We start from the raw sequence: 144,179 nt of genomic DNA on the forward strand, positions 1-144,179 counted from the left end.
TTGCTCTTTTTTTTTTTTTTTTGGAACATCCTTTCACATTTCTCGATGCTGCTGCCATTTTAAGATAAAACAAAAATCCCTTGATTAGTCCCACGGTGGGGAGATTCTGTAAGCACACAATGCACACAGTGTGCACAATGCATAGCTCCTGCTTGACTGCATTTCCTAAAGCAAATGCGTGCAAGTCTGGGCGCTCATTGGCTCTGACATGTTAAAGCAGCCATGTTTCTGCTCCTGTTTTGCACATAAATAATGCAAACGCGCAGCACCAGCGTTTTCTCTCTGTTGTTCAGGGCTCCGAGTAACATGACAGGAAACATGAGAATCATCTGGTTATGGGGTTGATCTCCCATTTGCAATTTTAAGGTTGCTTTTTTTTTTATCCCCCTGCTGTTAGTTAAAGAAAGCGGCCTAATGACAGACAGAGCAGAGGGCTGTGTTCTTTCTGCATTAGCAGATACGTGGCCATTACAGCCATCCCGACACTTGGCAGCCTGACAGTTTAAATTGTGGAGAGAGAAACAGCAACTTCATTTAACGTTACTCAAGCCAGATTGCCCTGTGGTTGCCTCACACACTTTGTTTGCCACTTCCTTACAGGTTCCACTTCAAGCCCTCCAACCAGTAATTTCAGGAAGCAAGAAAACAAAAAAAAACAAAATCTTCATAAAGTCAGATCTAATGAGGAAACCATCACACGCACACTCACGCAACCACCAGAGGTTCAGGGCCAGTTTGTCCTGCTGTTGATGAGACTACATAGATAAAACCTCTATTCAATGCAACCACATCCCCGCAGTGCACAAAAATGTTATATATCAGAAAAATACGAGAGTGCGAATGCCAAGGACTTCTTTTGGCATCTCCGCAGCAGGACCGAGCGCAGCTTCCAGTGCCAGAGCCATCTCAGCATGTGTTGAACACAAGATTGATTGCATAATTTGCTGCATCTATTTGACGCTACAGACTTGCTGGCAAATCATCTGTTTTCCAGTAAAGTGCATAAGGACACACACAGGAAACAGGTCATTAGTTGAAAATTGCAGGCAAATATGAAATTTCTTTGTTATCTGGGCGCAGAGGCTGGATCACACACACACGGAACTATGAGAATGAAAAGTTGCAAAATTTGGAGCGAAGTCTGTAATCTTATATAGCGATAGACTCCTAAGTTTAAAAAGCCATGTTAATATCACGCACATGATGGGTCTGAATTACTGCAACAGCTATGGTGAGATATTTAAATGATCGTTGGTCCTTTCACAGAGGATATTTTGACATAATCAGAGGCTCTGTTCTAACTAACCCCAGTTTATAGTGATGCCAGTACACTTCACAAGAGCTTGAAGCTCAGCGTGCACGCTAAAATGAGCTAGTCCAAGTTAATTACCTAAGGGAAGCTATTCTTTTTCAATAGAAAATACAGCCTCCAACCACTACCGCTTCCCACTGGCGTTTTAGTGCGTTCATGCACAGCATTTCCTGACTATGGAGCACCTAGATGAGAGTCAGCTGTTATTAATTTTATCATTTAAACCTCTGCTTTTCCTTCCGTAGCTTTAAAAGGCAAGCTGTGATTTTCACTAAACGTGCCTGATACAAGCAAATATAATTTTTCCAATGAATTACAGTTTTAAGTAATCACACTAAGTGCAAGAATATGTTTATAAGGGGATTTAAGTTTGCATACTCAAGTGTCTCCCACATGAGACAGAATAAAATGTTCTCCAACCATTTAATCTCAGTGTATGCATGTGTTTGTGTGTGTTCGTGTATTTATGCACTATACTGGAGCAGCAGTCGTATCCAGCGCTGTGTAAGTATAGCACTGGTGAGCACTCATGATCAGCAGACAGAATAAAGGGGAATATTTAAAAGCAATCAAATCATGACAAGCTTTTGCTGCAAAACAAGCAGGAAGTTAATTTCCATGTTGATCTGTCTTCATCTAATTCTAAAGTGTTAATTTCCACAGCTAAACATAGCTGCTGAATCTTGTGCGGGTTTTCCTGTTTATGCACGTCCACGCGTGCATATATATACATATATATATACACACATTTGTGAATCTAAGTGTGCATATCTGCATGCACAGTGTTCTTGTGAGCATGGGCATTACGCAACGGAAGCAAGCATATGCATCTATGTGTCATGCGCTTGTTATGTTTGTGTGTTTAAGCCTCCATCTCTGTCATTACACCTTCAGTCACACCCGCTTAAAAAAAAAATAATAATAATAATAGGTCCAAATGATACCAGAGGTCACAGTAGGAGCACAAACACCTGCTAATTGGTGAGCGATGAAAGGCGACCTGGTTGATATGGCTAAAAATAATGATAAATACTGTAGTTTGGCATTGAGGTTTTGCAAGCATAGCTAAATTGCACCTCACCCTCCCAATGACCAAATATAACTACAGTGTCTTGGCTGATGCTTGTTGTGGTAGAGGATTCACACTCCAAGGGAAGTTAGCAGGAGGAGTAGGAGGAGATGTGTACATGTTGTGCAAAAGTCTGTTTAAATCTGGCTACAATTCTTCAAGTTGGACTCCAAAAATCTGGCCGATAATCTTTGCAGAATAAACTGAGATAAGTGAGTTGCCGGGGCTTTAGCATCTTTGTCAGGAATAGAGTAGATTAACTACAACCAGGGTGTGGGATTACCCCCACCCCCTCAGATTTTTAGCGCTGCATCTTGAAACATCTAGTCTACAGCACAAACAAAAATAAAATCAGAAACTGACTTTTGTTTCCAGCGCTCGCCATGCTCTGGACAGCAGAGATGGCACTGTGTCAGGTGGGGGATGTTCAAATTAGTTCCCTTCCGACTTTTTTTAAGCCACTGAGCACCACAGTTTCAGAGTGGAAACTACTGTTAACTAGATAAATGAGAAATTAAAGGGATTCAGAGCGTCAAGTTGTACAGGAGATTCACAAAAGTATCCTGAAAATATTTCTACTCAGTGTCAAACACAGACCTGATTGCTGACATCGGGATTCCCTTCCAAGGTGAGATCTGCAGCTTCTTATTTTAACTTGCTGAATTGCAGTTATGCACCATGGCTGCTGTATGTGAAATCCTGCAGTTGAATGACTTGCTATGAAGGGCTTCTTTGAAGAAATATTATGCACACAGTTTTGTGGCTTTGTAGCTGATGAGCCAATAAGAAGGAGCAGACTGATCTTTTCCACTCCTGAGTGAAAAGATTATTCCTAACATGACTGTCATTCACTGCATCATTCACAAGTTACAAACTGTGGTCCACGATGCTTTAAAACACATTACAGAGCTGGGTGCTCTTCACATATTTGTTGACATATTGTGTTATATATGTTACATTTTATACATTATATTTCCAAAAGTATTTGCTCATCTGCCTTTGCACACATATGAACTTGAGTGACATCCCATTCTTAATCCATAGGGTTTAATATGATGTTGGTCCATCCTTTGCAGCTACCGCAGCTTCAACTCTTCTGGAAAGGTTTTCCTCAAAGTTTAGGAGTGTTTATAGGAATTTTTAATCATTCTTCCAGAAGCACATTTGTGAGGTCAGACACTGATGTTGGAGGAGAAAGCCTGGCTCACAGTCTCAGCTCTAAGTCATCCCAAAGACGCTCTATTAGGTTGAGGTCAGGACTCTGTGCAGGCCAGTCAAGTTCACACCAAACCCGCTCATCCATGTCTTTATGGACCTGCTTTATGCACTGGTGTGCAGTCATGTTGGAACAGGAAGGAGCCATCCCCAAACTGTTCCCACAAAGTTGGGAGCATGAAATTGTCCAAAATGTCTTGGTATGCTGAAGCATTAAGAGTTCCTTTCACTGGAACTAAGAAGCTGAGCCCAACTCCTGAAAAACAGCCCCACACCAAATGAAGTTTGGAGGTGTGTAGTCACTGACTCTGGAGTAAGTTGGCGACCTCTGCGCACTATGCGTCTCAGCATCCGAATAACTGTCATTTTACAGGCCTACCACTTCGTGGCTGAGGTGCTGTCATTCCCAATCACTTCTATCGATCTTGAACTTAGTGCTAATTAGCAAGCGTTAGCATGCCAACAGGCTAAACTACTGATAAACATACTAAACATTATGTCTGCAAAATGTCTAAGCATTAGCTTATTATTAAATTAAATTGTGAGCTTGTGAGCACACTGGCAGGAAGGTCAAAGTACCCTGATGTCACATTTTTAAATCTGCTAGCTTTAAAGCATGTTCTGTATGCTTGATGCATGCAGAGTCTGTGTAGATACTTCAGATCAACAGAAGAAGCATTGCACTGTGTAAGTATGTTTTATATAGCCTAAAATATCTGCTCTTTTCAGTTTCTCCATTTGCATTGTTTTTCTGACACTTCCACAGAATAAAATACATGTAAGTTAATGCATCCATTAGCGATGCATTTGTCATTTAAGGTAACAAGCTTATAGTATGTACAATATGAAAAAAACAGCTTAAATGCTGTCCCCACAGTTAGCTAGTGCCAGAAAGGCTTTATGACAGAAAGCTTCCTCTCTTTACAAAAAATAAATAAATAAATAATTTCATATTATTCACAGTTTTCAGTAAGAATTTGCTTAAGTTTAGGATACATAACTATGTGGTTTGGCTTAAAATACATTCTTTGGGCAATGTTAGCTGCACCTAAGAAGGGCTATCTGGCAGAAAGTCCTGGAGATTTTGTACTATCTTTCTGTACTAATGCAGTTTATAAAAGATGCACGTCTTTTATGTGGTACCATGACAGATATTAGTGTTTTTCCTAGCATTTGAACTGGTTGTGATTGACTGAAGTGAACTTTTTTTTTTTTTAACTCAAGGTGTGTTGTCACTGATCCCATATGGGAGGGTGGGGTTGCCTGACACCCCAGTGTTTTTCAGGTTAAAGATTGAAACAGAGAGGGAAGCTGTTGTTGTCGAGCGCTGATTGGAATCCTGTCTTGGCTAAAAGCGGGATTATGTCTGAGTCTCTCTAAGCCGGCACTGCTGCATTTTTATTCAGTTACACCCTGCGAATCTCCCTGGTTTCATCATGAGAATATTGCATAACAAAACCATGTCTGAATGTAAACAGTGGTGGACAGAACCTCACATAATAAAATAATAATAATAATAATAATGATGAGAGGGGAGAGGCCAAATCATTTAATGCATCGCAGTCAAAGCAGGAATAGCAGCTCTTGTTTATCGATTGTGGAGATTTTTCACTCATGAATAAACCCAGTGATTTGGAAGGTGCCAAAGTTAATCTGCTTTGCATAAATAAATTGTTAAGCCGCATCTGTTCCTTCAACAAGCTTGAAATGGAAGTCAGGAAGTCAGAAAATTACCCCATTATTTACACACTGCTGAAACACCTGAACATGTAAATAAAATTACAGAAATGAGCTTTCTTTCTATGCAAATGCTGGAACGGGGTGGGTGTGAGGGCTTCATGAAAGCGCTAGTTTAAAGGGAAGTGTGATCGCACAGGCTATATCTCTGCTCATGCAAATTCATTCAACACTTTATGGAAATGAACACTAAGGAAAGAAATGAGGTGGGGTCACAGTGCATGGTAAGATGAGAATGCTTTCCCAGAATCAAGGACTTGCCAAGGGAAGATCACAGGAACAGTTTTCATGGCATTTCAAAGGATCTACAGACATCTCTTGATACTCCAGATTGAATTTAGTCTTCCTTTTTTTTTTTTTTTTGATTATGGAGTGGATTTTGTAGTTTCCTATAAAGGAATACAGTATATGACAATAGGCAGATTTGAAGAAATCTTATTTATTGGAGTGAAGTTCTCATGTTGGCTACGGTATATTCAGCTTATCTAAGGGCTTGAGCTAGCAGCACTGTTGGTGGATTGTTGGTTGGTATGCCACTTACTACACTGATATAATTCAGCAACTATTGATAAATTGCCAGTTGCCACATCCAGTACTTTAGTTGCTGAACAAGTGAAGGCACATGTTAATGGCATTCAACCTGGTTTGCTACAGTATCATCTCCAATATAAACACAAGCAAACCAGAATGCTAATGTCGACCTGTGTAGACAGAATGCCAGAAATTAGCTCAGCTGGTGGGTCGCATCAACTCCTTGCTTCCCCAAATCTCTGAAACAAGAAGCGGTAGCATGAATGAAGCATTTCAGCTACTCCCTTATTTCCCAAAGGGTCTCAACAGCAGATACATTTGCATTTTTGCTTTGGGACACATATTTATACCGGACGCTCGTCCTGACACAACCCTCCCATTGATCCAGTCTTGGGACCGGCACTAGTACGCTCCCTTGTGACCATTAGAGGCTGGGTTTGTATCTCCTTCTAGGTAGGGCAAATGTGTCTGTCACTACATTAATAAATATAATATTGCACCATTAAGACACAATGAGTCACAAAGCCACATTAACATGAAATATTCCAAGATGAAAAAAAACTTTAACTCTCCTGTAATTAGGAAAAATGTTAGCAGGGCCACCATGCTGAACATTATACCTGCTAAACATTAGCATGCCGATGTTAGCATTTAGCTGCTGTACCTGAGCATGGACTGAGCATGGAGGAGGGATGCTACTGTGGGTATAAACGCTTAAGCTGCATCCACAGCAGAAGCGACTGACTCGTCACTTGTGGACATTCCAGGCTGCAGTTGCCTTGGTAACCCTGCCAGGTCACATGTCAATCATAGGTGTCCTGTGCTGTCATTCATAGTCACTTCAATCACTCACCTGCAAGTTGTGAAAAGTTTTACTTTGGTCCCGCCCACGTCACGTGGCCATTTTTAAGCCACTTTATGTCGCCAAATGTCGTTCGCCTTCTGTGGTCACTCGCTGTGCATCGCTTCCAGTGTGGATACGGCTTAAGTTTTGCAGTGTATTGGAAGCCTGGTGTAGATTAAAGGTTTTTTTTTTTTTTTAAAAAAACAGCTGAATTGCTCATTTGTGCATTGAATCTATTTTAATTGCATAGTTTTCGGGGAGTATTGGATTTTGAGAGAAGAGGCAATTTGCAAGTTAATCTATATGAGTACATGAAGTTACAGTTTCCTATCATATACTTATACCCTTTATGTCTGATTCAGCTCACTAAAAAAAAAAAAAAAATCCAGAGTGAGGATTTCAATTAAGGAGTTAAAGCGGTGATGCCAGTGGGTATCCATACAGAAATAGACATTCCCGACTGTTTTCCTGACTCCCACTCCCCCTTGCTTCTTTCCAGCTGTTTTAAAGAAACAACCATCCATCACCAACCATTTGAGAAGCTGGTGTGTGTGTGTGTGTGCGTGTGTGTGTGTGTGTGTGTGTGTGTGTGTGTGTGTGTGTGTGTGTGGGGGGCCCTGTTCCAAGTGAACAGCTAGTGTCCGTCCTTTTTTATCTGCATGTCTCCCAGGTGACACATCACATCTCGTCACAACGGTGACTCACATTTGCCCAGAGTGGTCCAAGGTTTGAGGAGCGGGAACACGAGCATCTACGCACGCCTACAAACCCAGCAACTCGCAGTTACTGCATCTGTGCGTGAATGCACTAACATGCTCAACACACCCAAAAATGTTTGCTCACTCTCAGAGGCGCCTAACTTGGGAGCAATACTAAATGATTTAAGTAGGCAGAGCTGGACAGCGGCCCTGGAACATACCACACATTACACTGGTTTTTTTCTCACTCTTAGAGTGACTTTCAAATGGTGCTTAATTTTGTGCATGTGCAGAAACACTCTATTGGCCTGCCACATCACATTCGCCAACCAGCTGTGTAAAGTGCATCCTTTGGAAAGGCGGCAGTACATTAATCCAGTGCAGGTGCACTCATGATTAACTGACTGGGTATTGTAAGAGGAAGCGGAACAACTGAGTAAAGAAAGGTCATACCACCGTTGGGAACAAAGCTCCACTTGAGCTTTTCCGGAATCTCAGTTTTGCTCTGGTGTGAGCTGGTTGCCCTGCAGGCTGCTTTAAATGGGTCGACGTGAGCCTGCAGAGCTCGAATCATCCTCGAGACCTGGATCAGTAAGTAAGTCACAAAGAAGGATTGTTTTATTGTATGAGAATAATGTATTTAATCTGGTGTTTGCATTTAATTTGCTGTGTATGAGTGGTAGATGAGTGGTTTTTTTCAATCTCACTGTAAATGTGTCTCCATAACCGGTTGTTAAGTGGTTTGATCTTTCCTTTGTTTCTATTATTTATGTTATAGATCTGTAAGAAAGAACGAAAAAAAGGTACAGCTGTACAGTCAGTGTAAAGATCTTAAAGGTCAATAAAATGCCAAAAAAATAAAAAATCCTATATAAAATTTTCCTCAAGGATATGAGGCATCTGTAGGCCTATTTTTTCTTGTATAGGATCGTAATTCAAAAGCATTTGTGCAGCTTCAAGCAACAGACACACTCTTCATCATACAGGTTCAGAAAAATGCCTCGACACCAAGACTGAGAAAGGAGAGAAGAAAAATATATGGTTCAGCGCCCCCCCCAACACCCCTCACAAGAACAGCACAGTAATCAATTCCGTTTAGTACAAATCCAATGCACTTAAACTTCCAGCACGAATAACCAGAGGCTGCAGAGCAGAGGTACGTGTATCGATAAAGCTATTAATTCAAACCCCTCCTCTTCATCCTCCTCCCCCTTCTCTGGCTGCTGCCTCTCCCCATCCTTCGAAGAAAAAAAAAAAGGTCTTTCAGTTACCTGCTACTGAAAAAAAAGTAATGCAATACTTAATTAAAAGGTAAATCTGATACTTTGGAAGCAGCAAGGGTTTATTTTCTGCAGGGACAGAAATTTGAGCTCAGTTTTACTGTTAACTCTGAAAATGGCAAATCTGGATACTAACTATGGCGTTTTAATAGAATTAATTTGAATAGACAAACTTTACTCGACGTTTACTGGGTAAAAAAAAAAAATTAATTAATTAAATAAGCCTACCATTAAGGACGTCTATGTAACGATGACGCGGCTGCTCGTTACTTTATTTGCTTCGTGAGTGGTGCAAAGAGTTGTAACCTCATTTACGGCGGCACACTGCTGACTTCGCGGTCCACTGCAATTTTAATAAGGACTGGGCGAGCACCAGTCCGACCACTGGAGTGGAGGGAGACAGTAACAGAGAGCATCCAGACCTGCTCGCTCTGTCACCGCCGTCAAGGCAGACGTTGAAAGCTGGTGCACGACCGGAATTGAAATTCCCCCTTTCAACATAAAAGGAAAGCGGGCTAGGTGAGTACGGAGCTAAAGGCTGTGCATATTTGTTTGCTTAATGAGAGATAATTTAGAAAATAGATATAGTCATACTTTTAGCTTTTTGGTAGACTTCTTCTTACAGCTTTGACTCGTAGGTTGCTGTTTTATGTTGAAAATATCCACCGGTAGCCGCGCTCTTATTTTGTCGGGCTTCACGCTCCCTCTGCCTCTCAGAGCTCGGTCGGCTCGCAGAGACAGCAGGATGCCAAGGAGAGCACTCCGACACACGGCGTCCGTTTTGCCGTCTCCCGACGTCGTCTCTCAGTCACAGCAACTCTGATGGGCGTTTTTATCTTCCCTTTACCGCCCTCGACGCTTGGATATTTTCGGAAGCCACGAAATGAAGCGAATGAATGTGAGCAACAAGAAGTATCCTGTTGTTGTGCCTGTCTCCAGCATCACTAGTAGTCAACTACTCTCTGTGGATGCGGTGCCTATAAGTGATTTTAGTTGTCTGATTCTTAAGAGGATTTGATGTAGTGATCAGTAGTGGACTACCCAACTTTTCCCCCGCCTTTTTGTTGTCCTTTTTTTTTTTTGAGGTTTTCCGTCTTTGAAACAAAGATTTCAGGATAGACCAACTCCGGAAAACCAGCGACTTCACATCTGCTCCCGGCGGAATAACCATTCTTAGCGGTTATTCGCCTTTACAAGCATCTTCTCTGGGGTGGGAATACGACTGATGCTTGCCTTGTTCGTCCATACGAGTTTTGTATCGTCTCGTTCTTGTTTGTCTGTTTGTCCCACAGTGGCATGAAAATTCATGAATGCGTCCAAGGACATGTATACAAATTACGCATGCACCATGACGGTAGTAGGCTGTGCGTAATATCCTATTATTATACCCCTACCACATGAATGCAATAACAAACACATTCAGTCTCATTCCTGTGTTTGGAGGAGATTTGACAGATTCATCCTAACTTGATTTGTGTGCGTGCGTGCGTGTGTGTAGCATGGACGTTATTACTATGGCAAAGGTGGATTACTATTTCCTTTTTTGAATAGTATTTTAAGTGAGAAAAAAAAAACAATTTGAACCCCCTTAAGACTAATTATGGGCCATGTCGTGCCTGTAAATGTGGTCAAACTTAGCAGCAAATTTAAAAAGCTATTAGACGCAGTTCCATGCTTTTGCCATAATTGACGCTCAGTGTGTGTGTGTCGCTGTGTGTGCGTCTGTGTGTGTGGATGGATCAGGGGAATCTGCGCGCAAACATGCACGTCTTTCCATGTGCCTGCAAGTGCGTGCCTGGCCGCGCTAACAAACCCCTTCTGTGCGTGTATACAGCCACGCTGGAAGTCGCCTCCTATGTGGCCGTCGGGTGTGGGGAGCAGGCAGCCCTGCCCGCGGGAGTCGGCGCTGCGCAGGGCGGCCATCAGCGGCAACATCAACGCCCTGCCGCCGCACCACGTCCCCACCGGCCGCAGCGTCCGGGTCTTCATCTGTGCCAACCCCGACGGTAAGAGTGTCACCGCGACCCCCCCCCCCCCCCCTTCACACACACACACACACACAGACACACACTACTCCTCCTCTACATCTCCCCATTGTACACACTCTTTTGAAGCCTGTGCATCCTCGCAGTGACACAATACTCTCAAGTATTTCACCATATTCTACACATCTTGAGCTCTACCCTGGCTTTAAACATTTCTCTGGGTGAAATCAGCCACGCTAATTTCGTAACAGCACCTGAAAGTACAGCAAGAGGTTCGCTTTGACTCTTGTGATCCATTAGTGATTTAGGTTTCTTTTGAAAGATAACTCAGAGCTCTCAGCCTGAGCCACAATCTTAGGCATTTGCTTACTTTAGCAGTTGGGGATGTCTCAAATGAGGTGACATTAGGCCATGTGACAACTTGACTAAAACAAAATTGTGTATTCCACTGATGCAATGGAACAGCAGATTGCTTTCAATGCAGCTGAGTACGTGGTGTGAGCGGAGTGCAAGAGAGTCAGGTCGTGAGGGAGACACCCAGTTGCAGCTCTGTATTTGAATATGCCCTTTGGGTAAAGGGGTAAAAATAGGCTCAGTAAAACTGGAGTAAACAAGGCGAGGGAAGTAGAGTAGGCTACGAGAGAGAGAGAGAGAGAGAGAGGGAGAGAGAGAGGAGGGGAGAGAAACAGAGTATGCCAAGGATTAAAAAGAGAGTTTGCCTTTGTCCATACGTCACTGTCATTTGCCTTCCCTCACTGAGCAAATTGCTTTGGAGCCCCAAAAAACTGGAATGAATTGAGCCCAGATTATTGCACTGTAATGGCCTGCGGTAGTCGCTGAAACGTCTGGCATTGTTGAGCCACCTGTAGCTGAATCAGTGTCTCAGGCCATCCCGCCTCAGCACGAATTTAACGCTCCAATCTACACGTGGATGGAAAAACGATGAGGGGGCCGTTTCAAGTAGTTCTTTTCACACCATCGGCACAAATGGAAAGACACACATCTCAGCCTGAGGCACGAAGGCAGCTAATTATGAGCATTTTCAGGGAAGTGAGATGCTGGTATCCAGCGTCGTACACTAGTAATGAAGCCGTAGAAGTGCGCTCTGACTTACTTCTAACAGACAGCACAGCTGAGTCTCCCTCAGCTTCGCCTCGGTCAAATAACACATTTCTTTGTGTTTCTTTTGGTTTTGTTTGGGATATGAGAGCAGAGGTCAGTCAGTTAGCCACGTGATCAGTGGCATAATACACTGATGATTTCCGTACTTTCAGACTTTCTCGTTTACATCTGCAGGTGCTGCATGCAAGGAAAACATAACAAAGCCCAGTTATTTGTTAATGTGACCCAGGTCAGCCCACAGCCTGGCTGCAGAGCCTCTTTTCTGCATGTTCACTAGAGGGGGCTATCCATGCATTTATTTACTGCACTTCACATTACTGTACATGCAGACAGACAGTTGTTGTACATTATGATATATCAGCATCATCCTTTTATGTCATTTTTCCTGCAACTCTGCATGAAGTGGAAAAGCAGAGTTGGCCTTGTGGCTGAAAACTCAGGCAAAGGGCAGCTTTCCAGCCCTTTGCCTGAGCACTGTATTTAGAAATGGGAAGATCAGCTCTGCACCAACATGTAGGAGTTTCTGGAGGACAGGTGGACTCAGTCGTGCTTTCCCTTGGTAGCAGTTAACAAAATATATGTTGTGAATAACACAATAGATTTACTATTTGTAATGCCACACACTAGAAAGGGGAACAGCGCTGTTTGAGATGATCACCCCGCTGTCATAAAAGTGTAACTGCACCGTTTTATTGCACCTGGTGATGAGGGGAACTCTGCTTTAAATTACAGCGCTCATATTTTTTTTTTTTTTTTGCACTCGGCGTTAACAGTGTTGACTCTGCTGAATATACTGACCCTAATGCACCTTAATCAGAAGCCACGGACAACCGCAGAACACGGTCACCGCTGTAGTCGCCCTCACGGACCTCCGCTGTGTTTGTTTATGTCGTCTAAAAAGGGGCATGACACTCAATTTTAGCAGCAATTTAGAAAAAGGGCACAAGTGCACTGCAGAAAGTTCACTCACCAATGCGGTGCTGCGGCATCTATAGAGGAGTTTGCATCCCGGCCAAAATGTACAGCAAAGAAACCCCTCCTCCTGTGATGTTAATGAGTCTTGGCTCAGGTGGATCAGTGTGTGTGTGTGTGTGTGTGTGTGTGGGTGGGTGGGTGGGGGTGGGGAGCCGATCAATTAAAACCCCCACTATCTGTTCTTGCCAGTAGCCAGACAGCTGCAACAAACTAAAGAAAACCCTAATGTAATCCATTATGCAGCCCATCTTACTGGTCGATTTGTGTGTCTCCATTCATATAAGCATATCAAGACAACTTCATTACCTTGTTCTAGTCACCCCAGGGGCTCTGTTGTTGGGTATGTGCTATAGACAGGTATTTGCATGCAAGCTATCACTTCACCTAAGCTGTTTAGAGTTGATAAAAGCACAAGGCCTTTAGGGATATGATGCATGAAATCACCTAACTCTCCAACACACCACCATCAAGGCATGTCACCACAGAGACCACTAATTACATTACATTTCACCTTGCATTTATTCTCAGTGTTCCAGCTGGCTCTATTTAACTTTTTTTCAGCTTGTTCTGTGGCTTCTGAGCGCCGATTTCCTTTAAAAATCTCTCCCTAATTATCCACTTTCTGGAATTGAGTCTGGTGAAAGAGAACAAAGGAGAGAGTAGGAGGGATTGGCAGGCGGGACCTGCAAGAGAGATGGCAGGCGGAGAGGGTGGCTTTTGTTTAGTGAGCCGCTTCTCCCGGGCCAGGCGAGTACTGGAGTTTCGGGACGAGCCCGACCCCTTTCTGCGGCAAGTTTGAGACGGGTGCTGGTGAGCCGATTTTCCCCCTCTGTGTGCTGTTCTCCCGAGGGTGGAGAGGAAGCTCACACTGCCTAGTTTGGCAGCAGCTTTTAGTGACCTCTTCTCTGAGTTTTCCAGAGTGCTGTGGAGCAGTTCGGCTCCCTCCCTCTGGGGAATGTTGTTCTGACAAATTCTGCGGCTGCCCTGTCATTTTCATCTAACTCCCCGGGTGTTGGAGCCATTTCATGGAACACACCGTAAAATATTTTATCAGGATTGATGGTGATGAAAGGAAGCAACATGCTCCTAAAATTCCTGGAAAACAAGTGCGATTTGCAAATGGATTATATTAAATAAGAGAATTGTGTGTGTGTGTGTGTGTGTGCGCGCGCACGCACATCAGCTGCACTAGCAAGACAGAGACTGGGCATGAGATATTTCAAATTTGCTAATGGGATCTGAGTCAGATTTACTTCCAGTTATGCAAACTTACTGATGGACTTACTGAGAAGAGACAGGCGTATTTCCAGACTGATTACTTTCTTTTTTATTTACTGGAAAGTAAAAGAAAAAAGCAACAAAAAAAAGATATATTGATAAGTTGAGGTTGAGTCCACTCTGTTCTTTGTGAATACAGCTGAATACTGTAAAATGCTGATGCCTTGTTACAGTATTTAATCTTTTTCATTTAAGTCCAACTCGAGACTCACTGTGTTGCTTCAGCCTGCCTGAGCAAAACCCTGATGGATCATGTCCCACTACCTCATTAAGTGCACAGTCAACTTAATGAAATTAAAAAGTAGGCCTTGAATACTGCTGCAACCCAAATGAGGTGGCTGATCAGATTATGGGCATTTCCATTCTGGCGTGTGTAAAAGAGTCGTGAGAATGTAAATGTTCGAGTTTAAATAGTGTTGTAACGCTTTGGCTTCTGTCTCATTGCCACAGGTGTATAAAATCAAGCACCTAGCCATGAAAGAATGGGTCATTAAAAAGAACTCGTTGTGTTTTGTTCATTTCCTCATCTGGAAGAACGAATCATTTATACTTCTGCAACGTGCCTTTATTACTATTACCTCTAGGCAAGCAGATAAACACACAACACGTCTCTAGTTGTTCTCTTACATCCAGCTTAACCTTCTTCTTCTCTTTATCTCCACCTATCAACCTCAGTCTCTAGGAATAGATACTACCACCTTGTGGCACGATATGAAATTGCATCAGTTACAATAACATCTGATCATCACATCCTCCTTTCTTAATTTTTTTTTTTTTTTTAACTTCTATAACATTAAACATTTGTGCCTTAAACCATAACTACAAATACTAAACAATAACCTCAGCATTTTCTTTTTTTTTTTTTTTTTTTACAAATCCAGTCTTTGAGGTTTCTTGATCTCTCTTGCAGATCTTCTGAGTGCAGGCTCACTCTCAGTGTTCATTTTGATACAGTCTGTGTCATTTGGAGATATGGTTTCCCTGTCACTTTGAGTGTCAGTGACTTTTGGATCAGGCTCTGATGTTTTCAGAAGACTACGTCGATTCCGACGAACGCCTTGTCCGTTTTCAGTCATCACATTAAATGACTTTGGAGCCACTTCCTCCAGAACAATGGCTTTGGTTTTCCATCCATCATGATCCTCAATCCTGACTGTGTCATCAGTCACCAGAGGTGGAAGTTGCTTGGCTGTTCTGTCATAAAACAACTTTTGCTTTACCTTTTGTCGCTGCAGTTTCTGATGTATCTTTGGATACTTTTCAGGCTTGGTATAGCTTGGTAGTGTGGTACGCAGCTTTCTGTTCATCAGTAGCTCAGCAGGTGATAATCCACACTCAAGCGGTGATGTTCTGTAGCTGAGTAAGGCAAGGTATGGATCTGAGTCACTGTCTGCAGCTTTCTTCAGAAGCTGTTTGAGAATGTGGACACCTTTTTCTGCCTTACCGTTTGACTGTGGGTATAACGGGCTGGATGTCACATGCTTGAAGTCATACTGCTCTGCAAACTTCTGCCATTCTCTGCTACTGAAACATGGTCCATTATCACTCATCACCATGTATGGGATACCATGTCTGGCAAAGATGGATTTTACATGTGTTATGACACATGATGATGATAAGTTTGAGAGCAATGCCATTTCAGGGAAGTTTGAATAGTAGTCAATGACCACTAAGTAGTCTTTGCCTTTGGCATGAAATAGATCCATTCCTACTTTGTGCCATGGTGCTGTTGGTGTTTCTGCTATCACCATAGGCTCTTTGATCTGCCTGTTGCGATACTTTTGACATGTTACACATCTGCTTATCAGACTCTCAATGTCTCTGTTTATACCTGGCCAAAAGACTGTCTCTCTTGCCCTTCTTTTGCATTTTTCAATCCCGAGATGACCTTCATGTACTCTGGTAAGTATCTCTTGTCTCATCTTTTGCGGAATGACGATTTTGTCCTGTTTCAGCAGCAGCCCATTAACCACACTCAGTTCTCCTCTGATGTGGTAGAAGAGTGGACATGAACCAGCGGGCCAGCCATCTGACATGTTTCTGATGACATGTTGCAGTTCTGTGTCTTGTGCAGTCTCATCTACAATTTGCTTGGATTTCATGTCTGACACAGGAAGCAGAGCAGAGACCATGTTTATATGAGTTTGAATGTCGTCTTCTGTTGTACTCACATTTCTCCCTGTGGGTGCTCGTGAGAGTGCATCTGCAATTATCAGGTGTTTTCCTGGTGTATACACCAATTCAAAGTCATATCTCAGCATTCTCATCATTAGACGCTGAATTCTTGGTGACATTTCATTCAGATTCTTCTTGATGATAGAAACTAGTGGGCGATGATCTGTTTCTACAGTGAAGGATGGTAAGCCATATATGTAGCTGTGGAACCTCTCTAAGCCGAAAACTAATCCTAGGCATTCTTTTTCAATTTGAGCATAGCGACGCTCACTTTCTGTCATGGACCTGGATGCGTAGGCTATAGGTTTCCAATGCTCACCTTCAGCTTGCAGGAGTACCGCACCAATTCCATCTTTGGAGGCATCCGTTGACACTTTGATCCCCTTCGTTGAGTCATAAAATGCCAACACAGGTGCAGTTGTCAGCGTTCTTTTGAGATTTTCCCACTCCTCTTCATGCTGTGCTGTCCACTTGAACTTGTGCTCCTTATGCAGGAGCTCACGAATGCAGGATGTTTTTGCAGACAGATTGGGAATGAATTTACTGATTAAATTCACCATTCCCATTATGCGTAGCACTCCTGTCTTGTCTGTGGGCCTTGGCATGTCCTGTATTGCATTGATTTTTTCATGGTCAGGCTGAATACCTTGTGCAGAAAGCTTGTCTCCCAGAAAAACAATTTCTTGTACTCCAAACTGACATTTGCTCTTGTTGAGCTTGAGTCCATACTGTCGTACTCGCTCAAATACTCTTGTCAGTCTCTCCTTGTGTTCTTGCATTGTAGAGCTCCAGATGATTATGTCGTCCACATAAACTCGGACACCTTCCAGTCCTTCAATTATGTGCTCCATTGCTCTGTGAAATATCTCAGATGCTGAGATTATTCCAAAAGGCATTCTTAGGAAGCAGTACCTGCCAAATGGCGTATTGAAGGTGCAGTACTTGGTGCTGCTTTCATCTAGCTTTAACTGCCAAAAACCTTGTGAAGCATCAAGTTTTGTGAAATATCTGGCGCCTGTCATTTCACTGGTTATTTCTTCACGCTTAGGTATTTGGTAGTGTTCACGTTTGATGTTCTCGTTTAGATCTTTTGGGTCCATGCATATTCGCAGTTCACCATTCTTTTTCTTTGCACACACCATGGAGTTTACCCAGTCAGTAGGTTCTTCAACCTTTCTTATCACCCCCAGTGTGGTCATTTTGTCCAGTTCCTTCTTTAGCTTGTCTTTCAGAGGTACAGGTACTCTTCTAGCAGCATGCACTATTGGCTTAGCATTTTCTTTAAGCACAATTTTGCTTAAAGAAAAGGCAAGGTGCCAAGTCCTTTAAACACATCTGCAAAACTGTGAACTATGCTGTCAACAGAGTCATTTGGTGTATTCACTTCTTTGTTGATGAGATACACTCGTCTTACCAGTCCAAGATCTTCACAGGCTTTGTCACCAAGCAGGGATTCACACTCCTCAGCAACAACAGAAAAGAATAAGTGGTGCACTTTGTTTTTCACTCTCACTTTTAGTCTGCATGTGCCAAAACTTTCAATCCTTTGTCCATTGTAGTCTTTTAGAGCAGATTTTGTTCGCTGTATTCTGGGCTTTTCTCTCAGGCCTTTGATGTCAGATAAACTGATCAGATTTGCTTTGGCACCAGTGTCTAGCTTTAATGTGACAAGTGTCCCATTTACTATCAGTGGTACTGTCCATTTGTCTTCTATCATGGTATTTCTGTCTGTGTCTGGCTCATCTTCATGATTAACAAGACCAACAAAAAAAGTTTCACTGAGATCAGTGTCTTCAACTGTGTTTATTGATCGGCTTTTCTTTTCTTTCTCACTTTTTGAGAAGCACTGCCTGGTATAATGGTTCTTCCTCCTGCATAAAGAGCAGGTCTTACCATAAGCTGGACATTGTTTGGGCATGTGCTTCGAGCCACACCGTTTGCAGTCAAAGCTCCTGTTGTCGGACCGCGGCTGTGTGCGCCTCCCGCTCTGGCTGGAAACTGCTCCCACAGTAACGCTGTCACTGACTGCCGTCGCGCCCATCTCACTGAATGTCTTGACATGCTGTTGTGATAACTCACACGCTTGACAGATCCTTATGGCTCCTTCCAACGTCAGCTCAGTTTCCCTCAGAAGCCGTTCTCTGACTTTTTTGTCCACCACGCCAAACACGATCTGGTCACGGATCATGGAGTCACGTAATATAGCAAAGTTGCAAGTCTGTGCTTTGAGCTTCAGGTCTGTCAGAAAGCTGTCAAAAGACTCGCCTCGCTGCTGAATTCGCGAGCGAAAAATGTATCTCTCATACGTCTCATTCTTCTTAGGAGAACAATGGGCATCAAACTTTTCAATAACCGTGTTAAACTTGTCTTTATCACTGGGATCGTCATATACGAACGTGTTGTACACTTCAATAGCTTGAGGCCCTGCTATCGTAAGCAGTAACGCTACCTTTCTTGCATCTGGCTTGGTTTCAAATCCCAGGGCCGCGATATACAGCTGGAATCGTTGCTTGAAGGTACGCCAGTTGCTATCGACGTTTCCCGTTAGCTTCAAACTCTCTGGCGGTTTGATAGAATCCATATCGTTGTCCAGAATGCCCCTCAGGTTAGATTTTTTACTCCTGGTACCATGTTTTGTTCATTTCCTCATCTGGAAGAACGAATCATTTATACTTCTGCAACGTGCCTTTATTACTATTACCTCTAGGCAAGCAGATAAACACACAACACGTCTCTAGTTGTTCTCTTACATCCAGCTTAACCTTCTTCTTCTCTTTATCTCCACCTATCAACCTCAGTCTCTAGGAATAGATACTACCACCTTGTGGCACGATATGAAATTGCATCAGTTACAATAACATCTGATCATCACAGTTGAACTCAAGTGTGGTACTGTAACAGGAAGCCACCATTGCAACAAGTCAACTGGTGAAATTTCTTCCCTCCTAGATATTCCACTTTGCAATAATACCTTCCAAGTGCAAAGTGGAAGTGTTTAGGAACTGTGTGCCGGGAGCTGCATGGCATGGGTTTCCATGGCTGAGCACCTCCCTTAGATGTAATGTGTAGGTAGTACTTTTTGTCTATATAGTGTATATGGTTTCCAGGGTTTATGTGGCTGAGAACAATGTTAAGGTTTAGCTAGCAGCGTGACAGACAATCCTGAAATGATTAATCGCCTCCAGCCAGCGTTCATCCTCGGGATAGTTGTGAAAATATTGCAAACAGTAGCATCCATGCTTGCAAAGGTGCTGGAGAGTCACAGCATTAGCTGATATCTGAAATGGAAATCAGGTGTGTGGATGAAGACCTGCAGATCAAACACTGGCTTAGCATCGACGATATTTTTAGTCTATTTTACAGTAATAAATTGTTTATGGGTTTATCATTTATGGGTTCGGTTAATTGGTATTCTAAATTGACTGCAGGGATGAATGTGAGCGTGAATGCTTGTCTGTCTCTCTGTGTTAGCCGTATGACAGATTGGCAACCCGTGCAAGGTGAACCCCCGAACCACTAAACCAGCGCAACCCCAAATTGGATAAATGGAAGAAAATTAATGGATGGAAATTATTTTTGGAGATTAAAGTAGGAACATTAAAATAAAAAGATAATGACAGCCGAACAGGTGACAGTGTCATACTCTAAAGTGGGGTTGGGGGATCTTCTCTGTAGTTCCATTGTCCTGTTGTCATATTAGATTGCCAGTAACTGATACACTGGGTCAGGGGGAGAGTTATTGTGCACTTTTAAGGTTGCGCTGTCCACCTTCCATAATGCAGACTCTGTAGCCCAGACATAACAAACAGCAGGAACAGCAGCAGCAGATACTGTATACACCTAGGAGTTTATTTCCTGCATGACGAGCAAAAACATAGATTATATCAATAAGAGAGCCTCATTCACATACAAGGATGAACGATTTAGCCTGCCAAAATTAGTAATGATAAATGGAGGGATATCATTTGGACATAACATTTGCCTTTTTTGCTCTTTTATACTCTTTTTATTTTAGGTCTATAGTTCAGTCTGTTTTTATATGTGTATATGTGGAAAATCAGTCCACCAGGAGTTGAGCCTGCAGCTTAATTTGAATCAGCATAGTGAAACCTCACCCGACATGGAGAGGTTTGACCTGCCTCTCCTTCTCTCTTCACCGCGCCCTCTTGACACACAGCAAAGTCTTTCACCAAGAAATGCAAAGACCTGGTAGGAAAAACAAAAGTTGGGAAGCCGAGATATGCCAGCGTCTCTGCAAACACACAGTTACACTAAGTTCTAATTTAAAGTCAAACAAAGAGATGGAAACACCTTCCTTATGATTTCTCTGGTTTTATTTGGACTTATATGTGGAGATGCTGGCATGAAACTACAGCGAGGTAGATTACATTTAATATGACTCTTACAATAATCCTAATATAGCTTCAACGCATTAACAGCTTGATTGGGAAGCCACTGGCGATCTTTTGACCATGTTGAACCATGAGACCATTGTCCATGTGCACCTGCAAAGCTTAAATTCTGCACAAAACAGCAAACCTACGTAGCTGCCAGTGCTTTAGTGCAGTTTAACAGGGAAACCTGTTTTCCTCTGTAGTTACTTCATGCATTGAGTAAATATACTGCAGTTGCCAAATTAAGGATGCCTTCACAAATGTAATAGTGCATGCAAGTCACCTAAAACTGATGCTTCTACTTAGATCAAGTACTAAGATCAAAAAATATTGGTATAAAGTACATGTGGTAAACACTGTAAGTGAGGGCGTAAATGAGTCTGAATGAACAGTACTTTAAAATCAAAAGCAAATGAAAACGAGTGAACCCGACAGGCATCTGATTACACATTATATAAAAGGAGTGTCAACATCCACATCTGCTGTTGTTCCAAAATAAGCAGAAACATTCAGGAAGTTATTTCCCACATACTTTGCATGTAGCACGCCACAAAAACACCTTACCCTGTCCCGTCCCTGGGTAAGTATCTGTTGTAAAAATGTAACCTGGCTCTATTTTTAGAAGGTTATCAAGGGTTTCCATTTGATGCTACTATTAGATATTACATATTTGGAGCATTTGGTGGACTTCATTTCTGTGGTAGAAAATTTGGCACATTTTCATTTGAGAATTTCTCAAACGGGTTCAATAGTAACCAGAGACAGCTGAGTCATTGTTATAAGCATGTTATTCACTCTCTAATTCACAGCTTTTACTAGGCAAATCCAACTATGGGCTTGTTGAGCTGTCTCTTATAATAGAGCCCAATGTTGTTAATTTTTACAGCTTTTCCTTTCAGGCCTAGGGCTTACGGGGTTAACTAGAGAGCTGAGTGAGGCTCAGTGAGGAGGCAAGATATTAGTCTGAAAGTTCCACGAACTACAAGGTAACATGCCGTGTCCATGGTTACTGCTATCTTCTGCACAGAGGAGAGTCTCTGAGATGTTGAAATTCTCCGCTCATCATGTCTCACTGTAACATAGCTGTAAAATGTAATACATTTATGGCATGAATGTGAACATGTCAAACCCTAACTGCCCCACACAAGTGGCTTTTGAGGCAACAGCTGCAAGCACAGATGTTGCCAAATGAACATTTTCATGTTGGGTAGACTGGTTGCGCATGCAGCCGCTGCGGTGGATATTAAATCAAATGCAAATTAGTCCCCTTGTCACAGTTACATCCAGTACCAGTGTGCCATCCATCACTGTACATTGTTGGTTCCATCGATGTGGATCATCAAAGGGGGGGCTGCCGTAACCTCTGGTGGATTTCCTACATCCTGATTCAGTGGTATTCACATAACTTGTAGGGTCTCCTTGTGCTCAGGGAATGCAGGAACATCTGGCCTTTATGGATGGGCGATTTACACAGCCACAATTTGCCTTTAGCATCTTCCAGGTCACTCGGTATCGATTTGCTCACTGACTATGCGTTTACTTTGCCGCAGTTGAGGCACAGTAGAGAGCTTGTGTGATACAGTGAACAGCCTCAGAAAGAAATGCTTTCATTTTTAATTTTAAAACATCACCATCAAGTCCAGTCAAACCCTTAGTAAACCCTAAACTGCAGTTTGTTCTGTCTCTGACCTCCATGTTCAGTTCATTAGGTTCAAATAGAACAAACTCACAGTGTCATCCTAGAAAACTTCTGTATTTCAGTTTTTGCTTGTCTCCAACTTTTGGTCATTAGTCACAGCATGCAGTTGAAGTGATAACAAACTAAAAATGTGCATAATCATTTTGTCATGGGCTCTTGCTGTCAGCAGAGAACACAATTAGGAAGTATTAAAGAATATGATGACCAGCTGTCAGTCACCAAAACAGCCAAATCAGTGAGTTACCTTTAATAAGTCTGAATGATGTCACGTTACACAGACTTTGTTTGTTAAATGTCAGTGTGAATATGAGCCCAACTAGAACTAAACTGAGGAGATCCATGACTATGAGTCTGTACAACTTTATTTACCAGGAGTTTTTATCTTGTGATGAATCACTGTCTTAGTAATATATACATACATCTAAGAGAGCATTTCTGACTTGTTATATACAATCATGTGAAAATGAACACATTATTTCAATTCTAAGGTTTTACATATCAGGACATAATTAAAAAAAAATCACCTGGTCCTTATCCATCCATCCATCCATCCATCCATCCAATTCAGAGTCTCAGGGGGGCTGGAGCCTATTCCAGTTGTCAGAATCAGGGTACACCCCGGACAGGTTGCCAGTCTGCTGCAGGCTGTGTCATTATTTATTTATCAAAAACTAAGACAAAATGCAGAAGCAGTGTGTGAAAAACTAAGATTCAGTAGCTTGTAGAACCACACTTAGCAGCAATGAGTTGAAGTAGGCGTTTTCTGTGTGACTTTATCAGTCTCTCACATTGCTGTAGAGGAATTTTGGCCCACTCAACTATGTTGCCTCAGTTCATTGAGGTTTGTGGTTATTTGTTTATGAACAGCTCTCTTAAGATGCCACCGCAGCATTTCAGTCCTGTTGAGGTCTGGGTTTTGACTGAGCCCTCGCAACACTTAGATCCTGTTGTAGATTTTCCACTGTGCTTGAGACCATTGTCCTGTTGTATGACCCAATTTTGGCTGAGCTTTAGCTGTTGGGCTGATGGCCTCACTCTAGAACACTTTAGTATACAGAATGCAAGGCGCCTAGGTCCTGTGGCTACAAAACATGTCCAAATCATCGCCCCTCCACCACTGTGCTGTTGATATGAGGCTTTTGTGCAGATATACTGCAGATATATCTCCACTGTGGTCTCGTCTGTCCAAAGGACATTATTCCAGAAGTCTTGTGGTTTGTTCAGATGCAGCTTTGCAAACCTAAGCAATGCTGCCATGTTCTTTTTAGAGAGAAGAGGCTTACCTCTGGCAACCCTTCCAAAACAAGTCATACTTGTTCAGTCTTTTTCTAATTATACTCTCATGAACTTTAACATGTTCATTGAGGTCTGTATCAAACATTCTGTGTGTGAGAGGTTGCCAATAAGGAGAAAGTTGAAAGCTTTTAGTTAGGGATACCTTAAATTAAGAAGAACTAAAGCAGCATGTTTCAGGCAGGGGAACTGAGGGGCTGCACCAAGGCTCCATATAAGATATATTAGGAACTGTGTTGGAACTGTGTTTCATGCAAGCTATTCTAGTAGAGTTTAAAAATAAAATACAGAGCTGGAAATGAGCATAATGGATCACCTTTATGTAAAACCTGCAGAAGAAAAAAAAATGTACTGTAATTGTACTGTACTGTGTCTGTCAGACATTTCTCTGCTCCAATACAGTGGAGGTGAACGGAAGCACTGATGCATTGTAGATCCTCCAGAGTAACAGAGAGTCTGGAAAGAACACAGTTTTGCTGAATATTTTAAATTCTACTGACCTCTGTGGTATTTGGGTGGAGGCAGAAATCTGAGCGACAGATTAAACCTGGCCCTTAAACCCTTAAGGCACGCCAGAAACGCAGACACGCATACGCACTGTCACATCCACGTCAAAGAGAATGGCCGCTCTGTCCCGGCGCTCTTCTATTTGCCGAGACACTTGTCTTGTGGACTTCGCTCGCGCTCTCTCTCTTTTAATCAGAGATCCCAAAGCAGTTGTGTATACCGAGTGCCTCTGGAGTGAAGCTTGATGAGAGCAGAGTGATTGCTTTGTCAGAGCCTTGTTGATGAGACTCAGAGAGGGCAGCTGTGGAGTGACCGCTGTCTGGAGGAATGAATGACCAGGAGAAGCAATGTCAAGCGTAACTAACTGTAGTGGGAAACATGGATATTTTAATGTTGACTGGCACCACTGCACTCAAAAGGGTGGTTTTGCTTCTTTTATATCATTTTTGAATCTAGTAAATTGGGTTTTGGACAGTTGTTGGGGTAAAAAAAAGCAATTTGACATCATCTTGGACTTCTGGTGGATATTCTATTTCTATTCTATTCTCTGCTATTTTTGAATTTTTTAGGGTAAAACTAGTGAGGATGAAAGAAATGAGAAAGAGCAGAAAAAGCATCAGGGACATTTGGCTGCATTTCTCTGTTCAACTGACTGCCCATTCGTTACCCAAAAGGACAGGGGAGAGAGGGAGGAGGAGAGAAAAGAAAGGGAAGCTAGAAAGGAAAATAAAGCAAGTTGACAGGACATATGTGAAAGAAAAGATAGATTGGTCGGTACTATTGAAATGAGCAGATTGGAAAATTGTAGGGAGGGACACACACACACACACACACACACACACACACACACACACACACACACACACACACAGCAAGAAAGCAGGCGAATGAAGGCTCTAGTCTTTGTCCCTTTGCATGTGGGAGTGCAGACGCACACATACATCAGGCTGCCATAACTCATCATCATCCCACAAAAAAAGGAAAGAAAGAAGGAGAGGGAGAGGGAGGCATCTCGCTGTTATCAGCACAAAAACAAACAACAACACAGTTTAATCTGTCAGGTCACATCGAGACAGAGTCGAGCAAGATGCAGATTTGGATTGGACTTGTTTTCTGTGTTTTCCCGAGCACACAAACAGGCTGAAATCCACAAATTCAGCTGTTTTCGCTATGTTGTCCCCTGTGCCACTGTAAGCCATTATGCATTTATTGTACTGTAACGTATCACTGATGGAATGAGATGAGCGCTCCTCTGATGCAGCAACTGCCATTTATTTAATTTGCATACTATTACAGCCGTTCGGTTTTTGAGCTGACATTTTGCTCAGTTAGCTGTGGGCAGATACATGTACGGTCACGGCCCGAAGCCTTACTAAAGATAGATGAGAGATAGATACGTCAGACTAAATTTGTGGGCTCCTCTACTCATGCTGCATATGACACAGTTAGCAGCTGAAGGGCAGTTTATGCACTGTGTGTGTGTGTGTGTGTGTGCGCGCACGTGCATTCGTGTGCATGTGCGAGTCAGCTACTTGGTCACACAGGGCCTCTCTGTTGGGCATATTCTGTTTTTAACTATCCATCCACACCCTTCAGATAAAGAGAGGGAGAAAGAGGCCGGGCCTGTCCAAATAAATTACAGTAACCATTTGGTAGATAGTGAAAAAGAGGGGAGAGGAGGAAAGAAAGTGGGACACAAAAACAAGCCGTGGGCACTCGCTCTGTGACACTGACTGTCCAATATGATCACTGCCCGTGTAATTCTGGATAATCCCACATTCTTCAAGAGTGTGAAGAGTGCCGGCTCTTCTTGTTAATTATGTTTTTATAGGTGTAAAAAAGGGTGCATATTTGAAAATTATATAGACACTGACACACTAGCTGAATTAGATGAGCGATATTATAGGTGAAACTATCAGTTAACTGAACAAATAATCATCAGATATATGTATTTGTTAATCCAATTATTTTCACCTTAGTGCATAACAAATTTATTAGACCACCGCCTAATGTAAGGTTTATGCCACAGCCACTCTAAATTAGCAGTATTGGTAATTACAAAAACACAACAAAAATTCTGTTTCTGTAATAGTGAATCCACCAGTATTCAGAAGCTTTTTTAAAAAATGATGGTTTTAATGCTAAATCCTGGCAATCCTGGCTATCGGACGACTGCTTGCTAATAGCCGCACCCGCTTGCTAATTGTGGTAATAGCGAACGATTCCAATAGAGAACCAATGAAATTCTCAGCCTGGCGAAACAGTACCTCAGCCCAGCACAGCACCAGGCAGCTTACTGTTGGCTAGAACCCTGGAATGTAGTTTATTTCTCCTCTTATAAATAACTATAAATATTAGTTTGAAACAAGTTTTTGACAGATTTCTGTTTTCTTGTTTTGTGGTCTAATAGGACCTTACAATGGTTTAAACCTTATCAATGTTTAAACATTGTTTTGTTATTAATAACAAAAAAAAAAAATCATCCTTTCTAAACTCTTAAACAGGTGTTCCACAGGGGTCTGTTCTCAGCCCACGCCTTTTCAGTTTACATATAAATGATTTACCACAATGATGCTATGGAGAAATTTGCACTGATACTAAGCAGACATTAGAAATTATTAATGGTTAATTTTTAGGATGCATGCAAACAAGCGCTGGTATTCTGGAAAAAAGAAAATGGTTTAACTCAAACAAAACCTTAAGGCTATTTAAATGGGCTCCAACAATTAAATAAGGGAAACAGTATTTAGAGAATCATCATTTTACTCAATGATAAATATTTATTTGTATAATATAGCCAGTATTTGGGTAGATAATGGTTTTATTTAAGTATTATTTTCCTCTGTCTGTTTCCTGGAAGTTGTTTTTGTCACCTGTAATTATACAGTGAGGACATACATATCCCCACTTTCACTCTTCTTTCGCTTGAAGACTACTTAACATTTTCTCTATTTTTCATTTTTAGACACAGAGGCAGAGAGGAATGCACTGAAGGAGCACGTCTATCCCAAACTACGAGACTTCTGCAGGGAGAATTATGGAATTGAATTCCAGGTAAATACCTACTTTCTTTCTCTCTCTTTTTCCCTTAATTTATTATTTTTATGTTTTACTTTCTAACAGCTCCAGAGACTTGCAACTTCCAGAGCATTAGTTTGCCACTACCGACTGTTAAGTGCTTTCATATTTACATCATGGCTTACACAGCTTTATAGTGCCTGGAGGGAACCCCAGAGCTGTTAGCAGAGGCCCTCGTCCCTTTAAGCGGACAGAAGGCCAGCAGAGATAAGGCTTCCATCGGTGAAGGCTGGCACAAATCTAGCTATGGATAAGGCAGGATGATGCAAGGGCTTTCCCTTTGTTGTTGTCACAGAACTGCTGCATTCTCCCTGCGGTGTCCACTGATCAAGATCATTTGCATTGCAAATTAGCATCAGTGTTCACAGAAAGATCGCTATCAGAGGTTTGTTTGTTTAACAAATCCAGGTGAGCCCTCAAGTCAGAGGGAGATGGCTGCCACAGATTATTCCTGGATAGATTTGTGGAGATTTGTTTCTGATGAGGGGGCTTATGACCCGTGAATTGTTTTATAGAATGGTAATCAGCAGGGTTTCGGCAGTTAATTCTCATTTCACACCAGGAATGTTTGGTTCAAAACAGCTCCAAGCACATACCATCTAAAGGTCTCATAACAAAACTCAGTACAGGGGCGTTTGTCCAGACAGTTGGGTATTGTTTATATTTCATTGATTGTGCTACTGACAGATCCTTTTTAATGTTTTTATTTTCAGCAGGGTTATGGAGGCAAACTACCATAAAAACTACCATATGGTACAATAATAAATGATTATGCATTTTGCTTTTGTTTTTAATTTTATCATTTATACTTACAAAACTTGAAATGAACCCCCACCCCACCCTCCCCAGAGCAATGGAAATGACATGTGGCTTATGATTACAAACTCACAGTACATTAAGAATTCAGTGGCTCCATGGTGTAATGGTTAAAACATTTGCCTTGCAAGCGGAGAGGAGACACAATCCCAGCCTCAGGGGGTTGCAAGCTGGTGTACTCCTGGTGCTTGTCCCAAGCCCAGATAAATAGGAGGGATGCGTCATGGAGGGCATCTGGTGTAAGATCTGTGCCAAATCAAATATGTGGCTCCATCCACTGTGGCGAACCCTTGGGAAATAAGAGAGCAGCTGAAAGTACCACAGGGGGACACGAACAAGTTTGCACATAAATGAAAGAAGGAAAGAAATTAATTTACATTAGAAAGGAATCCATAGATGATTGAAACAGTTGAAATATTTATTATTGTTAGGTTAAAATAGCAAGCTAACAATTTTAAGTATTAATGCTGCTTTAGTAGCATTAATGTTTAACCCCTTAACTGGCAGCAAAAAAATCACCTGACAAAAACTACATAACACCCTCTGGTTATTATTGGCTCTGAACAACCCATTTCATAGCCTATTAACTGGCTGCGTCTGGTCCGCCGGCCGAATGAAGTGCATTTATATGGCAGGCTAGACCCGCCCATTTTGACTGACACCTCATTCGGCCAATCATGTTAAGAAATGGGTTTCCCAGAGCCAATAATACTCAGAGGGCGTCACGTAGCTTTGTCAGGTGATTTGGTGCAGCCAGTTACATGATTGGCCGAATGACGTGTCAATAAAAATGGGAGGGTCTAGCCTGCCATATAAAAGGGACTACAAACGGCCCGTCACCGGGCCCTTGCCAGTTAAGGGGCTACAATTGTTAGCTAAAAGCATGCAAACTGTTGATAAGGTTTGCTAAACGTATAGATAAGCAGAAATTTTTGCCTTACAGTATGAATAAAGTGAAAATGTTAGCTAAGCACAGTGGTAGGTGCAATAACTAGCTAAAAATATGTATTACAGAGTTAGAAATTATTAGTTAATATGGCCAGTAGTTAAAAGTGTTAGCTACAAGTAGCTAAACATGCTGGTTAAGCAGTTGAAGTAACTAGCTAAAATTATAAATAAGACAGCGTGAATAAAACAAAATTGTTAGCTAGCTATAAAAGGTAAACGGGATGATTGGTGTATGTTAAACCTGGTGTGTGTTAAACCTGATTCCTTTCTTCAAATTCCTTTCTTCAAATGCCTGTCACACCAGTCCGAGTCCGTTCTTGTAAAGGTTTTAAGAACACTGAGAAACTGATCATGACCATTAAAGAAAAGATAATCATCTTGTGATCTCGAGAAAACCATCAGAAAAAAGTTTACACATACCATGGCCGCTCTCGGCTTCCGTAGTAAACTGTTTTAAGAGGGAAAGGGTAGAATAATAAGATAATAGGTATGGATTAGTAGCTGACTGATAAATGGTGAGTTGAAAGTGATTTACTACGAATATCACGATACAAGAAATGTTGTAGTTGGTGTGTAAAGAAAGACAAGAACCCTTGTAGGTGTATCCTACCAGAAGAATTGCAGCCTACGTTGCCTACAGTACTAATAAAAACACAAGTACCATTGTGTTTTCTAAGTTCTGGTGTTGAGAGGTACAGGTAAGTACTGGTTCTGGCGACATTAATGTATACAGATTGGAACATTAGAGGTGGTGTTGATAAAGACACTCCTGAATGAATCTGGTGGTATCAGATGGAATGGGAGTCAGAATAATTGGCTTTTGCAAATCTTTATACTGTAATAATAGCTTGATTGAAGGATTTTTAAGTTATGGAGAGGGTTCAGTGTACTGCCGACTGTTTAAAATAAAAAGCAAAATATTCTGTAGTTTATCCACCATTTAAATCTTCTCTTGGTGGATAGCATTAGAGCCTCAAAAGCACAGCATTCTTATAACATGCAACAAAAAATATTTCTTTAAACCATTTATTTGCAAAAATATCATTTTACCATATCACAGTTTGGTATAAATCATATAGTACACTATGTGATAGGTTATTTAGAAGGAAGCTTCTTCCAAAAATTGAAAAGTTAACTCAAAAAGGAGGAAGACTCTGCATGTAAGAAGCTTGCATGTTTTAAATATCAGCTGTTATTTAACTCACACAGATTTTCTAGCTCGTCGGTTTGAAGTAGTTTTTAGTGAGTACCTCCAAAATCTTGCATCTTACATGCTCAACCAAAGACAAATTCATTACAATTTTGTGTAATGAACAGCACAGTATTGAAAAAAATCAGCCTTTAATATACAGTACACTTAGACCTACAGCAAGCTGAGCAACCTTACATGAATTACACAAGTTTCCAGTAGTACAAGCATTTCTGAGATGACTGTATGTGACGGAGAATTACGAGATAAAAGAATCAAAGTCTTGCAGAGACGTTTTGGCTCTGGTACCTGTGGCCACGTGTCTGTCTGGTGATTCAGCTCGCTGTGATGAAGCATGAGCTGAAATGATTAAGTAGAAGGCCTGGCAGTTAATACTATGACTCACTTACGGTGCCCATCCTCCTCCTCTTCGACCAAACCCCCCCACACACACCTAATCTTCACCCACACCACATGAGAATTGGTACCTTGGATAAAACTGGAGCTTAATAATGATTTGTACTAGTATATATAAAGTTGTGGTTAGGAAGTCTATCACCTGAGAAATCATATATGATTTTCACATACAGTACCTTGTAGAAGTACTTTTTTTGCTTTGATTTGTAATTTACGCACAATCCCACCTCCCCTTTCAAACACACTTTGTCTACTCACACACATCCACTGACACACATATGCCAAGTTGAAGGTGAAACCCAATTCTCTCCGGTCCCTCATCACTTGACTCAGTTTCCATCCAGAACGTTCCTTTAAGAGGATGGAGAAGGATTGCAGGCGATGCAGAGGGAGGAATAGGGCACGGAAATCCAGCCCAGGGGCCGAGGGCTGCATCCTCATTCAGTCAGTGCACAGCAGCAGCAGGGGGATGATCCCTTTTTTTTTTTTTTTTTATACCCTTTTTTATCCCCTGTGTTTCCTGCTCTCTCTCTCTCTCTTTCATGACTTGTGTGTGATCACTTTTTTAAAATAAATCGGGGGAAACTAAAACACATTAGAACAGCGTGGTAAAAGCAGAGAGGCGCCAGAGTTATGGCCCATTTAGGCTCACTGGACTGGTCGCTTTGCGCACTTGATGTGACATCATCACGCAGCCACATCCATTTATACTCACCGTTAAGGTGTTTATGTCCACTTCTCTGTACTGTTGCAGAAATCTCCCTCCATGAGTTCTGTGCCATCTGGGAACACCTATGCTCCCGCATATGTGTGCCATATACAGGTGGACTTACTCGCAGTCTTGCCTCATCCTTGTCCATTTTGAAACCAGCTGCAGAGGCAAACGCACGAGGTTACAAAAATTGAGAGGTGTGCGACTGGCCGAACAACACCAGAGTGTGGCTTGTGCTGGTGGATGTGATGTATTTTTTTTCGCACAGCATCATTCATGAGTGTGAGAACAGTGAGCATAAATGTTCCCTTAAGAAGAGGCTCCGGGGCAAGGTTTCAGCCTCAACTACAAAGTGCCAAAAACTGCAGTTCCTTAAATGGCCACTTGAGATGGCTATAAAAGAAAGTCATCCATAAAGACTCCCATGTTAAAATGCTCAAATTTATAGCAGAAATAGGTGACTTGGCCACTAGATATCTGCATGATTGAATGATATAGCTGAGGTGAACCCTAGCAGTTGTCTAATAAACTCATACTAAAATCTCATCCAAGTCTGCGCTTCAGGTCAGGTCAGTTTCTATGTTAATTACCACTAATTAGCAGGTATTTTTTTTGTGGTGCACCTGTAAAGTCCATGGATGCATTTTAGGGTGGCTTTGGCTCAGAAGGTCTAGTAGGTCTTCTGCTAACAGGGAGGTCAGTGGGTCCTGAAGTACCCTTGGACAAATATTGAACCTTAAGTTGCCCCAGTTCATTCATTGGCATGTGACCGTGTGTGTGAATGTTAGATAAAAGCACTTAGGCATGTAAAAAAGTGTTTGCGTGAATGGGTGAATGAGGTGTCTAGTAGAAAATACTTTGAGAGTTCAAATAGAATAGAAAAGTACTATATAAGTACCAGTCCATTTACTACTTTGCTAACCAAACAAGTTTTCCCAAAAGTCATCATTGTCAGGCGTTCTTTTTGGTCAGCAGTGGTTTTCTCCTTGTCCGGCCTCTTTGTTATTGTTGAATGATGAACTCTGACTTTAACTGAGGTGAGTGAGGCCTGCAGTTCTTTAGATGTTCTGGGTTCATTTGTGACCTCCTGGCTGAGTCGTCGATGAGCTCTTGGAGTAAATTTGGGAGTCCGGCCACTCCTGGGAAGGTTCACCACTGTTCCAAATTTTCTCCATTTGTGGATAATGGCTTTGTAACCCTTTCCCAGGGTTATAATAGTTTTGGATTTTACATTATTGTTTAGTTTTAGTTAGTTTTTACTTTTTTTTTCTTTAATTCAGTTAGTTTTAATTAGTTTTCAGAGTGGTTTTGCTCATTTTTATTAGTTTTTATTGCTTAGTTTTAGTTTAGTTTTGTTAGTTTCAGTATTACAGTTTTAGTTTTTCATACTTTGTCAGGTGCAAGATTCAAGGTACAAGAGTAACTTGTGTAATAAAAAGTCAACAAAAGATACCCTTTAAAGAAATATATTCAACAACCAACTGTTCACAGACAGCAGCACTACGTGCTAAATGTGTGTAATATTAAGGACACACATGAACATCAACAGGGAGAAACAAAGAAAAACACAAACTCACAAATTCAATAACTTCTACAATAAACTCCCAATAAAGTTCAGCGTCAGTGCAGCAGATTAACAACAGCTTGTGTTTTGGAGCTAGCTTGGTTAGATGCTCGATATGTGGCCGACCTCATGTCGCATCTGTGCTTGTGCTGCTGAATTGTGTGTTCATTACCTTACGGTTGTGTGCCGGCTGGGACTTTTTTTGGTCCTTTGTGCTGTTTTTTCACTTTCTTCATTCCCTCACATCCATCCCGACAGTTTCAGCAGCTCCCTCCAGGAATTTGCTGACATTTGTGAGTCCTTGTATTGATTGTTCCTGATTGTTATTCTCTCACTGATAAAGTGGCCGGAAACGCACAAGGACAGAACAGGTTCATCACAACGTTGCAGCTGCGTGGCAGCGAGGAGCAGTCACATTTCTCCGGAGCTGAACGCCGGATTACGTGGGTTCAGAGCGGTTTCAGTAGCTGCTTTGTGTGCGCTTCTCAGGTGGACTTTGACGTTGGTGTTTTTTTCCTCACTGAGACGTGTTCCGTACATTTTTCATCATTCACAACAAAACACGCTTCTATCTGTATTATCGGACTCAAAGAAACTCCATATGGGACTCTGCCGCTGTCTCGGCAGACCGGCTCGGTGAGCGCAGCATGCGCACAGCTGCCCGACGGCGCTCCGAGCTTAAAGAGCGGAAAATGATCAGTCCACAAGGCTTTTAAATAAAATGACAAACAAGAAAAGGAAGGTCATTTTATCTATAATTTTAGTTAGTTTTAAAAACTCACAATACAGTTTTAGTTAGTTATTGTTTTTTCTTTTTAATTTTAGTTTTTATTTATTTCAGTTAACGAAAACGTTTTTTCAATTTCAGTTTTCGTTATTTCGTTCGTTTTCGTTAACTATAATAACCCTGCCCTTTCCACACAGATGTCAATGACTTTGTTTCTCAGCTGTTTCTTTAGATTGTGGTGTGATGTGTTGCTTTTTGAGATCTTTTAGCCTGCTTCACTTTGTCAGACAGCTTCTATTTAAGTGATTTCTTGATTCAGCAGGTCTGACAGTCATCAGGCCCTGGTGTAGTTTGTGAAATTAAACTCAGCTTTCTAAAAAAAAAAATGTGTTTAATGACAGTCATCATTTAAAAACTGCATTTTGTATTTACTTGGGTTATCTTTGTCTAATATTAAAATTTGCTTGATGATCTGACCCACTTAAATGTCACAAATATGCAAATAAATAAGAACTCAGAAAGGGGGCAGATAATTTTTCACAGCAGTGTGTGTCAGATTTCTCCCACAGTCTGAAAACATGCATGTCAGTTTATTTGATTATTCTAAATTGACTGTGGGAGTGCGCATTATTGGTACCCTGTGATGGTCTCCTGTCCTAGGTGTACCCAGCTCACACCAACAGCAAATCCAAAGGGTAGCCTCTGGAGCTGAAAATTAAGCCAGCTGGAAGTGTCAGAAACTGCAGCTCCTCTCATGGCTAGTTGAGGCCAACTACAAAAGGGAGTGAATCCCCATAGACTCCCATGTTCAAATGTCCAACTGGGTGTGTATGTGTGTTGCATCCATAGGGTTTATTAATACAGTTTGCTACCAAGTGTTAGCTCATAAATTAGTGCTCCTTTCATCCTTATAAAGTAAGTTCTGTCTCCAGGAGGGGAGCGTGGCAGAGGCCCAAACACGATCACTGAAGCCTCAAAATGCAGAGTCCCAAACCAATGGGTGACATCACAGTGGCTACACCAGTCTTTTATACTGCCTGTGAGCAAAACAGATGGATTATAAATATATTCATCTCTGACTTCTTGCATCTTAATGCAATGCTTATGTCCCCTTGTGAAAAAAAAAACACAAAGAAAAAGAAGTCAAACTAATGCTCCTTTCTTCAATTTACTTAGTCCTATAAAATGTATCTACCAAGAGAGTTGGTTTTAAAAGTGTACTTTTCGTGAATAAACCTGCGCTGATGTCTAGATTGCCCAAACTTCCCAGCGTATTAGACACACTCATGTTAAACTAATGCTGTCCAATCCAGTAGCAGTACATTAAAGCCTGCCTTCATAAGGTCAGACTGTTTTTTTGTACATATTGGTTTAGAGAGGCACTGATGTTAGAAATGACAATTCTTGGTGCTGATGAATTGATTTACAAAAGCTGCACAAAAGCCATTTTTTAAAAAAAAAGGAAAACTCGTCACAGTGTTATTGCAGAGGGTCGTAAGCGAGAGTCCTCCTCGCTGTTATTGACTGGTTCCACCTATGACATTGATTAGTCTATAGATTTGCTCCTTAGTCCAGTTTTTATTGTCAGTTTCTCATCTAGTGCTGCTCTAAAATACCCAGCCCCCTTACTTCCAAACCATCTTGCATTTCTTAGACTCATAAATCATTTTACAATACAATCACTTCCTCCCACAGGCTGAAGTTAAACTGAATCTCGGGGCCAGTGGAAGCGGTTCTGTTAATAATGTGGTTGCCAAACTTACTGGCCGTCTCTCTCTCTCTTTCCCTCTCTCACACACACACACACACACACACACACACACACACACTCACTCAATGCAATTCCAATAAAAGTTTTCTGGCCACAGCTGCGCAAATCTGCTCAGCGGCTGTCACTCTGATGGTTTTTACATCTCACAACACAAGCGGCACGATGAGAGACGAGATGAGGGGTGAGACGGCATTTCACGATGATTAAAAAGCCTATTCATGCATTCTATTATGCTAAAAGGAGGGGGGGGGCTGTCAATTTGGCCTCGTCAGAAAAGATGCAGTGCTCTTAGAATATGTCACCCACTTAAAGGTTTAAAAGCCGATCATTGTATATTTTTTAATGGCTTATGTGAATGAATTTGTGGGAAAACGCAGGTAAAATTGGACAGAAATGGTTTTTTTCCCACTGACTGTGTATTTGAAAGTAACTTGTTACGACAAAGCAAATTAGCCAGGAGATATTTCTGCGCTTTCCTTCCGTGTCTTCCCACCGAAACTCCGGTAATAAAAAACACTTTGAAGCATGAGTTCTGGTTTATTTGTCGCTCTCCATCTGTTTACCTGGATGCCAGTATTTCCAATTTTGTGCCCCTCATTCTTCAGTCTGTTTCTTCACACGTTGGCAGCAGGCCACCATCATCATTGTCACGTCTGTTTTTAGTCTCTAGAGAAACATATCAACAACAATATACCAACAGCCTCCACAGGAATGATACTGACAACCAGCAAAGATAATCAGAGATCAAATATAAAATACAGTTCCATTTATATAAAGAACTATTCAGTCCTCATTACCTCCATCACAACAGTTGTATTCTCACTCTTGTCAGATGCTTCAGAGAAGCATATTTGTGTGAAATTTGATGGACAGAAAAATAAGTAAGGGTGGGCTGTAATCACAAAAGAACAGACCTTATTCTAATATTTGCATGATGATTAAGACATTTCATATTTATATGAATGACTAAATATAAGCTGCTCACATTTGCTTTCCAAATCCCGTCTACTAACACCTACGCTTAATCTCTTATGCTTTCTAGCTGTCGGGAGGGTTGGGCTCACCTCAGCCTTCTTACACCCAGTGGCCAGCCTGACTAAGAGACACCTTTATGTGCAGCAGAATGCACTTAACATACAGGCTAAAAACAAGAGCAATGTTACCCAGATGATGTACTTCAGGCAATGTTTCCCTGATTAGAGAAATGAATAGACTCAGAGCAAGTGGTTCCCACAAGCGCAAGCAGTGTGTTTACACCATTAGAGTTGACTTGCGGAGTGTGTGCTGTCAGGTTTATAAGTGGTTAAAATGCAAAACAGCTTGTATGCCCTGGGATATACAGTTTCTGAAAGGCTTTAATTCATCTCAAACTGCTTGTGTTTTGCATAACTGTTTTTGCTGTCTATAGAAATATCCACATTGATTGGGCCGTAGGGCGGCTAAAAAAAGTGAGAATATGCAGGAGAAGCATATTCTTTGTCATCACTCATAGTGTATGGGTTCCCAAACCAGGTATCCTGACTCCACAATCAAAATTATAAAAACTGAGCATCCCACAGGCAAGACTAGCTGCAGGAATAATTACTTTATGGTTCAAGTTTGAACCTCCGAGAAGAGGACTTTAGCAGCAATTGTACCCTTTTAGACAAGTTTTACAAACTGAGTTAGGTACTGTAAGGCAGCCAGAGTCCCAGCACATCAGCTATTCTCAGTGTCAGCTGATGCTTCAGATACCCTTCTGTGCATTCATTTGGCCCACAATTGCTGCGCATCTGCAAGCTGCTTTGCAACCCAGCTCCTCCTTTTCACGCTGTTTCTGACTTGAGGTCATATCGTTGGTGTTGCTGCTCTCCCAGAACAAAGAGTGCCAAAAATATAAATGACTTTTCATGATAGAAGACCTGATGGAAATGTATTTAGTTGACAATAAAAAAGAAGCAGACTTATTTTCATTCATAGCAGCGTGCACAGGCCGGCTGGCACAAATGGATCCTTTGTTTACGACTCCACAATACACCCACGCTGGTCAACAGGCTTTCTTTTGGGTTTTGCTTATTGGTTTGAGGAGCTTCCCAAGCTGCACCCGCTCTCATTTAGTTCTCAAGCACTTCCATCTGTTGCGGACACCATTAAGCAAACAAACCTCATCTCGCATTAGAAACGCTGGTCCCGATGCGGTGTTCCACGGCCTCTTAATGAGCAGAAATGTGATTTTGTTTGAGGGAACTGGCAACCTTAGAGTTACCGTGGAGAACCCTCTGCCATAAAATATATATCTTCCCTGGCAATTTTTACTAAAAGCCCACTCCCTCCTCTGCTGCTGATCTTATTACTTCATGTTTTTGACAGATCGCTGTGGCTGAGCTGCAACATCTTAAACACTGTGCCCAAATTACCACGGTGTGTCAGAGCTTGACAGGTTTTCCTCAAAGTCATCTTCTCTCTGCCTTCATTATTGACAGCTTAAGCTTCTAGATTCAAGAGCTCAACCTCTTAGTGTAGCAGGCATTATTGCTAAAATAAGAAAGTAAACGCACCATTAAGAGATCTAATATTAAAGTCAAAATCGCTCCCCTGTGCCCACTTTGTGTTCATATGACAACAAGAAATTTATATTTGCCTATATGCTTTGTGCTAAACCTGAGCTTTCCAAAGCAGGCCAGTATTCATCAAACATTCTTAGAGATTTACTACATGTTCTTAATAAAACTGCCTGCAGTCGAGAGCTTAACATACATTTATGTTAGCACTTTATCTATTTTTACTCTTGTTTTTTTGCCTGAGAGCACTTCTGTTGGTGGGGTTTTTCCGCTTTTTTCCCGCCTGATTTCACGCCCTTTTTTCCTGAGCATCTTGGGCATAATCCCAAAGTCTAATAGTCCAACATTCAATAAATTTGGAAAAAGAAAAAAAAAAGCCTTCTCTTGCTCTTGACCCGCCATGGGCAAACGCCTTCCAAGGGCATTAGAAAGCTGCTTAGCAGAAGCTGCTCCATCTCTTACATAAGCAACGGCACCCCCACTACTATAGTTTAGGGAAAGCGTGGGGAGAGGAAAAGCTATCAGAGAGAGGAACAGCAAAGACAAAGTTGGCATAAAAGAAAAACTGAGAGGGAAGGCAAAAGACGTAAGGAAACTGTGAAAACGTTCCAGCCAAATCCAGTCCCACAGGAGGCTTTCGTCATCTAACCAAGGCTCCTTTGTTAAAAGCCTTCTTAACTAACCCTTCCTTCCCCGGCCAACTACTTTCCCTCTTAACTTCATTTTATGTGCCCCTTCCTGTTTTGGATCAACTGTTTGTGTGTTTTCTCCCCCCTGTCTCCTTCATCCGTCTCCCTATTCCTCCATACTCCACTGAAGCGCAGCAGGTGACAGGGCAAATTTAATCAGTATCCTCCCCCACGCACATGAACACATATGACTAATGTCTTCATTTAGCTTTTAATTAGAGTGCATCCTCCCAATCACCTGCTGAAACCCAGTAGAAACCTATCGTAATCAGGGGCATCTCACTTCATTCCTCCTCCCTTCGGTCTTTGTCAACACACGGACGATTGCAGTCCCCCCCACACACATGGGCATGGGAAGTAGATTAGTGGCACTGATATGCAATGACTGATGTGCCAGGCAATGTTTTTTTTCACAACAGGCCAACATGACGGATGCTAATCATTTGTGCACACTAATGAGTGGGAGATGTTTTTTTTTCTTCCAAGTAATTGACTTCTGGTGATTGAGGATAAGGAAAAATGGCTTTATTTCATCTTCCTGGGTGTAATTTATTGATCTGAAGCCACAGTTATTTATGCTTCTGCTAGTGTTTCTAATATAATGCCAAATTAATTAGTCTTTGAGGCATAAACTGTATATAAAAGATGGACATAGCCACTGTGACATCATCTGTTTTTTTCTCCTTTGCCATCTTGGGTTCAAAAATTTTCTTGTGATGAGGAGGAGTGGATCTGACTGTGAAACTGCTTGTTCATTGTCAGTTACAAGTCGTTAGCCAATGAGCATAATAATAAAATCCTCTTATTTGAAAGGTAGTGTGACCAAGATTTACAAAACAAACTTAATTTTTATTCAGTATGACCCAAACTGAAAGACTGACCCCAAGATTCAACAGGAAAGTGTTTGCGGAGGTCAAAACCAAAAACTGTTTGTCCATAGACTTCTATAGGATCAGAAATCTTTTTGCAACCACAGCTATCGCCATCTGGTGGCCTTCTGATCGAATGCAGGTTAAAGATACTTCCACATTGGCCTAAACCAACCTAACCCTAACCCAGTTTTCAAACCTGGAAGCTACCTCTATGTTTTATGCCATCTATGGATGTCACTGATTGGTGGCATTGACTGTTTGAGCTTGACTGTCATCATCATGGCAGATCTGACTAACAAATCGAACAGACACTGCACAATCATATGGTGGCAACTTGCCAATCAGAAAAAGAACTATGGATTAAAACTGCTTTATTATCTCTATTATTTTGAATGAGACCATAATTTATAAAATCAAACATCATTTTATATTAAGTAGGAGTTTAAACTAGCAATTGAGACCATAAACCCATCCAGATAGTGTTTAGGTCATATCTAAGGAAGAAGGCAAGGTGATTTTTCATGGACTTCTATACAGAAGACTCGCCCTCTGCTGGCCATTAGAAAGAATACATGTTCAAGGCTACTAGCTCCTCTTTTTAGACTGGAAAGCTATTTACATCTGTCTATTTATTTACCACAATGTTAATCACAAACCATCTAGCTAAAAAAAAAAAAAAAAAGCTAAATATTCTTTGTTTTTAGCTTCCTAAACTTGGGAATTTGGAGCCACTGGCTTGTTTTCTAATGAAAATATTTACCTCCCTGAGGCTGTGGAAGAAATAAATATGCTGTTGACAGCTGTCCCCTTTCACAGTAATACAGCTGCTCACAGGTGCACAACAATCAAGCAGATGAGCTGAGGCGTACTTCCAGCCCTCCTGCTGCTCTTACCAATAATGGGAGAAGCGAATATCTCCCAGGCTGTCCCACACTCTCAATTTCAGTGCTGTCCAGTTATATAGGGCTGCCAGTCACTGCTGTTCTCTGCCAGACTGCGGATGTGTCAGTCATTGTGCCAGGCTAAACTCATTTGAACTAGCAAGTCTGGTGAGCAGCAGAGCATGAAGGAAGACAGCAGCGCTGCTGTATCACTTTGGCTTCATCTCAGCCCTCTGAAAAGCCTACTTTTTGCTCCTCAAGCTCAGCAAGCATTAAGTCAGTCTGGAAAAACAGCTAGTTATGAGAATCCAAAGAGAAACGAATCACGGGATGCCGCACATACAATTTGGCTTTTGAAAAATGAGCTCCAAGTAGTAAAGGACATCATGCATAGCCATCCATCTATTCATTATCTTTGAGCATTCCATGGCGATCAGGCACGAGTCAGGCCCAATCCAGCAGGCTAAAAACCAGCCTGAGATTCAGGAAAATGGTAATATGAGGGCTGAACAATGAGTCCTGAACCAGCAGCATCGTGGTGGAGCTACACACACATATTTTTGCAGGCATTTCCTCAGCCTTCCCCCATCTACTGAGAAATCCTCCCTGCGGCGTGTTGGATTTGTCTCAACTGCCAAAACTTGTGACAAATGTGTTGAGGGATGGATGAGTGTGTGTGTGTGTGTGTGTGTGTGTGTGTGTGTGTGTGTGTGTGTGTGTGTGTGTGTGTGTGTAGTTGGTTTTATTGATATCAACCAGGTGTGGTGTGTGTGTGTAAATCAGTGTTTAAAAAAAGTACTGGCTTTGCTTCAGCTGAGACAAAACTTGGCATCGGTTTTCCTTAAATTGCTGTGAATACATTACTACTTTAGTTAAATGATTTCCTCCATTTTATACAGCTAAGCTTATTATATTTCAGTGTGTCCACAGAAACTGGCCGCTCTGTATTTTGGCTGTATATATAGTATATTTGCAAGTTTTGATATTGCTGATAGAGTGTTCTAGGAACTGCAGATATTCTCCAGCTACAGCAGCTGATCCATAGTCTTATTTTTAAAAAGACAAAAATAATTTGCTTCTTTTACTCTAACTTGAGAAGCTTGATTGTGTTATTTATTCTGTTCTGTCATATAAATCAGCTATGAGGTGAGTTTAAGCAGGCTACAGCACATTAGCTGATGATGGCTGAACTTAATGCCAGCCCACATCAGTTGGTAGCTTAGATGATACACTTCTGTGCTTCCAATTTTGCAGCTCACATATAGGGTGTTCTATTTAAACTGCATTAGCCTGCCTATAGCTGCATTTGCCTCTGCACGCCGCTTTGCAACCCACTCTGTCTGACTTAGTATTGTCGTCTCTTCCTAATTAAAAGATTAAGTAGAAGCTAGGTGCTGCTAATCAGATGCAATTGATTAACTGATCATCAGCAGTTAAAAAAACAGACAGACAGCTTGGCAGTTTGCTGGTCTGTAGCATTCAGGTGTGTGTTAACACAATGACACAATCTTCCCAGGAGTGGATGTCCCAGTAAAATCACCCCAAGGAGGATATGCAATACTAAGAGAAAGCGCAAAAAAGAAAAAAACAAAAAACAAAACAAGAGGTAGATCTACAGGCCTCAGTTAGCATGATAAATATCAAAGTTCATGACCAATTAGAAAAAGACTGAACTTGTTTGGAAGCGTTGCCAGGAAAAAGCCTCCTCTAAGGACATTTTCACACCTTTAGTTCGTTGACTCCAAATCAGTTGATGAGTTTGTAAACTAGCTTTTTCCTGTGGTTTGGTTTCTTTTCCATCCATCCATCCATCCATCCATTCACTTCCGCTTATCCTGTTTAGGGTCGCAGGGGGGCTGGAGCCTATCCCAGCTGACATAGGGCGAGAGGCAGGGTACACCCTGAACAGGTCGCCAGCCTGTCGCAGGGCTGGTTTCTTTTCACACAGAAAAAACTAAAGTAAACAAAAGAGCTACAGTTACTAAAAACCACATGAGAACGTTTAGTCTGCTTATTGTTCAGATGTGTAAATACAGGAAGAAAGGTCTGTGTTCTGGCCTAGTGGATAACATGGAGAATTTTTAGTTGCTAGCCCGTACTGACTGTTTATAGACTTTGCGGGTCTGTGGTACCCTGCTGCATCCCAGAATGCAAAGCATACCTGGCTACAGGAAAGCGTTTAAAATGCCATAAACACACTTGCAACATACACCTGACAGTTAGGTTGGATCATGTTCACACCATAAACGAACCGCTCTGAAGTTTTTTTTGGAACCGGCTCAAGACCACCTTCTCTAAAGGGTCTCTGTGCAGTTGTTTTGGTTCACAGCTGAGTGCAGTTAGTGTGTTCACGCCTCCACAAGCGAATCACACCAAGGGGGGAAAATTAACCAGAGTTTGATTTTAGCGGACTAAACACCACAGGTGTGAAAACACCCTAAGAACAACATTTTAGGCCCCATTTACACGTTTCCAGTGGAAACGATGTGGTTTTGATGCATTTCGGCCTCCTGTTTACACGAGAACAGAGTGAAAACAATACTTTTTGGAAACGGCCTCCAGAGTGGAGCATTTCTGAAACGCTCTAGCCTCCGTCTCTGTGTAAATGAACAAAAACAATGCTTTTTGGAAATGGGGGCACTCGCACATGCGCACTATGGTTGCGACTGCCAGTTTTCCGCGCATGCACTAACAGATGAACAACAATCACAATGGCAGATTCACGAGTGCTTCTTGTGCTGCTCAGTCTTTTGAACGTAACTTAATCTTTAACATAAATATCTGCGTACTTCGAGTGGCACGATTCCCAGTCGATATTTTCTTGTGTTTTTGCAGTTTTATAATTTAGTGTTGTGTGCAGCAGCAATCCAACCTCGTCGTCAGTCCACACAAAGGTTCTCACAGTGACTCTTTTGTAAATAATGAACAGATCTTTGCCGCTCATCCCACTGAGTCCTTCCACACATGCATGTGTTGCGTAAACAAGCTTTGCAAAAAAATAAAATAAACAGCCAACTTGTGGCCTGGCAATGGGAACTACATCGTTTTCACCGTTTCTAGCGTCTCCATGTAAACGGAGATTGTTTCTGAAACGTCTCGGTTTAAACGGAAGGCCGAAACGCATCAAAACAACACAGTTTCCACTGGAAACGTTGCCGTGTAAATGGGGCTTTAGGTTTACAAACATGGATCTGAGCAAACCACAAGACTTCTGGAACAATGTCCATTGGACAGATGAGACCAAAGTGCAGATCTTTGGACATAATGTACAACATCACGTTGGGTGAAAACCAAACACAGCGCATCAGCACAAACACTTCATACCAACTGTCAAGCACGGTGGTGAAGACATGATGATTTGGGTTTGTTTTGCAGCCACAGGACCTGGGCATCTTGCAGACACTGAATCAACCAGAAACTCCTCTGTATACCAAAGTATTCTAGAGTCAGATATGAGGACATCTGTCTGACAGCTAAAGCTTGGTTGAGACGGGGTCATGCAACAGGACACAGCAGCAAATCTACAACAGAATGGCTGAAAAAGAAAAAGTCTCACAGTCTAGACCTCAACCTGATTGAAATGCCGTGGCGGGACCTTAAGCGAGCTGTGCATAAACAAATGCCCACAAACCTCAATGAAGTGAAGCAACGTTGCTCCACGACAATATGAGACAGACTGATACGGTCATACAGAAATCCATTACTTCAAGTTATTGCTGCTAAAGGTGATTCTATAAGCTAATGCATAATGGGGCGTACTAAGTTTCTTTTTCACGTGACTGTAGCTCTGAAAGTAGCACCAAATTTAAATTAGTGCAGGTGGGAATAAAAATATCTTCTGTTTAAACTGGTCATGAATAAAAAGTTCCCCCCCCAAAAAAGTATTTAGATGCTGCAAGGCACAAATTCCAGAGAAACATAATAATACTGCACGTCTATTTGTCTTTGCTCAGGTGGTGGACCTGTACTGGGGTGTCGATCCGGAGGAGTGGGACAGTCCAGAGCTGCAGCGACTCAGAATGAAACTCCTGGAGGAATGTCTCAAGACTTCGGCTGGGCCGTGCTTTGTTGTGAGTATTATGCACTACATAGGTTACAGTAAGTGTACTGGAATTTTTTAAATGGCCTGTTTGACTTTGTGTTTACACCATATGTGCAAACTCTGTTAAGAAAATGTTTCCTTCTACTACTATTACTCCATTTCATGACTCAGCTCTGATGTGACATTAAGAGTGGGCTGGTTTTTTTTGGATACGTGCCTTTTGAGTGAAATCACATTTTTCTTTCAGACCTGTCTTTTTATGACTTGCGCTGAAACAAAGACTTTGAAGAACCTTTGAAATCCTTTTGTTGCGGCTTTTGTATGCAGGATGTGTGCAAGTAATGTGTGTGTGTGTTTATTCTGTTTGACAGCGGACAAGAAGACAATGCACAGTCCTCCGTTTTTCTGTTATTCCAACATGTACAGTTGTTAAAGGGGCCATCCTTCTTTCAGAAAATAGCATTTGAACAGTAACAAAAATAAAACTACTCCACCGGAGTGACAGAATTGCTCTGTCACCTGTCAGCGTGAATGATAAGAAAGTGTCTTCCATAAATGCTCATTGTACAGTGCTGAAAGCTCAATGCAAATTTAAAGCTGCCCTTGTGTGAGCGCATAATGTGAAGACCTCTGGAAGGAGGGAGAATGGTGTGATACATCTTTACACTTGACAGTTCAGTGATCTTTTTTAGATAATTTTAGGTCACATAAAAAGGAAAAAAAAAAAATCCAGGCTCAAGGAGGAAAGGATGAAGACAGGAATGTAGGGAGGAGGACGACAGGAAGAGAAATTGAAGGTAAATTATTCAAATGGAACAGATCCATTTCTAGAGGTTGAAATTGAGGTGAGAGATCACAGGGAGACATAATGCATTATGGGTATAGCAGGAACACTGGTCTCTAGATAATAATAATCCCCATCCTCGGAATGACTTTTTGTATTTGCTTCTTCCTCCATCCTCCATGCACTGCTGCCTACTGCTGTTCTAATTCAGAAGTTGTTGCCATCACTGTCTGTCACAAACACACTTCACTACATCTCAGAGATTCATTGTAGCTCACATCAACTAGAGTGATGCTACTTATTTCAAGCACTTCTTCTAACTGATTAAAATAAGACACCTGATGCTGCATGGGCAAATTTCCTCCACTGGACAGATGTAATATATTTAAAAGTTCATAATATGGCATTAAGACTCCTAACTCATCACTTCTCTTGAGGATAAACCAACCTCAACTGGGGGTGGGGGTGGGGAGTGGAAGATGTAACTGAAGTGCAAACTTTGAGCTTTAATTCAAAGGGCTTAACCAAAGTTTTGCATTAACTGCAATTACACCCATTTTTATACATAGGTTGAAAACTCTTTGCAGTCAGTGACTGTCTGAAGTCTAGAACCCACAGACATCCCCAAATGCTGTTTCCTCTCTTGTGATGCGCTGGTAGGCCTTTACTGCAACCACCTTCAGTTGCTGCTTGTTTGTGGGTCTTTCTGTCTTCAGTTTTGTCTTCAGTAACTAAAAAGCTGCTCTCCTGGGTTGAGATCAGGTGACTGACTTGGCCATTGAAGAATATCACATTTCTTTGCCCTAAAAAAACTCAGTTTTGCAGCATTTGGCTGAATCTGAGCAGAGCAGTATGGCTGTGTACACTTCAGAATTCATCCTGCTACTTCTATCAGCACTCACATCATCAATGAACACTAGTGACCTAGTTCCACTGACACCCATAGATGCATGTGCCACAACATTTATTCCAACATTTTTTTACAAAAAAAAATGAGTTAAAGTTGAAAGTCTGTGCTTCAGTTGTTTGAGTTGAAGTCCACTATGATGGTGTTCAAAGACAAAACTACAAAAATTTGTCCAGCATATCACCTAACTGTAAATGTAGTTAAATTATAAATACTATGGCTTGGTGTTTTGTTAGTTGTACTAATACCAGTTTGCAGAGTATTTTGTTATTCTGATAGTCTGTTATTTATTTGTCTGTTACTTAGCACTACTAAACAGGTATCTGTGTCTTTGCATTGCATCTGCGTAGTCTACAAATACACCTTGCTAACCAAGCTTGCTAGCATTAGCTGATAACTTCGCCCTCCACTCTCTTATCTAAATATAGTCCTGAATTAAAGTTGTGGCTGCAAGGATGCAAGACGGAAATGACCCTAAAACTAACGTCAATGCTTCTGAATACGGTGTCCAGAAACTGAACGGGTGATGGCTATGTCCATCTTTTATATACAGTTTATGGTAACAATAAGCTTTCATATATATTTTCTAAATCATCAGCATTACACATAACAATCAGGAAATTAGCTTGGTCAGTTACAGTAAATAGAAATGGAAATTCTACCAATATAGAAAGCACATAGTAACTGTGTAGCAAAAATTTAGAGGTCATGACATGAATATGTGCAGAAAAGCCATGAAATAGCCAAAAGCTTCTGCTGACATCAACAAGCGTACAGTAACCAAATACAAACAAGACATGGCCAGCGTGGCTACACCATCTCATCAACAATTATGATGCAATAAGTCTTGAACGCTTGTCCATGCTTTAATTAAATTGGCTGTTGTGCTTGCAACCTCCCCCCCCGCACAGGTCTCCCTCACCATTTGTCATAATTTCTCCCCAGCTTGTGTTCCATCCTGGCAGCAGGAGAGGAGAGCACTCAGTCATACAAATCCAAATGCATCTCTTGCCAAAGAACAAGCAAGGAACACCAGCAGCAGTATGGGGAGCTTGACCCAAAACACAGAGATTTTCTTTAAAAGCAGCTTTGAAACCATGTCTAAATGTTAGGATAGGAGAGATAAGGTTCTGTATGACGTGATGTATTAGCAATGGTTGCAGAAGGCAGCACCTGGCAGCATGATTTAACGGGGATAGAAGCTGCTATAACTGCAGGATGTCTTGTGAATGGACATGCAACAGTTTGCAAGCTAGAAAGTTTCTATCCTAGTGTACTTCTTGCCTCGGCTTCCTCTAAACTCTCTTTCCCGGTGTCTCTTAATATTGCAGCGATGCCGTATAAGCGCAGTCAGGCTGAACTGGGCTAAAATGATCACACGTGAGTTAAAAGGAAGTGGCACAGCCTCCTCTTTTGTGCCGCTGCCTCTGTGTTGGTGGCTGTGTTGTACATTCCGGACTGATTTCATTCATTCCTGTCGGCCTCGCTGCCCTCTGTTCCTGCTGCAATTTCACCAATTTAACCCTGACTGACCTCCGAGCGACACCACGCTGCACGCTCAGGGAAAGTAGGCACACACAAACTTGGTTAAGCGCTCACATGCGCATCTCTTTGTTTTCCCTCCGATCCACCTTTCTTCCTCTATCCCATTTTCAAGTGTTAAAAACACCCCCCCCCCACAGGAACATGCAAGTAGAGCATATTGACCTGAGGGATATTCTTTCATAAGATTGGGTGTTTTCTAATTTTGGGTGATAGAATCTGTAGCACTATACACACACATACACAAGCATAAATCTATAGCTCACATTCTCCCCCATCTGGCTGCCTAAATCTTTAATAGAATATTCTAGTCCAGTCTCTCTGTGGTGAATGTATTTATGCTGAGAAGTCCACAGTACCTCCACAGAATTAAGTCCCATTCAGACTTGTCAAAGCCAGCTGCTGCGCTCCCTGCAGCGTGGCTCCCTGTCGTCACCACACAGGCAGATCGGGCGAGCAGGCTGGCGGCCCCGTTTCCAGGACTGGGGAGCTCAAAGTGTCGGTGGCGGGTCCTTTGATCAGGGACTTGGATCCTCATTTATGACAGTTCTGGGTTGTCTGAGCTGTCTCTGGAGTGCCGTTGTTTATTTTTACAGGGTGGTAGACCTAGATATATATGTGGGGATGGGGAGCATGTCAACAGAATTTAGGGTCTTGTTGTTTCAACAACACCGTAGGTAGCAGGCTTAACTCTGGGCATGTGAGGCTGTGTGTGGATTCTGTTTCCTCATTTCCTCATTTTGTATGCTTTATGTTTATTTATCTCATTTTATTTTGCGCTTTATATCTTTGCAAAGTCAGCTACAGTCTCTCATTGGTTTCCAGGCACAGTTATCTTCAGACCTTCTCAGGAGCTGTCCAAGTGTCACCCCAGCTAACGTACACAAACACAAACACATGGCAGTAAGAGGAGACTTCAAAGACAGGCAGGTCTGCAGGGTATGCAGCCCACAATAACTGTCACAGAGCCCAGTGCATCGATCAGAGAGGAGAGGAGGGATGGACAGAAGAAAGGAGGAATAAACTATGAAAGCCAGATTTCCTCACTACACTACAGAGGGAACAGAGGAATGGGACTGATATGTGTAGTGTAGGTGTGTTTTGTGCTGCTACAGTGTTCTCTACAAATGTTTCCATGCTGTGGTGTAATCCAGATTCAAACATCTAGCCTAACATATCACTGTTGTAATAACTAAAATAATACTGTAACTAAGCAATACTGTGGTACTGGGAAGCAAACTACCACATGTTCACATTACTTCTTTCATTTCTGTCCTCTCTTAAGTTACCTGCAAGCACAGGTGTGTTCAATAATCATACCACGCAGGACAGTGTCCAGTGCTGCCAGGAGAACCGTTAAGGAGCGTCCACACAGGAAGTGGCTAGCAGCGATGCAGTGAAGATAGTGTGATAGAGAGTCAGTTGCATTCAGCAACTTAAAGCCACGCTAAGTGGGCGGGTCCCAAGTTAAACGTTTCTTAACTTCTTGGTGAAGCTGAAGCGATTACCAATGAGACCACGGATTGAAGTATGACATTAGAGGCAACCAGAGGCTGGAATGTCCACTAGCAACCAGCCGTCAGCAACATTGTTTCCTGTACAGGTGCCCCGAGTCGTTCCTCTCTGACGCTACATAAGGTCAACACAATGATTTTCCTAGTGTGCAACAAGGACATGACAACCCAAGTTATAGCTCGGGGTTGGGCAATATGTTACATTTTCCAGCTGACCACCATTAGTCTAACAACCAGCAATGTGTGTGGTGTGTGCAGCGCAGTAACATAACACTTGCTCTCACAGAAGAACTAACAACGCAGACCCAGCTAACCGGGGATAACTTGTTAGCTTAGGAAGTTGTTTGACCTGTAATTGAGGCTTTCACACTGATGCTTTGTTCTACAGTCTGTAGACTGTCAAATGCCAGGTTTGCAGAGTATTACATGAGGAGAATCTCTGTATAAGCTCAACAGAACAGGGCACCACTGTTTGGAACCAGTTCTGCAGTTATGTTTGAATTCAATTCAGTTTGGTTCAGTCCATCAACCCCAACAATCAAACGACCCCCTATGAGCAAGCACTTGGCGACAGTGAGAAGGAAAAATTCCCTTTTAACAGGAAGAAACCTCCAGCAGAACCAGGCTCAGGGAGGGACAGTCATCTGCTGCGACTGGTTGGGGATTTACAGTTAATTATTAAGTTAATTATTAAGCGAGAAGAATTCTTAATGATACTAAATTAGAAATAAATAAATAAATTTGTTAATAAACATTCCTGTCTGACTATGGGCTGTTGTAGATTTTATTCCACATACTAAAGGAAAGGGACTGCGTTCTCTCTCTCTTTTTTAATGGCAGCTGCACAGAGTTGCTTTCTTAGGTAGTTAAAAAAAATGTAAAGGATAAAAAGGGCATATGGTCAACTTGTTTTTCACGCCTGGGAAGGTGAATTTAATGACCTTGGTGTAGAGGTGAAGCATGGGCAAAGAAAGAGCTCATTAAACTTTGGCCAGTCACTTTGTTTGGAGGATTCAACAGCATAAACAGAAATTTCCCTCTGGGATCAATAAAGTTTTCTGATTCTGATAACTAATAATAGCCTAACAGTTATTGCCTTCTATATAAAATAATTTGCAAAGCAAATAAGCAAACAAAAAAGAAGAGGTACGGAAATTCGAGCTGTCCTACAGGAATCCTCTGTCATAGCTTAATTTCCATATTTTCTGTTTTCTAGCCTCTTTATAAAGACTCTTCAGTTAAACCTTGTTAAGGGAACTTAATGTTTTAGATCCCCATCACCATTTCAGATTTAGAAAATATCACTTGGAAAACAGGGCTCTTGAGATAAATTGCTATTAAATAACACTTCATTTTATGTAGTCATCCTGTGTGCGTGTGTGTGTGTATGTGTGTGTGTGTGTGTGTTTCTCTTTTTCCATAATTGGACCCAAAAGCAGAACACTTTTAAGATATTTACTGTAAAAGAGTCTTGGAGATGTGGCTGGCGTGGAGAGACTGATGATGGCTGCAGACTGAAGCAGGTGGGTTAGAAGTGGGGAATGGTGCTGAAGCGTAAGCTGGCAGTTAGCTGGAGTAAGCTTAGCTGTTGCAAAGGAAACAGGCAAACCAGCCTGAGAGCTTTTGTCTGGCATCACAGGGTGGTTATACATAGATTCACTGATGAGATGATGAGGTGCAGGTGTGCCAGCTGCAGCACACACATACAGGCTGCTTTTCATTATGATAGCATACCTCCTCATTTCCTGCACCTCCTGGCATTGTAGCTCCTCCCACTATAAGCAATGTCAGCATAGGTGTGTCACCTGTCACACCAACTGAAACAAATGTCCACAGCTGAAAATTCATGATGGGGGGGGTACTTTTTCACACAGGGCCAGATACTGTAGGTTTGGATGGCTTGTTTCCCTTAATAAATTAAGTCATCATTTAAAAACTGCATTTTGTATTTATTCAGGTTATCTTTGTCCAATATTAGAATTTGTTTGATGATCAGAAACAATTAAGCATCATGGCACTGTACATGTTAGCGTAATGAAAGGCATCTACAGAAAGATAGAGGAGGAGGAGGGGGGAAAAAACCTGAAAGATGAGGAGGAGAAAAAACACCAGAGGCATGGCGAGGCGTAAGAAAGTGAGTCCGTCTCGCTTTAGAGTCGCCTCGTTTCATAAGACAGACTTAACAGTTTCATAACCAGCTTTGTTATTGGATGTGTCAGTCTTTCTTTATGAGTAACAGCCATTTGCAGTGAGTGTCATTCAAAAGGCATAGCTCAACACAAGGCAGGTGGCAGTGCAGGGCTGTGAACCACACACACACACACACACACACACACACCTGGCTAAGAGGGGCTTTTCTCTAACCTGTCGATGCAATAAAGCTGGTCTCCATGGCGATGGTAGGGGTTGGCATGGTGATGGTGTCATTGACCTGGAGATTAAGCATGACAATGAGCCATGACTTTTTTCCTCTCCTCTCCTCTCCTCTCCAATGGGCTCAAATTCCTTCCCGTTGGGAAAAAAAAAAAAAAAAAAAAAGACACCAAAACTTGATAAATGCCTCAAGGACGCATATCAGCAAACTGTGTGCGGCTGTTCCAGCTCTGCTGCCCCGCACAGCGGCTTTACTGGATATAAGAGGATAGTTGAGGATACTGTAGTTCTTATTTGTTTCCCACTGCTTCTCCTCCATTCAGTTAACATGATGTAACGGCTAATGTGAGAGCCCAGACCTCTCATCTTAAATGATATTGGAAATTGTGTCTTCATGCAAAGATTGCTCGGATTCAAGCGTTGCTTCATGGACAGTGTGAAGTATTTATGCAAATCCATTCGACATACTCATTCTGAACAAATTTTGGCAACAGAGTGTTCACACTGGGGGTCAGGATACATAGTAGTGCTCAATCTGCCTAACTCTTGACGGCACTGATAATGCTGCTGCTCACAGCTTCAAAACATAAAATGCTTTTCAAGTGGCAACCCCACCGCCACCAATTTTAAACCTTTTTTCCTTTATCTTTCAACAATAACTCATAATCCAAATCATCAAACATTATTTTAGTCCATTAGACTCTATTCTCTTACTCTCCAGAATGCGTCAAGCTGTAAATCATTAAAAACAGACCACAAATATGGAGTTTCATTTTTATAAAAGGTTCATAAATTTCAACTGGGTGCTGTCGTTTTTAGAAGTCATTACTCATGCAGGAGTAATTAGGAGTTATTTTAGGGAGTTCTTAAAGCAGTGGGTGAATACGCTGGTGGTGCATATTCACAGAAGCAGGACAACAAATGTGGGGCTGAAATATTGTTTCTGTGTTCATTTAAAGGAGACCTGTTATGTTTTCCTTAATTTTCTGTCACACATACTGTGCAGTGTTGGCTGATGAAGTCAGTGTATGTGCCAAAACTCAGCCTTCAGACTGCTTAAAATGCTGAGTGTGAGTTATCTAGTCTTGGCCCTGTTTGATGTCAAAGGGAGTGGATACCCTAAATCAGGGAGCCTCAAATCCAGGCCTCGAGGTCCGGTGTCCTGCAGGTTTTAGATGTGTCCCTGATCCAACACACCTGAGTGAAATATAGAAGTCATTAGCGGTGACTCTGGAGAACTTGACTGCATACTGAGGAGGTAATTGAGCCATTTGAATCAGGTGTGTTGGATCAGGGACACATCTAAAACCTGCAGGACACCGGACCTCGAGGCCTGGATTTGAGGATCCCTGCCCTAAATAAGCACAGCATTAAAAAAAAAAAATGGATGTTGCCATCGAGACCTCACTGGGGGGGTTAATGAAGTCACATTTTGAAGATGAGCATTTTCGCCACTGTCAATCTGGAAATGACGAGCGAGGGGGCGGATCTGACTGGGAAACCGCATGCTCATTGGCTTATCACTTATTGGCCTACTCATTAGCGAGTGAGCATATCCTGGATAATCCTTTCTGGCACTCCAAAATGTATGCAATGGACTCAATATTTTATTGAGTGTGTGAGTGACTGAGATCATAAACTCTGCAGAAAAGTGTTAACAGAGGTCCTGTCAGAGGGGTGATTTCCCCATCTGGTCCCAAAGGACTAGATGCAACCACAGCTATCGCCATCTGGTGGCCAGTAAAAAGAATCCAGGCCAGGAAGTTAGGTCCATCTTTCATACTATCCATGGGTATATCACACATGTATTTTGAATTCTGCATTTTGAAGCTTCAACTTTAACATTTGGCTGCCACAGTGTTGTTTTTTTGAAGCCAGGAGTTCTCATGCATGGATGAGAGGGTGGAGTGCTGACTTATCAGCTAATGCTGTTTAGCTTGGTTATCAAGCAGCATTCATAATTTGCACAGGGACACATATCAGCTTATTAGTGCTAAGTAACAGACTAATTAAATTACTAGAATTTCACTCAGCAGCAGTGAAGCACAAACATCTTGGATGGTCTGAGCCGCTCAGGAAGTCAAAATATTTGTTAGATAATCCGTTAGAGGTTCTCCAGAAATCACCAACAGCACATGCACAGTGAAGAGGACCAGTCTGAGGAGTAGTGGATGAGGCCTAGTTGCCTGTGTTGGGACATCTGTCAATCAAACCCCAATTCAGTTCTGCAAGTTATTAAAACCCCATTCAGAGTTGTTATGAGGATTTTGTACCAGGCTCTAATCATGCTTTTTCATGCTATAAAATTGGCCATTTTAACATGGAAGTCTGTGGGGAGTGTCTCTCTTTTGGAGCCAGTCTCAAGTGGAACCTACATATAGAGAAACTGCAGTTTTTGCACTTCTGAGGTGGCTTCATATTTCAGCTCTAGAGATCGCCTCTTTGGTTTGTACTGTTTACGAGGGGCAGTCAATCAGAAGAAAGTTGGGGTAAATGGAGGAGGAATGAAGCTAAAACAGCTTGTGCTGAACAGTAGATCATTTTGGGTGGGGTGGGGGCTGCACCAAGAACCAGTATAAGGAATATTCAGATCACCTGAGTTTTGAAAATTTTGAATTTTGACCTGTGTTACTCTAGTAAAGTCCAAAAATAAAAATATGCAGCAAGAAATGAGCTTAATTGGTGCCCTTTGATGAAATGATATGTAACTCACAGTTGTGTTATCGATGCATATAAAGATGTATACATACATGTGTGTTTTTGGCAGCACTGGTGCATGGTTACTGAGGAATATTCAAATTTAGCAACTTGGCAGCACATGTACGACAGCTCTCCATATTAGTGCAAAATTGATTTCTTGCAAAAATCCCATGCATGCTGCATGCTGATAGGATGCAGTTTGCACATAGTGAAATGTAACACAGGTCTCTGAGCATGTCAGGAAAAAAAAAAATGTTTTTTAGCACATCTTCTGCTTCTGTTTAGAGACATATTTCCCTCTGCTGTGCCAAAGCTTATGCAGCAAATACCAGAACAGTTGACGGTGTGTTTCATTGATTAATTGACCGTGTGAGTGATTGATTTGTTAATTCATACTGTAGCTGCGCACAATATCTTAGCTGCCTCTCCCAGCTGGCTCATCAGATAAAGTGCACTTAGCCAGAGTATATAACCCCCGCTTCCAAGGATGAAAAAAAAAACACACACACACACACACACGAGGGGAAGAGGGAGGGAGGCAGAAATGGCACTGCCATTTGGCCACTGTGTGCTTTGCTATTGCCGCTTTAGCCTCATGTGTTTCCTGCACCTGTGAGTCCTGAAGCGTAATAAGAACTAACCCCTCTCAAAGGGCTCACACATGGAGTGTCTCACACACACACACACACACACACACACACACACACACACGAGTGAAGTTGTCAGCTTCCGAGCAGTAATCCATTTAAGGTGGCCTCATTCCAGACCTGCTCTCTGGCTAAGACAGGAGTGTTAAAGCCACCCGGTGAATATTTGGATTTTTTTTTTTTAGTTTGCCTTCAGTAAGTCAAGTAAGTGACAGAACTGACAGTGGATTACGCAGCCGGGTGGATTGGTGTGAACACGCTCACGCTTGTGTCTGTGTAGGCATTTGAACACCTGATTTTGTAATTTTGATAGGAAACATCAGTTGGTTTTATCCTAATCTCCATCTGTCCACACACACACACACACACACACAGCCACTCCATTCATCCTACATCACCGCAAGGCAAGCTGACAGAGACTTTGTCAGCAACTTGGAGAGTGACTGTTCTCTCTGCCTCTCTCACACACACACTTTATGTCTCTCCTCTCTCTCTCTCTCTGTATTACTGTAGCTCAGCCCAGTGCCTCCATCCTCTACTGACACTTCACTGCAGCACCGTGAGTCATAGAGGGCCATCTAAGACAGGTAGACAAGGTGACCTGCAGGGCATTTCAGTGTTCGCAGGTTCCTGGAAGATCTAAGCTGCACCTTAAACAGTCGCTTCTTGGTAGGCTGTTTCAGCTGAAATATGTTGATATTACATAAAGTATAAAATGGCTGGATCAAAATGTTCACTGCCCACCTGAGCGTCCCTGCAGCGCTAAACTGCTGAACTCTGTGGCTTCCTCCATGTGCCTAAGCAGTGTGTATGGTGCTGTAGCAAGAGATAAATTCAGTATAGCGTTTGGAGGAGTGGAGCAACGTGTGTTTTTTTTGGCTCTGAAGTACGCCATTATCTGCCATTAACTACAGTGATAACTAATGAGCATTACCTTTAAAATCAATGGGAACGCTACAGATTACACATTAAAAGAAGCAACCCTTCAGAAAAGCACATCCACTATTTAGTAGGAGATATTCTTGCTGCTACAACAGAGCTAGGCTAGTTTAAACGTAATCTTTTTTTCTTTTTTTTTCATTTGAGGCACCTGATATGCGAGTGCTGTCCAAGCTAGCATTACTTTTAAAAATTTTAAATATTGTGTGAAAATACAAGCACTGAAATATCAATTCCATCTCCAGATTAGATTGTCCAGCTATTAAAGCCAAGCAGACCCACTGCATGAGAAAAAAATTTCTCACAAATTTTCCTTGTATTGTTAAACATAACAATGAGTTTTGTCTGTCAGATTTTTCTGCCAACTGTTAAATAGGTTAAACTGATCAAATCTGTAAGAGATCCCAACTAAATTACTTTAAAAAGGGAGGGGGGGGAAAAGCCTGTAAAACAGACATTTTGATGGCCATCAGTTGATAGTGTGCCTTTAACACTGTACAAGCCTATGTAACAGTTTCTTTTAAGAATAGGGCAAAACTTTAGGCTGTATTTAAAAGGTGGCCACACACTCACCAGAAACCTTTATTAGATAAACTCGTTCAACTACTCAATAACACAAATATCTAATCAGCCAATGACATGGCAGGAACTCAGTGCATTTAGACGCGTAGATATGGTCAACATGACCTGTTCAAACTGAGCATCAGAATAGGGAAGAAAGGTGATTTAAGTGACTTTGAATGTCGCATGATTGTTGGTGCAAGACAGGCTGGTCTGAGTAGCTCAGAATCTGCTGATCTACTTTTTTTTCCCCACACAACCATCTTGGGGTTTACAGAGGATGGTCCCAAAAAAAGAGAAACTATCCAGTCAGTTCTCTGGGCCAAAATGCCTTGTTGATGCCAGAGGTCAAAGGAGAATGGTCAGACTGCTTTGTGCTGATAGAAAAGCAACAGTAACTCAACCACTCGTTAAGGTATGCAGAAGAGCATCTCTGAACGCACAACCTGTCAGAATGACTGTGCAGGTTCTCATTCATCCAAGTTTGTGAATAAGTTTCACCGCTCATCCAAGAACTGAAGAAGCCTCAAAAACTTAAAGAAATTCAATTGCCTTTTTTTCAAGCTTTTGAGATAACATGTCAAACTCTGAAGAACATCGGCTACAGCAGCAGAAGACCACGCAGGTGTCACTCCTTTTAGCTAAGAACAGGAAACTGATGCTACAGTTAGCATGGGCTCACCAAAACTGGACAGTAGAAGATTGGAAATACATTGCCTGGTCTGATGAGTCTCCATTTCTACTGCGACATTCAGATGTTAGGGTCAGAATTTGAAAGCATGGCTCCATCCTGCCTTGTGTTCAGGTACAGTGTATCACAAAAGTGTCATTTTGTCAGTGTTGTCCCATGAAAAGATATACTTAAATATCTGCAGACATGTGAGGGGTGTACTCACTTTTGTGACACACTGTATAATGATGTGGGGGATATTTTAATGACACACGTTGGGCCCCTCACTACCAACTGAGCATTGTTTAAGCCCCACAGTCTACCTGTGTATTGTTGCTGATTTATGACCACAGGGAACTCATCTTCTGATGGCTGCTTCCAGCAGGATAGCACTCCATGTCACAAAGCTTAAATCATCTCAAACTGGTTTCTTGAACATGACAATGAGACAGTGAGTTAACTGTACACAATTGGCTATAAATTGTGGTCAAATCCAGTACCAGCAAGGTGTACCTAACAAAGTGGTTGGTGAGTGAATTTGCAGTGAAACTGTTCCAAAAAGCACCAGAAGCACTGTGACCAGGTCCAGTTCGGTGACTGAAATTTGACACATTTATTTCCTCGCATTTGTTTTTGTGCTCTCCTGTTTTTGTTGCCGCTTGGACAGAACATGAGAACACATTTATCTCAGCGAGGTCTCAGGTTGTTTGTTGCCTTGAGTGGCAAAAGGGAACATGAGCTCTTTTGGAGTGCAAAAGTAAAAAAAAAAAAAAAAAAAAAATTCATTATATCTTTTGGAGCATCCTGAGCCAAATAGTTCACCCGTTACTTGAAACATTTTGGGCTTGAATCCAGCTCATGACACAACTGAAAATAGTGAGTGGCCTGCCCTACTTTTCTATTAAACTCTTTATTTTGGCAGGAAGCGTCGCACACGGGGGAATCCCAACCTCCTCCTGCCATTTGTTACTGGTATTGTTTCTCTCTTTTACATGCACTTATTTTGCTCTTACATTGGCATTCTTGTCTTAATGGGCTTCTTGCTTTATTGGAAATACCTGAGTGTTCTAGTCACAGAAGAGTTCATGTCTTTGTTATTAAGCATCGTGTTATTTTTAACCCAGTTGTTTTATTACAAACACTGCAAAAGTTCAATATTTGCAATGTTTCTTTTTCACTGTGCACTCACGCAAACATCCAGTAAAGGTACACCTCCTCCTCCAAAACAATCCATATAACCATCTTGTAGATCCGAATGAACCCTCGCTACTAAATTTGTGCCACATGGACGCAAAACAGTTTGAATGTAAATGAATGTAACACAAGCGTTTGTGGGTTTTTAGAGTGGGCCGTCCTACAGACCGTGCCACATGCCATCATCTGATTGTGCTCGCTCTCTGCGTCTGTTCCCACTGCAGCTGCCAAGAGAATGAGGAGTCCAGCGTGGAATGGCTTTGAAGCGTCATTGCTGAGAGGCATGCCGTCGTTTTCCTGCTCATCTGAGCTCGCTGTCATTTATTTGGCTTGTCTCTCACACGCTCTGCGTCTTGGACTCGAGGCTTTAGGTGAATGTGAATTATGACACGTGGAGTAAAGATCAGCTGGTCGTACAATGAGGGCTTCTTTCTTTCTTTCTTCTTTTTTGCTCCCATTGTCCTCAGATGTGACTGATAGAGAGCACTAAGAATTGTGGCATAAAATGGCCCTGATGATTTCTAGTGGTATTGAACATGCTGCCACTCAAAAGCACGCTCGTGGATGCTGAGGGGAAGATCGACGACTCAGTGCAGATATGCCACGGGGAGTGGGAGATAATAGTGGCTTGAGGAGGCTCCGACTTGATTCGATGATGCCTAATTACACATCCACGCTGTGGAGTGTTCTTTCGTCTGAGTTATAAGATTATGGAGTGAGATTATGGGTTTGTTATGGGCAATGATGATGAAGGCAGTGATGGTGATGATAATAACCTTAATTTATAGCACACATGCATTCAGTTTCACAGTCCTCCTTCAAATCCACATACTTCCTTTTAATTAGTGCATTAATGTATTTTCTTTTAAAACAGTCCCATCTGTTCTGTATGAAAAGCAAATCTGCTTATTTTCCGTAATACCGCTTATTACTGAGAATTAGAAATTTTGGCCACATCCATGCATCTCTACTTAACAGTTTGTCATTTACATGTTTTGCTGTGCGGCAGCAGAACAAATCTGTTTTTTTCAGCAAAACAAAGAGCAGAGAGTACACAGCAATCTCTTATGTTTTTGGGTGCACTCGGTTTGATTTCTTCATTTGAATAAGGCCATTGACGTAGCAGTGCAGATGGCTCAGGCAGAAATTGCTGCATGGAAAAGGAGGAAGTTAAACCTGGACACGAGTCATTCTCATAAGCACAGAACACATTTCTTGTAGTTTATAGTGGAGTATTTGTAGTACCAGGAGTCACATTCACCGTCCACCTCACCAGCTGTGCACTTTACAGATAGTGTGGCACTGAGTTTCAGGCAACAAGGGTTGAGTTGCCAGCACCTTATTTGCATGAAGCTGAAGCCTAGGCTACTCTATGCAAATCAGAAGCCTCTGGAAACTCCTGAAAAATGGCCATTTTTAATTTAAAATGAAGTCAGATTTGGCAGCTTCATGCCTTATTTCCCTCCCCAGTTGACTTACACTTAAGTGAGCTTTTTCCATAATATATAAGAAAGTTTGTATGAGAGTCACCATCGGTTTCAGTTTGAAATTAAGGTGCAGACAGGTCAGTGTTTCTGTAGTCGTTGGAAGCTGTGGGAGAGTCAGAGCACATTTAAATCATTTATCACTTTCTAATGGAATCCAGTGCTCAGAAGCTGGGTGATCACTTGCTTGCAGAAACCTCCCCGTGGACATGTACAATAATGGTTAGAACACTTAATAGGCACCAAAAGAACTTTAAGTATATTTCTGTTATGTTATCATAGGTTTTTAAAACATTTAAAAAAACCACTTTGTTTATGTTGTACTACCCACCCACTATCACATCACCTATGAGCACCTGTGCACACAGGAAAAGAGAGGAGGGAGATGGAGAGGGACACTGGAGCGTTGCCTTTATTTCTGCACTCCAAGCATGAAGAGAAAGTAATGTATACCCTCCGGCCGTGTCATTAGTAACACTTTGCTAGTACTTGGTTGGAGTAACAACTTTTTGATCAAGCTGTCACCTCATGGTGTAATCATCACTCAGGGTTGGAGCCACTTCTGCCTTCAGACCTGCTTTACTTCTTTGTGGCACAGATGCATCGAGGTGCTGGAAACATTCCTGGGAATGTATCTTCTTAATTGACAATGTTAACTGTGCATGGCTTTATTTTTATGATAGTTTTAGGTATTTTATTGACAAGTATGCACCTTTTAAAGTGTTTAGGGTAAAAAGTCGAGTTAGTCCTTGGTTCACTCCTGAACTGAGGGACCAGCTTTGGGCAAAAGTAAAGAAGTCTAAGTTAGATGCTGACTTGCTTAATTTTTGTCAGTTACAAAATAAATGTACTGCACTGATTAAAAAGGCAAAGAGCTCCTATTATTTAACTAAAACCAAACAAAATTGAAATGGTCCACGCAAATTTTGGAAAATGATCAAATCTATTTCTGGTCATTCTGATTCAGATCTTCCCTCTCAGTTAATGGCTGACTCGGGCCCAGGGTTAGACAATGTGGAGATGTTAAACTGTTTTAATAGGCACTTTGTTGATTCAAACTCCTTGTTTAATGACACTTTTGAAACACCTGTGCATACTAGTCACACTTTCAGATATCTAACTTGTGGTCAGACTTTTGCTTTCTCTAAACTGTCTGTCAGTGAGGTTTGTAGGGAGATCAAACATCTAGATTTAAAAAATCAGCTGGCCCTGATAATCTCTCCCCCCCTACTTCCTACGATTAACTGCTGACATTATAGCTGAACCAGTGACACATATTTTTAATTTATCCATTCAACAAAACTGTATCCCTGCATATGGAAATCAGCCTTTGTTTTGCCTTTATAAAAGGTAGAGATCCAACCGTACTAAATAACTATAGACCCATTTCCAAAGTGTGTATTTTAGCAAAGATTCTTGAAAAGATTATCAATGAACAGATTAAGCATTATTTGTATTCAAAGAATATTTTATCACTGCATTAGTCGGATTTTAGAAAACAACATAGTACAGTTACTGCCTCCCTGAAGGTCCCAAATGATGTAATTGAAGCTCTTGATGACAAGGACTACTGTGCTGCCCTCTTTATAGATCTGTCCAAGGCCTTTGACTCAGTTGATCATGAGATTTTGTGTCAAAGGCTTTTGGACATAGGATTTACTGAACAGACTATGGGTTGGTTTCTAAATTATCTGACTGGCTGTAAACAGTGCGTACAATATGGTTTCAAACATCAAGTTATATGGACATTTCTAGGGGGGTTCCACAAGGGTCAGTTTTAGGACCTACACTTGTTTACCATTTATATTAACAATTTGGGCCATGGTCTTACAAGTGCAGCTGTGCATTTTTATGCCAACGATTCAGTAATTTATTGTCATGCCCTTGTTTTTGAGCACTTGCAGTCCTCTTTTGACAGCTTTCAGCCTCAACTATTGTAACTTAGATTGTTACCGCATATCTCCCTGCTATCACTATCACACAGGGTGTGCTAATTGATATTGTAACGTCTTATAAATGTCTTGGCATCACTATAGATGAAAGTTTAACTTTTAAGCCTCACATTGAAAATCTGCTTAAAAAACATAAATTAAAACTAGGCTTCTTTTTCCGAAACAAGATTTGTTTCTCAAAAAATGCCAGAAAATACTTGTTTCTGACACTTTTATGAGTATTCTAGACTATGGGGATATTGTGTATATGAAGGCCTCTGCCAGCTCTTTACATCTTTTGGACGCTGTCTATCATGAAGCGCTTAGATTTATCACAGGTAGCAAAGCCTTCACTCACCATTGCACCCTATATTCTTTAGTTAAATGGCCCTCTCTACAGACTCATAGACTGTTACACTGGTATACTTTCATTTACAAATCCATCCTCCATCTGGTTCCTTCATATTTGTCATGTTACATTTCACGTAAAAATCAATACCACAGTCTTCGCTCTCAGTTACATTCAGTGTTCTTTCAGTGTGTACTGAGCTTGGCAAAAAAAAGCATTCTCCTTCTCTGCCCCCTCCACCTGGAACATGTTTCAGCAGGACCTCCAAAGCTCTCCAATCTGGTTACACTTGGGGAGTTCAAAATTTTAATAAAGGGAAAATATGTCTGTAGGTACTTGTATTTGTTATCAGTAAAAACCCTTTTGTTGATAATGTATGGCATTGATTTTTAGAAGTGTTAAGTAGATTGTATTGTTATTTTTTTATGTAATTTTTGTTGTTGATGTATGTAACAGGTCTCTCTTGTAAATGAGACATTGAGTCTCAAGAGATTTTCCTGTATAAATAAAGGATTAATAAAGTAAAAATAATTCCTCACAGATTTTGGTCCGTGTTGGTATGACGGCATCAATCTGAACCTCAACAGGTCGTCTTGACCATGTCTACATTTCTAGATGCATTGAGATGCTGCCATGTGATTGGCTGATTAGATATGTGCATTAACAAGCACAAGAGAGCACCGAATCACATTTAAAGGGGTAGTGTTGTTCGCATACACTACTGAATGGCTTCGCCTGCAATAATTTGTTGACATAAGCCGAGCAGGTGAAACAGCATTAAAACAGAACATTTGCACGATTCTTTAATCCATTTCTTTATAGTTTTCAAGCTGTTTTTATACATGTATAAAGAGTTAAGCAAACAGTAAGCTAATAAAATACATTAGACAACTTAACTGCTGTAGCTTCTGTTGACAGAAAAAGGCTTTTAATACACTGGTGGAAACCTTGCATTTCTCCAAACTGTGTAATGAGGTGGTCCTTATTTTGTTCTTCCACAACCTAAAATTTTTTGTTCTTCACAGCCCGTTATGTTGTGATTTTTATGTGATAGTCAGTGACGTATAGTGATCAGGTGAACGGCATTATTTTAAACATTCAGCAAATAAATATTTGTATGAGGGGGGAAAGAGGTGCAGCCTTTTTTTTTTTTCTGTAACCATTGTGTAAAGCAATTTCCATCCTCAATAAATCTGTCAGCGCTCACCACGGTGCACAAAGAGCGCAGACTGTGGCGGCAGTTACATCCCTGCTGTCACAAACTGGCTGGTTGAAGTCCCAACTGCACCACATGTGCGCCTGTGGCTCTGAAATTGCCTTAAATAAGTCGCGCTGTGTGCATCATTGACTTCGCTATTCACCCTGCGCCACTGATCCAAAAAATAGAGCCCTGAAACAGTGGTGATGATACACATTTCCTGTCTCTCTTTCTCACCTTCCACGCCCTCTGCCTTTCTTCCCTTCCTTTCTTTCCATCCTCAGGGTCTGGTGGGAGAAAAATACGGCAGCATCCGAGTGCCAGGGGAAGTGGAATCAGCAGAGTTTGAGATGATCTTGGATGCAGCTGTGGAGGCGGGGCTGGACACACACATCCTGGAAGAATGGTACTGCAGGGATGAAAACTCTGTGCCACCCGCATACTACCTCAAACCCAAAGCCCAAATGCTCAAGAACTACCAGAACTCTGTAAGTCCAGCACTTTAATCACACTCAGTCATGTTACTTTACCAGTGGAGGCTGGATGCATTTGTGTCCTTGAGTTTGAATGAATTAAATTCAGCTTCATAAACATGTTTTATATGCACATAAGGAAAGAAGACCAACTCTGCATTTAGGTCAATGAGTGAAGTTTTTTTTGTCTCTGACAGCTTTTTTTTTTTTTCTTTTTAGCTCTGCGCTTTAATGTTTTTCCAAAGCTTTTTCATACTTGCAAATGACCCTAAAAGTCACTTAAAAAAATCTGTTAGCACAATTTATTTTAAATAAAACTTCCAAGGTCTGCATTTAACTTTATAGAGGTAATAAAGTATACAGCTGAGTTTTCTCAAATACACCTTGCTGATGTTGCCTTGAGTTTCCATTAAGTAAAAAAAAAAAAAGCGTTGCTGCCTGACATAGTCCTTTAGCACACTTTGAGATGATCAAAATAGCTACGTCTGCTTTGTACATCACACAAGAATCAATCGTGCACAGACAATTCTAGATTTAACCATTATTAACACAAATATCTATCAGGTCAAGAAGTTCAAATCGAGCATCAGAATGGGCAAGAAAGGTGATTTAAGTGACTTTAAACATGGCATGGTTGTTGGTGCTAGAAGGGCTGGTCGGAGTATTTCAAAAACTGCTGATCTGCTGGGATTTTCCCACACAACCATCTCTGGGGTTTACAGAGGATGGTCCGAAAAAGAGTAAATATCCAGGAAGCAGCAGTTCTCTGGGTGAAAATGCCTTATTGATGTCAGAGGTCAGAGGAGAATGGCCAGACTGCTTCAAGTTGACAGGGAGGCAGCAGTACCTCAAATAACCACTTGTTACAACCAAGGTGTGCAGAAGAGCATCTGTGAACACACAACACGCTGAAGCTTGAAGCAGATGGGCTACAGCAGCAGAAGACCACACCAGGTGTCACTCCTGTCAGCTAAGAACAGGAAACTGAGGCTACTGTTAACACAGGTTCACTAAAATTGGACAAATGGCAGGGTCAGAATTTTGAGAAAACAACATGAAAGCATGGAGCCATCCTGCCTTGTATCAGCAGTTCAGGCTACTGGTGGTGTAATGTGTGGGGCATATTTTCTTGGCACACTTTGGGCCCCTCATTACCAAGTGAGCATCATTTAAACCCCACAGCCTACCTGAGCATTGTTGCTGACCATGTCCATCCCTTTATGAGCACAGTGTACCCATCTTCTGGTGGCTGCTTCCAGCAGGATAACACGCCACAAAGCTCAGATCATCTCAAACTGGTTTCTTGAACAGTTTGAGATGAGTTCACTGCACTCAAATGGCCTCCACAGTCACCAGATCCCAATCCAGTAGAGCAGGTCCTACTCAGTATTAGTGAAGTGTACATAATAAAGTTTCCAGTGAGTGTGCTGTTAGAATGATCCATTTGCATTTAAACCTGCAGTTTCACATAATGAGATCAGTACATGTATAGTACAAGTAATCCCTTCAGACTGCTGGAACATTCAATTTCAGACAGTTTTTTTTTAAATACTTGGCTTTTTGTGTCTTGTGATGTCAATGAGAGGGATAGCTTTAACATGTCTAAAATGTGCATTTTTATGAGTAAAGACAGCCCACCAACCTATTGTTCAGACCTTCTGTTTTGCACAGGGCAACCAATCAGAAGAAAATTAACCTAAAGTGGGAGGAGCTAAAGCAGGTTGTTACAGACAGAAGATGAACTGAGGGAATCAGTACAAGATAAATAAGGATTATTTTATAGATGCTCTCATAAAGTCCAAGAATTTAAAACAAAATGAGTATAGGTCCACTTTAGGATGATCTTGTTTCATATGAAACATCTGAATATTCCCTGTGTTACTGTACATATTTGCACTCTTCTTGCGCAGAAGTGAATGGCAGCATTTGCTGTGTCCATGCTGTGAAGTCAGGCTGTCCTCTCTCTGCCCCCTCTTCTGCTTAGATGGAGTCAAGCAGCGCAGTCAAGACCAAGAATGACAAGGCCTGGAGGAACGTGTCAGAGGAGATCAAGAGGATCTTCAGGACGGCTGTGCTGCAGCTTCAGGAGAAAGGGACCATGAAGAGCGCTCAGGCCAAGAAATTCCTTTGCTCTGGTAAATTTCACATCTGCGTTATCTTTTCATGTCATACCTTTTGATACCTTCTTTTCAAATAGGATTGTGTCTCGCTGTCTGCTGGACCGCTGCTCATGTTTATCATCCTGGCATTTTATTTATTTATCTTTAATTATTGCAATTTTAGATTTAAAAAAAAAAAGTTTATTATATTATACTTCGCTAATTATATTTGGGTTTTATGCTGCTGGTAAGACAAAAAATCTATTTAACAATCTCAGCTTGGGATTGTCATGTATATGACATTTTAAAGGCCAACTGATTTCTGGTAATTATATATCAATAATCAAAACAGTTTGTTAGTTGCAGCCTTAGTTGCTACAGTAAACAAAATACACAGTGGGTTTATTCCAGATAAATAAATCGTGCATTTTGCCAGATAGTTCTAATATTGCATAACAGTAAATCCCCAATTAAAGAACATTTATATACCAAGGTTGCAACTGTGAGTTATCTAGCCTGAAATAAATACATTAACCTTTGTGGGAGGAAAAAAAAAATCACACAGCAAAGGCCATATATTTAATAAGTGAGGCTGTCACCTTGTGACTAAATTGATAACAAGAGATGAGATTCAATCAGCATCTATCAGAGTCACCTCAGCAGACGACAGTGATTGATCGATCACACAGTTGCTTCACTTTGAGTTATTAATCCAAGGAGCATGTTGCAGTGTCAGGAAACATTTTTTTTTTCTGAAAGAAGCTGATGGGTGACTTTCAAGACCTTTTTTTTTTGGCTTTTGTTTGCTTATTTTCTGAAGGTTTTCTGTAGTTTTACACTTATTTTGGGTCCATTCTCTATGTTGTGTGACGTGGATGTAGAGTACAATTCCTTCCTCCTTTTTTTTTTTATACACACTGATGCAGTGTGCTCCATACCAGCAAGGCTGTGGCAAAATTGACATGTATGAGGTGGCACTTCCCTTGGTGCCCCCGACACAAACATGTTGAATGTTCCAGATCCCCTTTTTCTGGGAATAGCCTCGTAGTCGTCCTTAATGGCTCAGTAACACTAGAATGTAGTAAAAGAATATATATAGGACTTCAGCCTCCTTGCGACTAAGAAATTTGCATTCAACAACCAATTGTAAGTACTTGCCACACCCAGGGGTTACCCAGAGGTTGAGTGTACAACATCCCCAACCTCCGGTCAACTGCTTTCAATTACAAGCCGATTGCACAGGTCATCTGGTGGGAGGTAACTTGCTTCCAAATGGAAATTGTGCAAATCGGACTGACTGCAATCACTCTTCGACAGACTGGTGAAGGTTTGCAAATAACTGCTGTTTAATTTATAGATTGTCAGCACGTTGCAATCAATCTGACTCAGTCTAAGCCAATGAATGCAAGGCATCTGTGACTTGTCTCATTGCAGCATGGGACTCAACTGGTCAGCTGGTTGCAGTAAAAGCAAGGCTGCTGAGCACCTACTGTATGTCATTCTGCAGTTAAATCACCATCCTGCAGCAACTACTTCACTATTTGTGGAAGAGTTTCTTTTTCTCTCAGTATTTTTTGGGGCTTTTTAGAGCTGGGAGAGAGAGCAGGGGGGGAGACATGTGGCACGTGGCCCAGGGTGGACTTGAAGCTGACCCACTGCAATAGATTTACAGCATATGGGTTGCCTGCTCAACCCCAGATTTTCAGAATTTCAGTTTCAAATCAGTGAGGTTCTGGCTGGCCTCTGAGTGTAAATGATTATGGGAATTTCTATGCATATAGAAGACAATAGATTTGCAGCAGATTAATCCCTATATTATCACAAACAGATTGCATGCACTTACCAGCTTGACCACATTCAACTGTAAATTGATTGCAGACTGACTTTTAATTGTTATTTTATCACTGTCACGAGGTGCCAAAGTTTCTTTGAAGACGGCAAAAGACTGCAAGCGGTTGCAGACCTGGTCCCATTTCACAGGATCGCAAGTTCATTGCACATGCAGTTCCTGCAGTAATTTTAGTCTCCAACTGCTGTTTTCCTTAGTGTCACTACAGAACGATGCATTAGTAGTGCATTGTAAATATAACTATATAATGTTAGTAATAATATGAAGAAAATAAGAACAACCCCAAGTTTCTTTTCAGCACTGTAGCCAGGCTGACAAAGATTCAGAGCTCTGTTGAGCTGAGTATTCCTTTAACCTTAACTAGTAATGACTTCATGAATTTCTTCACAAATAAAATTTTAACAATTAGAGATAAAATTATTCATATCCATCTCACAGGATTATATTTGCGTACAACTACTTTCAGTATTGCTGGTATTTGTTTAGACTCTTTCTCTCAATTGATCTTTCTGAGTTAACTTCAATAGTTACTGCCTCCAAACCATTAGACCCCATTCCTACATGCCTGCTCAAAGAAATCCTACCATTAATTATTGCTTTGATCTTAAGTATGATCAATATGTCTTTATTAATTGGCTATGTGCCACAGGCTTTTAAGGCGGGAGTAATTAAACCATTACTAAAAAGCAATCATTCGACGCAGCTGTCTTCGCTAATTATAGGCCAATCTCCAACCTTCCTTTTCTCTCAAAGATTCTTGAAAGAGTCGTTGTAAAACAGCTAATTGATCATCTGCAGGGGAACGGTTTATTTGAAGAGTTTCAGTCAGGTTTCAGAATTCATCACAGTACAGAAACAGCACTTTCTCATGGCCTCTGACAGTGGACTCATCACTGTGCTTGTCCTGTTAGCATGCCATACTGTAGGTATTAAAGGTACTGTGCTGCAGCAGTTTGAATCATATTTAACTAAAAGACTCCAATTAACTAAGGTTAATTATGGAGTTCCACAGGGTTCTGTGCTAGGACCAATTCTATTTACATTATACATGCTTCCCTTAGGCAGTATTATTAGAAAGCATTGCATACATTTTTATTGCATATGATACCGAGCTTTATCTATCCATGAAGCCAGATGACACACATCAATTAGTTAAACTGAAGGAACGACCCAGGACCGTGACAAGAATAAAACAGAATGCCCAGAAAGCTTGTGTGCTCATTACAGATGCAAAACAAATGGACTCTCCATCATATGCTTCATAGTAGTTTGGTCCACTGCTTTTATATGACATGTGTGACATTGTTCTTTACTTCTACCACTCCATACTTTGTGTTTAAGTGCAGCCATAATATTGTTACAGGGCAGCCACATTTCCTAATACACCCATTCATGATGAAGGGGGTCTGTCTACAGTTAAAATCTATACAAGTTGCTGAATTTTCAGATCATTTGGTATGTATTTCTTGCAGAAATTTTAGATTTAAAATGGGGCCCCTGTGACTGGTTCATAGACACACCATTTAAAAGATCCTGGGAATGTCCCTGCATTAAAACTCACTAAACTGCAGTCCACTGTTTGGACAGCACTGAATTAATCCCTCAAGACATCTGCTTTTCTTTTCTCAGGCTATCGCAATGCAAGCAGTACCCTACTAATGACATTTTAATGACAGTCTTATCAACCACAGTTTATAGCCTTTTAAATTGTGTAAATAGGGAATAATACAAGTTAATTAAGGATTGTCATTTAGAGTTTTATCATTTTAGATAATAAGGTAGAATCTCAGTTTTTGTCCACTTTTATTGAACACACTGGGCTTTAAACAGTCTGTGGAGGAAGTTGTGCCATCTCCCACAATTCCCAATATTCCTTTCCCTCTTCGTTTCTTCCCCACCATCATTAGCAGGATGCCCTGTGAGCTAAGCTATGCAGGAGAGGCTGGCAGAGCTCTAGTCAGCAGTCTCTTTGTGGGGGAGTCTGTGGTACAGTTCAGTAAAGCTGGCTTATATGATTTTTATCAACTTTGTTTCTTTTGAATAAGACTCGAGAGAAATAAAATTGGAAGGTAAAAGCTTCTTAAACCTGTTGAGCTTTGATCATGAAAGAAATCCACCATTTGTTAGACTTTTACCATTGCAGGTAGTTCGGTGTAATCTAACCGTGGGCTTTGTGAGAGATTTTATGAAAATTAATGCATTAAACTTTTCTTTTTTTCTGATTTCAGCCTTGGAGGATGAATTAGACTTTGCCCTTGGGAAACAAACGCCTGCCTTTCTCAGGAAATGCGTCTGCTACATTCGCAAGATCTCCAACTTTGACCGCTTCGCCAAACTCCCGGAGATGGCTCGCTACATGGACATTGTGGTCAGCAGCGATCGGGTCATGCGCAACCAGGAAGCCTACGAACGCCTCCTGAAGGTCCGGGATGAGTTCATCCCCACGGTCGTGGCTGCCTCCAACCTCCGGGTCTATTCCTCTGTCACCCACTGTGACATGAAGCTAGGCTACTCCCAAGAAGTGGAAAGTCATTATGTAGAAGGTCTGTGCAAGCAGTTCTACGAGGACATGGTGGACATCATCCAGGCCACAGTCCAGCAGAACTTTGACACAGAGACTGACCCACTGTACGACGAGATCCTGCAGCACCTGTCCCTCTGTAAGTCCTACGCAGCCCTCTACGAGTACAAAACTGAGGCACTGGATTACGTGCAGGAGTATCTGATGCCTTCTAAGGGGAGCAGGACGAGCCCTCTGGTGGTGTACGGAGGACCCTGCACTGGAAAGACACTGCTGCTGTCTGAGGTGGCAAAACAGGTGAGGCATGCAGGCGAGAATATTTACAAATGAGAGCGTTATCTTCCTCCCTTTGTGTCACCCATGTCCCACTTTCCCTCTCACTTTGGCTCTCGCTGCGTGTTCACGCTCGCGCTCGTCTGTCTGTCTGATCTAAGCATGTGTCCATCTTTGTACAACAGAGTATGAGGGGGCGTGCAACTGTTCATCTCCTCTCATCAAACGCTTGCTTGACCATCTGTGTGTCTGCCAAGAGGGGGTCCATCACCATGCACACGTCTCAAATTTCCTGTGAAGCCATGCAAGTGTATGTGTGTGCGCTTACACTTCTGTCCACATCTGCATAGAACTTCTGTAATTGTGCTTTGGTTTGCTTCTTAAAACATTTGGAGTGAGTACATTTATTTTTCAATGGAAGCCCGTGTGTGTGTGTGTGTGTGTGTGTGTGTGTGTCTGTAGACTTATTATTGCGCACATGCACCCTACTCTCTGTTCACTCTCCTGCTTCTTTCGTGTGCCATCTGGCTGCCCGGCTACATTAAGATCACACTGTAGCCAAGATCATACACCAGACACCCACATATCTACCCCTCCTGTCCAACCTTTGTAATAAATCTCACATTTATTTTAAGCACCATTCATAGGGTATTGCCCAAGCTGAGCTACAGCAGTTGTGTAAAATATTACAAGGTGCAACAAAATGATGATGAAAGCCTGAACGTCAGCGTTAAAGATTACCAGGAGGGGAAAGCAAAGTTTTTAAAATGAGGCTTAAAAGTAAAAAAAAGAAAGAAAGAAAGAAATTAAAGAAGCGCACACTCACATTGGCAGAGCTTTCCAAAAAAAAGGATTAGTCAGGATGAGTGGGAGGGTGAGATGTGTAAGAATGGTGAAGGTAAAAGAAAAGGCTACATTTTATACAGCAACAGTAATAAAATGTTCTAATTGTTCTAAATTAATTAACACTTTAATCACTATCAATTTTACCATTTACTGCTATGAATGAACTCTATTGCTTCAGTGCAACAGAACCACTAATCTATTTACTATCCGACCTGCTCTCATAGAGCTTGTCCTGATTTTTTGTGCCACAACTTTTTTCCATCATCTTCTTTCATATTTTCTATGGTTATTAAGACTGGTGCTCAGTTTGAGCTTCAGCAGGTCATCCTGACCGTGTCTGCATGCCTAAATGCATTGAGTTGCTCCAATGTGATTGGCTGATTAGAGATTTCCATAAAAAGGCAGTTGAGCAGGAGTATCTCATACAGGTACAAAATTCTGAAATCCAAAACTGCATTTCAGATGAATAAACTCCACCTTATCATTTAGTGAAAAGTGAGAGAGTAAGGTTTGATGAGCGTGCATTTATAGTGTTTTAAGGCAGAGGTTGAATACTAAGAACAGATGAGTAAAACAGTTTTTTGTGCTGCTGCCATCTGGAGTGTCTTGTAGCCACATTGTCCTGTGTATTTATTTCCAAATACTGTTTGAAGAAGAAAGAGATGCTGTTAGATTCGAGGGACTTAACGTGGTGTGGGGCAAAAAAAAGGCAGAATTGTTCTGGGGTGGCTGTGTCAAGTCCAGTGGGCGTGATTCACACCTGGCCTGTTGTGTTCATTTCATCTGTGCCTTCATTTTTCAGCTTAGGCAAAACGAGCTGCGGTTTGTTTGTTGAGAGAGAGAGACAAGCTTTTTTTATGATACGAAATTAGTGGAAATGTGAACACTAAAAATGATTCTTTAATAACAGCCAGCTATTTCCTCTGAAGAGCATTTATTACCCTACTTCTCCGTAAACTGACAGAGAATACGTGGACATTTCAAGGTCGTGGCAAAGCCGGCACACAATCCCGATTTTCATTTGTAGGCATACCGAATATGTGCTTAACTGTATGTTTGATTTATAATTTATTATTTAGCCAGTCCTCTGAGCAAAAAGGAATCCAAGTCAACATGTCCTACATTGGTGTCAGGGTTAGGACTGTCACTATAAGGTCTTACACCTTTCTTAACGAATTTCATTTCTAATAACACATATTCTTTGCAGGTGAGACTTGCACACCTTAATGACATAGCTGAAAATAATAAAATGGCAAAGACGGGACTTTTCATTTGGAGCTTAAACATCTCAGTTCTCGGAGTAGCTTTAGGCCTTGATGGTGTTTCGTGATGTTAACAGAAGTGTGAGGACATAAAACAGATTTTCATATCATCACCTGAATCATACACAACTGCAGAATAAGGATAAATATATCAGATGATTAATTAAACTAGTTGTTAAAGAGACTTTAATAGCATACTATACAGCAATAGTTAATGAGTTCCTAACAGTGGAATAGCTGCTTTGGCACAGTTAGAGATTGTTGGCTTTGCAGAAATGAGTCTTTAGAGACAGCTGAGTTTGGGGCACGTGATAAATGCTGGCATTTACTGTCCTTAAGAATCAGGTTAATTTAAGTTACATACATTTATAATCAGCTTTATAGTTCTATGATCTTTCTGCCTTGCAGTTATATTGTATTCAATTAATTTGAACAAGTTGTAGTTGGATTCTAGTTTAGTTTGCTATAATTAAGACTTATTGAATGTAACAATTTTTTACAATCAGGTAGAAAGACTAAAATATGAATGAATGAATGAATGAATACCTTTACCTTTATTAGTCCCACAATGGGGAAATTACAGTTAACAGAATGTGATATGATAGCTTATTCCCTCAGATAAAGTCAGATAATCTATTATAAGCTTGGTCTCTGACAGGAGCAATTACGTACAAGCCCTGAATTACTGTCAGGTTGTTGCACACACCTACAGCGCAAATGTTTCACATTAAAAACCTGCTTAAGAAATCGAGCATTTCTCTCCACTGAAATAATGAAGCTTTAAACTGAGCATGAGATGAACATTTTTGCCATCGTCGTCTTGGTATTTTGAAACCGGATGCAACAAGCGAGGGGTGGAGCTGACTGTGAAAGAGCATGCTCATTGGCTAATCACTCATCAATCAAGTTGTTAGCCAATGAGCATATCCTTTATAATCCTCCTGTTTTCTGCAGTAAGAGTGAATCAGCAGTAAAGCACTTACAGACATCCGGTCACAGCGGATACTATGATTGGTATTCTTTGTATTGCGGCAATGATTGTTATTGTCTGGTTGATAAATTCAAACTGCAGCAAAAAAGTTGCTAGAAATGTACAGGAGGAATTGACGGTACTGAACAGGCCAATCACAATAGTTTGCAGGCCACATCAATGCAACGTGCATTTCCAGGGAGGTACACGTCAGGTTATGGTGTACGTTACAGTGTAGATTACTACATGCTACTTTCTGTGGGCTGTTTTTAAATAACATCCACATCTGGCTCCTTAGTAGCCAAGTCATCACAGCAGAGCTGTGAAGTGCAACTTTGAAAGAATCTCCATTCCAAACTATGCAGCACACATTATTTTGTCATCAGGAAAAACGCCCGTTAGCCTTGAAAAACACATTGTCATTGCCTCACCTGGTGCCCAGGTGCTGTGTGTGTGTGTGTGTGTATGTGTGTGTGTGTGTGTGTGTTTGAGAGCCTGAGACCTGCCCCAGTCAAAGTCCAGCATGAACACTGAAAAACCTTTAAACATTGTTCCAAAGCGCTCCTCAGTTCATGCTCCACCTGTCTGATCGTAGCCCCTCCCAGCTGCTAAACACACTGTTATGCTGCCTGGCTCGCTAACATTACCTATCATGCAATTCAGTGGTGTAATTTTATAAATGTGCAGTTACTGGTGTTAGAAATCCTTTGTGTTGCGCGCCATGATGTTTGCTCTGCTGAACAATTGATATGTTATTGTTAATTGTTGTCTTACAGTAATGTAAGTTAATCATATGATCAGAACTGTGAGTGAGAAGAGTGCACAGTTAATACAGGACCCTGCTTCCTACACCCTTCAGCTCTACTAGTGACCTAAAATATAATATATTTAAATTGAGACTTTGTATTTGACCTTATTCTATTTGAACAGGTCTTAGAAACAGAAGCTATCCTCTGATGTAAACCTGTTCTCTTCTGCCTGATGAGTTAAATAAATGTGCCAGACACTATTTGAGGAAAAATGTTAAATGATTTTTCTACACATATGTTTGGTCTTTTATATTTACCGTTTTATAAATTCAGTGTCTGCTCACATTCCTTACCCACAGACTGAGCCATGCAGGCACAAACATATGTAAAACATAAATTTTTAAATTTGTAAAATAATTGCAATTCTGTGTGTCTCTCTTTTTCTCCCACCCTCTCTCAAACTCACTGAAAGTTAAATGCAGAGTATCTTCACTATTGCCCTAAATATGTCAGTTAACATTTCAATGTCAGACCAAATCTCAGCTGGGCCATTTAATGAATTCATGAATGAAATTATAACATCAATATAGCCTCAAAACTAGAGTAGTTCTCATTCACAGAATATTTTAACTGAGTTTTAGGCATTTTCTATGTCTGATAACTGGAAAATTATACTCACAGAACCAATGTCTAAAAATGGTTTCCATCTGGGGCTCCCGGATTGCAGTGCAGGTGGTGCAGGTTCGAGTCCCAGCCTGTCGCCAGTTTGCCCGCATGTCTTCCCCCGTGTCTTTCCCCATTTCCTGTCTCTGTACTGTGGATAAAAGCCACTGTGGCCAAAAAAAATGGTTTCCATCTTAATATTATCCAAAGTTTATCTCCCTATGTATGTGCTATTTATATATTGAATATTTAAACAAACTACATAAATAAATGCAGTGCTTTGTAACAGTAGTCTGTCAATGCTGTTTTTCAGGCCTACACATGGCTGCAGAAAGAGATGGGCCCTGAAACCGACCCAGTGATCATTGTCCGTTATATCGGCTCCAGCCAGCTTTCCACAGACCTACGAACCCTCCTCCAGAGCATCTGTGAACAGATTGCAATAAACTACCGCTGCCTGATTCACTTTTTGCCTAACAAGATTCAGGAGATGAAAGAACTCCTGACCAACCTCTTAGGGGAACCCTCATTCCACAGGCCCTTGGTCATTGTCCTAGATGCCCTAGAGCAGCTCTCTGATGCCGATGAAGCACGCAAGCTATGGTGGCTCCCCGTACACCTCCCTCGGACAGTCCGCATTGTGGTATCAACATTGCCCAATAAACATGGAATCCTGCAGAAGCTTCGCCACCTCGTCCATGATGAGGGGTATTATGTTGAATTAATCCAGAGAGACCGCAAAGTCTGTAGTCAGACATTAAAACAGCAGTTGCTGGGGGTGAAGAGAAAGGTCACCTCAGGCCAACAGATCTATGTCAATGAGGCACTTGCCAAGTGTACTTTGCCAATGTTTGTCAACCTCATCTACAGAGAAGTAGTTCACTGGAGGTCTCATAAAGATGTGGATGATAGGTCCCTCTGCTCAACAGTGCATGAAAGTATAGAGCAGTTATTCTACTCTGTGGAGAACAAGTTAGGCCAGCGATTTGTCTTCAGAGCATTAGGGTATATCACCATGGCCAAGGCTGGGCTAACGGAAGTTGAGCTGGAAGATATCCTGTCCCTGGATAACATAGTTCTTGGCGATGTCATTGTGGCAACTTACCTCAAAAACCCATTGAGAATCTCCTATGACTTGATTGCAAAACTCAGAGAGGAGTTGGAGGGCTATCTGGTGGAACGCCAGGTACGGAACGTCACTTTGATGGTCTGGGCCAACAGGCACCTGCATCTTATTGCTCAGAAGCTGTATCTTAGCAATGAGGAGGATGTACATCAGATGCACAGCCTCTTAGCTGAGTACTTCCTAGGGGCATGGTCAGGAGGTAGAAAGAAGATCTTTACTTACGATAACAACCATTTCACTTCCCTGAACATTTCTCATCACAAAAACCCTCACCATCAGCAGTCCCATGAAAAAACATCTTCTGATAAGTACTCCTATGACAGACAGACTCCTGAACAACCTTGGGTGTTCCAATGCAACCTTTTGGAGCCTGACATTTTCTTTGTCAATCACAGAAAGATGACAGAGTTGGTGTACCACCTTACCAGGAGTGGGCGGACAGATGACCTCATGTTTGGTGTCATAATGAACTTCAGCTGGCTCTACACAATGATCAAGATTGGCCAATTTGAAAAGGCTTTAACAGATATTGACCTAGCTTACAGTTACACCCAAGAGAAGGAGCTGAAGTTTCTGGCCACCACTCTCCGTAGCATCAAAGTAAAAGTGCTGAAGAATCCAGCATCACTGTCTGCAGAGCTGCAGCAAAGGCTTTTGCCTGTTGTCACCTCCCTGCCTAAGCTCAGACACCTCCTCCTGGAGTGTGACAAAGACGGCCCAAAGTACTGCTCTATTGTGCCTCTCCACTCCTCTATGGACGTTACCTACAGTCCAGAGAGGCTTCCTCTTTGCTCCAGCTACATGCAGATTGTGGAGATCTTGCCCACTCTAGCCCCAAACATAGTTCTTGTAGCCTTGGAAGATGGATCTGTCAGCACCTGGGATGTTGAGACCAGGCAACTTCTACGACAGATCGACACAGCCAGATCTGTTGTGCTGGGAATCAGGTTGACCTCTGATGAGAAGTATCTGGTTGTGGCCACAACTAAAAACACACTTCTAATCTACGATAATCATAAGTCCTGCCTTTTATCTGAGGTTGAAATCAAGGGCTCAAAGCATGCTGGCATCACTGGTGGGGTTGCCTTCATTAATGGTTTTACTTTGTCTACCCATCATGCTTTGGCATGGCTTGAGGCTAGTAAAGATGTGAACGTCATTGACCTCCTCTATGGCTGGCCTTTGTACCAATTCCATTGCTGGTACGAGGTGACTTGTGTCCAGTGCTCGCCAGATGGAATGTATGCTTTCTGTGGCCAGTACCTCAACACGGTGTCCGTTTTTCATCTTGGAAATGGTGACAAGTTGGCCACTGTGACATCTGAGTTTTCTGGAGGGTTCGTCAAGTCCATTCTTGTACTCGACACCCTTAACCAAATGGTGATGATTGACAATGAAGGCAGTTTGTCTGTGTGGAACACCAAAGAGATCACTAACCCAAAACTGATGGAGGATTATGATTGTAGAGGGGATGACAGCGAAGTAGTGGGCATTGAGCTATCTGAAGACCAGCGTTCCATTCTCATTTGCAAGGCCAGAAGTATAGAGGTTCTGGACACAAAAGTATGGAAAATGCTAGAAAAGTTCAAAGCCAAACGTAGTGAACGCTTTGTTGCTGCTGTACTCTCCAAGAATGGCCAAAGCATTGTGGCCTCCATGGAAAATACCTCCTCTATCTTTGTCTGGAGGAGAGACAGTGGACAATGCATGGCTAGCCTGATTGAGATCTCAGGGGCTATCGTGAAACTCATCAAATCAGTCCACCACAACTTGCTCCTTTCGGTTGCCAGCAGTGGAGTTCTGTCTGTTTGGGACATTGATATCATCACCGCCATGTCCAACATTGACAAAACTGGGAAGAAGATCCAGACCTTGCAGCTGTCTGGCAGAGAAGACTATGTGTTTACCATGGACGGCTCAGAAGCTGTCCACAAGTGGAACTTTAGCACTGGCTTCATTGAGACAGTCTTCAAGCACGAGGGCATAGTAGAGAACTGTGTCCTAACCTCCTCAGGGGATCTCATGGTGACTTCAGATGACAAATCCAGTCAGTATGTCTGGCAAACCAACACAGGAGAAAACATCTTTCGCATCAATGGACAGAGAATATCACAACTGCTAATCACGCACAACGACCAGTTTGTGGTGTCCCTGTGTGAGCAGAATGCCTCCAGAGTATGGAGGCTTGCTACTGGGCACAAAGTCTGCAACATCTTAGTTACTCTCCAGAACGCACTGATCACCACAGCAAACACTTTCCTAGTAGGAACGTCAAAAAACAAGCTTCTCGCTGTCAGCCTGTGGTCAGGCAGTGTATCAAAGAAGTTTGTCTGCGATGATGGCATTACCATTGTCAACTTTAAGCTCATTCCCGACTGCCCTGACTGTGCAGTCTTCATCACATCCACCGAGACAGTCTTCATCTGGAGCGTTGCAGATGAGTCTGTTTGCAGGAGAGTCCAGTTGCCAGCCAACTTCCTCAAAAATCTAGAGGACTTCCAGATCTCACCCAACGGGAAATTAGGAATTGTCTCCAAAGGTGATGAGAATATTAACGTCTTGGACCTTCACAGCGGGAAGCTCAGGCTTGTTCACGCTGCAGGTATAATTTGGCGTCAGAAATTATCAAGAGATGGACGTTACCTTGTGTACATATGTTTCCGGAACTGTGACGAAGATGACGATGCTGGTGTTGTGTCCAATCTGATTGTGATGCGCCTTGCCGATGGTAAAAGCATTGGCACATGCTCGCTTTACAAGACCCCCACCTTCCTGTCTCTCTCCCAGCGAGCACTAAACATCATAATTGGCTTTGAGGATGGCAGCATTGGCACGTACACAGTAGTGGATCGTGTGGATGCTGCCCTCAAGATAAAGATAGCCACCTCCAACAGCCGCCAGATTGTCAACAACGCCTCTCAGAAAGTTCGTCCCAAATGCGGCAATCATTCCTTTAAGACTGTTGCTGACTGCATTTGGCGAGAGTCGACAGAGGTCTTTTCCAGGGACAGTCCCATCAATGTGTCAGACTCTGGAGAAGGTGAGTCGACAACACCTACAAAAAAGACCGAACTGGTGCAGTGATAGGTGGAGAACAAAGGAGTGGGAGGAGCTAAGGCAAGAGGGTGGAGACAGGTGACAAAGCTTAGAATCTCTGGGGTCGCAGTTGATTCTTGTTTACAGCCACGTGATTCAGCTGCAGATGTCAGCCCTATGGGTAGTTAATGGGCCGACCATTTTTAAAGCTGCACTCGAGTTATGTATTAATTACTTCCAACTTAAGATACACTTTGTTTTACACATTAAGACTGTTAGAAAATACTGTTTTTGAAAAGAAGACAAATGTAAAACGCGTGAGGTATTAGTTTGCCATTATGTGTCCTTTTGCATTTGAAGAACAGAAAAGTTATATTTCAGATGTCTTGTTCAAACATTTACAAAGCCATTCCAGTGATCTTAGCCACTCTCATCCTACCATATCTTTATTTAAATTGTGCACATTAAGCCATAATGTTGTTCATAAATTAGTATATTCATGTTTGTATTAATATCAGGCTGTACTGTACAAAATGAAAGACCTATGAACATATGTACATATCTCTTTTTGGCTGCTGCAATTTGTCCTTAAAAAAAAACGTTATGTTGTGCTTAATGCAATCAAAGTGAGTGCCTGGAATTTAAAATGTTCTTTATGTGCAGATTACAAGATTTATGAAAATGCAGGGAATTTGTACACACAGTATACGCACCATTGCATAATACTTGCATTGACGCCAGACGTAAATGATCAGTGTACCAGTCAACAACACGGAGGATGGATGGCATTGCTCTCTGTAATGATAGTTGTAGAAATTTCATGGAACAGTTTACGTAAATTGGATGTGAATTTACCTGCAGTTCCATCAGTTTGTGTGCTGTTCGTTTTTAAGGGAAACACCACTATTGAGCATACAGTGTAGCATAGCACCATGCACATTCACGCCTTAACCAGTGTACTTGCTTTAGGTTTAGTGGAGTTTGTTCAAATGTTCCAGTATAAAAGAAAAGAGTGATTAGCCCAATGTTTCTCTGAAACAACTCGGCCATGTGAATATATTTAGAAGTATAGGCTGTAGGTGGAAGCACTTTATAAGTGGTTTATGATAATATAATAGATTTATTCATATGAGATGTTGTATAAATTGTTAAAAGTGATCTAGATTTGTTTTAAGATTTGTCTACAGAAAGACAGACTATTCAGACACTTGCAGGCTATAGGGAGCTCACTTGAAATGCTAGAATCTCTTCATATGTGCCTGGTATCCTTAAAAATGTAGATGCTGTCATCTTAGCAGCTGTCATCATAGTGGAGCAGTTTTGGTAGTCAGTGAAGTTAAATATGGGTCAGTAATAGTGATTGTTTATCACCCTTTGTGAAAACTGTGGACAAGATGCTGAAGATTGTGAATGTGTAGGGAAAAGGTATTTTGAGGGAAAAAAATCAATGGTTTTGTTGATATCTCAGCACAGATCCAAAGCAGAAGTTACAATTTAAAAGTACTTTTACATTAACTCGTACTTTCTGCTTTTATTTCAAATTGCATGCTACGCTGATATTTTGAAATCTTTTCTTACACATTCACCAACTTCACTTTTCATGCAGTTTTTACATAGCGTTACAGAAGGTGATTTCTAAATTCTTTCTGAAAACTATCAAAGTCCTTCTAGAAGAAAAAAAATCACCGCTCAGCAGCCAACTTGGCAGCACCTCCAGGCCCTTAAAACAAGTGCAAACAAGACCAACCCCCTATCTAAATCGGTGGGGAGAGACCTGTAACTTTAATCCTGTTGAAGCCACTTCAGTCAGATTTGGATCATTATTCTGTCTGTGGTAATTTTTATTACTTTACATACCCTCCCATATGTTGAAAGCCTTAAAGCACGGAGAGCAGCAGTAACACGCCCTAACAAAGTAGAGCAAGCTTTGGTGGCAGTGGACATGGCCTTGATCATGTCAAAAAATATTATAAATACTATGAAATGGAGGAGCCGGGGCAAAGGTGGGTTGCAAAGCAGCTTGTAGATGCAAGGCAGGCCAAAGCAGCTTAAATAGCACACCCTAACTGAAGGCTATTTTTAGCCGCTCTTTTATTCAGAGGGGGTCACCACAGCAGGTGGCTCCACATATTTGGTTTGGCAGATTTTTATGCCGGACCTTTCCTGACGCAACCCACAAGGGGTTTGTGTCTCCTCCCAGGATCAAACTGGAGATTCTTTGCTTGTGAGACAAATGTGTAAAGTACTACATTATGGAGCCACTAATCGAATTTTGCAAATAGGATGGACAGAAGAGAATCAGCTGAGCCATCAAATGATATAGGCTTGCACTGAAATGAGCTGATCTGCAGAGAGTGCTGGCTGAGCTTAATTCTGGCCTGCCACAAGTAACTTTAGGCCCAATTTCAGTGGTCATCTGTAACAACACTTGAAAAGTTTGGTGACTTTGCTTTACTAAGCTTGCACAACTTTATTTATGGCTCAGTCTTGATATGATCAGTGGCTCTGGATCATCCTAAAAGAGCACACACACACACAAATGCCATGCTAAATCATGTCATGAAAGTAAGCCCAGAAGAAAGTACTGATTGCAGGTGTGCCTGCAATCACACAATTGATACCTGTGGTCAGTTGATACCTGTGGTCTTGCATAAATACAACAACATGATTGGTCATACACTATAAGGACAAAGGTATTGGGCCACAGCTCTTAAGCTTTGAATTCAGGTGTTTTCAGTCTCATTGACACAGGCGTATAAAATCAAGCACCTAGCCATGCAGTCTGCCTTTACGAACATTTGTGAAAGAATGGGTCATTCTAAAGAGCTCACTGCATTTGAGCATGGTACTGTAACAAGATGTCACCATTTCACCAAGTCAGTTTGTGAAATTCCTAACTATTCCACGATCAAACGTAAGCAGGATTATTGCAAAGTAGAAGTGTTTAGGGTCGCTGACTGAGTTCCAAACCTCCTCTGGCATTAACATCAGCACTGAAACTGTGCACCGGGAGCTTCCATAGCCAAGCACCTCTTGTAGTTCTAATGTGTAGGTGGCCCAGTACTTTTGTTTACATAGTGTATTTCTAGCTCTTGCTGACATAGCATCTTTGCAGTGTCATTTCTGTTCTCATAAAGTCACTGACCCTTATTTGGTAAATCTGACCCTGGTAACATGTTAAAATTGTTACAATCAGCTGACAGTCTCGAGGAATATTGGGGAGTCTTTGAGCTTGTACCTTGCAGGTGCCATGGTAGCTTTTATTCAAAGCATGTCTGTAATAACCCAAAATTGAATTTGTCTCGAGCCGTTTTGAGCTGCGGTGAGTCGAATTTTTACCAAGGCATGACTGAAACAAGAAACACACACTTTCACTCTGACATATACTTTTTAAAGGGCTATTCCATCTTATTCTATGTTTACTAGTTTTGAACAGTTAAGATCAAGGCCCTTGGATAATTTCAAACTGGGTAGCAGCACCAAGCTTTAAAACACTTTATTTCCGTCCAACTAAAGAGTTTAAGAATTTAAAAAAGATATTCTTTTATGTAATTGCCAAAGTCCCGATTAAAAGTTTGTGATTTACTTTTGTCGACAGTTGTTTTTGAGGCTTGTACTGTAATTATATTGTTACCAAATTGTTTCAGTGTTCGACTGTGATTATGTTTATGATAAAGAAAAATGTGCTATCTTTGCTAAAAAGTTTAAAAAGAGTCCTCTTATAAAATATATCGGAATGCCAGTTTAAGAGTATATTTGAATGTGTCCATATGGAATCCAGTAAAATGGTATTATTGTATGTTAAGTAACTTGAATGACTTTTAATAACTTACATGTTTGCAACTCATAGTTGACATACTGGTAATGAATGTTTCTATGGTATTCTTTGTATTGTCAGGACTGACTTACCTGTTTAGAGATTTATATTTTCATAAATGTTGTACTTACATTTTGTTACAGAGTTGTTTAACTGGAATTCAAAGAGAAAAGAAACTTATGTCTAAAGCAATATGAAACTAGTGTGTATGCATTGTTTGTATGAAACATTTTAATGTAATAAAATGGTTCACTTTTTGCCTCCACGCCGCCGCCTCTGGCTTTTTCTTCTGTAATTAGAGGCTGCTGGATCGAGTGTCTTCTTTTAGAAATGAAAGTGTTTTGTTCGCTGAGGAGTCGGTGACTTGTGTTGATGAAGCTCTGGTGTAATTGGCTACAATCAGCTCATTCCTGCAGTACCGGTCGCTGTAAATTAAATTGCAGAGCATGCTGTGAAACAGGTAATTCATGAAGGTTTTTTTTGTCTTTTTCTTTTTTTGTTTTTTCCCTGAGGGACACACAAAACACACAAACACACAGGCACAAAGAACAGAGCTGTAAAATGAATTGATAGGCCAGTAATTGCTCTTCTGCGTGAGATGCCCAATGCCAGACAAGCGTGGTGAATATCTCTCCAACATCGGCTGGCGTTGTCATTGTAATTAGGCGATGCATGTGCAGTGCACCTGTACATTCACACTTGCTGAGACACACAAACTTGCACCGTAAACACATCCAGGATCAAGCCGTGATTGGCCAATGAAATCCTGTTGCTTTGGGCTACCATTTTAATTTCCCAGCGGTATAACTCTAAGCAGATCTCTGTGTGTATGCGTGTCTGTGTGTGTGTGTGTCCGTGTCCTGTCTCCACAGCAACATCAGGTCCACAGCAATCACGTGCTTCGCCACGCCTCCCATTGTAATGACGGTGAGCTCATGTCTGTTGGCTATTGGGGCTGCTTCCAGTCATTAGGACAACAAGGGCTTGACTATCGCTAGCACATTCCACCTGCAGCGCCACACAGGCCTATAATTACACCACTTTGTTCGTTCAATGGGAGGTCTCCACAGGTCACATGGGGCTCTCGTGTGTGTGTGTCCTACAGTAGGTACAGTATGACATTGCCTTTTATTTACCCAGCCCTAAAAATAGCCCCTTGACTGTCAGCAGCATTGACTCTGTAAGCTCCTTTTGTCATCCTTGTATTTTTTCAAGTGTGACCTGTATTTCCTGTGATGGGAAAGCCTATGACTCACCCATATCTCCCTCCCTCCCCCTCCGTATGGTACTCTGTGGCACACCAGATAAACCAGCCACAACTAAATACTTTAACCTTACTGGAATTTGAAATTTAAGCAAACCCTGCATAGTATAGGCTTTTAAAAGGAATTAAAAAAAAAACATGAATCCTCTGGTTGTACACTGTTTGAGTTGCCTGTGTTTGACTAACTAAAAGCTTCTCGCCAAATATGGAGTGTTTGCACGGGGAGAGCTCATCAATTTGATGCTGCTCGTGGTCAAACATTGCATCTGTGAGGGGAGTTACGACGAAGCCCGTCAATAAAGCACGACCACTTGTCTCATCTCTCATTATCTGGGATTCTTTCCTGTCATTACCCCGTTGCATCAACACCAAACCTCGGTTACAACTACCAGCAAGCCCTGACCTATTTTCTCTGAAGCATGCTGGGAGGAGAGACGTGTGAAGAAGGCGCTCCTCTCTGAGTCTGCGGCTCTGTTTTGATTTCAGGTAACCAGCAGGAAATGGGAGATGTTTGAAGAGCTGTTTGCTTGCGATAGGTTAAAGAAAAGAGTGTCCGTTTATGGGGTTTTAATCTGATTACAGAGGACGAAGTGAGACATTACATGTAATGGACAGCAAATGCTCCTGTTCAAAATCTTCATTTACTAATGATGCGCTTACTAATCATTTTTTATGTTTTCCTGTTTTATATTGACTGAATCAGTGACACTTTAAGAGGTAAATACTGGTCTAGGCGTGACTCAGTTCAAGCCAAAGTCCATGTACACTTCTACACACTGACACGTCACAGCTCAAGCACAACAATGTTGTTGTGTCAGCAGTGTTTGACGTGGGATCAAAACCTTCTAAAAGTGCAGAAGTGACTAAGCTTTAATAGGTGTTGTTTTGGCAGGAGGAAAGGTCGAGACCTCAAAGTAGGTGTTTCTGAACCATGAATATTGTTTTTAGAAAGCCTAAAGCTGAATCCTGACCTTGGACACAGCAGAGCAGAAAAAAAATCTAACCGCATTTAGTAGCTTCTCACATAGATACAAAATGTGGTGGAACAGTTTTAACAGTGTGGCGTGAGCTGTTTTTATCAGCCGTTACAGAGTTAAAACAAAACCTGTTGAAATGTAAGACTTTCTTTAGGTTAACCAAGACCATGCCATGAGAAGATAGGCATTTTAAATGTGGCCTAAAGAGCCTGCTTTAAATAGTTTGGAGTTTTAAGTTGATATGTGCACTCACTGGACACTTTATTAGGTACACCTTGTTGTGATGCACTTTTGCCTTTAGAGCTGCTTTAATTCTTCGTGGCACAGATTCAACAAGGTGCTGGAAACATTCCTCTGGGATTTTGGTCCATGTTGACAGCAACACACAGTTGCTGCAGATTTGTCAGCTGCACACCTGTAATGCCAGTCTTCCTTTTCTACCACAACAGAGCACAAAGGTGCTCTCAATTTGATTGAGATCTGGTGACTGTGGAGGCCATTTGATTACAGTGACCTCATTGTCATCTTCAAGAAACCGGTTTGTGTTTTGTGACATGGCGTACTATCCTGCTGCAAGCAGCCATGAGAAGATGGGTGCACCTTTACACCACCAAGCAACCTGAACTGCCCATACAAGGCAGGATGGAACCATACTGGCTCCAAATTGAAACTCTGCCATCTGAATGTCACAGCAGAAACTGAGGCCCATCAAACCAGGAAACCTTTTTCCACTCTTCTGTTGTCCAATTTTGATGAGCCTGTGTGAACTGTAGCCTCAGTTTCCTGTTCTTAGCTGACAGGAGTGACACCTGGTGTGGTCTTCTGCTGCTGTAGCCCATCTGCTTCAAGCTTCAGCATGCTGTGTGTTCAGTGTATGCTCTTCTGCATAACTTGGTTGTAACAAGTGGTTATTTGCGTTACTGTTGCCTTCCTGTCAGCTTGAAGCAGTCTGACATGAAGGCGTTTTCACCCATAGAGCTCCCGCTCACTGGATATTTTCTCTTTTTAGATGACCCTCTCTAAACCCTAGAGATGGGTTGTGTGGGAAAATCCCAGCAGGTTCTGAAAGACTAGCCCATTTGGCACCACCAATCATGCCGCATTCAAAGTCACATAAATCATCTTTCTTCCTCATTCTGATGCTCCGTTTGAACTTCAGCAGGTCATTTTGACCACGTCATATTCCTAAACACACTGGGTTGCTGCCATGTGATTGGCTGATTTTGTGTTAACGAGTACATCCAACCCAAAGAGAATCTCTGGAAATCCATTTTAAATTCAGGACATTATTTTTGTTTAAGCAACAAAAATGGTTTTACCCTTTTAAAATCTCATAAAACAAAGTAAATTTTCTGTGTCTGCTTCACTGAATCATGTGGGAAACTGACAAAATACTCAGGCTGAAACAGAGAAAGCAAAAAGCATTGAAAGAAGAAACATAGCAAAGATATGACTCAGACTAAAGAAGAAATAAAAAGTTTAAACATAACAACAAATTTTTTACACTGCAACTTCATATTTAATGGACACGCGTGATTCATGTAACAGTTTGAATGCACTCATTTCCCAAACTCTTTCAACTATCGACTTGTATTTTATTTCTTTCCGCAACTTTAGCAACTGTCCTTCTTCTGTGTAATGCTTTCATTCTGCTCAAGAATTTAATTAAAATAAAAAAGAAACAAGAAGGAAGCAGTGGAGTGGAAACAGATGGAAAGTATTTATGCAGAACCACAGGCTGTACCTTTGAAAATGTCTAGGAGGGCACTACTTTGCATCCACATTGTGTCACATTGTTGTCATGTTTTGCCTCTTAGATGCCATCCTGCCAAAAGCTGCCAGAGCGGGAAAAATGCCTCCAATGTGGTTTAAGTATTTCCTTCCCAAAAGCACATACATGCATAAAAACACACACACTGTGTGCGCTAGACAGCTGCCACTTAAGTCCTGTTGCACAGTCAAAGGAGAATGCTCTAAAGTCCTTTTCCTCCTGTAATGACATTGTTGTCCTTTGTGACACATCTTAAGTTTCAGATCAAGGACAGGATTTTTTTTTTTTTTTTGCTTTTACCTCTTCAAGGATGAACTTACCTTGTGCATCTGTAAACACTCAAACCGGTTTTTCAGTTGCGCGTCCTCTTCTGGGAAATAATTTGCCTGTTGTGTCACTTAAGAAAGTCCCCTGTCTACCCTGCAAATAAATGAAACGCATTAATCTCAAATCCTCCAAAGAGTGTGACTTAAGGTGTTTCTTTACAAGGCAAACCAACATATCAAATATGTTTTTATTGTTATTTTCCCGATATTTGATTAAAGCAATAAAAAAATAAATGATTTCATTCATTCATTTACACTATAATAAGTGGTGTTAATGTTAGTTTTAGCCAAACTCAGTATCCCTCTTCACTTTTCTGTGGAGTGGAGAGCAAATCTCAACTCTAATCACTTCTAAGTCAGGTGGAGTCTTGCCAAGCTAGACATGGGTTAGGGGGTCAAGACAGGAAGTCCCATTAAAGCATTAACTTTTTCTCACATGCATCTAAGTTTGATTTAAATGAAATAAAATTCAGCAAAAATGAAACGTCAATTATTTTCTGCACATAAATTATGTCCATTCAACTCAGTTTCACTCCACCCACAGGTGAGACCCTCTGCATTAAAGCTTCAAACCATAGTAAGCCATAGTGCTAAACATCAGTGTGTCTATTATGACCTCCACAGAGGGGATTTTTATTTGGCAACAATCTGAATTATAGTTACGCTGTGCTGCTTTTTAAGAAACCACAGGTGCATAATCTTTATCACTATAATACTGTCTTATGTTCATGATTGTGATCAACAATCATTCTGTTTTCTCAAGTTGTTGCATGAATCTTTATTTTATTAAAATTTTCATTTAATGTAAAATATGAAAAAGATGTTTTAACAGGTAAAAGCTAAACATGATCAAAACTAGAATTAGAAGAAGCAAAGTGAGAAGAAAAATAAAAATGATTTCCAATTCTAAAATATGTCAAATCTATTTTTTTTTTTTTAGCTTTAAATGAAGATTTATGGCACAATAACTGCAAAATTAACAGACTCACAGCTCACAACACACCATTTATGTATATAAGGATTAAAACATGATTAAATGTAACATTATTATTTATGCGTTTTGATTTGGAATCTTTGAGTTTTGCTCTTTGTACGTTGCTTTGTGAGGTCAAATATTGCCTATTTGGGCACTTTTAAAGACCGGGGTCACAATGTGTTTCACGCTATTAAAAAAAAAAAAAAAAAAAAAAAAGCAAGAAAAAAACGGAGTGCTTAAAAATTGAAGAAATCGCCATGGTATCTGGGAAATTATTTCACTTGTCACATTGGATTATTTTAAAATAAGATGACCTATGACAAGAGAGGTTTAATAAGGTATAAAACGCAATATTATTAGAAAAAAAATCGATCACTGAGGTAAAAACTGCAAGATGAAAATGATATTTAAAAATAAAGCCAGCAAAAAAAAAAAAAAAAAAAGAGGACACTATAAAAAGCTAAATATAAAACAATAAGTGGCTTTAGAAAGTAACTTACATCAGATTCATTCATTCAGTCGACATTATATATTTGGTTAGTTGCAGCTCTGTCTTATTATTACATCATCTAAATTAAATAAAATGAAAATCAATAATAAGGACCCTGAAAGTGACTTTACTTTGTGGCTTTTATTGTGAAGGGTGTAGCAGGAAGCAGCTCCGCTGCGGAGTGACTCCCTGTCAGCGCGCTGCTCCTCTCACCGGAGACATGGCAGTGAGGAGTCACCGAGGGGGTACCTCTCCAGCGACTCAGCACAACAAACCAAACTAAGGTCCGTCAACTCCAGCTCAACATGCTGTCCGGACTCTTCACTTTCTCACCCGCGTTTCTAACTTAAATTCAGTTTTAAAAAAAAATTTAAAAAAGGGACCGGAAGAGAACCAAAGTAAATGACATCCGTGCATTTTTGATTACCTGGGGCAAAGTGCCACACCTTCGCTCAGCACAACAGGTAGGTTAAAACAGTGTTTCTTTTATTGATAAACTTCGTGTGTTGCTCGCGGTGGAAGAAGCTGCCGTGAAAAGTGTTGCAAAACGTTATTAAAGTGTTGTTTGGCGGTTATTCACCGCAACAGGTGGGACCGGTGCTGTGATGTCAGCCTTATGGCAAAGGGTCCGCATCAGAAAGCAAAGAGAGCAATTAAACACAGGTACAGAGAACAATATAGGTGTGCTACGGTCGTGTTGTGCCGCAGTAAATAAAACTTTCAAATTAAAAAACAAAAAACAAAACATAGAGATTAAGAGAGTATTTTGAGCAGCACAGTCACAACTTAAGGCAGATTTTACTGTGACAGGGAAGGTGTGAGGACACCTGTTGTACACATGGCTGCTAAATCTACTGCACTAAAGCAAAAAAAAGTAAATATATGTATCCTGTAAGATTTTTTAGGTATATTTTTTCCAAGCATGTCTGAAATCCTGTTGTAAAAATGAATCATCATTATTATTATTATTAAATTTCTGTCTGTCTTTCTTTCCCTGGCACGCAAGTTCAATAAGGCTAAATGGTGTTTGTGATTCAAATTGAAACTATGTAATGCTTTGGTGGATGGGAGCCAAGCAAAGAATTTCCATAACACCCTGAGCCCTTTGATCATGTTCAGGTGAAGGGAATGAGAGTATGGAGAGCTGTTGTTATCGAGGAGGCTCGTTGAGTTGGAGTTGACAGGTAGAGGAGGAGGAGGAGGAGGTGCAGGAGGAGTGGTCTCAATTCAGTCAACCCGAACTCGTGTACACGGCCTTGGGTTGTGTTTGCACTAATAACATGCAGCCTCGCTGAACCCTGGGTCAGTTTAAAGGCAGTGCAGACTTTGTTTCTGGGCCCATGTCCTCATGTACAGCTGTTACAGGTCACTGATGGCATTTCGATTATAGACAGTGGATTTCTTTCTGTGGCATCGCCCATTGGTCAGTGAAGTCACCTTGGAAAGCCTCCAATCAAGCGTTTTCGCTGTCGCCATCTTGTAGGTGGTGGATCTGAATCTGCACGTTCATTAGCTAACATGTGACTGAAAAGTTGTTCTCTAGTGAAAGTACCATTTTCTGACTCTAAAAATGCCCATAAGTTACAAAAGGAACTTTCTGTTTTATTCAGTTTGACCTGAGCCTCACAGCTGAGCCCATAAAGTCATCATGAAAGTCACAGAGAAAGGAAACCGCTGCATGTTTAAGGCACTTTTAAGGTTCCCTCAGTTTGCGGTTGCTTCAAAATTATTCCATAGATGTATTGAAAAAGTAAACGAAGTCAAACGAACTGCTCCACTCCAGTAAAGCAGGCGGCTGGGACTTTTATTGTGGGGTAAAATTAGCGTGGAGCCTGGTGCAAACACACGGAGCTCCTCCAAAGCTTAAGGGAGGAGTGAGCCACCACACCTCGGCCGGTGATTTACACAAGATGCCAGGCTGTGGTTTGTATAAGGCCATTTGCTTGCCCTTAGTGGCAGACTCCACCCACTGTCAGCCGATTAGCCAAAACCAGACATTTAAAGTGTATGCAAATACCATTTGTCCCTGGTCTAGTTTGCTTTGTGCTGCAGACCCAGGAGAACCGCTCAGCGCTGCTGTTTACATTATGATGTAGAAAATAGCTGATACACATAGTGTCTCTCTTTTACTGGGACGTGTTGCTGTGTGATAGCAGAGAAAAAGGACAATAATTTTAACTGAACAATGAAGTGTAGTTCTGCAGTGGCAGTGGCGTCAGGGTCGCTGAGTCGTAGAGGACCTACAGCTACCAGCTGAGAAATAAATACACAAAAAACTTTGATTAGGTTTCTCAGAATGGTATTTTCATATTCTGTTTTATTTAAGCAAACTTGTAATCATGGAAATAGTGAATTTTAGGTTGGGTAGGTTTGGGGAAAAGGCACTTTTCAGGTTTCTTATGGTGTTTTCACACCTGTGGTGTTGGGTCCGTTTAAATCAAATTCCCCCCCTTGGTGTGCAGGTGTGAACACGATAAATGCACTGGGGTGTGGACCAAAACAACCGCATCGAGACCCTGGAGTCTCAGCGAACTCCAGAGTGGTTTGTTTATGGTGTGAACGTGATCCAACCCAACTATCAGGTGTACGCTGCAAGTTTGAGCTAAATGGCTTCACGTGACCAGGTGTGCCTCACGTTCTGGGATGCAGCTGGGTACCACAGATGTGCAGAGTGCATACATAAACGCTCAGTACGGGCTAGCAACTAACCGTAAAATTAATGTAAATTCTCCATGTTATCCACTAGGCCAAAGCACAGACCCTTCTTCCTGTATTTACTTTTGTTGCTCCAGCCCCGGATACATCTGCCCAGTAAGCGGACTAAATGTTCTGATGTGATTCCTGTTGATTCATTTTGTTTTACTTGGAGTTTTTTTTTTTTCTTTTCTGTGTGAAAATAAACCAAACCTCAGGAAAAAGCTACAAGTTTACAAACTCATATCCAACAAATCATCCGGATCAACAGCAGCACGATGCTAGGCTGCGTACCTCGGCTATTTGTTTGCCAGCAAGAGAGCAGGTAGCTAGTGTTTATTAATCTATAGAGTGATGAAAGGTTTTAAATTGAGTGATAGAACATTTTTGGAGTGTCAGCATTATGTAAGGCGAGTTTGTCATGCTGTGCCACCATACAGTCAGAATAAATGCTAGTTGATGATCCGATGCCCTTGCTGTTCCTGTGTACGTTAACGATGGCCACCCTCTGATCACCTGCATAAATCATTAATGTAAATCTGGCCTTGGTAAGATAAGATAGGACTTTATTATCATTGTAACAATACAGCAAATAGCAGCCAGTGCAGAGCTGCCATTGTACAGTGTTTGTGTACTTTGTGTTCTGTTTGTTTTTGCTTTATCATTTACATTTATTGTGTAAATCTGACTTTCCTTTCAGTGCCTAGGTGCTGGATGTGTATCTGGCCTTTATTTATTTATTTTTTATCATGATTTCGTAGACTAGTGTTATTTTTATCAAAGTATTTGACATGTTTGAGAGCCACAATCATCATTTTATATACAGCTCTTATTCCTGTGGGTGCTGAGAGTGCTACTTAACTCGTGATTTATGAAACATGTTCCCACAGCTGTAATACGGTACATACCGTAGCATCCTCCACATTTAGAACGCTGTTTTTGTTGTTGCCCCTGGCTCCAAACAGTCATATAATTTAGGTTTACTGTGTTACCTGGTGACTATTTGGCCAAGTAAAATAAGAAAAATCTGTAAAATTTAAAAGTCATAAAGTTGTGTGGTCATCTTCATTTGAAATGTTTAAAAAAATCTGCAGTTTTAGTTTGATTAATTTAATTTGAAGGCGATACTTTGGACTGCTGCAAAGACCCGTGCTTCATCATATTGAATAATTAATTAACAGTTTGGTCAGTTGAAAGACAAAGACCGACAATCAGTGGAAACATTTTATTTTCAGTGTTACTGATAAAAAGGTAAATTTAATTTTTCAATTAAAACGTCCAGCTGGGGTTTTTAAGCCTTTTCTATAAACGTTTGGGCAAACAAATCAATTTAAAGCAATTTAAAGTCTTTAAGAAACATAGTTATCAAGCAAAAGCCTCCCACATGTGCCAGGCTCAGCTTTTTAATGATTAACAGGTTTTGTTTGACCAACGGTGTGTCACCTTGAGCTCCAGGAAATTCTCACCTTTTCTACACAAAACAATTTAACAATGGGGGGGGGGGCTCCACTGAAACCTCAGGTGTTTTTGTTTTCCCCTTTAGTGCAGCTAGTTAATGCACAACAACTGCACCTCTTTGGAGGAGGTGGTCGCAGTCCAGGTTTTTTTATGGTGAGATCATGATTGAATCCAGCCACCAGGTGTACGCTACAGCACCGGTTTGAACCAAATGTCTTTCCATACCCAGGTATGCTTTGAATTTTGGGATGCAGCAGAGTACCCCAGACACACAGAGTATAGCTTTGCCTGAAATATCGCCCAGTTAAGTATACATGCTAGGAGTAAATTCTCCATGTTATCCGCTAGTCGAGAACACGGCACCTTCTTCCTGTATTTACTTTTGCTGCTCCCACCTCAGACACATCCGGCCAATAATTGGAGTGAATGGTCTCACGTGGTTTGTAGTGACGCATTTTGGTTCACTTGGACTTTTCTCTGTGTGGAAATGCTACAAGTTTACAAACTCAAACTGATTTTGACTCAAACGAATGACCTGTAAGTACAAAAGCCCCTTTACAGTAGAGAGGTTTGTCGACCTTTTGCTGTTGTAACTTCATGGAACCAGTTCAGGAGATGGCAAAACAGTTTATTATTTCAATACTCAGAACAGAACAAAAATAATCTGCAGCTGTTTTGACAGCAAATGGTTATTGTGGTTTATCAAGCAAATGGAATCTGTAACGTGTGGCATTGTGGTAAACTGAATCTCTTTGAGTTTTGTAGTGACTTTCAGATAAATGAATAACATCTGAAGACATCACCGTGGGGAAAATGAAAACACTTCAGCTTAGCTGCAACCCTCAGTCTACCTTTTATGAGCTGAACCTCTTCATATTCAGTTCTGCCTGGTTGGCTGTGCATCATTTAAAACTGCACTCTTCTCATGCTCTTCGTGGGCTTGTTTACTTGCTGAAGCACTGCGGAGGGCTCCTGGGTCAGGAGGATCCACGGGAGAAAAACAGCAGCAGGTCTGCGCGCAGTATGAGAGAGAGAGAGAGCGAGGCGAGGGGAGAGCTATTGATAAGTGTGGGCTGCTGGGTATTAGAGAGGAGACAGGGCTTGTTTTCATCAGACTGCCGCCCAAGGCCATCAGAAAAAGGATGTTTGTACACAGCACACCATATTACACACAAACACACACCCATACTCTCAGCTAAAATTAGAGGAGGTATTTTCATATTTTGCAATAACATTACTAACACATTATGTAATTGTACATCAACTTGTTTACACGGCAGGTCGTATCTGGGGCTTAAAGTCAAAAGAATGCCCAAGATTGTTCACTAACGAGGAGTGACTTCACATAAATTGGTTGCCCTGACAACTCGCCATGGATACACTCACCTAATCACACCTGGCTCATTCAAATCAGCCCCCTGAACATCAGCTAGTTGAGCACACTTGTCAGACACACAAAATCTAGAGTCTTACTTTGGAGGAGAGACTCTCTTTCTGTCGTGTGACACACATTTAACAGTTTCTCCGGTCTTTGTGCGAGCTGTAGTAGAAAATTCTCATGAAACACTCATAAAACAGGTTTTATGGGAAACATTATCAGGTGTGGAAGGTTATCTCATCTTCTGTATATGGCAAGTTATGAAAAGCAGAATAAAGCCGTGCGTCACTACACCGACTTTAAAATAGCTTATTGACATTTCAGCTTGATTTTAAAAGCCTCAGAGCTGATAAAAGGCCCAAATTGACCATCTTATCGAAGGCTGCAGCTCTCTTTCAGCGGGGGAAATGCAGAGGGTGACACCGGTCGCTAGTGATTACGAGGAAATCCACTCAATAATTGCTTTGTTTTCAGTATTGCTTTGGGAATATGTTTGTTTTAATGAGTGCAAGCAGATGTGTGTGATAAAAGCCAGTTGCAGCTCAATAAAATGGAACTGGTTGTTGATCCGGTCTAATTTAACACCCAGAGAGAAAGAAAAATCTTTATCAGTACATCTGACAGGATGGTTAAAAGTAAAGGTTCATGGGAAGTAATTACCTCCAAATCTAGAAGGAGGATTGGCCATTAAAATGCCATTAGGGCTGCAACTGTCGATTATTTTAGTAATCAAGTATTCTATCGATTATTCCATCAATTAATCGAGTAATCAGATAAGAAATACTTTTGTCTTATTAACAGTTCATGTGCATATTTAAACTTCCGTAGCTTCCGTAGCAGTTTTTCTCTGTGTGAAACAAACAGCGGTGGACGGAGCAGCTACAAACTTCTCTTTTCTTCACATTAACACTTGTTGATCAGGTGGTTGATGAAGGACCCATTGTTACCGACCGATCGCTAGTGGCAATAGCGGTGCCCGCTAGCAAATTGGTGATAGCGATCCCTTTCGGTGTATAACAGCTGAAATTCTTAGCCCAGCGAGCACAACAAACACACACGGTTGTGTAAAGAGCAGTGGAGGCGTGGAATGATGTGTCAGCAATGATCCACTCACTGTTAAAGGGTCATTTTCCCAAATGACGGAAAGAACTTTAATGCCGCTAATGTGTGTGAAACCCTCCGCTTACACTGTGACATCTGAGCGCTGCAGAGTTTAAACGAAGCTGCAGATTTGTCGGCTGCACGTCCATGATGGGAATTTAACATTTCCTCCACATTTCAAATGTGCGCCACTGGATAGAGATCTGGTGACTGTGGAGGCCATTTGAGTACAGGGAATTCATTGTCGTGTTCAAGAAACCAGTTTGCGATGATCTGAGTTTTGTGACATGGTGCGTTATCCTGCTAGAAGCAACCACCAGAAGATGGGTACACTGGTCATAAAAGCAACACTAGGCCACAGTAGGCTGTGGCATTTATGCTCAGTTGGTATTAAAGGGCCCAAAATGTACCAAGAAAATATCCCCCACACCATTACACCACCGGCACATCCTGAACTGTTAATAAAAGCAGGATCATGCTTTATGTTGTTTACACCACCATCTGAATGCTGCAGCAGAAATCAGAACAGGCAAAGTTTTTTCAATTAGTCTAAAGTGCTTGAGCAGTCAGTATGCCTAGAAAAGCACTATATAAGTACATTAGTATAATCCTGTTTTGGTGACCCCATGTGAGCTATAGCCTCAGTTTCCTCTTAGCTGACAGAGTGCCATCAGATGTGGTCTTCTGCTGATTCTGCCTCTGAATGCATGTGCTGTGCATTCAAAGTCATTTAAATCACATTTCTTTTCGTTCTGATGCTCAGTTTGAACTTCAGCAGGTCATCTTGACCATGTTACATTGACTTGCTGCGATTGCTGTGATTACAGTATTGAGCTAACAAGCAGCTGAACAGGTATACCTAATAATGTGATCCGTGAGTGTCTATAAATTTTTAATTCATCAATTTAAGAGTTAACAAATGTTTCTGTTCTGCACCAAAGAAATGATATCACGTCACAGTTTGCAGTCACTGGATTTCACCTCCTCCGTGTGGCTTCCCTAAAGACTAAAGCTTGAACGTTCAGGTGATAAAATGTCCAGTTTTATCTCACTTTCCCACACCTGCTCAAACTGCCAAACCAAGGGTGACACTGCAGTCACAGTTGTCATGAGCAGTCCAGTCTTATGACAGCGAGGCGGCACCACCGCACTCCCCCTGTCTCGATCCCTTGCTTTTTGTGTTCGGGACGAGCGTGGCAAGTAGATGGCTGCTCATATTTTGGTTTTGACATGCTGTCTACACTGAATCAGCATGTCCACAGACCTTCTCTGTCTGTGTCTGTGTGTGGATAACAGACCTCAGAACCCACCTAAAATGCTACAGCAGAAAACAGACAAAAATTACCCCGAGCATAAAGACACTCCCTGGATCAGGACAATGTGACAGCTGTACTGATTAAAACAGCCATGCTGGCACACATCTCCTTTAGAGCTGTACCCAAATATATGACTATTTGAATATGCATTCAGTGTCTACAGAGCTGTCCTGAATACAATTTTTTTGGTATTCGGCTGCTCTTCGTGACTCTCCCAGCAGAGAGAGTATATATTTTCAGATTTTAAAACACACAAACATCCGAATCCCAAAATTGAAAACTGAATCCCTACACAGCAAAAAAAAAAAAAAAAAATCCAAATAGTTAAATGTTTGGGTGCATCCCCAGTGTATAGATTTTAAGCTAACTTGGGGATTTGTTGATGTGGAGATATTGCCTGATATCCCACTGTCGCATAGTAGAGATGAGCACACTTTTCACTGTTTCCACTGTGATTTGTAACTAGATTTAGTAACTTTTACTTTATAATCTTTTTTTAGAGCATAAGAATCCAATTTTTTTGCTTAGGAAATATCTGTGATGATGGAGCTGCAGCTAATGGTTGCTTCATTTTGTCTATAATATGTAAGAAAAATGATTAAAAGCGACCGTTATGGTTTCCCTCGGCCTAAGGTGGCATTTTCATACAGTGCATTTTTACATCAAAACAAAAAAAAAGAGAGAAAAGCTGAAAAATCTCACAGATAAGGAGCTGGAACTGGTGGCAGTTTTCTCTTTAATTTGGCCTAATAAACTTAAAATTGTTATATTAAATATATTTGTTCCAGTTTTCCTTTAAAATGAAACATGCAGAAATTTTTCAGCTCCCGTGTTGTTTGTTGTTCTCTGAGTGTTTTTTTTTTTTACTTTAAATAGAAAATGTATTTGCTGTATTCAGTGACCTCAAGCTAACCCCTTACTCACAATCTGCCAGCCAGAAACTATCATAACATTTCTACAGTAAAGGGGATAAAATGTGTGAAAGCCAAAATAAAAGAAACAAAAAACACATCCATTAATTACAAGTATATTTCTCATGAGTTTATATTTTATTTTTGATTTATGTTGAATTGAAAATCAAACCTATTTTGAAAGCCCTGTCTCAATGAGCAGAGAGAGAGCTGGAACTTTACATGCAGTGTTTAATGTCTCAGTGAAATAAGAATAATCATCAGTCAAATCCAATGGAAACAGCCTTTCTAGACTTTATTGGATGGGAGAACAGTCAAAGAGCACAGGGGAGTGACATGCAGACGCCTGCAGCCTTTAAGCACATGGGTCACCTGCTCAGCCAAGTGAGCTTTCACCATGAAAACAGCTTTTGGCAAAAGTTTTACTGACTTTGCTGCAAAGTGAACTGTTTATATTGCAAGTTATCCTCCTAGAATGCATGCACACAGTTACAGACATCTTCTGAAAAGAAGAAGAAGAAGAAACAGCCTTTATTGTCCCACAGAGGGGAAATTTGGGTGTAACAGCAGCCGCAGTTATTATAAATATAAATAAAAATATAATAATTTACACTATTAAGAAAAAACACGGAATGAGTGCGGAGCTGCTGAAACTGGCTGCCTGCTCGCGCGAAGGGTGTGTGTATGTGTGTGTTGGTGCTACAACATATAATATTTATTTTTGGCTCTCTGGGGAGAGGGGTGGGACAAATGCCACCTTCAGCATTAAGATTTCTGTTGAGAATTGTTTGAGTGTCGCATCTCCTTTTAGTATAGTATCCCTGATTATCTAATTGATTATCAGGTGGGAACTGACCCTTGAATGCAGCACTTGATCCACCTTTGAATGTGTTTTTAGCTCCAAATGTGCAGCAGCAGTAACTGAAGCTGGCAATTCCCCGATTAAAGCGTCACAGCAGTCTTGTGTCTTCTGAGTTTAAGTAAATGTTTCTAAAATGTCAAAAACACTATATAATAAAATAATGAGATGTGAGAAGTAAAGGAAAAAAGAACGTGATTATTTGGGTAAAATGTGCCATCTCATCTGCCTTTTAATATATGAGTTGTGCATCGCAGTGATGGAAATGCACACAGTGATTTGGTTGTTTGGTTGTACAAATGTCAAGAAAGGAGAAGTGACAACACCCACTGCAAAAGGAGAAAAGTATGAAGAAACTGAAAGTACAGAGAGAGGGATCAGTGTTAGACCAGTTGGCCCACACTCTTCCCATCACTACACCCTTCCAGTGTCACCAACATTAACTTGATCTCCCTTCTCACTGTTCCTGAACACACACAAAACAAACACACAAGCGCACATATACTCTAACTCGCCCGGAGCAGGTGTCAAGATTAAAATATGACTTTATAATGTGACACACAGCTTACATAAGGCAAGCCCTTCAGAGATCTATCAGGTGACCGGACTCACGGAGCAACAGAAGCATTTTGTCTGTAAAAGACTCGACTTCTTTGTTGGAAAGTTCACCAGAAACCTTCCTTAGGAATATTCATATCTGCACCTCAGGCAACAGCTCTGTGAATTTGTGTTCAAAGACTGTCAGCAGCAAAGCAAACACGGAGTCTGCTTGTGTATTAGTAAACCTTGATTATTATTTCAGTCCCTGTTCTTGTCTCCAGCCCTTATCTACCAGTGTTTAGGGTTATAGTCTTGGTATGTGTAATATTTGGAGCAGCAGCTGAAAACCAGAGCGAGACAGACATGATTGTGGATGTATTTCAGTCTCACAAGAGACCAACACAAACTAATGGTATCAGATATACGACACTGAGGAAAGGGTATCTCAAAAAGAGGTTTTTTGTGTTTTGAGGTGGCATTACAGCAACAGCAGTTTCAGATCTCTGTTTTTTTAAAGTGAAGTTTGCATTCTTTAACATTAAACACATCAGCGTGGAAACGGCATTCAAATTATATTTTTATTGCAACTCTTGTATGACAGTGCAATTCAAATAATAAGGAAGAGATGGAAAGAACAATTTGAAGTGGTAGCTGTTTTTAAAAAAAAGTCCTGATTTGTTAAAGAAATAGCTACCGGTGTTTTTGGAAAATACGCTAATGTCACTCACAGCGTTAGCACAAAAACACAAAGCAGCTGGAACAACTTGCCCGGCTTCATTCAAAGCTTAAAATAATCCACCTGTTAATTCTTCTACTAGTCACTAATTAACATTTTGTTTATTTAAGAAACAGAAAGACTAAATCAGAAGAATGTAACAAGTCCCCCAACCTGAATAACCACATGAATAAATTATGGACTTAGATTTTTCATCTCTGCTTGACTGGTTTAGGCAAAAGAAATTTACGTGGCCAAGCCGCGAATGTATTTGCACTTGTTATACTAAGCCTCAGTCGCACAGGCTTAGAGATTGGCGACTAGCTGCCAAGGGGAAAAAAAAGTTTGCCTTCAAAGTAAAAGTTGTGCCTCTCCAATGCAACTAGCACCTTTCAGAAGGTGAAGGTTTTTCTGTAAAGACAAATGGTCTCTGGCTTGTGTTGTACTTTTACAGACTTTGCTACTGTTTGGCAAGCAGTTGTTGAATGTTTGAAGACATGTCAGCATCTTTCAAACTACAAACTACAGGCAACCTGCTAGCAACCAAAGCAATTACAAGTTTTTCAGGGCAGCACCGTAACCCTAACAATCGACGGTTGCCTGGGGGTCACCAGCCAGTCTCTAAGCTTGTGTTACTGAGTCCTTGGGTTATAAGATAGAATACATAATGTTGATTTAACCTATGTTAGTCTCCTCATTTCTGGACTGCTTGTAAACTTTGTAATATTAGTTATGCTGCTCCTGGAGTCTGTAGTGTTTCTGCCCCTTCAATCATCATAGCTGATCTCACATCTGCTTAGGGCCACATATGTAATAAATTACCATTTTCAAAAAGTCATATAGATTAGTGAGTGCTTACACCTCCACTAACTTTGAGGATCTCATGAAATAGTCCATCCCTAACTGCAGAAATGACTACCGTATTTTCCGGAGTATAAGTCGCACTTTTTTTCATAGTTTGGCTGGGGGTGCGACCTATACTCCGGAGCGACGTATATGTGACATTTATAACACATGAACCAAAATACTCCAGCCACTTGACATCTCCGTGAACTGCAGCTTTAAGGCAGTCTTGCGTAACCTGTGGGCGCAGTGGATGATGGATGGAGAGCACAGCTTAACGGCAACTGGGAGAATGCGCCACCCAACTTTCCTGGAAGTCATTGGATGGATCAAGAAAACATGGGCTTCAGTGACAAACCATCCTGTTGGGATTCAGAAAGGCTGGAATAATTGGAACTGCAGCTGACGACGAGTCTGACTAACGCGACACAGAAGAGGAAGCGGCACTTCGTCTACGGAGTGTACGGAATTGTTTAGAAGTGACACCGAGGATGAAGAATTCAATGGATTGATGGTTTGGTTAACTTGTTAGTATGTTCTTTATGCTATGGTTATCTGAATAACTTAATGTTACGTTAACATACTGTAGCGATTCTCTTAGTTAGAGAGCGTGTTGATGTTGTGGGATTTCGGACTGTTCGGGAGGTTCGTGAAGGCAGCATGGAGAGAGAGAAAAAGACCGAGAGCTTGCCTGTGTGTGTGTTGCTGTTCCGCTGTTGTAGTTGTGGTTGGCGTGGCTGTGGCCTACAGCAGCCGTTTTTCTGTTAATAAAGACGACCTTTGTTGTGAATATCGCCGACTTTGGAAGTGTGTTTACAACGTAACAATACCGAACACGTGTTCGTTGTGCGTCATGTAGCTGAATGTGCTACGTTAGCAATAACATAGGTGTAACCGTGTTCGTCCTGTTCTTTAATCCATTATTATTTTAAATTGCCGTTCAAGATGGAATTTCTGCTCTGGGTCTCGGATTCTATCAACCCCCCCCCAAAAAAAGTGCGACTTATAGTCCAGTGCGACCTATATATGTTTTTTTCTTCTTTAATATGCATTTTTTGGCTGGTGCGACCTATACTCCGGAGCGACGTATAGTCCGAAAAATACGGTAGTTTAAAAGTGTTACCTGTTTGTAATTGTCTGTCAGTAATTAAGGTACCTGATTCTTCTATTAAAATATGACCTAATATATATTATTTTTCTCTTTCTCTATTGCTGCCCTCAATCCAAAGAGTACAAGTCACCTTTTCAGATGCTGTATCAACCGCTCATCTTGTGTGATTATAAAAATAGCCATCCCCCATTCACAGACAATACCTCCTGTTTCCAAACAAAACTCTGAACAGGTCAAATCACCTTTAACCTGACTCTTTCTAGAGGAAGCATTATTTCAAGTTTTATCTTTTCAGATTAGATTTTCCACCTCCAGCAACCCTTCACAAATGGCTCTGACTGCCAGTTTTCTCAGGTATCCCCTGGATTTCAATCCATTCCACATTTAGAGGACACTCTACAGCAATCTCACCTTTATTGCACCTGTTTCTCCAAGATGAAACGTTTCAATTTCCTCTGAAGAAAACTCAGAAAGCGAGAAAAATGGGAGCCCAGCCAAGCTGCCGGGACTGAAATATCTCTCCCCTTCAGTAATTGTCCTACGATCTTCCCTACCATAAAAAACAGGAGCAATATATAATATATTGAATGGCACAGGGAGCAGATAAAGGACTGTTATTGCCAGCCAACAATGGCAAATATCTGAATGAATGATAGTCATTTGATGCACAGATTGAATCGTCAATCTCATTATGAGTTTGGAAAGTCTCCAGGGGAACATGATTGGTCATTTGGATGTTCTGAAGTGAGTCTCAGTCGGCTGCTGGTAGTTACTGTAAAGCCTCTCGGAGGTTTTAAAGGTTCATTACAGACGGGTTTGTACCTCATCTCTTTGTGTCATGAATCCTGTGATCTTCGTTAATAACCTTTGCACCTGCATTTGTACTTCTCGTGCCGATCATTTGTTTTGGACACGTATATAAAAGTGAACACAGGTACCCCATTACTTTTTGAACCCATGCTTTGAAACCTTGGCTCTGTTATTTGGACTGCCTGTGGGCTTGTTTGGAGCCAGCAGTGACCATATTTGGATGAGAGTGCTAACTCATGTATATATGAAAAATCAAAAAGTTAACTAAATAAATATAAAACATCCAATAAATTTTTAAAATGCGTGGGGGTGGGGGTGGGGGTTGTGGGCTGCCACCACCATCTGTTCTAAGTCCACTTTTTTTTTTAATTACTGCCAGACGAGGCTCTGATAAAGACGGGCTTGTAGTAAAACAGCACTTTAAGTTCTGTACTAAATCAGGATTGTAGATAAGTACCAGTCCATTTCCCAAAGATACCTGCTTATCAGTGTCACAAAATTTACAAATAAAATACCAGAAATTCGCTCAAAAACGGAGCAGAGGGGCTCTCAGTGCAGTTAATCACACACCAAGTCAGGTTATTTGTCAGATAAATGCACAAAAATTGCTCCAAAAGGACAAGATTGACAGGTCCAGTGAAGATATAAGACTTAATTTAATTTAAACAAATGAGTTATATGAATATTATTAAATCCTGAAACTAGCTATAGAAAGAAAACTAGGCTGTAAACATATTTATTTCTACTGTAGAGTTGGGCATTTTAACCTGGGAGTCTGTGGGGATTGACCTGCTTTTGGAGCCTGCCTCAAGTGGCCATTTGAGGGACTGCAGTTTTTGGTACTTCTTTAATGTACTTTTCCAGTCTTACTGGTCACTCAGAGCACTTCAGACCACAAGTCACATTTTAACATTTTAGTCCCCCTAACGTGTGTGTTTGGACTGTGAGAGGATGCCGAAGTACCCAGAGACGGGCACAGGAAGAACATGCAGACTCCACACAGAAAGGCCCCAGCCAATCGTGGGATTCAAACCAGCAACCTTCTTGCTTTGATGGTGGCACAGGAGGTTGCCACTTGGTTTTGACTCTGAAATTTTCTTTGAAAAATTAGTTAGAAACTACAGCTGTAAAATAAATGTATTCTAATGGAAACAGACACAAAAATATAAATATTCTTTTAGTCTCCAACAGGAACTAGCTGCTAAATAACCCACTGTGTTCACAAGTTAGTTGCAATTTTTGCCTGTTGTTTATGGGAGGGTGTCATTGTCTAACATGAAACACAACTTTTTCACTTCTAACACAACATTTTTAAAGACATTTTGCACATCACATGAACACATAACACATGAGCTTTTTTTATATGTGTATGTATGTATTTTTATGCTGGTTTGTCTTCATTGTGAAGAGCTTACTTTAGTAGAGTGGCTTGTGTAGCAGAGGGCATATCTTTGAGTCGCAGTCTCATCAGTCTGATCTCTGTTGCCGTCTCCTCCTGATAGTGATTTTGTATTTGTTGCCAGTTGCTCCCACACTTCTGAAATGAATCCTGCGTCCTTGGCTGACCCCAAAGCCAAAGAGTGGCTTCAAAGATGCCATAAAGTTTCTTTAGTGTTGAGAAGAGACGGTTGATAATTCTCTGATTCACACGCACATGTTCTTTTGCCTCATTGTTGAAGTAAAAATATTGATTTTGACAGATAGAGGTTAGATATCATCACATGATTTCTTTTCCTCTCTGACTCCCAGTCACGTACACCACGTGTGCTCAGCTAATTTACAGATGACAGAGACAGGCCGTATCTAATTTGAGACTCCCTCACATCACGTATGCTACAGGTTGGGCTCTGGTCTCTTGTTAGGCCCGTATAGAGCTAAAGACATTTGATTTACTTTACCAAAGGTTAATCTTATAACACATAATAGAAATGGGAACTCACGGATGTTCACTACACTTGTTCCCTTGTTCTTCCCGCTTACCCGTGCGTATCAGTGCCTATTTACTCTGCAAACACAACGTGGTACGTAGACATCCAGGAGCCAGAGCATATATGAGCCTGCCCTGTTAGTCGTGTTTGTCCTCTCATTTTCGTTAAGCTGAGTTTTTGGGAGTTGTCTTGGACTTTAATGCTAATGTCTCTTAGTTATCAGAGCAGTGACGTAACTGGTGAGTTACTCATTGGCCCTTTGCTGCTCTGAGGAGGATTGTGTCATCTCTGGCCGGCAGGACTAGTTCCCCCTCTGACTGTGAGCTGTTTGTGCTGACCAGCAGCAGAATGGGTAGCCCGAGGCAGGTAATACTACAATCACATTGTCAGCATTCACACAACCCAGAACCAGTTTTTGCCTTGCAAATTTGCAACCCAACTCCATTCCGATGCAAAACAGCTTTCTCCGACCCAGCCAGCCAGCCATTAGTCATCCTGTCTGGCCGTGTGTCCTCACTGGATCTAAACCAAACTACACCAGAAATATCCATGTGCCTGGCTCTCAGGTGTGTGTTTTCTCTGCAGAAATAAGACAAAAGTATCTACTGTAGAGTTTCTACTGTTTTAAGCACTCAGTTGAACCTTTATTTAAACCTCTTTCCTCAATAGTTTACATAAACTACCAAACCGAAGCTTTAATTTTAGTATTATTGGAATGTTTTGGATGTTTTTGTTTCGTGCGGCCTCTCAGTAAGCATGAAATGTTAAATAGAAGGTGGACTATAGGTAAAACGGTTCTGCGGGATGATAAAAATGTTGTTAATCACTATGGCCACAATTTTATGATACAGAATTATTGTCTCTACAGTGTTTGACTCATAAAAATAGTCTAGCACGCATCTCGCTTTCAGGTTTTCCAAACCTTTTTCAATTCCCATGATTTGACACATGAGAGGGAAAGTCATGAGATTTACTTCAGGGCTACATATTTTTGAAGCCTTGTGCCATCTTCTCTTTGGTCTACATGCACATTGCTTCTCTGTAGTGGATTTAATATTGCAATTAATTTTGTTTTGAGCAGCAGATCAGAAGGGCAAAATTAAGTTATACAATTACCCACAAAACCTACCGTGGAGGAAGCATTAGCAGTTTAACGCTCTGTTTGGAGACTTTTCCTCGTCCGTATTCAACTATTTTGGTATAAGCAGATTTTTGTGCAGTGATAAGTCATTAACACTTTATGTATCAAAAGAGTAGCTGCCTTTAAACACTGTTGTAGGAAAATGTGGAATAAATACAATTATATCATAGATACGTTATTCAATTTAACCCAGTCTTTCACCTGCACGCTCACATGAAAGGCAGTGGCACTGGCAGCATCTGACCAGTTACAATTATGGATAATTGTAACTGGCAACAGAGCAGCTGATTTTACAAAGGAAGTTGAAACAATAATATGAGAAACATATGAAGAGGTTAAACACATAATACAGACTGAATGCAACAAAGCTACTGTAGACAAATCAGGTGTGTGTGTGTGTGTGTGTAAAAGCACTGTAAAGAAGTTTAATATTAACAGTATGAATGTGTATGTTAAATACTTTAGTCAGTAAAGCTGGACAAGAGCTGCTGTAGGAATAAAGTTTAGCCTATTTGAAGCCAGGAATGAAAGCCAGCAAAAACCGCCATCTGTGTAAGTGAACGGACTCAATATCACAGCACCATAAAGATACGAGTGAATCTGATTATAATCTAGTATTTCGTTAACTTAATGTTTAAAAGACGAGTTTAGTTCTTCAGCTGCAGCCTCGGTGCTGTTTAATGGTCTGAGAGCAAGTGAAGAATAAAAGCTGAATTCAAACTAAGGCTGAGACTATCTGTAAATGTGATAGTAGGTGTTCTGTTTTCTCATCATATACAGGATAAATGCTCAGAGAACAACAAAATCATCATAAAATAGTTTCATCTAGCTACTTTCAGCTGCTCCCTTATTCATAAGGGGTCACCACATGTTTGATTTGGCACATTTCTTTTACATCACGCGCCCCTCTGGACGCAGCCTTAAAGGGATTCGAGTCTCCTGGGATTGAACTTGGGTTTGTTTTGTTTTTTCTCCTTCTTTTTTGCTTACTAGATGAATGTGTAAACCACAACATTATGGAGCTCTCATCACTAGAATAACCATAAAGCCAAACAGTAACCAAACCCAGAGACCTGCTGTGATAGTGCATTAAATGTCTTAATTATTCCACTCCATAATCCGTGTGCTGGCACATAGGTTATTGTTTTTAATCTGGAGTGAAAACGTGGTGCCAAGAATGTGCTAAAGTTATTCATAGTCATAATGAATTTATAAGAGTTCAGTCAGAGTCAATTATTCCAAAGGGTTTAGGACTATTTACTGTGCAGATACAGTATTTGGCAGAGGAGGCCCCGGGTTTGAGGATGCTCCCTAAAGAATCCAAGCAGCCTGCAAGACTTCAGCACATTAAAACACCCCCAAGGGCATACAGAGCAGAAAGCAGCAGACACGAGTCTGAGATGTGGAATATACATAATGCACAAGGAAAGAAATGCCACGGCACAACAAGAAAACAGGAGGAGGAGGAGGGAGAAAGCTGCATATCCAGCGGCCTGAGCGATCAGAGGGTTGAGAGTGGGAGCTTGTCAGATGATTATTGACCTGCCTGAATGTGACTGGTAATTGTAAAAGTCGGCTCCTAGTGACTTCAGCTCTCCATTAATGTGATAGTTCCTGAAGCCCGCTGGGAAATTACCTCTTCTCTCACTCCCCTTCTGGAAGATAAGGGACACTTTGGCAGAGCTGGTGCTCGCCAGAGCAACAGTGTGTGAAACAGGGTCCTCTATTTAAAGCGCAGCCTGTCGAACCACTGGGTCTCTCTGCCTCTCTGAATTGCACTCAACGTGCTGCACCCTCTTGGCTTTCTCATAAGTAGCTGCGAATGTGTCAGAGGTCCCCATGAAAATGTAGATGAATCTGTTGAGGCGATGGCTTCAGCCACGTTACAGTCAAGCCCACCTCAAATCGCGAGAGAAGTGAAAAGAGGCCACTGTGAGACGAGACCATGCTACTGAGGTTGATTCTATGTGTGTGCTGATTTTTTTTTTTTTTTTTTTTCCCTGCATCCTCAGTGTGTACACCCACCTCTGGCGCTGGACTCTTTTTCTGTCTTTGCGCACAGCAGCAGACCTGTAGGAGGATAATTAGCTGTCTTGGGAGAGCTAAGTCATGCTTTGTTGCTTTTCGACAAATAATGCTGGCTTGCATGCTTAAAAAAAAAAAAAAAAAGAAAAAGAAAAGTGACCCAGCCATGATGGAGTGATAGTCTTATTTGTAATGCAGCTTGTACAGTTATATAAATCAGCAAACCCTTGTTTGCTTTTTTTTTTTTTTTTTTTTTTCAATCGATCCAACGTGAGAAGCAAATTTGGTGGTCCCACAAGCATTTTTCAAACCAATCCCACAAACAGAGCCCACCTGATGTTGCTACCTCATTCCCTTCAGGCCGTTGTGAAAAGATGTATAGAGTCCCACAGCTACTGAACCCTCTTACATCATACCTGTCTGGTCTTACAGCAGCTTAAAAATACTCAGGAGTAATGGATACAGATTGCCCGAGTGGTGGCACATTCACATGTTCTATAAATCACAGTGTTTTCTAATGGTCAACAAATCATGAAACTACCCCAGCACAACAGTAAATTGATCCCACTGTGATGCTTGTGCATCCAAAGCCTGTTGTAGGTTAGTCTCCTGTACCATAGCTCACCATTGTTCAAATACTAGTGGTTAGTGATCAGTCAGATTTTATTTTCAATTGGCTTCTAGAGTCAGCCTGCTATCAGTTTGTGACTGAACGGGGTCATGTTGGCAGTTACACGCCACACGTCTGTTTAACTGTGATGCATCTAACAAAAAATCCCAAACCTGGTTCTGTCTGTGTTCACAGAAATTCACATTAACTACTGTATTTCAGAGTTCAGCAAGAACCTTGTAGATTTTTAATAGAATTTCACAAATTCCTCCACAAATAGTGACGTAGTGGCTGCAGGACAGCCATTGAACTGCAGAATGGTGTCCGCATCCAGCAGATTTGCTTTTATTTAGGAATATAACCACAATGCAACTGGCAACCAGCTGAGTCGAGTCTCCTGTTGTAAAGAAAAACATTGCATATGAGTTGTACTCTCGTGTTGGCGGTCAGTCTGCATTTATAATTAAGATGGCAATTATTTGCAAACCTTTGCCAATCCGTCTGAGAGTGACTGCAGTCAGTCCAAGTTGGACTACAGTTGTTTGGAGCCAGGTTGCCTCCCACCAGTTGACCGATGCAATTGCCTTGCAATCGAGGTTGATGGTATTGCAGGTTTTAACCTCTGGGTGATCTGTTCATCACCATAACTACTTGTAATCACTGCAAAACCACTGATATTTTTCTTAGTTGCAAGGAAATTACGGTAGAACACACGTCTGCAGCTGGTAGCAGGGCACCAACTTGTAACTTATTTAGGTTTGAATGTCTGCAACTTGTGTACGTTTACTCCTGTTTCATGAAGTGCAGCTGCTGAACATATGAAATGATTAAGTTATAACACCAGACAGATCATTTTACTGAAGTTCAGCAGTGCTTCTATGCCGTTCCTTCCATAACACATCAGTAAGGTGTACAGTTTGCTTTTTGACATTATCCCCTGTAATTAATTCTATGTTGACATTGTGCATCTGCGCCAGTGTCACCCTATAATTTCTGTCAACACATTACACTTGTGGAGCTTATTCTTATCCCATTCTGATCGCAGACTGAGCTAGAACCAAAAATAAAGTCCAGCAAGGTCAGAGAGGTAAGGTTAAGAAGAGAAGCTGTTTTCTCAGGGGGCCACACATCTTTTCCTTTTCCTCGACAAAGAGACACGGTGTCCTCTACCTCCCTCGATCCCTCTCTCTCTCTCTCTCTCTCCTTTGCGTTCAGACAAACCCATTCAAGACTCAGTGATTAATTATTTACCCAGGCAATGAAATGCCAAAGCCTGGAGAAACATACCACCGGGAGAGAAAAGGTCACTCTCATCCTGCACATAGATACACACTCCTCAACACACTCAAGCAACAGTGATGGATGGCAATAACATCTTTATCGGCGCTTCGGGCAGACAGAGTTTTCATGCCGATGTTCTAATACCGTCGAAACCAAGGGCGAAGCCAAAAAAACTTGACAGATGAGGTGAAATTTCGGGAGAGCCCCGAAAAAAAGGCCCCCCTGGTTTCTAAACCACCCGCATGTCGGAGGGGGTGAACGGTCCGATCAATAGCAAACTCTGTGTGCGTGTGTGTGTGTCGTACAGTAAACTGTGGCCTTTCCTCGTGGTGAAAACAATACGTGCATGTTTTGACACTTTAGAGTTTGTCTGTTCAGTTCAGCTGAGGGGTGATTAAAGTTTGATAACTTTGTTATTGTCTCTCTACAGCTCCACAACACAGCTGGCCAAATGGGGTGTCGGTGCTGCAGGATGATTAAAAGGTGAGAAGTGTTTCTGCTCTGCAGACATTTCCTCTAGCCTAGTTTTGTTTTTGTGCCACTTTTCTGTCCCGTGCAATCATTCTTTTGTATATTGCCACAACACTGATCCTCAGTAAAACCCCACAGTAATCAGGAAGAACTCCCTCAAGAACTGTTTTTGTTATTGGGGGGACATGAAGGGAGGAGAAGGAGGGTTCCTGTTGAGGAGGGGTCAGTCTACCATGAAGGACTGTGTGTAAAGAATTACGGGAAAGCTATTTAAAGAATGTTATCTAGGAAGATGTCACACAGCTTTTATATTTACCTGTTGGGTCACCTTAAGTTTGCCCTTGCCAAGTGTTTAAAAATAGTGTCATGAAGAGCCTGACTGATATATAAGGCCTTTTATAGATATAGCTTATGTGCTGTTCTGTAAGCCCGAAAAAAAATAAATAAATAAAAGCTTGCCATAATTTAGCATCATTACACACTCCCTGGACACTTTATTAGCACCAGGACAATGCAAATCTCCCGTTCCACCACATCCTAAAGGTGCTCTATTGGACTGAGGTCTGGTGACTGTGAAGGTCATTTGAGTGCAGTGAACTGATTGTCATGTTCAAGAATGATCTGAGTTTTGTGACATGGTGCTGGAAGCAGCCATCAGAAGATGGTTACATTGATATCAGATTTTTTTTACTCCCTCTAAGTGGCCTGCAGTACTTGTCTGGCTCCATATACCTCTAAACAGCTCCTCTGTAACAACCTCTCACTGTTGATTTTCTAATGTTACTCCTCAGTGTCAGTTCTAATGTCTTCTTGGCCGCTTAATGATTTCTTGTCCGTTTCATGCAGATAGTGAGAGGTCCATTTATAATACGTCTGCTTGGTGAGCCCCTCGTGGATACTTAGTACAAACCGTGAGTCGATATGCCAATAGCCTTCACCCCTGCTTACTGTATTTTTTATTTATTTTCTGCAGGGCTGCCCAGTCATTAAAAGCGTACATGGCATTGTTGTCAGGGCTCGACATCGCCATGCTTTTTTGAGGTGAAGGAGGAGATGGAATAGGGCAGAGAAACAAGGCTTTGATTGCGGATTAATGAAAGGGCACGCTGCTATTCACATACCACAGTCATAATCCCACTACGCAGCTGGGGTTTTTTTTTTTTTCTTTCCCATGTCAAAAGATACATATGTGAATGCTTGTGACAAGCACGCATACCTCCCTAATTGTCTGGAGTGTCACATTTCTGGGATTAACAAGGTTAAGGGGGGGGGGGGGGGGGGGGGTTTGGCAGGGTGGGCCTTTAGATTACTGGATCAGCAGCACAGGACAGATGCATCGAATCCAGAGGAATAACCGCAAGCAAGTCTGTTTCATTGTAGCAGATGGATTTGGTTTCCAGGGGAGTATTTCCTTGTAACTTCACTCTGCAAGGTGGAAGTTTTCATTTGGTTAAGAGGGCAAAGTGCCTCACATTGAAAACATTACAACTCTAATGGCTTCACTGGCATAAAATCTATAGGCACCTCTGCACCTATTGTATTGCAGAACAGATGCAATCAGCTTTAATCTCTGTAGCACAAGAGGGGAGTTGGTATTGTGGTCACATTGTGCAGGTGTGTCTAATCATTGAACTGGCTTGTGAGCGATGGAGGGTTCTTCTTTACCTTAATCGCCTGCTGACTGAACTTGGTGCAGTGTGTGGTTTCCAGGATGACCGTGATAACCAGGAAAATTATACACTTGGATAGGCGGGGGGAGGGGGGGGGGGGGGGGGGGGGGTTGGTCTGTCCCAGGGTTATAATAGTTTTGGATTTTACATTATAGTTTAGTTTAGTTAGTTTTTACTTTTATTTCTCTAATTCAGTTAGTTTTAATTAGTTTTCAGAGTGGTTTTGCTCGTTTTTATTAGTTTTTATTTTTGGTTTTATGCTTAGTTTTAGTAGTTTCAGTATTAGTTTTAGTATTTTCATACTTAATCAGGTACCCTTTAAAGATACCCTTTAAAGAAATAAATTCAGCAACCAACTGTTCACAGACAGCAGCACTACATGCTAAATGTGTGTAATATTGAGGACACACATGAACATCAACAGGGAGACACTGATAACAATATGAACTCCAAAACTCGATAAATTCTACAATAAACTCCCAATAAAGTTCAGCCTCAGTGCAGCAGATTAACAACAGCTACATGTGGTGTTTGACAAAAACAAACTCCTTGAAGGAGTCAAAGCTCAAATCCAGCTGCATCCTGATGTTCTCTCCACCTGATGCTGCTTCTGTTTTGGAGCTAGCTTGGTTAGATGCTCGCTGATTAGACTTGCAGGGTCTTTGCGGCCTCTGTAGCCTACGGAAGTGTCCGACCTCATGTCCGCATTTATGCATGTATAGCTGGATTGCGTGTGTTAATTACCTTGTGGTTGTGTGCTGGGGGTTTTTTGGGCCTCGCTCTTTGTGCTCAGTTTTTAGGGTGCAAACATATTTGTCCCTGTTTTTTCACTTTCTTCATTCCTTCACGTCCATTCCCATAGTTTCAGCAGCTCCCTCCAGGAATTTGCTGACATTTGTGAGTCCTTATATTGATGCTTTGATTATTAGTCCTGATTGTTATTATCTGACTGATAAAGTAGCCGGAAACGCACAAGGACTAAACACAACGTTGTGGCTGCGTTGACCCGACGAGTAGTCACGTTTCTCTGGAGGTGCAGGCCGGGTTGCCTTGTAGGATGAGAGCGGTTTCCGTAGCTGCCTTGTGTGCGCTTCTCAGGTCTACTTTGATGTTGGTGTTTTTTTTCCTGATAAGAAGTGTTCTGTACATCATCCACAACATCATCCACAACAAGACACTCGCTGCTATCTGTGCTATCATAGTAAAAAAAAAAAAAAAAAAAAAACACTCCACATGGGACTCTCTGAGGAGCAGCGCGGTGTGCGCACGCACGCACATGCGCACCCATTTGCCCGACGGCGTTCCGAGCTTAAACTCGGAGAGAGGAAAAAAATGATTTCATATCAATCCACAAGACTTTTGAAAAAATAACAATATCTATAATTTCAGTTAGTTTTAGTTAGTTTTGTAAACTCACAATTCAGTTTTAGTTAGTTGTCGTTTCTTCCTTTTAATTTTAGTTTTTTTTATTTCAGTTAACGACAATGTTTTTTCAATTTCAGTTTTCGTTATTTCGTTCGTTTTCGTTAACTATAATAACCCTGGTCTGTCCACTCAAAAACCAAAAACCAGAAAACTGGAGCAACATGTCATTTATTTTGCTCTCGGAAAAATAGCTCGGAGAAAGAACCGGCAGCTTCCTGTCGTTGATGAAAACACTGTTTCATTTCCCAGCAAGTCTTTTGTCCAGCTTTATGAATTATTTTTTTCCCTGTAATAAACCACCCTGTGTATCTCTCACTTTTCTGAAAGTGCGCCTCAAATTTCACCTTGGCAGCCAGGAAGCTGCAGCGGTGCTGCCCAGGAGCGAAAGTAATGGAAAACATTCATTTTCTCAGCTTTTCTCTGCAAAGGGAAACAGAAGGAAAGGATGCAGGGTGAGAGAGGGGTGCTTAAGTCAGTGGGTGAGCGCTCGTGTCTGACTGTATCTGCGTAGGCAGGTGACTTGTTTGTGTGTCCGCTTCCTGGGAGGGAAGATAGAAAGCTGTTATTTAATCACTCTATTTGTTTGAAGGTTATCTTCTTAATTCTAAGGACTTCCTGAGTTTCTGTTGAATACTGAATACTGTAAAGTAAAGCCAAAGGAGGGTTAGATTTAAAAAAAAAAAACAGACAAGTGAACATGAAAACGTAAGACAAAGCAGGTGGGAGATTAAAAAAAAAGCTTGAGGGAAGATGCTGAAATGAAGGAGAAGTCAGTGCGAAGCTGTAGAAGATTAGTGAGCTGCAGCTACACAACAGCGACGCGGAAGGAGACACAAGGAGGAGGTTGTTTGGAACGGGAGCTCCTGGAGAGGTGAAAGATGGAGGCTGGCGGGGTGGAGGAGAAAAGACACGAAATGAAGAAAAGATGGGCGTGAAAAGCATGAGCTGCTCACAGCAGGTCATGTCTGACAGACTGCTACACCATCCACACCCTCCACCCCCTCCAGCACTTGTAATACCTGTCGAGGTGTGTGCGAGAGCAAGCGTCTTGTACTTACGCCCTTGTAAGTACATCCTTCAAAGTGGAGGTATCAGATTGTCATCACGTCTGTGAGGGGATGCTCACTGTGTAGAACGAATGAGCTGTAATTAGTCTCAGACCTTGTCGACCTCTAGCATCCTTTGAGGAATTGGGACAACGTCAACAAATCTCTGGCAGCGCGTGTCGCTGTGATGCACGCAATAAAAGACCCGTTTCACAGCAGGGCTAACAAAGCAGGTGAGAAGCAGAGATTCAGCAGCAACATCAAATGAGACAGCGACACATCGGGGCTAAACAGTGCATCAGGGCTACTTTTCATGTCATTTTCTTCTTCTGAGTGAAAACAGAAACTCAGTAAACTGATTTCAGGTCATCATGTCCCTGTTTTATTCAGTATCACTCATCCCAAACATCCAACTCAGCAGCTTCATGGCATTATAAGTCCTCAGTATTAGTTGTTTGTTTTGGTTTTTTTTAATTTTGTGTATTTTGAATATAATTTATTTTTTCATCTGTTTATTGACTGATGGATAAAAGAATACGTGTTCTTGTCACAAAATGACCGTGTTTGCTGACAGCTGGTAGTCACATCCCAAAGGTGCTCTATTGGGTTGAGATCTGCTTGACTGTGGAGGCCGTTTGAGTGCAGAGAACTCATTGTTATGTTCACGAAACCAGTTCAAGATGATTTGAGCTTTGAGACATTTTTCAGTGTGAATGTGTAAAAGCCTTTTATTTTACTCTTCAGTCTGATTGGTCATTAATGAGCTTCACATGTGGCAAGAAGCTAATGATATAGGATACACTTCTTTTTATGCTAAGGTTAGCTTTAGTCGAGTAAAGACAGAGTAAAACAGAAGGACTGAACATCTGTGTGTCTGTCGCCATCTTTTATCATGTTTCACTTTTTGTTGGCCTCTCAAGAAACCAACATCTGGAAGTAAAAGTCAGTATTTCACATTTTAAACCCAAAAGAAGAGTGCAGTCAGGCCTGTGCACATTTCCTTCCTACAACACGCTGGCATAATCTATCTGACATTTTACATGAGCAGTGCAGAAGTTACCACCGCTGAGGCTCAGGCAGCCTCTGTAAACATCAAGAGCATGCACGCCTTTGACATCACATTGCATTTAGAAATGTGCAGGGCGGCTGCACAAATAAAATATCCTCATCGCTGTCAGTGTACAGTATGTGGTTGTTGGAGCATCTGACTCGAGGAGCCCCCGTCAGACAGGCAGAAATGGCCCCGTCCGTCTGTCGCCGCAGTGATCCGCAGAATAAAACCGAGAAGTCGCTCATCTGGAAAGTAGAAATTCATCTTTGATTCGTTCAGTTTGCACCAGTTAGAAGTAAGTGTGTTTAAATAAGTAGTTAAAATGATTCATGAATGTGAGATTGCATTTTAAATACAGCAGGGTGTGTGTTTTCACTACATCTAGTTGTTGAATGTTTTCAAAGGATGGCCATCACATGTCTCTGTAGCCCGAAGTGACCTCTTTAAAACACTTACTTTGTCACATTAGCTATTTAAAACCCGGTGGTGGAGTATAACTCACTGAAGTACACTCATGCAAGTACTGTTTCTAAGTACAAATTTATATTTAATACTCCCGCCACATGTCAGAGGGAAGTACTGTACTGTCAGATTTATTGTGCATCAAATTTACTACCAGTCTTCATCTATCAGTGCCTCCATCCTTCCAACTATGCTGCTAAGCTTAAAAAGTAAAGGAAAATAATATTATACATTATTATATATATTTAAAGTGGACCTATTTTTAGCTTATTTCCAGCCCCATATTTTTATTCTTGCTCTCTACTTTCTCTGACATATTCCTTAGTTCATCCTCAGTCTAAAACAAGCCATTTCTCCTCCCTCCCCACCAATTAAGCCAACTTTCGTTCGACTGACTAATTGGCTTTGAGCAGCGGGTAGGTGGGGTTGCTGTGCTCTTCACAGATGACAGCAGGTTCACACCGAGCACAGACGTGAAAGAGTCTGGAGATGCCGTGGCAAACGTGATGCTGCCTGCAACATCATCGGGCATGACTGGTTTGGCAGTGGGTCAGTGATGGTTTGGGGAATGCCAGTTGCCCTGCATAGTGCTAGTCTGTGAGCATATGTTGCATTGAAGGGGACTTCGTGCCACCCTCACAAGTCTGTTTCTGACAGTTTGGTCAGAAAGGCTCTGGCAGCGCTCCTCCTGTTTCTGCTCACACAAGGAGCAGACACCGGTCCTGTGCTGGGTTGATGCCCTTCCAGGCCCTGTCAGCTCTCCCCGTGTCCTGATATGTCCTCTACCACACGTATGTTAGCTGGACTAACTTTTGCAACTTGATCAGGCTGCAGGTACCATCTCCTGCTACCAGTAGAGCCAAAGACACTAAAGAAAAATCAGTCAGGAGGTGCAATTTTCTGTGGCCACCACCTGATAAACCATTGCTTTTTGGGGGTTATCCTGTTTCTTCATGTTGTCACTTTGATTTGCACCAAAGGAGGTGAAATGGATTCACAATACTTTATTACACAATGCTTTTGTATAAAGTTTAACTGAGTTTGTGCTGAGCTGTGATGATCAAATTTTCACTTAATTTTTTTTTTGAGCAGTGTATGTAGCTAATATCATTTTAACTGTAGCAGTGACCTTTTGTCTGTCTCTGTCACAGCTACGTCTATGACCCCTCAGCCCCAGTGGACGTGAGGAAGACCGACTCTCGAGGCGGCTCACTCTACCAGGCCCAGCACCGCGCAGGCAGGGCCCTGAACAGCAACCCATCCGGCAACCAGAACAAGCAGAAGCAGGGCTTCCATAACCTGGCCTACAGCAGGTCCAATGAGAGCACGCTGAAACTGGAGGTTGACAACAACCATGTCAACCAAAGACTGCACCGGCAGGGGAGTATACCGCCTACAGATGGAGGGCTCTACATCATCCAGCCACAGGGTGTGGGACAACAATGGATGATGCAGGAAAAAGGTCCGAGTCAGGTGCCCGTGTACCCCAGCATAGAGAATTATGAGAAGCAGGGGAGCTCTGCCGAGCAGAGACATCAAGCGAGTAACGGGTGGAACAGCTCCGTCGCTGAGCACGAGATTGCCACCAAAGAGCTGTCAGCAGACGAGATAGACGAGGGTGTGGGAGGGACACCGGAGTACCTGTGCGACACGGGGGATGAGGGTAGCGTCTTGTCAGTGGACATCCAAACCAGCACAACTAGCTTGTCCTCAGGGGGCACGAAAGACGAGCTCGCGCTGCCAAAGACTCCAGATGTCTCCACGGTGGAGAGCGGGATCTCGGTGTCAAAGAGCGAGGACGAGGAGCAGGAGGTGCAGAGCATCACGGACTCAATGGTGGCAGAGGCTCTTGCCGCTTTGGAAGCCGCCACTGCCGGAGAGGACTACGAGTGACTGATGGCTGCACTCGCTCTCCCTCGCCACGTGAAAAACGTGACTGTGACTTGACAGATCAACAAAACAACCGTGAAACTTTGCCACGCTTCTGAAGAATAATATTCATATCTAAGACCATGGGAATGAATAGAAACTCTGTTTACAACAAAAATATATTTTGAACCCTTGGATGTTTTTTTGTTTTTTTTAAACTGTGGTGGTACTGACAGAGGATAATGTCAGCATTGTGAAGGAAGCTACATTTCCAAAGCTGCAAGTTTTGCATGAAGCCACAACCAAAGAGACGTCAGCGTGCACACTGAGTATGGCCCGCAGGCGTATTGCAGCACATCCAACACTCCACACAGTCCCGATAAGCCCGCATGTGCTCACTCTCTGCTTTGCCATGTCCACCCTTTTATCATGTTCGGAGCTTAATGTTTCATCTGTGAACACAGTCCCTGCCATAGTCTGTACAGGACCCAAGCACACGAAAGAGGAAAAGTCAACCTTTGAGTTTCCCCACCGTGGTTTTGTCCTCATTTTTTTGTTCCTCTTATTTATGAAATCTTACTGCTTTTTTCAGATGATTTATTGAATCTTCCTAAAAGCTGGAGGATGAGAGACTGTCTTTTAATCATAGGTTATGCACTTACTTGTCATTGCTATTATGCACATTATACAGTGTGAAAGCATTTCATAAATAAGATCATTTATTCTAAAGTGAATGTAAGTGTAAGCTGAGTGAACCTCAGAGGGGCCATCGATTCACCCTGCTAGCTTTTTACTTTTAGTTTTTATTCTAATTAAAGGCTTTTGCGCTTCTAGTCTGGCCTGTGACGTTAGTTTCAGCTCGTGAGCCTCATGCGGTAGTGAACCACAGAGGCTGGACAGCAGTGCAGTGTTTTGTTTTTTTTTTAATCATTGAAGGATACCTTTACATTAGTGTGTCACGTTAATATCAACACCTGCCTCTCCATCGCTGCTCAGTGTTCACGTTTGTTCCCTAACCGAGTACATGCTTCTGCCAGATCAACTCTTATAGTTTTCTTTATCAGTACTTTGGTTTTGGAAGCACACTCAAGTAATGTTGATGATTCTCAAGTAATAATAAGCTGTTTTGATCAGTTCTGTTTTCAGTTTTTAATTTTCTTACCCCCATTGTTTGCCTGCCAATGATTTCTACTTGTTGTATTATAAAATAAAGTACTTGAAAACGGTGTAATTTTTGTCCGTTGTGGATTTAATACTGTACTAGGCAGCTAGCTGAAGAAGATATGCTACATAAAGGATCTTTGAGAGAATATTAAGTGGTTGCACAGAGGTTGATGGGTGACCAGTTGCAAAAAGTTTGCCATATATACAAAAATATTAAACGCACTCACCGGGAAAACCACGCTAGGATGTTGCCGTTCTATTTTTAGTCTAGTTTGACTGAGCCAGCATCTAATTTTTTACATACAAATCTATGCAAAGATGTGAACTGGCAGAAATCTGTGATGAGGTCTAGCTTATTGTCACAGTTTGTGGGCAGCCTGAAGCTTAGTGGTTCAGCTTTGCTGTCACATACAAATAGAATAAATGAGTGGATTGAAAAAAGCTCTGAAAACACATCACTAATTTGATCTAAGTGGCTCTCTGGGTTTTTAGGGGAGAGTATTTATATGTTGTGAGATGGTCCTAGAATAGTCTGCTGATTGCATGTGTGCAGGAGTAACATATCTCTAGTCTGAACGCACCATTTTAGTGTAAACTCCTGCGAGTAACCCAGCAGGTTTCCGACCACGAAGCTAAAAATGCTCTGTTGGGGGGCTCGACAGCTCAAACAGCTCTATGCATAAAATATAAATCAATTTAAGCCAGTTCTTCCAATTATTCTCTATCCCCCAATCTTCACAAAATAAGACCTCATCATCAATGCTCTCTTTATGCCAGCATATGTCAGATAATAGCTTGGTTGCTAAAGGGAAAGTGGTTGCATCCTTAGGGAGGCAGTTTTATGTAGAGGAGTATGGACATGGAAAAAAAAAAAAAAATCTGTTTCTGATACTACTTGTGATGTTCCTCAGCACCATTAACCACGTAATTGCTGTTATACAATTAAAACTATAAAAAATATATACCAGTTCTTTTAAAGCGATGTATAGCTGGTGTGTTGAGCAGTTCTTTAAAGTCACTTGTTGGACTTCTGCGTTCTGCAGGACATCAAAATTTTGTTTGTGAACGCTGCTTCTCTCCCTTCTTCATAATAAGTGTGATCACCGTGGGACTCCGCGGTTTGAACCTCGCCATCGCAGCAGTTAGAGCCTCAGCGGGCAGCATGCAGGGCCCCGGGGGCCCCAGCTAATGAACACCTGTGGGTGTTTGCTTGAACTGCACACAGCTCACGTACACACCTTGGGAACCTTCCACAGCAGCCAATATCCTGATCGACTGACTGATTTCGGCTCTTCGTTGCAGGAGAGGCTCTCGGTGTCTCTGTGAGCACAAGAGGTGGAGCGGAGCCCCAAAATAGCCTCTTTGGACACTTAGCTATTCCTCTCAGCCGCCCCTTTCCATCTTCATCCGTCTTTGCTCCCTCAGTTACAGTTTTTACACCTGAGACCTTTGGATTCTGGCATGTTCCATTTGTTTTGCAGAGGATGTTCAACTTTTTAATTCACTGATTTACTAAGAAACACCTTCTCTGTTTGAGCAGGTCAATAGCTTTTAGCAAATCCTTTGTTTTTACCCCGCTTACCAGAATCTCGTGGGTTCTTTCAGACTTTATCTCTCTCTGCATTTCACTAAAATCCCTTCACACTACTACCCACTCACCGCCGAGTTTGAACACATCGCAGCAGAAACCCACCCGAGACCCAGATGCGGGTTTCACGTCGCATACGACGTGCTGCACCTCAGCGGGATAGACTACCAGACTCCAATCCACACTGAGGCCTGTCTGTGTGTGAATGCATTTCACAGTTTAACCAAAGCTTTGATCCAAAAATGGCTCAGAACAACAGTAAGAGCCTGTTTTTATTTTTACTTTTCCCCCCACGGACAGTACACACTTGTACGTGCAGCGGGTGGCAGTTTAGCAACCAGGTGAAATCACAAGCTAAAGCACAAATGAGCACAAAGCTCGTTGGCTGGCTGGGAAGTACAGGTTTGTTTGTTTTTTTTTTCTCAAGAATCAAAAAAAGCATTTTTCTTAATGAAGTTCTGAGTGTAACATCCTGCTTTTCGGTGTTAAGAACAAAGCCACACCTGCACAGTAGAGCAGCGGCACGTGCGATTGTCTTGCAAGATGAAGAATAAAAACACTTCCGTATATCCTGTGCAGTGTGACGGCAACAGGATCTGCTTAATCAACCAGTGACTCATCTGTCCATCAGAGCTGAGCTCGCCTACTGCGTCACCACATCACTTGGATCCTGTCACTCAGATTCAAGGATACACAGAAAGGTAGATGATACGCTCCGCACAGGCGGATAAATAACAGCAGAAAGGAGGTACACGTGTTGGTGTGCAACTTTTATCAGTGAGCATAATATCAGATGAGCACAAAAGCTGCATGTTATTGTTTGTGCAAAGGAACCGCGAGGCGCTGTCAGCTGAGAAGAGGCATCAAAAAAAAAATAGTAGAGCTTAGAAGACTTTGAGGTATTTGAAAGCATTAAAATCATAACAAAAAAAAAAAAAAAAATCACATGACATTTGAGCAGAGGAGAAGAACGGCTTCAGATTTGATGTGACCAGCCACGTCTTCAAAATAAAAGCTCCTTTCAGTAAGTTTCACATCACCTCCTGCTAAAGGTCAAGCATGCAGTGTGTGGATTTCCAACCAGTTTAATTCTTTCAGATAGGATTCATTTTAAACTTTCTAGTATCCCAAAACTGTCAGTGGCTCCAGGTGAAACTCTTTAAACTCATCACTATAGAGTGCAGCATTTAGTGAGTGTTACTCAAACAGGAAAATAACTGCACTCTTGAGGAGGAATAATTCTGAGTTTTAAAGCTGCAGGGGCACTGATGCTGGACTGACTCAAAGTGAACTACAGAGACCTTCTTCTTGGTAATGAAGGAATATGTCACCCAAATGTACTTCTATTGTTCTCTGGAATAAATGATGGTCACGATTAACTAGATTACTGAGGTTTTTTTTAATCAAGACGAAAAATAAATCATGATAATACTGTAGAGCTACAGCAACATTTAAAAAAAAAATGTATAATCTGTTGGCAGGGGACAAGACTTTTGGGATAGGAAGCTTTCCAGATTACTTGCTCCGAGGATTTATGGACTCAATCAGTAGTTTCAAGCCTCAGTGTCAAAAAAGGGAGGATACACTGGAGTATGCTCTTTGGCTAACGATGTGTCAGTTTCAAGATGTTAGCCAACGACTGTGCGGTGTCTCTGCGGTGGTCCTCGCTTTCACAGTCAGAGCCACTCCTTGCTCATCGTTTTTGATTTCAAAATACAGAGGTGGCAGTCGCTCAGCTCAAAGCTTCGCAATGGCATGTCACCAACCAATCTTTATCTTTAATATCCATCTGTCTGCTACAACCAAAGAACCCGAGGCTAAGGCATTGATGATAGCCTTGCAGTCCACTAAGGACCCAAGCGGACCTTAGTGGACTTTGGATCCAAAGTCACTAAGGTCCGCTTGGGTCCACACATATAAGTGACATATGAGTTGCGCTCAGATGATGAGCACTAGGGTCTGTGGCCGATGTCTGTGTGCCTGCCAAATTTTTTTTGGCCATGTGGAATGAAGTATAACAGTTCAATTCAATTCACTTTCATTACATAGCACCAAATAAAGCAGCAGTCGCCTCAAGGTGTTTTATATTATTAATAGAGAGAAAACCCCAACAATCAGACGACCTCTTGTCAGCAAACACTTTGCAACAGCGGGAAGGAAAAACTCCTTTTAACAGGAAGAAACCTCGGGCAGAAAAATATTCAGGGAGGAGCAGCCATCTGCTGCAGGCGCGTTTAATGGCATTCCTTTTGTCAACATTCACCCTGGTGAAGGTCCTTTTCTCCTATTTAGCAGAGGGAAAAAACACTGCTGAATCTTTACATGGAGCCTGTCATTGAACTCCTTCTTTAGAACCATAAAATATGTGCTGTTAATGTGTATGAATGAACTTCACCATTTCTACCATCTACTTTTCCACACAAGCCTGCACCTCAGCATTGTTCACCGTCTCTTTCCTGTTATCAGAGCGACTCAAGATAATGGCACAAAAGCAGCTTCACAACAAGTTAATTTGTGCTGTACATCCACACAGTGAGTGGCGGACAAATAAAGAGCCACTTGTGTGTCAGATTCCTCCACGTTGTTTTTATCAGGTCCATTAGGCAGCCGGCTGTAGAGTCCCTGAGGTTGTGCGCTCAGTTAGCGTGTTGTTTTCTCAGGCTCTGTTGGCGTTAATGATGTCAAACACGCTTCCTCATCTCAGAGGAAAATTTATACTTAAAGAGCAAATATCCACCTCACTGTAAAGAACATCCCTGGTGTAATTTATTTTAGTCTTGACTGATTAGCTTAAACTCAAGAAAAATGCACAGAAAACAAAAACAGCTTGTTAATGTTTGTTCCATGGTTCAGTTTTTTTTTTTTAATTTATTTATTAATTTTTTTTCTTTCTGGGCTTGTATGAAACATGAGTTAAGATAAGACTTTCAATAAAACTTAGGTGTGTTTTACTTATCAGCAGCTAGAAGCACAGTAAGTGTTTCTGGAGCCACACTAACAGTACAATAGGGATTTTCTCTCCCACACATTTCCTGGTCTCTCTTTTGTTAAGGCAGGATTTTGTGGGTCACCCAGCTGTGAGCTTGTTGATTTACCCTCCCGCTTTCCTGTAAACCCAGTGAACAACTAAAAACCCCACAAAATGAGTGTCAAACACTGAATTTAATCTTTAACCTTTTAAACGTCTGAGAAAACAGCCCAAATACTCCACCAACCACCATCCTGGGAAACGTGATAATGTTTAAACAAGGTTAAATATGAACTCTTTAACTAAGAAAAGATCCAAGAGGTTTTCTTAAGGAGCTCTGGTAATGTTTTCTAGATCAATCTTATTTCTGAAAGCACAATTGTTTTATTTTATGGACATTAAAAAAAAAAAAATCTGGCTGATGCTCATTTTGTTTTTCTATCCTTCTTTTGTTTCACTCATGAGACACTTTATTAGATGGCACCCTGCTAATATTCTCTTTCCTTCACCTTCCATGGCACAGATCCAACAAGGATGACATGACAGCATCACACAATCGCCTGGCAACATTTGCCGGCTGCACATCCATGATGTGAATCTCCGTTCCTCCACATCCCAAGATGCTCTTTTGGATTGAGATCTGCTGACTGTGGAGGCCATTTGAGTGCAGAGAACTCATCATGTTCAAGAAACCAGTTTAAGATGAATTGAGCTTTTGAACATGGTGCGTTATCCTGCTGGAAACAGCCATCAGATGGAGTACTCTGTGTCATAAAGGGATCGACGTGGTCAGCAACAATACACAGGTGGGGTGTGGAGTTTAAACGATGTTCAGTTGGTACTAAGGTGCCCAAGTGTGCCAAGAAAATATCCCCCCACACCATTACACTTGCTCTACCAAGCTGAATCATTGATATAAGGTAGGATGGATCGACACTTTCCAAATTTTGACCCTGCCATCTGAATATTGCAGCAGAAATGAGACTCATCAGACCAGCCAACATTTTTCCAATCTTTGGTTGTCCAATTTTTGGTGAGCTTGTAAACTGTAGCCTCTGTTTTTTGTTCTTAATTGACAGGGCTAGCACATGGTGTGGTCTCTGCTGCAGTAGTCCATTCAGAGATGCTCTTCTGCATACTTTGGTAGTGACAAGTGATTATTTGAGTACTGTTAATTCCTATCAGCTCGAAGGAGTCTGGCCATTTTTCTCTGACCTCTGGCATCAACAAAGCATTTTTGCTGAGAACTGCCACCCACTGGATATTTTCTCTTTTTCAAACCATCCTCTGTGAACCCTAGAGATGGTTGTTTGTGAAAATCCTAGTACATCAGCAGTTTCTGAAATACTCAGACCAGCCCGTCTGGCACCAACACCACTTAAATCACCTTTCTTCCTCATTCTGATGCTCAGCTTGAACCTCAGCGGGTCATCTTAACCATGCATAAGTTCCTAAATGCAATGAGTGCTGCCATGTGATTGGCTGATTAGATATTTGTGTTAAGGAGTAGTTGAACAGGTGGGTGTACCTAATGAAGTGGTCAATGAGTGTGTTTATAATTTTTCAGCTCTTCCACTATCTTTGAAAATGTAACCAGCAAAATATTAGGGCCTTCACATTAGCAGCTGTCATCTTATTTGCTGATATAGTCGACCAATGCAGATATTGGGCCATATATTGGTGCCATCCACGTTCACTTCCACTTTCTGAGGTTAGTGTTTAGCAGCTTCAGGAGCTTCAAAGAGTCACTGCTGCATCACACTTTTTAAGTTAAAGTCTGGTGCAGTTCAAACATTTTTAAATATCGACTTGTCTTCCTCCCTTTGGTTCCACATGTTTTCATGAAAAAAAAAAAAAAAAAAATTAAAAAAGGATAGGAAAAAAGTTTCTCCCACTGAGCTCCATCCTCTTGGCTTGGTAGCCAGTGACAAAGATAAGAATGTAGGGCACTTAGCCTGGCATCAGCATGGGAGCCCTGTCGCCTGGAGGCTTGAATAATTCAGCACCTGAGATAAATTTACTGCTCATGAAGTCATGCAGAAAATACACATCAGAGCTGCATTATTATCTTTACTCTTTTTATTTGCACACATAATTAGTGGAATTTTTTTTTTTTTTTTTGTGGTGTGAGAACCTCGCACAGAATTGGTGACATTCGTTTTTTTTTTTTTTTTTTGGCCTATAAGAGCAAAAGTAAACGCACACGCAACAGGAGTCAATATTTGCGGCCGGGCTCTTGTGCTGCTTGCTCACGTCTCACACTGTCATGCACAGCCTTTCTGTGAGCGTTAACACTCTGAAGCCATCTTTACGCGCGTTATCAAGGGCGGGGTTCGCTTTGAGCCACGAGTGCGGTAGTGTAGTCACGGTTTTTGTGTGTCCTCCCCCCTTCCCCACTGTATGCAAACATCTCCAGTTGCTGTCAGCAAGCCAAAAAGTCAATTGTCTTCGAGCGCTGTCAAGTGGCGACAATGTGTCACCCAGAAGCCTCGTTAATCACATCCTGGCTGTTGTTCGGGGTGAAGTAATAACCTGAATTAACAGATTTGTATCTTTTCCTCAGCTCTCCTGTGCCCTCTCTTTAAGGTCACCAGCTCGGGCATCCCTTTGTGTCTTTTTTTTTTTTTTTTGCACAAGCTAACCCGATAAGACTCAGAAGGTCAAGAGGAGACAAAAAAAAAAAAAAGGGAGTCCAGCATTGTTAATCCTAGCGCTCAAAAACACCCCTCCATCTCCATCTCATCTCCATTATGTGGAAATAATATGATAGAGAGCTGGAGGTCGACAGACTACCTCCTTGAGATGAATAGACAAATCATCTTTTCATTATGGGCGCCGAAAAAGGGGGGGGGGGGGGCGTGAGTAAAGGAGGAAATGAGAAAAATAGGATATGAAGACGGATGGTTCAGTCAGATGAGGGAGGGGGAGAGAAGAAGTTAGCCTGCAGGTCAGCGGACACTGGCTTTAATCATTGTAACGCAGCCGCGATACAAGGACAACAAAAAACTGAACGCTTTATGAGTCTACATGTGTTAGTTTTATTTTTGTCATTATACAACAACAACAAAACAACGGTCCCATGATATGAAGAACAAAAAGTGTATGCAAGATTTAAAAAATAAGGGTATAATGAAATAAGAGTCACACATATATCTGGGGAAAAAAAAACAAAAACAGCACATGCAACCGATGCACACCTCTCCTCTCAGGGGGTCTTTAACAAGGCAGCTGCGAAGACAGGATCACACTTCCACGGCCAACTAATCGTGACTTTTTGATTTAGTTAGGGTCTAAAAACTGACTGATGGCACAACACTGGTAACAGCAGGCTTGATTCTCTGGGAGTCTCCAAACAGACTTATGAGTACAAACTGGTGGAACTGCCCTTTAAAATAGGTTTAAACCCACACTTAAACTGCCTTTAAACTGTAGATGCACACAGGCCTGCAACTAATGACTATTTTGATAGTCGATTAGTCATTGACTATTGAAACGATTAGTCGACTAATCAGATTATGAATGGCATAATTATGAAATGGCACTTATGTAGCTATTAGCTTTAGATTTAGCATAAGGTTATTTTAAAATGTGGTAGCAAACACATTCTGGATACTTCATTCAAAACTTTTAAATCAGGTTTGCTGCTGATATAAATTTAACTCCATTTTCCAACCATAAAAAATATACAGTACTTTTTTCTTCCCTGTAAAACAAAGCTGGCAGTTTCACCATTAGCCGCCATGACTACTAAACATGCTGCTGAATGCTATCTGGTCTTTAAGTGTGACGTCATTTCCGGGTCCAACTGCTCCTAAATAAACAGCAATGGCATAGCCGATGACTGTTCACTGTAGAAGATGATTGTAACATACCTTACCAACTACAAGCCATTTCCGCTTCTTTCTCATCGGTAAAATGACAGCTGAGGGGCACAGCCAGAGATAGAACGGACAGAAAGACGTCTCACTCCGTTAAAAAAAATCAAAAAATCATCAGTAATAAAAAAACGACTATTATCGACAATTAAATTCGTCATCAGCTATTTTTAATGTCATTGCCAATTATTGTCGACAATGTCGACTAATCGTTGCAGCCTTATGCACAGCACAAAATACTTAAGGTTGAAAGATTCTGCAATATTATCAGTATAAAGCAATACGGTAATATTAGAAAGCATTAATAAAACCTTGTAAACTGTACTGTTATACCTTTGTGCTTAAAGCACTGAAAACAATAGCTGAACGCATCCTAACCATGATGTTTTTGGTAGCTTTCAGCAGTTTAACTTCTCACCAAGAGATGGATGTTTGAGCTTGGAGTGGGGTCAATACACAATGACATCACAGTGATGCTGCATCGGAGGAAAACATGAAGATGCAGAATTTTTGAACCGTAACTATCCGGGAATATATTCTGAAAGTAGATGGCAACTTAAGGTGGCATCCACAATAGAAGCGTCTGCTCATCGCTTTGAAGCTAATCGTTGGTCACTAATGGCTAGGTCCAGGCTCTGGTAACTCTCTGATGTCTTTACTACCAGGTCATATGCCAGTCATGGGTATTCTTTACTCTAATTGATAGTTGCTTCAAATGACTTGCCTGGGAAGAAAAAAAAAAAAATTAAACTTTGGTCCCGCCCACTTCATGTCCTCAGCAGGTATTTTGACCGCAGTCCCTCAAAGTCGCCACATATAGTTCTCTTCTGTGGTCTCTCCCGGTCCGCCACGTCACTGCAAATTGCTTCCAGTGCGTACACAACTTAAGGGGGCGCCATCGCTCGTCTCTGAACACCTGCTCAGCTGTCACGCTGCTCTGCTACATGAGCTGCAGGCAGTGTCAGATTGTTATAAATACTGTAAGTCACTGCCATCTGCATTATCTTCTACACAATAAAAAAAAAAAAGAAAAAAAACTTGGTGTATCGCTGAGAAAATACATCTGACACTAATATTTTGTTATATGACAAAATCAGCTGCTAAAAATCATCCAGCTCATACTTTTGACCACAGAAGATAGTGAATTCTCTTTTTTCCTCCTCTCCTCTCTCCCGTGTTAAAGCTTTTTTATTTTACTCCCATAATAGAGACAATTCTGACTGAGCTGTTGGACCACAGCAACGTTAGAGTCCACCCGCTGTGAATGGATCCTTAATTTTGGTCACACTTGGTCACACTCTACATAAAACACTCACCATACAAGCATCATTTGATTGGTGCAACATCTCCTGTTGGTTAAAGGGGCGTCCACACAGGAAGTGATGGTGATCAGACACCACTGAAAGTCAAGGACATTCTACAACTTCAAGCAACAACAGTCGAAATAAACGTTAGCGTTGCAAAGCTCGTGGTCCCTGAGTTAAACTTTTCTCAGCTTAGGGTTTATTGAGTGAGGCAACTACCAATGAGAGCGCAGGATACCGGTGATTGACAGAGGTTTACAAAGGCAGCTGGAGAAAGGAACGGCTGCTTATGACCGTCGGGACGAGCACTTCCTATGTGGACACCCCTAACGTTCATAAATATGGACTGGTGCTTTTATAGCACTTTTCTACTCTCTCACTACGAGCCCCATTCACCCATTCACACAAGCACTTTTTCTATGCCTTAAGTGCTTTCAACCAAATGTTCACACTCCAATGGATGCATTAGGGGCAACTCGGGTTCAGTATCTTGGCCAAGGACACATGAACATGCAGACTAAAAGAGCCGGTCATCAAACGAGCGACACTCCGACTGGTAAGCGAGCCGCTCTGCCTTAAAAACCTAAGTCTGGGACCACATTACAACATTCTAGAATCACGTTGGGAACGTGTTACATTTCAAAAACATTACAATCCAATGATGTAACTGGTGACCTGTACTGGTGAACCCCACCTCTTGCCCTATGATAGCTGGGATTGGCTCCAGCCCCCCAAAGAAAGCGTGACCACAAATATGATAAGACAAAGACTAAAACAAGTGAATTCTTCTTTTAATGGAGGAAATACAACACCTCATCTCGCATCAGCACATAGCAGTAAGGCCTACACACACACACACACACACACACACACACACACACACACACACACACAATTTAGACATACAATAAAACCCATATTTTCTTAAGATGTAACTTCACCTGTACTGCACAGTGAATGATCCTTGACCCTGTAAACAGACTGAATCACAGCATCTACAATCTGACCTTCACCTTAACACACCTGTGCGAGCACAAGCATGCTTAGAAATGAAAAGCACACTTCATTAGAAAAAAAAAAAAAGTCCCAGTGGACCAGCTGATAATGTAATCCACGATGGCTTAAATAATGTGTACGGTATCTGCTCTCGACCCATCAGCGCAGTGAGGAACGCAAAGGCAGCTCACGCTAAAGTATGATAATTTAAACAGGCTTCAGTAAATTAATTTGAGGCACACTGCAGAACAAAGTCGATAAGGATACAAAGCCTCATAAAAATCAACAGTTTATAATGAAGGTCATTACATTTTGCTTTAATGTGTTTAGATAATCTTTCTATATAACACAGCACCACTATAAACTATATTTTTATTATTAAGGACACATTTCTGGGCCAAAAAAACTAAGAAAATCACAGCTGCAACAGTGCGATATGTATTTCAGCAGCTTTCAGCTTATTTTTCAGGTTTTAAGGGCCTCGACTTTTAATGTTTTAATTTTAATTCACTGTTATTGTGGTGGAGACCAAAATGGAGCTAAAAGGAGAGTGATTACTGGGCTCATATTCTTACATAGTGAGAATCACGAACCCAAAGATATGATAATGCCTTTTAAGTTGAATATATTAACAGGATGTGTTCACAGACTGCTGTGCTGCCCCCAGATGCTAAAAACAGAATTACCACACAAACAGAAAACATGAGATGATCAGATTGAAAGAAAAAAAAACAAAAAACAAAGATAGATATGTGCACTGTGAGGACAATTTATCAGTCTGTCAACCCTTTCACACCATGTTCACATGATTACATGATATGGTAACATACCTGCTAGTGTTCCCATTAACTTCTGACCACAATATCCTTCTTCCTGTTTGGAAATGATGACCTGAACTGTATCTCAGACTGGTTCTACCTGTTCCTGGGCTGTAGTTCTATAAATAACCCGACTGATGATGCATTAAATCTTCCACATGAAAACATGATGTACAAACATCATAGACCACGTCACATTTTGAGGTAATTTTGAGGAGTAAGACCTTATTTTGGGGGGGACAGCACTGGTTCGAGCTTCTACCATTATATCAAGCAGTTGCCCTGCTTTTTTTTTTTTTGACACCACTGAGCAAGGCACTGCTGTACAGCTACTAGAGAAGGAGTGCATTTTCAAACAGACGCACCTTACCCCTCTCTATTTTTATAATCACCACCAACACCACCACCTCCATCAGCAGCAGTAGCACATCCGTTCCTGTGGCACGACATGACTGAGGGACAATTCCCGAATCCATCAATCCCTCCTGCACTGATGTTTCTATGTTCTCATTTGGGTTTAAAAAGTTGTCCAGATATTGCTCCTCTTCTCCCTTGTTAAACAGCTGTAAATTAAAGAACAAAAATGAATACATAAACAGATCTGGAAAACTCTGACACACATGCAGCGGATGCAAACCTAACACGTTACCTGGTCTATCATTTCCCTTGTCCGGGCAATCTGTCTGCTCCTGGCGGAAGAAAAATGATCTGATTTTAATACGTAAAATAATCAACACAGCAAATATTGTTAAGTATTAGATTGATTTTGCATTTTTTTTGTCCTCACAATCAGCACGAAGAAGATAAAGAACATGAAAGCTAACAGTAAGAAATAAAGATGTTAAATGTTTTCAAACAGATTCCTCTCAACATGTTTTAGACGTTTCTCCATCCAAAACAAATTTAATTAGGATGTCGACTTGTACTAAAGGCTCTCATATTACCAGGATCAGGATTTTTAGCATAACTACAAAAGTAAACTGCAACAGAAGCTAGGGTAAACTTTTGTCAAAGATGAATTAAGCAACTCTGGTTCAGAAATTTGAATAGAGTAAAACTGGCTCTGCATCCGTTTTGAGTGGATCCTAAAATGAAACCTAGATTAAAACAAATTAAGTCACTAAATGAGTCAAATAATTTGCAGTCAAAACTACTGGGAAAATGCTGCACCACCTTTTTCCTGACTGCAATGCAATTTACTCAAACTAGTGACCGCTACTTAGTGTTCCCACCACTGATATGGGAGCTGCCTGCCTCCGTAACTGTCCTCCCCCGCCCTCAACCAAGAAACCAAAGAGGAAACAAAGGAAAATTATTTACCTAATTCATGTTTAAGTTTTGCATTTTGCTGTCATTTGCAGTTGAGCTGGTTTCTCTCCTGTGCTCTCTGTTTTCACAGAGTGGAGGCAGAGGAGAGAAGTGTGACATCAATGTAACGCTACTCATGTTAAAAAGAACTCGTGAGGTTACTGTGTAAAGAGACTGAACCCAAACATACGGAAGTCAGGCCAAATTAGCTGTTTTCAAAAAAACAGACAAAAAACCAAACAACAAAAAAAAAAAAAACATCCAGCCTGAATGTTTTGTTGAACTCTAATTATGAATTATCAAGAGTGACCGAAGGGGCATCCACAGACTCATTGTTTAAGCCTAGCATCCACACAGCTCGCATGTATGAATGACGTGCACTCCTGATGCCTCATTACTCCTCCTGTACTCCTTGATGGCTAATTTTAGGGCAGATTAGTCCCACAGGAGTCACATTAAAGCAGCGCCGCTCACCTTGCTCTCTATAGATTTTTTGCAGTTTTGCTGTAAAGCACCTGAACGCAGCTTTTTCTGTTTGTTTTTGTTTGAAGAATATGAAAACAAATTATCTGCAAGGAAATTTCTGTTGTTTAACAACAGCAACAGGAGGATCCGGTGTCTCGGCACATTCTTGCAAACACTAAATTAGACATCGAGCAGAGACGAGCGGATGCTGCTCACAACCACCTGGAGCACAGCATTCATAAACCAGAGTTCCTGTGATGTAAACAGAAGACAGCAGACCGGAGGCTGATATTCTTTTTCTCCGGCTCTTTATAATGAATTTTTTAAATACTCATTTATTCATTTTTGTTGCAGACACAGCAAACACCATGTGACCAGTGACAATAAACAGCTTCAGTGAATGGAAACTAGAAACTATTGCCCATGAATGCAGCTATTATTCACATTTCTTATTGAAAATCCTGTAAGTAATATTCCTCTGTGTTCCCATGTGTTTGGGTTTTCTTACTGGAAGTTGCTTCTATATTTGATATTAGACAAATCTCCATTTGGAGATGAGAGCTGACTGACTCGGTCTGTAATGTCACTGATTGCTGTGAACATGTACATTATAAAGAGAGGAATATGCACACAAATATTTATGGACACATTAGAAACACAGGGAGCTTCTGCAAGAAAGATGTATTTTCTATTAAAAAAAAAAAAGGTAGAAACAAAACGTTTTGAGCAAACACACCTGAAAGGCCTCAGATGCTGTTCGACTCTTAGGCTCCACCGTTGTGGGTGATGTGGGGACGCTCCTGTTGGAATCTGATATTAGCAGAGTCCGCCGCTCCCTGGCTGGTTTTTCACACTTTGTCACGCGGACCTGAGAACAATAAAAGGTTCTGAATGTTTTTGCAGCCTGGGATCCAAGCGAGGAGCGAGGTGTTTCAGGGCGCAGAGCTGGCTTGTAACCCTGCGCTTAAGCGGCCAAATGACAATCAGTAATACATACAGTCAAATTACATACAGTCAAGCATATGTTGAGTTATTTTAAGATATTTTAGAGGCTTTTTTAGGCAAAACTAAAACAGAACTTGTGACAGTTGACAGGTGACAGTTCATAATATTATACTTACATGGAAAAAGGCCAAGTTTAAAAAAAAAAAGAAAGAAAAGAAAGACACAAAAACGGTCCATTTATGAATGATGCAGGACAGAAACTCAGTATCAGGGTATCAGCTATTCTTAGTGCCCCACACACACACACACACACACACACACACACACACACACACACACACACACACACACACGCACACTCTACACAACTCTAACTCACCTAAACATGACACCTCTCTCATCCACCCACTCTAAAAGCTTTAATTAAATCAGCAAATGAATATTTGTATCCAGGTCATGCTGACCCTCTGCATACGCTGCCATTCATCTGAGTGCGCAAATGAAAAGAAACCTCTTTGCATCCCAATCAGCTCTCGGCGGGACATTTAGGATGAGGAGAACACTGGCTGTGTGTGTGTGTGTGTGTGTGTGTGTGTGTGTGTGTGTGTGTGTGTTGTGTGTGTGTGTGTGTGTGTGTGTGGTAGGGGGGGCTGCACACTTTCCTGGCCGCACTGGTGGACTGAGAAATGGTCTCTTTACTTTAAACTAGATCTAGGACACAGTAAGACTGGATTTATAATGGGAGTACACTGCCAGGATTTAATTCTCAGTGTTGTGCTTTTGTCTTAAAACGCTTTCAAATCTGGACGTTGGTCCAGAACCTGGTTTCACAAAAATAAAACTGAGAACCAGTCACTGCTTTTCACACAGCAAAAAGGCTTTTTTACAGTTACACCTCACGATTACTGAAACTGAAAGTCTAGAGAGTAAACACAACACCTTCCAGGAGCACAAGAAGAACCAAATAAAAATCATTTCTATGTACTGTTGACCATCAGGTTGATGATGAGGATGTCCATGTTCATTCCATAGACAGTATAAAAGATGGATGGAGCTTCCAGGTCTGAAAGGTGAAGCATATGGAGAAGTGCCTTAAAGCTGTATTTTTTCCCCCATGCCCAGCAGGGGGCGATGTCTCTGGTTGCAAAAAGCTTTGTAGTCTGTCCTTGGCTCCTTTTCTCTGTGATACTTTTCTGATGACTTTATGGGCTCAGTCACCAGTTTCAGGTCACTGCTAGAGTCAGAAAGCAGGATTATCTGGTAGTATACTCATTGGCTAACAACTTGTCAATCAAAAGTTGTTAGCCAATGAGTGAGAGGCATCCATGGTTTCTCAGTCAGATCTGCCCCTTGCTCATCATGTCTCATCGTCTCATCATGTCCAGGTTCAAAACACCAAGCGGGCAATGGTGAAAACACTCAACTCGAGGTTTTTTAATGGATAACTACTCAATGAATTACATCACTGTGGTTATAGCCAACTTTTATACAGTCTATGGTACCCTCAAGTTTGCGGTCACCATAGACAGTGTACCACATACTTATTGACACAGCTACAATAATATGCCCTTCTGTAAATATCAATCAGTGACTAGAATTTTATATTTTTACCCTTTATATATTTTCTTGTGTGCTGTGATGTGTGAATTATTTATTTTTATTCATCTTTTTACCATTTACGCTTGGCTGTAGGTACAAAATATATTTCACTGTGCATTGTATAACTGTGTAGAACTGAGCATGTGACAAATAAACCTCATCTTAACTTACAAAAGATGGACGTAGCCACAGTGATAGATGCTCATTGGATAATAACTTGTGATTGGTGAGTCGTAAGCCAATGAGTGCGCAGTTTCGTATCACAGTTAATCCATTTAAAAAAAAAAAAAAAAGGTGTAACCAAGATTTCAAATCAGAAAATTTTTATTCTGTATGACCTCGAATGAGTGACCGAGTCCATAATCTCAGCAGGAAAGTATTTACAAGATCAAGAAATCAAGCCATTTTCCCACAGACGTGTAAAGGACTGGAAGTTTTTGCAACCACAGCTATCGCCATCTAGTGGCCTTCAGATAGAATACATTGGCTTCATTTTTGCAGCCCAGGAGCCACGTCCACGTTTTTTACTGTCTGTGCCTGTGACAACAGACTACAAGAGCATCAAATGCACATGCTTCCTGCACGCAGGGGACTACCAAACAGGGGCGGGCATTTCAACAAACCGTGACTTGTTCAGTGTGGCACACGGAGCAGTTTGACCAAAAGTTTCTGACTTTCCAGAAATCACCCTGTGTGGTGTCAAAGTGCGTGAGAAGCCTGTGCCTTTATAATGAAGTGTGGATATTTTTAGAGTTAATGTTTAATTGTTAATGCTGTGTGTCTGTGTGTGTGTGCGCACTCAAGCCTGGTGTACCTGTGGGGCAAACAGTGTAATTTTTCATTTACTTCTGCTAATTAAACCACCTTGTGTGGTGTGATTCTGAGAAAATCTGCAAGGCAGGAAAACAATCATAGGGAAGCAACACACTCCTTTTTATCCTTCAGGTATGATTCAAACACACACAAACATATTCTCGCTCTCTCGCACTCAGACACTCACACTCACACACACACACACACACACACACACCTGCTCACCTGCCTACAGCTAGGACTGTGACCTCTCCGTAGTGGCTGCGCCGCTGCTCTGTCTTGCGGGCCGACGGCTTCCTCATCAGCGGCCATTTCTTCTGGCTGCAGCGCGTGCAGATGTTCTTGTTGCCTCCCAGGCCCCCGATGGTGTGCAGGTGGTTACAGGTGTGCTTGGGCGCTCCTGGGGGTGCCCCTGGTGATACGGGAGTCAGCGGAGGCGTGGAAGCGCCGATGGAGGTGGGGGTGAGCGGAGGACTGAAGATAAAGAAGCAGAAACGTGTGATCTTTGCGGCTCTTCGGCAGATTGCCAGTTTAAACCTTTCATGAATTAATCGTACAATATTGATAGGGCCTATTAGTAACTAGCAAAGCACAAACAAAATAATACAAATCAGCCCCTGAACACCACAGTGAGAAATGAACCAAACTTCCAAACATGAAACGAGAGGAAAACACCGTCACAGGCAGAGCTGAACACCTCCCACAAACTAAAGACTTCATTTAAGCTCGCTGAATTCTGCAGCGCTTCCCTTATCGCAGCCTGCCACTGCAGAAATGACACATTAATATTTCATACTTCAAAACAATTACAGACAAGCTCTTTGAGAACAATCGCTCTCAGTGATTATCTTAAAGTAAAATGGAGGCAATTTTCTGCACGGTGCAGCTCCAGGTGCAGTTTCCAGCACGCGGTAAGTAAACAATTAGATAAGCGGCCAGGAAGAGCAAAACTGACGGGAAGGGCATCACGCCACGTGATGTTTGTCTCCACCTTCACCCCAGTATTCATCTCAGAGCTGCGCTGAGAGGCAATAGCTGAGGCCAGCTTACTCCTGTTTTTGTTCTTTTCATACATCTTCTCTGAGAGGAAGAGTGTGTGTGTGTGTGTGTGTGCATGTTTCATGGCCCAGGAGAGCAGCTCCTCGCATTGTTTGCACACAAAGAGTGAACAAACAGTGTCTCTGATGTACCGTCTGCATGTATGTGTGCATCAACAGACAGGCAGCCAGGAGTGAGTAATTTTACTACAAGAGGCAGTTTGAGACAGCTGTATTTATGTATTTATGGCCATATTAAGCAAACCAGTTGTTACATTATGTGCACTGAGTGTTTCTTCTTCGCTCACCTCTTATTCACTCTCCATGTGTTTATACACCACTATTACATTTAATCATTAATAATTCATTTTAAAGTCTGGCTGTCCTCCCACAGTGTGAGTTTTTCCTTCCCACTGTCACCAAGTGCTTGCTCATAGTTTGTCTGAATGTTGGGGTTTTCTATTGTTATTGGGATCCCTGATGGGCATACAATGAAACGTGAGTTTGGTCCAGGAAGAACAACTAAAGACATGATGTTGGAGATAAAGCGACGAGACCAGAGTCTGCTGTGGAAAGATGAAACGGGGGGGACTGAGGGATGGCAGAGAGGTGGAGGACTGGTGGGAGAAGAGAGGAAGTTAAGCACTGAATCTGGAGAGGCAGATAGCGAGCACTGGCGACACTACAGTCAGTCACTCTCCTCCTTGTAGCCCGTTTCCATCCCTCACTCTCCCTCTCCTCACCAAGTATCCCATAAATTACCCCCACCAATATCCTTTCTTCCCCTCCTATTCTGCCATCTCTAAGTGATCCACTGGCAGGCTGCCCATCCTGGCTGAGAGAGAGAACAGGAGAGAGAAAGAGAAAGACAGATATGGGACATAACAGCAAGTGAAAGTACTACAGAGAGCCATTTGAACAAAATGAAAAAAAATGAAAGGCAAACTAGGGGTGGAAATATGTGAGGAAAAACATTTGGAGTGAGAACTGAAGAAGTGAGGCACATGAAAGTGATGCTGGGGAAATGTGTGTGATTGCAGATTCCTCCTGTTTTTTTTAACAGGACACTCAATGTGACACAGCAGAATACCTCAGTACCTAATCCTTGGCAGATGCAACGCTGCTACCATTTATCCACACCGTTTCCTCCCGACAAAAGAGAACATCTTTCCCTCTCTTATCTCCTTTCCTCCTAGAACAATATGAAGTGGGGATAGAAAGATGACAGCAGGAGAGAGAGAGAAAGAGAGAGAGGGAAACATACTCCACTAACTCGATTTACTTAGACTCCCACTGTCACAAGCATCTCCTCCTCAATCCGTCTATCTGCCCAACTCCTTCTCCCCCTATCTCAGAGGCAAAGCTGCACTACACTTGTTAATGTACACTGCTCTGTGGCTCTGTACAGAGGAATAGTGGGGATGGTGAGCAGTGTTTCCTCTACATTGATTTTCCCCGTCCATGTTGTTTCTTTTCATTTTGTTTTTCTTCCCAGATGAAAATTGAGCTGTACGAGGTCTGAGTGCTACAAGGAGTAAAACATTAAGTCACAGACTTGCATCTGGCCTTACCAAAATGAGTGTGGTAGATTATGGAGGCGCATTAGGTCAGAGCCTATCACCCCATGCTTGTCGGTCGGGGGTGCGGATGTAACGCTATCAGCAGGAGAGCTACTGGTGCTCCAGCCAAGGCTCGCTTCCCTGCTCTCAGCAGCTTTTACTGCACTTAAAGCTACACAATAAGCTGTTATAAACTCCCAGTAATGTCTTTATTTCACCTCTCTGCTCCACCATATCATAGCTACATATTTTTTTTTTTATATTATTATTTCTTTGGTTATATTTGGGGTGGTGGTGGGAGACACTCAATATCCAGTTCAGGGCCATGAGATTTTATACTACTAAGAGCTCCTGGTCTCCGGATGCAAGCTAAAGCTGCTTTAGCTGATGTTCTCGTGCCTGTCGAGACTTCTGTGTGCACATGGTAGACTGGACATGCCATTTAAAATCAAAAGTAGTAATTAGAAATTAATAAATTTAACAAATCTTGTTTTGTTTTTTAAACAACAGGACCCCGTTTATAGACTGATTTCTAGCTGACCAAAAGTTTTGTGTTTTGTTAGCTGCAATGGGAAAATTATGTAGAAGTATATCCTTAATCACCATCTACACTGTGAAAGTGAGTGAAAACGCATAGACAAGAGCACTCTCCCCACTTCAGATACACTGGTCGAGAACATCAGGAAAAGCTCTCGCCTAGCACACAACAGCTTTTTGAACTGTTCTGAGGTAGCTCAGATAAAATAACTGCTGACTCTGCACATACAGCTTTTATACCTTGGTGACCTTCATAATTAAAAGTTAATACTCCAAAATGACTGCCCAAATATGGCAGAGATGGCTTCTGTACACTCACAGGACTTGGTTTTAGCTAGCTAACTTAAGCTAGTTAGCATCACATGCAAATTTACAACTCTGTACCCAGCTGGCTTCTTAATGTTTCCAACTACCTATTTAAAACCTTAAAGTTAATCTTTAAAAAAAAAAAAAAAATCATTTAAAAAGCTTTAAACAGGCATGAGAATGCTATATTTGTGAAAACAAGATAAAGCTAACACCAGACAAAAATTTAAATCTTGTTTAAATTTAAAGCTTGTTTGGCGTCCTAATTTACTCACAAGGAGAAACACAGTAGAGGTCACATTTCTATCTGCTTTAAAAAAATAAAAAAAAAAAAGGCGTTTAGGGTGGTGTGTTTGGCTAACATAGAACAGTTCTGGTAATAATAAGGTGGAACCTTAGCTAAATATGACTGCTTCTTGGCCTATCTTGAACCTTAGGTAGTCAACATGCTAATAACCGTAGCTTAACAGATTAGACGCTATACATTTGGAAAGCCTAAAACAAGGCTTTCCAAAAAGGTTTAGTAGTTCAATAGCTATTATCACTTTTTGTAATTTCATTTAATTCAATTCAATTCAATTTTATTTTTATAGCATCAATTCACAACAACAGCCCCTCAAGGCACTTTATATTGTAAAGACGATACAATATTAGAGAGAAAATCCCAACAATCAGATGATCCCCCTATGAGCAGCACTTGGCGACAGTGGACAGGAGGAACTCCCTTTCAACAGGAAGAAACCTCCAGCTGAATCAGGCTCAGAGAGCGGCAGCAATCTGCCACAGCCAAATTTCTGTTAATAATAAACTGTGCTTTTAATATATTAATGCCCATAGTTTTATATTTGACCAGAAGTTCAAAGTCTATAGTACATACACACACACACAAGCAAGACAAATGTTTCTTTTTTTTTTATAAAGAGATAAAAAGTAAATATTAATCCATTGTAAAAGTAGTTAAAAGTATTTAATCTTCAGACAAGTTGATGAGTGACTGAATCGACCGAGGCTTCTGTAATTACTTAATTTTATAGCCAAGAATCTAATAGGGAAATATGTCAGCAGCTCTGTTCAATATGGTTTAATAATCCCACAATACAGTGAAGTGAGGCTCAGTGACTTTTTTTGGGAATGGTCCCCAGCTAATCAGACCCTGCCAATCTGAATAGGATCAGCAGGAGAGTCCGGCCTCAGTGCTCTGACTCTTCTTGTCCTGCACTGAATGCTCTCAGTTCAGTCACTTCCCTGAAGTGTGACAGCGCTTCAAGGAGGCTTATGATGCCACCTGCTGGACAACACAGTTAGCACATGCAGCCTTTGCTCAATTAATTTAAGGTGAGCCCAACAAAGACAAAAAGCCTTTTTAATAAAAAGAAGGGCTTGTTCTTCACAGCATGAGATCACACTTACCCATCCGAATCAAGGCTGTTTTCATAAACCATGGCTTGTAGGGCATCTGAGTTTGCTAAAGAGGGTGAGAGAGAGAGAGAGGGAGAGAGAAATTTACACACTTATAAGGGAAGAAGAAGGGGGGGGGGGATAAAAGTCGTGCTGGGAATTAGTGAGGAGAATGCTCCAGTGACTTCAAAAGCAGAGTGCTTATTGAAAGATGGCTAGAACAGATTAACTCTTTAACACAGTTAAACGGCACATCGCAGGCAATCACTGAACACATAATAACTGTACACAGAAAACCTCGGGGGGGGGGGGGTCTGCCAGACCATGAAATCTTTGTCGGGAGCAAAGTCAAAATATGACTCTGAAAAGTTTGAACTTCTATGTAACAGTCAGGAGATGAAGTTTGAAAAATTCTCGCGCTGCACACGAACAATAACGACCGGACAAAGTTGCAGATGGAGATTTACATAATTCACTCCCAGAGACACATTTCCCCAAGGCCAGGCCTCGATGCATTCACTGGCTTCGCCAACAACACATTGTGTACACAGATAAAGAAATCTGTGCACGGTTTGTGAAAAATGAGCTGTGCTGAGACACACACAGAGAGATGACTCATGTAGGTGGACGTAGGAGCCTCATGTTATGATTTCACATCAGTGTGCACAGACTTCTGCCTCAAACTGCTGTTCTCCTCGCCCTGTGTCATGAAGTAACCCCCGGGGGGGGGGGGGGGGGGGGGGGGTTGTTTTCCTCCTCACTTGAATGGATGTTATTTTTAGTGCTAAACATTATGCATCATGTTTTTGTCATTTTTATTTGCACCCTGGAATGAGTAAGAGCAACGCTTTCAGCGTTTTTGATAAAAGCATCTGATTATAAACACACAAACTTCCATTTTTCCCCCCAAAGTGACAACAGTTTTGATGCTTTTAATTACACACGCCAAGCTTTAGCTGTCAGATAAATGGCCTCATATTTGACTCTAGAAGTCGACTCAATGTCTGCAAGGTGTCCAGGTCCTGTGGCTGCAAAACAAACCCAAATCATCACCCCTCCAACACTGTGCTGACAGTTGGTGTGAGGTGTTTGTGCTGATATGCTGTGTTTGGTTTTCTCCAAACACGGTGCTGTGCATTATAGCCGGACATCTCCACTTTGGTTTCATCTGTCCAGAGGACATCGTTCCAGAAGTCTTGTGGTTTGTTCAGATGCAATTTTGCAAACCTGAGGCATGATGCCGTGTTTTTAGAGAGAACAGGCTTTCTCCTGGCAGCCCTTTGTTCAGTCCTTTTCTAATTGTTCTGTCATGAATTTTAATATTTAACATGCTAACTGAGGCCTGTAGAGTGTGAGACGGAGCTCTTAGGTTTTTTGCAGTTTCTCTGAGCATTGCACGGTCTGACCTCGGGGTGAATTTGCGGAGACGTCCACACCTGGGAATAATGGCAGCTGCCTTCAGTGTTTTCCACTTGTTTGGAATCTCTCACTGTAGAATGATGGACTTCAGATTGTTTGGAAATGAACGGATTTATAGAAAGCAGCAATTGCTTCTCTTAAAAAAAAAAAAAAAAGAAAAAAAAGTTCAGAGAACATTAAGGGAACGTTCCCTGAAGGTGTTTTTTTATCTTTAGAACACATTCATAGAACAAACTCTAGAGGTTAAAAAAAAAAAAAAAAAACTGAAATCTTTATCGAATCTTTTGTAAATGGTCTCTGAAAATTATTAACTGCTGGCAAATAGCTGTTTGGTTATGCTCTAATTTGTTGGACAGGCATCAGTCAAGCATAAAATACATAAGAAGTTATTAAAAACTCTTATTATTGTGTATGTCGTAATAAATATCTGCTGCTGAGCAAATGCTGAAAGTTTTCAAGGACTTTAAAAAGGGCAAAATTTGTACTGTGTAATAACCCAAAGTTGTATTGTGTTTTTTCTTGCAGATATGTGGCTCAGTGAAAAGAATGTGACACCCACACAGTCAGACACTGCTGATGCAAACTAAACTAAACTAAATATTTCAAGCACCTTTTAGCTTTTAAACCACAGTGGTACACCGGAACTGTGAGTGTGGATGCAAAGCACATCGTCTTGTCTTCTTTCACTTGTCTTAATATCTTAGCCCAGTGGTTCTCACACTGTGGAGTGGGACGCGCTCCTGCGGCGTGGAGCCACAGCAGGTGGGGTGAGGAGGAACAGGTGGAAAATATGAAGTGAAATTAAGTTCAATTAAATGGACTGATTTGATTTTCAAGCAACTTAGAGAGCTTGTTTGGACTGTCACTCATGTGTCTGACAAAGAATAAGGATAATAATAACAATAATAATGATAATATATAACAATACTGTACATTTTCAACTACTTTTCACTTACTGCAAACATGGTATTGACTGTTCATTTAGTTGATCTGTAGAGGGCAGTGTTTCCCTTTGTCTGCTCAGCCAGCAGATCAGTGCTACTTCATTCAGTTCCTCCTCTGTTCATTTAGACTAAAACTGCTGCAGCTGGTAAAAATGTTGCCACAATGACTTCCTGTGTGGCACATTACTGTTTTCATGAAAAAAAAAAAAAAAAAAAAAAAAGAACGCCTACTTGAACCATAACCAGTAGCCAAGTTTCCATCAATTGAGCATGTCGAAAGAAGGTGCAGTAAAACCGATTTTTACTGTATTTATGAATGAAAAGAGAACTCTTGAGCAGACTGACAGTGAATCACAATAACTGGACTCCAACTCCTACAAACATGGCTGTTACTACAGAAACAGTGAGTCAGAGCCAGAGCTCACCTCCTGAAGGAAGACGCGCTTACAGCTCAGGACGATGACGGAGAGTCACCATGAACGCTGCCTTTGTGTCTCACAGCTAATTATCAGGATTGGCGCAATGTTGGATTACACTTAATGGATCAATACTGACAGAAACTGCAGAGAAATAACTTGTTTTTACTTTTTTCTTTACAGCACTGCTTTGATGAGAAATTTGATCCTAATCAAGAACTTAAGTTGGTCACAAAACTTTTAATGAAACTGTATTGTTTATTTTATATGAACTGTTTCCCAATATATGATAACAATTACCTTCCTACAGATGGATGTTATAAAGTATTTATAAATTCTCTATGCAGGACTTAAATTTATTCGACCAGACGTCATAAAAACAAACAAACAAACAAAAGAAAATTATTTTAGAAATCTGTCAAAAGCCTGGACTGCTCTGAGAAGTCAGAAATGAATCCAAATTAACATTCAACCACATGCAAGGAAATAAACTGTAATTTGGCATCTAAATAAAAAAAATAATAATGTGCTTTAAAATTTCTTTAAGCTTTTTTTTAAAACAGTAAATTTGAAGAAATTTGAAGATTATAACAATAATTATATTTCAGCATAAAAATATCATTGAAAAATAGCTTGCACATACTGGTGAATTAACCATAACAGAAACACAAAATACTGTCAGCTGTCAGTGCTCCCCCTCAGCCTCCTGGCAGCAGAATCTTTAGGTGGCACAAATCCTCTGGAAGCACCAGTCCTAGAGCACATAATTACTGACTCTCAGTAGATCCTAATGGGGTGCGTATGAGGCTTAGTGCAAACCTAAGTAAGAACCAGGAATAAGAAATGCTAAAATCATAATAAATATAAGCCAATGAGAATACTGTCACTTTGTGTGATTGGCATTATTGTGGGAAGATTTGTAGTAGATGCTTCTGTGGTGTGAAGCCTTTTTACTCTGAGGGATAAAAAAAAAAAAGATTTTGGTAATTCCTGTTAATGCTGTTAATTGAGGGCAGCTGTGGCGTAAACCTTACACTGGGTGGTGGTCTAATAAATTTGTTAAGCACTGCACACTGCAACCAATATACTGCTACTGTTTTTAAACAGCTGTTGGTGGAAAATGAACAGTACTGTCAAAAACCGAGACCTCCCAGCCACAACCGTCTGCCCTCCTACCTCCAAACACTGAGGTGAAGAACTACTTTTGCAAGCTCTGCACACTCTGTCCTAACAGCAGGTTAGAATAGAGTGCAGTCTTCAAAGTATAACCGTCTCTTTCTTCTTTTATTCCCCCTCTCGCCTTGTTTCCTTGTTCTCCTGCCTCAGTATAATTCTGTAGTATTTAAAAGACAGTTTTCACTCCT

General features: G+C 41.4%; 4 protein-coding genes across 4 annotated transcripts in view; 2 read left to right on the forward strand and 2 right to left on the reverse strand.

Annotated features, from left to right (window-relative positions):
* The first annotated feature begins 9,420 nt into the window (after window positions 1–9,420).
* On the forward strand, window positions 9,421–79,161 carry nwd2 (NACHT and WD repeat domain containing 2). The gene is made up of 8 exons (XM_030754151.1): window positions 9,421–9,584; window positions 10,521–10,692; window positions 27,080–27,168; window positions 44,272–44,388; window positions 63,438–63,650; window positions 65,617–65,761; window positions 69,803–70,392; window positions 75,172–79,161. Exons 1-8 carry the CDS (start codon window positions 9,570–9,572, stop codon window positions 79,066–79,068), a joined length of 5,238 nt encoding a protein of 1,745 aa, XP_030610011.1. The 5' UTR covers window positions 9,421–9,569; the 3' UTR covers window positions 79,069–79,161.
* Window positions 15,373–17,506, reverse strand: LOC115797557 (uncharacterized protein K02A2.6-like). The gene is made up of 2 exons (XM_030754152.1): window positions 15,630–17,506; window positions 15,373–15,544 (listed from the first exon to the last, which is right to left on the reverse strand). Exons 1-2 carry the CDS (start codon window positions 17,418–17,420, stop codon window positions 15,521–15,523), a joined length of 1,815 nt encoding a protein of 604 aa, XP_030610012.1. The 5' UTR covers window positions 17,421–17,506; the 3' UTR covers window positions 15,373–15,520.
* Window positions 79,162–88,828: 9,667 nt separating the features above from the next.
* Window positions 88,829–118,529, forward strand: LOC115797412 (uncharacterized). Its single transcript, XM_030753989.1, has 3 exons — window positions 88,829–89,105; window positions 109,793–109,845; window positions 116,639–118,529. The coding sequence occupies exons 2-3, from the start codon at window positions 109,814–109,816 to the stop codon at window positions 117,378–117,380; spliced, it is 774 nt and encodes a 257-aa protein (XP_030609849.1). The 5' UTR covers window positions 88,829–89,105; window positions 109,793–109,813; the 3' UTR covers window positions 117,381–118,529.
* An 8,157-nt stretch (window positions 118,530–126,686) lies between these two features.
* The window catches only part of rell1 (RELT like 1), a 35,373-nt gene continuing 17,880 nt past the window's right edge, over window positions 126,687–144,179 (reverse strand). Inside the window, exons 4-8 of the mRNA XM_030753108.1 lie at window positions 140,049–140,103; window positions 135,423–135,673; window positions 132,579–132,709; window positions 130,719–130,758; window positions 126,687–130,632 (exon numbers count right to left, since the gene is read on the reverse strand). Of these exons, the coding sequence (XP_030608968.1) occupies window positions 130,625–130,632; window positions 130,719–130,758; window positions 132,579–132,709; window positions 135,423–135,673; window positions 140,049–140,103 (485 nt within the window). The 3' untranslated portion in view covers window positions 126,687–130,624. The remainder of the gene's footprint in view (window positions 130,633–130,718; window positions 130,759–132,578; window positions 132,710–135,422; window positions 135,674–140,048; window positions 140,104–144,179) is intronic.

The sequence above is a fragment of the Archocentrus centrarchus genome, chromosome 18, assembly GCF_007364275.1.
Source record: "Archocentrus centrarchus isolate MPI-CPG fArcCen1 chromosome 18, fArcCen1, whole genome shotgun sequence".
NCBI lineage: Eukaryota > Metazoa > Chordata > Actinopteri > Cichliformes > Cichlidae > Archocentrus > Archocentrus centrarchus.

Bases quoted from the DNA above. Each gene is read 5' to 3' on its own strand.
- nwd2 (XM_030754151.1), top strand. The intron at 44,389-63,437 runs GTGAGTATTATG...TTCCATCCTCAG, and splicing joins CGGCTGGGCCGTGCTTTGTT to GGTCTGGTGGGAGAAAAATA. The intron at 63,651-65,616 runs GCACTTTAATCA...GCTTAGATGGAG, and splicing joins ACCAGAACTCTGTAAGTCCA to TCAAGCAGCGCAGTCAAGAC.
- LOC115797557 (XM_030754152.1), bottom strand. From the start codon at position 17,420: ATGACCACACTGGGGGTGATAAGAAAGGTTGAAGAACCTACTGACTGG. The intron at 15,545-15,629 runs ATCTTTGCCAGA...AGAAGTTTGCAG, and splicing joins TCATAACACATGTAAAATCC to AGCAGTATGACTTCAAGCAT.
- LOC115797412 (XM_030753989.1), top strand. From the start codon at position 109,814: ATGGGGTGTCGGTGCTGCAGGATGATTAAAAG. The intron at 109,846-116,638 runs GTGAGAAGTGTT...TCTCTGTCACAG, and splicing joins TGCTGCAGGATGATTAAAAG to CTACGTCTATGACCCCTCAG.